This window comes from Fistularia commersonii, chromosome 9 (assembly GCF_037954325.1).
Source record: "Fistularia commersonii isolate RoL2024-O1a breed Wild chromosome 9, RoL_Fcom_v1.0, whole genome shotgun sequence".
NCBI lineage: Eukaryota > Metazoa > Chordata > Actinopteri > Syngnathiformes > Fistulariidae > Fistularia > Fistularia commersonii.
Window position 1 is genome coordinate 11138980 of NC_141292.1, and position 144179 is coordinate 11283158.

The following is a 144179-nucleotide window of genomic DNA, read 5'->3' on the forward strand; positions in this document are numbered from 1 at the left end:
TTATGCTATCTGGCAACAGTGGACAGCAAAGTCAGAATTTCATTGTACTGGCAGACAAGTTTCTCTACTGTGCTTGCAACAGTAAACACTTTGAATCCATCAGACCTTTCACTGGGAGTGCATGTCTTGGTGCAGCTTAACTTGCTTACTTTTAAAGCTTTACTTTGCAGTTCCTGATGAAGGCCACATGAATGGAATTGAAATATGAATACTGCTGCAAATGATACCATATAAAGCCTCACCTGTAAAATAAGTGTCGCACCAACCCTAAATGCACCTTGATAGTGCTCAAAAACATTCCCCTGTTTCCAGAAAAGTAAGCGAAGAAACACCCATCCTATCTTGCGCTTGTAGTCCAATCCTGTCAGGTGTGCCATATGGCCTCCCAGCAGGCCACCGCGGGTACAAGAACGCAGCGAGAGGAAATTCGGACTTGCGTTCAAAAGAGCGAATCTCATTTCGGTAGAAGAAACCGCCTGAAATATCAGCTTACAGGCAGGAGCTTTGAGAAGCCATCGCCCGCGGCGTTTTGGCCTTTCGGATGTGTTTATCTCCATTTGATATTCGTGATGTGACACAGTTGTTGTGAAGGACTGCGATGTTGTGCCTTGCTCAGAGATCTGCCAAACTCCAGAGTGTGATATGCATCAGTCAGGAAGATGAAATGAACAAAACGCAGGTGGGTAACAGATTATCTGTGCTAATGCATCTATATGTACAAATATATACATATGTATGTGTGTGTGTTTGCATATGGATAAATTTTGCATGTCAAAATCTAGCTCTAGTTTATGCACTTGCATAATTTAATTTTTTATTTGTGCTTAACTTTGTATTAGCTTGTTTAAAAATAGAAGAATATTCAAAAATAAATAAATGTGACACTGATAAATAAATTTGACATGGGCAGCAATGTGGGTCTTAATGTGTGCAACTTTAACTGGGCTAGGTGACTAACTTTGTAAAAAAATAAAACCATTAATGTCATGACAGTGCGCCTTCGTAATGCGTTAATGCTTGATTCATTATTTTTCTGGGTAGCTAATGACGCACCCCGCTAATGCCTCTGAATTGACTGACACATACAGCAGGTCTCTGGTCTCACTTTGATAAATCTGTGCAGAGATGATCTGGCAGAGTCTCTCTCACATCCATGAAGGACCTGGCAGGACAGGACGTTTCTGCCCGACTCTCCGGGACCCCGGAGCTTTGTGCGTTGACGTTGCCGCATCTGTCCCTCTCCTCCACGGTGCACTGGAAGGAAACCGAAAGCTTCCCGAGGTGAGTCAGTGCAGACAAGCTGTTCGAGCAGTATCTTACAGAGTCAGGTAAAAGGGGGTTGATTTGTTACACAACTTTCTTCTGTGACTTATTTGCAAGCCCGTGTGAAAATGCACAGTTTTTTTTTTCGGTTAATTATTCAATAAATAAAAACAAAATAAATGTTTTCCGGTGTTTTTTTTCCCTATTCTCATTGAAATGAACCATTTGAGTATTTATATAAATCAAATCTCTGGGCGATACAAGCAGCATTAACCTTCTTGACCTCGGTATTGTTTCGCTGTTTTGTGTCGCCGTTGCTGCAAATATTTCGTTCTGGTGAGGGTTTGTGTGTGTGTGAGTGTAGACAAACCTAGCGACGCAGATTTGGATTTAACATCCAGCGATAAAAGCTGCCCCCCCACAAACACACACACACACACACACACACACACACACCATTGTGGTGCGCCGTCAGAGTAATCCCCTATTATGTAACTGAGTGGAGCTTGGCCTCTCACCGAACACACATCAACCTTTCCAGTCACTTGGCATTTACTAAAACATGTAGATGAACTTAATGCAGGAGCAACGGGGTAAAAGTGAGCCTTCTGACTGCAGAAAAAGATGGATTTTAATGTTACCGAACAAACACGTTAAATACAAGCAAGTTATGTTTTGAATGACAAAGGATGACGGAATTGTACAGTAAGTGTCAATGCCTTGTGCGATGAGTATACTTTAGTGTTATCGGACTCATTACACAATCATTTTTGTAATTTGCAGTTGTGTATGATGTGAAGATTCAAAGTCCCCTACTGAATAGTTATCCAGGTAGATTTGAATATATTTTTGTGATTCATGACTTGATCAGATAATAGTAAACCGCTTATTTCCTCTTGGTGTTGCGAATGCGAAAAAACTGAGATTCCATCATATCATCGATTTTTGTCCACTTACCTGCAGCCGGGTCACGGTAGCAGCAAATTGAATAAATCAATCCTGACATCCCGCTCTTCCTGCGGGACCCCCAAGGTGTGCCCTGACCACACAAGATATATAATCCCTCCGGCGTGTTCCGGGTCAAGCCCTGCCGGCTGAACATGCCCAGGGCAGCTCTAACGGGAGATGCCATGAACACCACAAGGAGAAAGGTGTCCTTGCCATGTGAAGGGGCAGCAGATGCACTTTGACTTCTCTGTTGGAGTCACAGCTTCTCGCCCCGGTCGCTGCATAGAAAAAGGAATAACAAGGAAAAAAAAAAACAGTGAAACGCAATAGCCCGTGTATTTGTAGTGCATAGTGAGCACAAAAAGTGTAGTCCTCACCAGAGGGATCAAAATAGAGACAACTACTTTGTATGATATTCAATTTAAGTTCAGCAGTGTGTATTTTTCGGGGTGGTGCAGTGGTTAGCGCTTTGGCCGACGGACCCAGGTTTGAATCCGACACGGTTCTGTGTGGAGTTTGCATGTTCTCCCCGTGTCTGCGTGGGTTTCCTCCCACAGTCCGAGAGAATTTTTGCCCCGAGTGAGCGAATGATTGTCTGTATATGCGGTCCTGCAAGTGACTAGCGACCAGTCCAGGGTGCACCCCACCTCTTGCCCGATGACAGCTGGGATGGCTCCAGCATCCCCCGTGACCCTGAGTGCAGGATAAGTGTTAGATGAGGGATGGATGGATGTGTACTTTCATTTGTATGCAGTGTGTCTTTTAACTGCAGGTGATGATGCGGGAGCATGAGTCCGGTGCTGATGTGGAGGAGCTACTCAGACAGTCTCAGATGGAGTTACAGTGGATCCAGAGACAGCTGGCTACCATCACTGCCAGAAACACACAGCGTCACCACGTGCGCGCCAAAGGCAAGGTACGTCGGGCCCCTGCTACCGTCTGCAGCCCACTCTGATCACTATTACTATAAAGAGAAGTTTTACTAAAATGTGTAAAATCTGACTTTGACATTTTTGAAGACACAATAAATCTAGAGCTTCTGAATTTTTCTGAGGTAAAAGCATGGTTGTAATGAGTTATTGAGTCATTTCTTAGGACCTCTAAATGCCATGGAAGAATTCAGAATTTATCAGGTGCTTTTTTACATCTTACTTCGATTTAATTGTAAGAACCTTTCTTTTAGACTGAATTAAGTTTTTGGGCACTATTGAGGGTGGCAGAATTTTCCTTTCCTTAGCAAGAGCTCAGAAGATATTCCCAGGGAGATAAACTGTTCCAGTAGATGGGCAGTAAGGGATTAGTTTGTTTAGGAGATGCTTGAAAGTTTCCAATAACCCATTTGAAAAACCCAAGATGAGAACCCCAACACTGTTGTTATGAAAAGTAGCATTAAGGCGATGGACAAAAACAGTCCAAGTCTGGGATTCATCTGCTCCCATATTTCTGTGGATGCTCTGCAACCAGTGTTCATGACGTGTTTCCCTCTGCGGCAGTGTGGGATCTGTCTGTGGAGATCCTGCAGACGGGTTCTGCAGAAGCTCTCCAGAACCAGTGTGTGTCCTCATCCGGAGTCAAACTCCTCAAACATCAGTGACCCCTCACACGCTGACCCTGATACTCTGAATTATTTGCTTGGGTCCCTCTCATTCTCTACTCCAGACAAGCTATATGTTTTGATTCTCATCTTTAAGCCTGTTCACAATTACTGTTACCTATTATGTATATTATATTTGACGGAATTGAAAATGGGGTTATCTGGTAAATATAACACTCTGCTGAAGGACTTTCAGGGGACTGACCTAAAAAAGGTCAGCCTCTTTGAAGTAGTCCCAAAACCGACAAGCGATACGTTTTCGTTATCACGGAATAGGATGACCACATAATGATATTTAAAAATGTCTGCGCGGAAGATTTCATTTTTTTCCCCCCAATTTACAGATTTGTCTCCCGGAGACATTTCAGATAGTTAATCTCTTCTCAGCTGTGCTCACACTTGTCACGCCTTTGCTTGATACAGAACTGCTGCCAGCAGGCAAACTGTCGCTGTCATCCATATTTGTAGTTTCTGTTGTTTTCTTATCCAGACACTTGACATATGTTTCCAGAGGAGGACTGCATTCTTCCTAAAAGAGGTGACAGCGTTAAAAAAAATCCTCCCGATATGTGAAGGGAGTAGGTCAAACTAACCAGCTAGTTTAAGAAGGAGTCCACTTGAATCTTTTAAGAGATTTTGGCATACTTTATGTCTGATCCAGTTTGTGTTTGTTCCTGAGCCACAGTCTCACAAGGGTCCATTTTCATGCCTGAAAACCAATGCACTAAGAGAGTTATGCATCTATAGCAAGGACAGGAACAGGCGGATGAGCATGTGTTGCTAGGCAACAGAGTGGAACGGCGTGTACGTTCTGTTTTCTCGTCTCACTTGCACAACACTTAGTGTCTCTTTCTTTCCATTGTCTCCTCTGTCCTGTGCCTTCTTTCTGGTGTTTGGCAGACAATTTGCAGACAGCGCTGGGCGGCTGCTGCTGATGTAACCTTACTAAAACCCTCATGCTGATTTAATTTAAGTACTCTGGTTGGTGATTTAAAAAAAAAAAAAGAGTTGAAGAGGGTAGATGGCTGCTTGTTTGCAAAGTCTGCCCAGGAACAGGACATTTGTGTGTGTTTTTTTATGAGGGAAAAATGACAAATCTGAAACAGACAGAAACAACAGTCATAACATAAGTCTCTGTTGGATACTAAATCAGGATCTATAGAAATGGGGTGATGAGATGTGGGATACTCCCATGGGCTACTTGATTTAATTTCTATTAAAAAGTACAGAACAAATGCTTGTTAGAACATCTGGAGGAAAATATTTGTTTTCCCCAAGTGTGATGTTTGGGATGCGCGGCCGTGTCTAGCCATGAGGCAGGCTAAGAAAAAGAAGGAGTTTATTTAAAGCAATATGAGAAGTGAGAAGGGAATCTGTGAGGGACAGAGCGGAGGATGTTTCTGTCTGTCAGCGCCACAATGCTATTGCTGCACTTACTTTTGCTCTCAGTGAGTTTAAGTCAGCTGCAGTTGTCCGGGGATCGGACATGCTGTTAAAGCCGCAGGATGGAAAAGCTCGTTGCATCTCTCAAAACAGATCTCCAGCTGCCGATTTATACGCGTTCTCATACGGACGGGTCACTTCTGCCTCAATGCCAGACTGTGATGGAGAACAGTGTCATTTTGGGACAAAGGCACTGCCTTCAAGGTATGGAAGTTTTTTTTAAGTTAAAAAAAAGATTGTAGGAGTAGTGACTGTAAGAGGTAAAGAACAAAGGTGGTTCCCACAAGCAGCATCCTCATTAAATCTAATCTGAATATTAAAATCCCTTGTTATCAACAACAGTAGCTCTGCAGATGTATGAAATGTGAATATTGTTTAGGTATCAGTTTTGTTTTTTAATTATAGGGTCCCTTTCCCATTCCTATTTGTCCATGCAACTGCATGAGGCAGGGCGATTGCAAGTGTTTCTTTCGCACACCAGATGGCGATATGAGTATCTGTTTAACTTCCAGTCCAAATGTAATTGCTATGGGGGACTCTGTCAGCAGAACACACACACACACACACACACACACGCGCACACACACACACACACACACACACACACACACACACACACACAGCTTAACTGTCATTACATCTGCTGGCCGTGGTTCCTTTGACCCTAAATCCTACAACACAGCAAAAATTAAATGAATTCCACAATTTCATAAATTCACAATGTGTATTTCCTACTCATATTTCATAAAAATCTGTTGAGATTGCGGGGCATGAGTGAGTTGCACAAAGTGAAAAGAAGTTGCAATAAAACGATTATCACGGCTCTCTGATAATTGATTATCTCACCTTTCAGTTGTTCTTTAGCTTTAAATGACACCCCTCCCATAGTGCATATAGGAAAAGTATTTAGCGTGTGTCTTAAAGGGGATTTTTTTTTTTCCTGAGACTGGTCCATTAATTTGATTTTTAGTGGAACAACCGTGGATCTGTACATTTAGTCTTCTTTAAACCTTCAAAATTAATGCTTTTGTTTTGATCATTTCTTATCTCCAAAGGACAAAACGTTGCAGTTGTCGACTGCATGTCAGTCAACAAAACTGACCTAACGTGGGGAAATCTGAAAAGATCTTTTGCAAAACTGTGATCGGTTGCCAGGCAGCTTCCAATCTGTCTTAATCATCAAACACTACAGATAAGCCTGCGGAAACAATGTTCGATCAAATGCCACCGGCTCTAAGCAGCTCTGAAACGGAGACGTTCACCTGGAAAAAAAGACATTTCCATCAAAACATTTTTTTGTGCCCTTGTCGCTTTATGATAAATAGATATATAAGGCAAAAAACCCTTCGATTGTTCATGCACGCAAAGTATTGTTTGATGCTGGGGTCAAAAGGTTGCTGCCCCCCCATCTGAAAATACTTACTGCAGAACTTTTTTTCAATAACAAAAGGCTTCGTTTTTGCGCTTCTCTCACACCGTTCCTTCTGATACCAGAGTCTCATCTTAAGTTCATCGGCCGTTGTGGGATCCCTTACAGATCCCTTACAAAAAAAAAGGTTGGTTTTGTGACAGTGTGTTACATCTTACAGGAGTGGATGCCAAAATCAAGAAAGCCTTTCAGGTCTGCAATTCTACTCACAAGGATGATTCCCTCCCTTGTGGCTTGTGGATGGAACAGTCAGGGACTAACCGACCCGGGGACTGGATGTATGGCCCCGCATTTCAGCCATTACTCATCCTTACTGGATTTGAGGACCAAATCTTTCTTGTCTCACACAGATGAGTCATTCATTACAGTTGGCCTCATCATTGGCGGGAGAAAATAATTCCTCGGGAACCGACCGCAAACTAGGCCCCAGATCCTAAAGTCTGTCAAATACTGAATTATTTTCACAAGTGATGTGCATGAGAAATTAATTTGAAACTTTAATTCATCCGCTATCTATACGGCTTATCGTGCGCTCAGGGTTGCGAGGTGTTTGAGTCTATCCAAGCTATCATTGGGCGACAAGTTCAACCGTGACCCATTGCGGGTGCGACATTTAGATATACGACCATTCTCATCCATACGTCTGGGCAATTTAGGGCCTCCAATAAACCTACCGCATGTTTTTGGACAGTGGGAGGAAACCCTGGATGAAATCCAAACGGACATGAGGAGAACATACAAACTCCGCACAGAAACGTCCCCTGCCTTGCTACGAGGAGGCGCCGACAACTGCGCCAACGTGCCCTCGCTTGAAACCTGATATAGAGAATGACTTTCACAACGTTTTAATATTTGCTAATCCGTCTCCAACGCATGTAAGAGGATCCCCGTCTTGCACCTGAGGTGCTCCGATCTAAATGACTTGTACATCGGCTCCCACATGACATCCATATGGTCTGAATTCTTCTTCAGAGTAGGTCGACCAAACATGTTGTCTGTCTGTTTGACCACCCGCAGCACTGCTTGGCGGATCTGTCAGTGTAGCTCTGTCTGTTCTTGAAAACTCCCATCCCGCTGTATTAGTTGGCGGTCTATGTGTAGCGTGTCTGCTTGGCAGACCTTCTGTATTCAGCAGGTGGATCTGAGTGTCCGTCCATCTGCTTGGCAGGGCCGCCATGCTGGACTTGGTAGCTCTGGCAATCTGGGTAAACTGACATTTTGCCTGCAAATTTGTTTTTGAAAGACTTTGTTTTTGTGGAAGATGATAGCCCTGACTTGTGGCCAGGGCATCTGGTCATTATGCGGGCGAGAGATCTTTAGTGACAAGACATCAAATGATTTTATAACATGTTAATTGGAATAATATTAATTGATAATGCTGTCCTGTGTTGTTAAATCACAGATAGAGGGGTGAAATTTGAACAGATTTAATTGATCTGCACCGACATGAACCCGAATCTTCTTTTCTAATGCATTTAAAACTACTCAAAACATGATTTTTGTAGTGTGTGCATCCTCACATGCCTGGGTTAAGAAGGTTTAGAAAGTGTGTGTGTCACCTTCAACCCCACCTTCCCCCAACTAAACTACTACTCAGATATTTTCTATCTGCAGCATCGCCAGCTGCCTTGAAGTGAGATAAACAATAAAACAAATCAATGTCTGGCATAAGAGACTCTTTAGAGACCTGAGGCGTTAAGTTTGCCTGACATACTGTACATAAATTATACCTGTTAGAAGTCAAATTCATTTCCCAAGTCTCATCTATAGGAGGAAGAAAAAACAAAATAAACAACCAAATAAGAAAGACATTAAACACACAATCTTTTGGCAGTTGTAGCATCATTTTCAGGTTAATCAGGTTTCAGGTACTTCAGAGAAGCTTCTACCAATGCCTGACTACATCGCTGGTTGAAAAAAAACAACGCAAGCCTCAAACATTGATCAAGCACTGTCTCCTTTATCTTGACCTTTATATGTATTTTTTTCAGCTAGTTAGACGAGCCAACACTTATATATTGTTGTTTTTGGGGGGTAACCGGAGAGGTTGCCAAAAGAGTGTCACGTGTAATGTGTGATAATAGAGCATCAGCAAGAATGAAGGGTAACGTGTAGAGGACGGTGGCGAAGACCAACGATGTCTGGTTAGGAGACAGTAACATTGAGGAAAGACAGGAAGCAGACATTGAAGGCAGCAGATACGAAGATGCCGGGATCTTCTCTGGGAGTGAGGAGGACGGGTAGGATCTCGAATGAGTCCGTCAGAAGGACAGCACACGTTCGATTTTTTTGGCGACGGAGACGGTTTGAGGTTGGAACTGTCAAGCAGGAGGCCCTGCAGTAGGACCAAAGCAGAGATTTATGGATGGAGTGAAAGGGGGACATGTAGTTAGTTGATGTGACAGAAGAGGATAAAGAGTAGAGGGTTAGATGGAGGCAGATTTGGCTGCAGGACCCCTCAAGGGAGCAACTGAAAGGAGAAAAAAAAAGGAGGAATTAAAGAAGTTGCCAGGAAAATTAACTGAATGCACAAAAGAAAGCCTGCCATCTTGGAAAGATACCCTCCTTGTTGTTTTAAAAAAGGATCTTTGCATGCAGAGCCCCGACAATCGTTAGCGCATATAACTGCCTAATACTGTGTTTCTCTGGTCTTTCAGTCAAAATATGAGGCTTCATCTCAGCAAGGCACAGGCCAGTCCGTTCAAGGCGCGCTCCGCTTTCAACTGCTAGAAGAGAGAAACCGAGCTCTGAGGCTAGAGGTGGCGGCGCTCCGACAGGAGAGACAACGCTACAGGAAATTGGTAAGAATCCTACGATCGCAACAATGTCTTGTTGCGTCTTTGACACAGATACAAACGTGCTCTCCGTCTTTCATCGTGTTCGCACTTTCATTCTGCGTCCACGTCCTTTCTCCATCATCTGCACTCACGAATACGATGAACACAGATACTCAGTCTTTATTTTTTCTCGCTATTGTCACGGCCCCAGCTTTAATTCATCAGGGGCACAGCTGTCTACAGCGGTCTGGAATGGGCTGGGGCGGTATTGCACGGTCAGATCCATACGGATTCCGTGCACTCGATCTGGGTTATGTGGATATAAGTGATGTATTGTCGCAGATCTGTTAGGATGCGTATTTTATTGTATTTGCGTATGCGAGTTTCACATCCCCTTTCTACCGTTTGCACAGCACGGTCACACATGCGTTTGTGAATTTAGTGGATGTATTCTCCAGAGGTCTCTCCCAGGTGGCCTTGGGAGAGCAAGGCGTGTGAACTGTTGTCTTGGCAACGCGCCCATTTGCAGGAGTGTGGACAGACTGGCAGAGAGGAACTGACAGAGCATAATGGCTGCTTCTGTTACAAGCCTCTATGGCTTCAAATGAGTGTCAGTAGCCGAGTGGATCCTGCATGGTACCATCTGTGGTCTACATTTTATTGATAGTGTTGTACTTCACAATCTGGTACACACTGACAGAGAGGTCACGGCCGCCATCTTTGTATGCCATAGGAGCATATCTAGTGACTCATTGACGGGAATGTGAGAATCAGATTCATTGTGATATCATTTCTATGAATTTGGAACACGTTATCACTTTGCATATGCAGATACGCATGATCCGCAGTTGAGCCAGAAGCAAGGATGAATCATGGAAGATTCTGGACTGTTCTCAACTGAGCTGTGATACCTAGTTCTGTTTTTTTTTTTTTTTTTACACGTGGTTGCACAATTGGTATCTGGCTGAAAAGAATGTCACACCCTCAGGTTACAAACAGAAATCTTCTTAAATGTTTCATCTAAATTCCGGATATTCGGATTCATGAATGCTTTTGGACTGCAGTCAAGTCACCCACTCTAAATTATTTATGTAGAAAAGACCAAATCAATAAATGATAGATACACTGACAGCTCACTGGAATGTTTTGCATTTCCCCAATAGTGTTATATTAGTTTAACCAAATGCAAAATAACATACAAACACATAGCCTGCGAAGTGCAAGGTTAGGGTTCGGGAGTGATGTTTTGACTTAAATTAGTCATCATTTAACTGAAAGGTACAATCTGAATTGGTATATTTTTGTGCATTCAAATGTTAGCAATACCACTGCTCTATAAAATTGAAACTATTTTCAGTTTACTGCAATGCAAGGAAGAGACGGGCCATAGTCACACTTAAAAAGAAGAAGGGCATTTAAAAAACGGATCCAAATCTAGAAACAATGATTCGAACAGGTGACTTGACGAGTAGAAGGGACATGCAGATGTAACAACTGAAAGCATAAACCGTGATGCTCGAAGGAGAAAATGGTATTGTTGAGGATCAACACGAAACTTGAACGGTAAATGAAAAATACAGAAATGAAAGCGTGCAGGGGCAGCGAGTTGCAGAGTTTTCATAGGAAAAAATTACTTCACTAAATCTCTTCCTTGCAAATGAATGATTTTGTTGTCAAAGTGTCCCCACTTTGGATCAACAGCCACTCTACTGCATAACCACAGCCCACCTCCGGCCCGAGAGTGCTCCTCTCAGACTTGGCAAACCTGTTGCATTAATAACTGCAGAGTTCTAAACTTCCTTGGCCTTTACACCATCACACAACCGCGTGCTGGGAGCCTCTCAGAATGGGATTCCACGGCTGAGCAGCTGCACGCAAACCTTAAATCGCTGAACTCGATGTCAGATGGAGTGATGCGAGGAATGTTCCCAGCTGTCTCCCGAGCAATGAAAATGTGTTTTGTGTAGTGGTGGCTCATGTCTCAGCAGATGTCAGGTGAATGCTACCTAGCTGACCTTTTAGTCTGGAGGAAGAAAATCATTGAGGGACGGTGTTGTTGGGCTCGGCTCTATTTTGGAAAAGGAAAATCTTGTGCACCGAGGCATTTTAGACACCTCACTCTGACTATAACCCCATCCAGCACCTTCGGGATGAGCCCCTTGAGGTTGGAAAATATCCTCTGGACAAATTAACAGAAAAAAATCTCTCAGACGTATTTATGGATGGACAAAAATGTTGTTCTGCAGGTGCCTCCACAGCTCGGGCATTGCAGACCTTCCCTCTGAGCAGTGTGCCTCGCCCTTTAATTAAAAAAAACAAAACAAGTGAAAATGTGACAGTGAAGGGACAACAAAATCTTACATGCATGCCCCGCTAAAAAATTTCAGCCGACAAAAGACGAAGACCTCGTATTCATTACACTCGTGTAAATTAATTTGAACATGGATTTAGTTAATTTATCCTCCCTCTTTGACTGCCTATGACTTGTTGATTTTCAGAAAACTTTGCGCCCTTAAAGTCACTGGGGACAAAGATGAGTTTTTCTTCTCACAATTTCAGATTTTTTTTTTGTCTTTATTTTACATATCTGTTGCATTGCTTGGTTGTTCCTGTGTTCTACATATCTAACTAACAAAGAAAAGGATTGGCCAAGAGAAATTTTAGAGAAATAAAATAAAATACTTGCAAGTGGTTGCCTGGAAACAATCAGTGATAGACAGTTGAGGAAAGACACCCTAGGTGAAGGCTGACCTTCTGTGTACTGTGTAACTCCTGCTCAAAGACCACAGCTGTCTCCCTGGACACCATCCCTATGGCAACAATTGTGTTCTACCAGCATTTTGCCCGGTTAGATGATGGCGGTACTATGGGCTGTCCCAGTGTGAAAAAGTGACATCTAATCAATTATCCCTGTAATCTTATCACAGATGTTGAGACAAACCAGGGTTAATTATAGTCCTGTGTAATGTAACATGATTTAGATGAAACAATTCTACCACCCACTGGATATTCAGAAAAACCACATTGTTTTGACTTGCAGGCTGGTTTGAACGACTGATAACAGACAGGCCGTGTTTTCGTTGGAGGATCCCTTTCTTTCCTTAATCAAATATATGGCAGACAGTATTCTTTCTGATGGGAGAAGTTGTCTCTATTTAACTGCATTAGCATGTGCCCGGCCCGCATGTTAAACTGGGGAGCGTCGAAGTAGAGAGCAGACAGGTTTACCTTGTGGGATGTGGTCAAAATAAATTCTAGGTTAAGCTTTGAAAGGCCGTAACACACCGAATACGTGACATGAAAAGAAACCGCGAAACAAGTTGATCGTGCTTTGTAGACGCTTTGAAGTGATAAATAACCCTCTTTCCTTTATCTTGCCTTTTCTATGAGCTCCCCCCTTTTTTTCTTTCTCTCCGCTCTTCTCTGCTCTCTGCATGTTGTTCTTTACACTCCGAACACTTTACCTTTCATCAGTGTCTTCTGTTCTCCCCTCTGTCATCTTTCAACCCCCCATCATTCCTGTGTGGACCTTCTTCAGTCCCAAACCCAGAGGGACTGAGTCTACAGGTCTGGTCTGGGCAGAGTCATGCTCACAATTATCTAAACAGATCTGATGTGAGTCAGCCAGTCTAAAATCAAATTTCTGACATTTTCTGGATGTTTGATCCAGCTATAAATTTTAAAATTCAATCTGGTACTTTTTTCCTGGCAGTGAATAAATCATATTTAAACCTCAGTGTAAATTTCCATCCTTGTGATTATTTGTCAGGAAACAGCAACAGTAGGAAACAGACTATACCATCAGCATCCTTACTTTGCTGTTCTTTTCGAAACAACTTTATTTAAACATTAGGGTTCGTGGATATTAATTGGACATAGACATGGGTGGTGAAGTTGTTTTCTTTCAAGGTGTTAAATGCAGGACTCCTAACATATGACCTCTTTTCCCACACCACACAACAGAAAACTGTGGCAACATATGATCTAGACGTGTGTCCCCCACAACTCGGAAAGAAAAAGGAAATGCTCAATGTCCCTAATACCTGTATTGAGAAAATACTTTGACTTTTCGCTTATTTTATGTTCCAGTTCTTCTCGAACCGTGTCAAGTGATATCACAGAGACGAGCAAACCAAAATGCTTCCCCTCTCAGGGACTCGCCGTCAGCGATGCTCAGAAACCGAAAGAGAAGTCAAAGCAGAAGTACAGTGCCGCCTCCTGTCAAAAACTCGAGTCGTAATCGCATCGTGTTCGGTTGCGATGTTGACAACCTCATGGGACTGAAGGTAACATTGCAGCCAGACGCCGCAAGAATTGCTCTATCAGGATTACGACCCATTTTAAGTGTGCATTACTGATCCTACTATGGAACCAGCAGGTTATAAAATGCACTGCAGAGACAGAAGCTTTTTGCTTTCCAAATTGGTTTTGGTGTGCTGCGTGCAATGACTGTCATTTCTTATTGCTGGACTTTGCGGTGCAGATAGGGCTTAGCGAAGAGCGGCTAATTGTTCACGCTGTAGTGACTCACTGTTGACTTTTTGAATTGCAAAGTGGTATAATGGGATTGGGAGGATTCCAACTACCTTGGCAAAGAGTATCTTATATTAATCTTTTAAATTAATCTATCCTCCAGAAAAAGAAAAAAAAACCTACAAAAAACACTGGTGCCATCTGTTATTTAGGATTTAAATGTAGCTTCAATTAAACAATGAATATGTAAAAAGAAGATGAAATGCTCCCTCCAAGATGGCTACTATTTTAGGGTCTGTGATTTTACGGCTAATACAAAAGGCTAGTACAAAAATGAGTACAAAAATACAGCATCAACATTATTCAGAACAATGTCATATGTTGAAGATGTAATTTTGCATGTAAATGCACAGCACTGCCATTTCAGGGCGTTCTCCAACTTAATGCCGGAAACCAATCACAATCTCTTAGCATGGAATTGTATTTCCCCATAAAACGGATGGGGAAAATAAATTATCCGCAATAGGAAATGTGCTAAAAATACATCACTAGCATCCTTGGTGAACTGAGCATCCTCCTTAACTGGATTAATTTTCTTTTTTGTCTCACATGATCTCCACAGAACAAATACACGCACATGCATGAGCAACCTATTTATGAGTGCAAATACGGTGTAGTCATTTGTAACTAGGCAGCCTGTAGCCAGTATGGTTGGAAAAAAACATATGTTGTTCTGCTATAATACTGTTACAAGAACTACAACTCGAACATACAGGAATAGTAACTGTGGGTCACAATACGAAACAAGTTAGCCTTGCGCTTGATAGAGAGCATTTTTCTCCAAGTCTAGTCTAAAGTGAAATATCTGAAGTTATATCTCTCTATGTCCAGACAGGAAGTGTCATTTCAGCATATAACAGAAGCAGTGAAGCCTCAAGTGCAGTTTCTCTACTGGTATTTTCCACAAACATTGATGCATTTGATTGATGAGTCAGTTAAAATATTACATTGAACATACAACATTTTAAAACTTTATCACATACTCATTCATTGTCATTGCAGCTTATCCTGCTCTCAGAGCCCCAACCCCAGCCGTGCAAGACGTGGGGTTCACTGTGGACGCGGGACGGGTCACCAGTCAGTCACAGGTCCGCATATAGAGATATACAAGCATTCACTCTCTCATTTATACGTCTGGGCAAATTTGAATTCATCTCCTGCATTATTTTGGACTGTGGGAGGAAACCACACTGCGATGGAGAGAACAACCGAAGTGCTAACTAGTACTGTCCACAAGAGCTAGTGATGTGCGGTGAGGTTCATGGCTGGTGAGGCACTGACATCATCCCCGCACGTCTCTTCCTCATATTTGAACGGAAAAATGCGATTATTTTAGCGATTTTGAAAAGAAAAAATAGCTGCGTGGAAAATAACTATATTGTATAAATTACTGAATAAATATAACCATTTAATTTATTTTTTCATTTTGCATTTTTTTCTTCCCGTGATGACAGGTGAGGCCCGGCCTCCCCTGCCTCTACTGACTGCACGTCACTAACAAGAACATATAGTCTGTTAGTCTGTAGTATAAAAATCAACATGTTATCAATGTTATCAATCGATGTTAGTTTGAAAACGATCCCTTATGAAAACTATTATCAGTTCTACTTAAGAAATAATAAAGTCACAGTGATTGTTATTTAATTCATGTTTGACATTTCATAACAAAAATGAATTACCTCAAAGCTGGATCACTTAAAAAAGAATTTGGTGAATGTCTCTCGCATCCCCTCTAATCTCAGCTAAGTGAAGAAAATGGCCACTTCCACCGAGAGTCCACTTCTTGGCTTCCCTTGTTTTTTTCCAGGAGGACTGGCTCGTGGTAGAGAAAGCACTTGGGTCGGTCTTTAAATAATAGTGCATGGGTCAGCTGAAGGCCCAGTCAATTGCAACAGTGCCTTAAACGTAACTCCCCACGATTACTTGGATCAATTAAATAAAGTGAGGAGAATTAGATCAAGTTAATACGACAAAATGTGATCAGTTGAAATGATTGAATAATGAAAAGACTATTACATTTATTGATTATTAAAAAAAAAAAACAGTGAGGAAGGAAATAATGAAAATGTGATAAAATCAGCCTAATGCTACCGTCTAAACGACTTATTGGGTTGTGGTTACTTTGAAACACAATATCTTGGCGACCTTTTGCTTTACATGTGTGACTGAAAGCCGCATCTTTGGTCAAAGATTATTAATTGATTAGTGATTAGTTGAGAAACTGTGATTAGTTGAGAAAATTAGGATCAAAGTTCAAGTTTCACAAGAGAAGGATCCTCGTGACTTTTGGCAGGCCATCATTTTCTGTTAATATTTTGAATTAAGTCAACATCCACTTGATGGATTGACACAAGGACCGGATTTGTACATCGACTGTTCTCAGACAATAAATCGTACTGATAAACTGATACCTAACTTTTTTAAGTTACAGCTTAATTCGGTCAATACGCCAATAAACGCGAGCATCGGGCAGACAGGGATAGCTCTGTTTTTTTTATCTTAAATGAATAAAATGCCAAATAAAGCAGGAGGTCAAAAGAGAAGCAGTGGTGATTTGGGGTTAGACGGTCCGAGCAGGCCGGCCGGGAAGCCTGTAGAGACGGCAGGTGGCTGGGACTTAACATTTGCAAACGTTGAGGATACGTTGGCACGATCAGGTCAGGTAAAATCCCTGTTTCTTCATATCATTAAATGGAACGGGGAGCCAAATATACATATACAGAGAAACCCCAAAAAGTAATGCATGGTTCATTGCAGCACTTAAATAAAAAAATAAAAAAAACAGAGAGAGTTTGGAGCAACGGAACAAACTTATTCCAATATTTTAAAATTCAGCTGTTTCTTAAATCTCAAGTTTTTGGGGGGGGTTTGTTCCAAAGGTGGGAAGCATGGAGTGCGTGCATTGAAATCTCCCTTTCATTGGAACCGAAGGATCAGTTTACTGTGACTATATTTGACTGTTAATTTTCAAACTTTTAATTAGAGTAATTTTTATACAAAATGCCGATCGCTCTAAACCCCTGAGCCGCTTCGCCTTTTCTGACAGTGGAAAACACAACAACACGGTTGCCACAGTTGAGCTAACGCTTGGTGGCAGCGGCAGGGAAAAATTTGGACATATTTTAGCATAATGCGCGTCCTTCTGTCACGACCAGAAATGGAAATGGACAGAAAGTGAGAGTAGGGTTTTTTTTTTTTACAGTGCAATAGATCAGTGGTCTCCAACCCCCTGGATCAATCGGTACGGGGCCGCACAAGAAATAATCAATTATTTCCGTTGGGATTTATTATCTGAGTCTGAACGATCTTTATTTTGAAAAATATTTTATTTTGAAAAATGATCGGAATACATGTCGGTCACTTGAGCGCCAAAAAGGTAACCCGCGAGCTAGCAAAATGAGTCAAAAACAGACGTCAGACGGAGAGTTTCTTTCCGAAGGGGAAAAGATGGATTCACACAGGGGATTCACAATTATTATTATAGTCGCAATATAAAAATTGTCAAGCGCTGACCGGTCCGCGGTGATAATAAGGTTGGGGAGGACGGCTGTAGATGAACCTGATTTCTAGGATTTGTCAGGATCCTGCAACGTCGGCAGTATCAGACGTGTTTGCGGGAGGAACACAGAGGCCTCAGTCCTGACCCGGCAGGACTCCATCGGAGGGACGGATCGCGGAGGGCGGTTGGATTTTCCGAGGATGAGAAACAAATCAGATTTGATTTACGTCGACACAACATCCTCTAAAATTATTTATAAAACCCCAAACACGCCCCCCCCTATGAACTAAACGGCCAAAACCTCGGACGTGTCCGAACTCAACGCGCGCGTCCGTCTGTCTCGACCAGAAAGCGAGAGAGATAGAAAGCATGTGACGGATAAAGAGATGTGGCGTCCACGGTTTTATAGATTTACCCCATTTCTTGGATTTTCTGCAGCGGCTGCGGCGGCTGTGTTTGGAACAAGGCGACCTCGGTCATGACCCGGGCAGACCTCATCTGAGGGAGGTGGAGGTGGAGGTGGGTTGAGCTGGTTCGCTTTCTCTTCGGTTGAAAATGAAGCCTCAGAACCCATCCCGCACCCCCCCTGGACTCCCAAGATGTCTGCTGCCGATCTTCTTCCGGGGATAACGGCCGGAGCTGAATCATTCGGTTGCGCGACTTTCCGCAGCTCGGTGAGCGGGGGTGTGGAGGATGAGGAAGGGGGTGGAAAACGATGGAGGAAGGGTGTCTCCGTGGGCTGGGATGGAGGAGAGAGAGGGAAGGAAAGAGAAAGGGGGCGGAGGAAAGTGGTGGTGAGGGAGTGAGAGCGAGAGAGAAAGAGTGTGTGTGTGTGTGTGAATGTGTGTGTGTGTGTGTGTGTGTGTGTGTATGAGAGAGAGAGAGAGAGACGCAGGCCCTGGAGCTGATGCTGATGCTGCAGCCGTTAGACAATTCCCCACCCAGTAAGAGAGAGAGAAGGGAGGAGATCAGAGGAAGGAGGAAAAGGAGTGAGCGACACCTCCGTCAAGATGTGCCCGGCTTAGCCAACACGCACGGTAAATATAAAAAAAAAAAACAAAACCCTCTATCGCATCCACGCTCCCTCCCTCCTTCACCGCCGCGCCGTGGGCTCCATCCTCTCCTCGTCTCCGCGTCGCGGCTCATGTGTGTATGTGTGTGATTTTTTTTTTTTTACACCAGAGTCCTATATTTAGTGCAAGGGTTGGTTAGCATAGCCAAGCAGCTGGGGTGACTGTGTGTGTGTGTGTGTGTGTGTTTGTGTGCGTATGCGTGCAGAAGGATGAAGAGGCAGACGTCCACGGAAAAAAAAGGTGTGAAAGAGAAGAGGATTCCTACACTTAATGAGGACGGAGAAGCATGTAGCATCGGTGTGTTTTGGCTGAAGCAGAGCCACCTGTTTGGAGGAGTGTGGGTGTGTGCCGTGTGTTAACGGCGGGGGGCGGAGGGGTGTGTGTATGTGTGTGTGTGTGTGGTAGTGATGGAGGGGTGGGTGGTTGGGTGGAGGGGTTTACGCTGTGCATGGATTTAATGGTATTCTTGTGGGTTGCTAAAGTCTGCATGTGAGAATTTGTAATTTTTACAGGAAGATGGATAGAAAGTGATGTCCTGACCATTTCCAGTGTGTGTGTGTGTGTGTGAGAGAGAGAGAGAGAGACTGTCTGGCTGTCTGTGTGTGCATATGCATTTTTTTTTTTTGTGTGTGTGTGGGTAAATCAACACATGTACGAATGTTCTTGTGATCCCTCAGACACGCTGGGCCATAGGCAAACATGTGGTGCTTTGTCAAACAAATTGCCTTTGTGTGTTTCTGTGTGTTATGTGCTTTGACACTATGTGGTTCTGGTAATTTGAAGCTTTTCCTGGATCTTGCCTGCTGAGGGGTTGCCAGGTGTTGGAGATAAATATTAACTCACTCCGAGCTGAGGCGTCATGCAAAGCGTTATCCCTCTGTCACGCCGACATGTGCTCCCATACATACGTGTTGTCACAGCCGTGCCATTTATACGTAACACAGAAAGCATTTCATAATGAATGAAATTTTCGTCTCAAACGTTCAATGCATGTTTTGATATGTATGAAGGACATACTATGGCATCGCTTGATCGGTCAAAGGGTTCACCTCTCGGTAAGAAGGGAAAAAATACTATAGTGAGGAAAAACTCAAATTGAAGCGCTACAAGAACATCAAAATCAAACAGGAGGAACATAAGAGGCTTGATCCATTTCTTTCATTTCATCCTTGCATTTCTGTCTCCTGTCCTCCCGTTTGTCTCCCGAAAAGTGTTCTCAACCCTGGAGAACCCGTCTTTTCAGGAGGAGAGGGCAGCAGGGATACACAGGCGCATCCTTCTGTGGAAGTCTATTTCCGGAACCATGACATGATGTTTACAAGTTTACACGGCTCACGCTAATGAACGCGTATTTGTATCGGTTCCGACATTTTCTAATAAATATTAACATGCACTGCTAAATGCTACGTAAGATCTATAAACCTTAAATGATGTGAGAATATAAAAGCAACTTCTCACCTTCACATGATTCAACTTCATGAGTTGGTCGAAACTAAAAGTGAATTCTACTCGTCATGAACGCCGACAAATATCATAAATCTAGGACCTGCTAAAGACGATGCAACCGTGTCATAATTAATCGCCGGCTCTTTAAAATTATGGCAACGAGGCACGGATGTCTCATTTTGTCAAATGCTTGCTGCCTCGCCTCCTCTCTCCTCACCTCCTCCTCTTGCATCTCAGGTGGGAGGTACTGAAATAAGGGGAGGAGGTGAGGAAATTAGTCAAGGAGTTACAAACACGGAACCAGGAAGCGGGTTCGTCATATCCTCTGTACCACAATTTCTTGGTCTCGGCGTGATAATATTTTCCGTCTCCCCCTTTTTTTTTTTTCATTTCGTTCCCTTTTTCTCTCTGCGCCTCCTCTCCTCAGAACGCAAGAGAAGACAGCGATCAATGCGACAGCTATTTTAAAAAAAAAGAGACATCCTGCCTTGGCGCTGTCATTTTAAAGAGACTGCAATTAATAATGACACAGCTGCATTTCCCGTTCAATGAAATAGAGATGTATTTATGCGGTCTGACAGTGTTCATGACAAGCCATATTCCATTAGACTAATTTACTTGGCGGAGTCATGCGACAAGATTGAATGGATCACATGTTAAGATGCACATTTAGAACATAAAAGATCGATAAATCACGGCCTCATTTGTCCATTTGTCAAAGAACGATATTGTCGATCCAATAATGTTAGCTTTCATTAGGTACTCGAATTTATAACCGTCATGTCAGGATTATGACAGCTGATGGCGGCGTATCCGGTTCACCAATCGAAACCATAGTAACGCGAATTCTCTCCAAACACGTATACAAACATCAAACCGTCAAGTTAAATAAACTCCAGGATAGTAAAACGTAAGCCCGTGTGATTCCGTGAATCCGACCCCCCACTGTGGAATCATAACTTTTAGATGTTAAGCACAGTTTTGAGTTGGATTGTTACTTCTGATGTGCCAGCGGGTCTGCTGTTGGTGTTTTGCAGGCCTTTTTTTTTTGCGTCCTGTACAAAGTGGTTAAGATGTAGTTCTTCATGGGTGTTTGTATCTGTAGCCGCTGTGGAAATGATAGCCCACAGCTGCACGTTGCCGCTTTGCCAACAATATCGCGGCCTCAGGCGCTGGGAAGACTTCCACAAAGTATAAATCTGTGTATCCTAGCTCCTGCCTCCTCCAGCGAGCCTCCCTTCTCTTCCAGATGCATTGAGGAAATTAAGAAGTCCTTTGCTGCTGGCTGATATCCATTTCCAGGTCAGAGAGAGGAAGACAGAGGAGAGAGAAGATGAAGAGGTTGAAATTACAGAAATGGGAAGAGCCTCAAGTCAGTTTTTGGAAACGTTAGAGACCGTGACCCAAGTTGCTCCCCAGTCAAAGTCAGGTCCAACATTTTAGAGTGCTGTTTGACTATATCGCGAGAAATATCATAGCCCAGATTGAGCTCTGGCATTATAGAAAATTGTGTAGTTCTCCTGGTTACCAACCGAGAAATATCGGTGTACCATGCATTGGATTTGACGGTGTAGTAAAATTTTACAGATTTAATAGTGCAGACAGTACAGGGTGAAAGGGTTTTTAAGTGAGAGGACACAACTTCAATTTCAGCGCATCATATTCAACAGCGGGTGACGCATTGGCGCAGCGGTTAGCGCTTCGGGGACCTTTCTGGAGTTTGAATGTTCTCCCCGTGTCTGTGCGTGTTTCCTCCCACACTCCAAAACCATGCGGGTTGATTGGAAAAAAAAAAAAATGGAAAAAATTGCCCCGAACGATTAAATGAGTGAATGGTCGTTTGTTTATATATGCGGCCCCGCGATTAACCGGTGACCAGTTGAGGGTGTACCCCGACTCTTGCCCGATGACAGCTGGCATCCTCCCCACGACCCTGAGTGCAGGATAAGCGGCAGATGATGGATGGATATTCAACAGCTGAGAGTCCCTTTGAAAAGCCAGAGGGGATGATTATGAACAAGAGGAAATATAAACCTGCTGGGTAGCAAAGAGAGAGAGGAAGAGTACCAAAAAATCAAACGGGGCATGTACAAGACAGAGAACCTTCAAGGTAAAACAACCTATACCATATAAAATTATAGATGATGCGCCAGGAAAACAATGGGGTTTTTATAAAGAAACTGAAAAGACCACAACAGAAAGTTAGAAGTCTAAAACAGGACCGTGACACACTGGCTAGTATGAAAAAAAAAAAGCAGCCCAAGTGTGAAACTCCCAATAGAATAGTTGGATTTCAAGATTTCCTCATTTCTCAGACAGGAACTTGGTTTTATTGTTTTTATTTTTGATATTTTGCAATGCTCTATCAGTTGTAATCACTCAATAAAAATGACAAAATTAAGAAACAGAGCCAACTTGGACCAAATAAGTGCTGCAAGATAAGGATTTACTGACAAACACACAGCTAATGTTACAAAATACATACAGGTGAAAATGTAAACGATTCCCATAATTTAAATGGGCACCTTTAGAGCTTTTGGAAATGTTGTGTGAGTGGACAAAAGTGCATTTTTTAACCATTAATTCACTTCATTCACCATTGTCTTGAAATCTGTTTACTGGTTTAAAGCGGTTCTTTTGCCAGGAAAAAGACAGGTTGCAAACAAAGTTAATTGTTAATTTGTGCACCTGGAAAAACTTATTTAGTGTCATAATCTTAATAAATTGTATGCGGTTTGTAAACAAAAAAATAAGGGTCTAGTATTCTCTCAGATAGTGAGCGACTCTAAGAGGAAAGAATCAGTCATACTCTGCTCTGGCTGTCACTTATCCCATTAAAGTGAACAGACTCTGGACCAGCCACTTTTTCTCTTGTCTGTGGTCAAAACCACATGATACCACAGGAAATGACTTGGCTACTGCCTCCCCCCCCCCCCCCCAAAAAAAACAAAGATAAATAAATTATTCAAATAAATGAGTTAAAAGTGTCTGTAAATGTTATTTTGTTCTGACTAAGAAGCCAGCAAATTTAGTGTCTGACTGATGGCACTAAATGAAAATATATCATTTATAATGTTTTTTCATGCACTGAAGTGAACTATGTAAGAAGTGATATTTTTTTTTAACTGATCCTACCCATGAGGTGAACAAATATGTTATTACACCTTTTGCCAACCAAATCTGATTTTATAAATATCGAACTGCACTGAGGAGAGTCTCATTTATCACTCACTCATTTATCGAACTCGAGGACCGGATATGAATTAATTTGACAGTTGGCTGGTTTTTGCTCATAACTCCTTTTAATGTGCATTTATTTACTGGTAGCTCCTTTTGAAATACATTTATTACATCATGAAAAGGTTTCAACCTCCAGATATTTCAGTGAGGGTCAAACTACAGTTTTATTTGACGTTATAAAGGAGAAGTCACAAGGCAAATGAAAAACCCCACTGAGGGTGGAACCCTTGCTGTCGTGTCTCATAAAATGCAAGTTTCAAGAATGCGTTGAATTTTTAAAATTATACGCAGCGGCATGTATAAATTATCCCAAGTATTTCTTTATTGAAGCAACACAGACCGAAACCAGCATATTTTATAAAATGGTCAATATGAGAAAATAAATGTCCCGAACGGATATCATGCCCATGCATTAAAAACACTTAAATTCAAATTGAAGTCATCCCTTTTAATAAGATTTTCCTGAAAGCTGACAAAAGAAAAAGTAAACACAGTCCCTTTCCTTTGCAATACATTATTTGGTTGAGTTACTCTGAAACTGTTGCGTTTGAGTGTCTGTCTGTGCGTCGCAGTCTATAGACTTCAAATGCTTGCACTGTGCACGGGCTCGCTTATGCATTTATGAAGACAGCTGACATGCCAGCAGAAACAGGAAAAGGAACTGGAAAGAACTGGTGTACAAAAGCACGTGTGCACTTCCTCCACTTTTAATAACAGAGCTGTGAGACTGGTTAGAAAAATCATCCTTATTCCCCTAATCTCGTTCCTACCGTACGGTTCTAATCCGTGTCCATTTCTTTCCCGTCTTCGCTTTGGCCGACCGCTGGACTGTGCCAGCTGATGCTCAGCTGGCTGCCGGAGGCTGGGAAAGAGAGAGGGAAGCAAGATGAGGGAGGAAATGAAACTTGTGTTTTCTGTCTGGCGGCTAATTTCCTTTCCCTCCTCTTGAGATAATCAGTGAGTCTGGTCACCGAAAAGAAAACCCTCGTGACAAAATCAAAATGTTGCTTAAGGTCTGCCTGGATTGTGTGGAAACATCAACATATTCTTGAACCCTTTTTTTTTCCCCCCAATATCTGTGCCTAGAAATGTGTGTATGTGTGTCAGGGAAAATCACGTGAGACACACAATACGCATAATTAAATGTTTCCCTGCCATAATGAGGAGTAAGATCATCTAACTCATAATTAGATGCTTACTTTTCACACACATTTAGAGGAAATCTCACACACACACACACTGAACTGACCTTTTAATTACACAGTCTAAACAATTACACAACAACATCTTACACCTCCGCCCTCCCTGAATTTTCCATTTCCTGCTCATTTTCTGATAACGGCCTACTGCTTTAATATCGCCACCACACCTTGAATGCTTTCTGCTTTCCATGTGACTTTTTGTTGATTTGTTCATTATTTTGTGCTAATTTTCGGGTAATTTATACTAATTGCAGGCAAACGTACGGTATTTTCCAAGGATTATTGAGACGATTCAACAGTGATTGTGACGATAGCCTTTAACGAACAAAATAAAATAAATGAATTAATTAAAAAAAAAAAAAAATTATAAAAAAAAATACTCCAAGATACAATATCTGATTTCAGACAATGTTCAGTATATAGCGATATTTTGCAAAACTATGAATTACAGACGCATCATTTATCCCTTCAACCTTAGTGTGTGGTTGCACATATCGATAAATAGACAACAGCTTACTTAAGTAAGCAGTAAATTATAGGAACACATGAGTTCCATGTTACATTCCAACGATATACTGTATGGTACATTATCTCCTCGGTGCTTAATAAGCACTACATTTCTGCTGCAGATCCATCCTATACATTATGTGTACATATGAGTTTTGCTGTATAAACAATAGTGCATTGTAATTAGGATTTTTTTGCTCCTTTACGTTCATCTACCTGCATATGATGCTAAAACACAGAATCAGATGTGGTTTGCAGTGCTAGCGTTCACGCTCGCATCAAGAAAAGTAAAATGTGATAGTTCATTCCTACTCTCCGTCATCTGGCATTCTGTACCTGACAGAGAACAGTTGCTATAGCAACGCTATCAATTGCCCTTTGCCGTTACCCTCACCCCATGCGTGTTATGCCTCTGCATACAACATGGGAAGCTCCCAAGTGCAAGTGCATGCTTGGATATGAGTGAGAACAATATTGATTACTGGCATATGCGCTGAGAGTGTTGATGTCATTTTAGCTGGCGGCGCTAGCAGAGAGAGAAAAACCATAAAGGAGCATTTTCTCCTCTCATATCCTTGTGGCTTTTCAAGATGTACCGAAGTTATATTAAAGGAAAGAGGGAGCAGCGAAATGATGGAGGAGGGCGGGGCAGAGACGGAAAGTGAAATGAAAAGACAGGGATTGTCAGAGAAGATATCTGATTAGAGTCAAACTATAAACAGAGTTTAATATAAAGTTTGAGAGCATGTTTTCATATAGTGCATGTATTTGCTCATTTAAAAATGATTTCCTGATTCATGAAGTGATACAGATGAGTATCTGAGCCTTGATTCACCTGACCTTTCTCATAGTGTATTCACTGAGCATTGTTTTGGAAGAAAATAAGATGGCAGATGTGCTTCTTGGTTTTATTGGGGAGAGAGAGAGAGAGAGAGTGGATGACATCTCCAAAAGCCTCTGTGACTCAAGTAATATGATGTCATTTACAGTATTGGCACGAGTTAGCAGAGCTGCTCAAAGTGTCCTTTCGAAGTATCACACTGATAGAAGGCTTGCTAATTCCACAGGACTAATAGCCTCACACTCTCTGCTGTAATTTCAAGGTTCTTCTCTATATTTCTCGAGTTTTCGTCCTTCTGTTGCCTTCGGTCTGTCATTGTCACACATTATCTCGTTCCTTTTTCTCCCAGTTTCTCTGAATAACTTCCTGATCACATCCTATTACCCCAATCTCACCTGTGCCTCCATCTGAGCTTTCCCTCCGACAAGCCTTAATTCCATCGTGTTTGCTGTCTGGTAGTGTTTAAATGATTGAAAAGGGGCCTTTGCTGGACAAAAAACGCCAGCGAGAGCCACACAGATCCAGAAAGAGCAGTCTGTGAAGATGACATTAAAAAAACGTGCCCCTTCAACTATTCTGGAATCTCGCTCACTTGCTCACATGGAATGGAAAGTGCTGCCATTTACAGCTGCCTTGCAGTTTTACAGGAGCCATTAAATAATCGTCATATACGTGTTTCAGTTCACGTACAAAGAGATGATTAACAGTTGATGTAAAGTGATCTGGTGTTGTATCCACATTAAGAAATTACAGTAATTCTGTAGTATTAAGTAATAGATACTGTATATATTTGTGCAAAGGCTCAAGTGTCGCGCAAGATGTAAAGATACTTAGGTGTAAAAAATACTATAGCAAACTATATGTCAGAAAAGCAGCACATTATGATAGCTGAGGTTTTTCTGCCGAATTTGAATAAATGCCACTGTGGTAGAAATCACAAGGAAAACATCATAAGGACAGTCAGTAACTTTGTAAAAAAAAAAAAAAGATAAAAAATATAATTTCTACCCTATCTTCCCAAAGGCACAAATGGTGCTTTCCAAATTGTCCAACACTCGTGTTAATATGAATATCTCTCATTTTGCAAAAATGTGCGTTTAGTATTTCAGAACCATTGCACATTAGAAATGAAACCTAAGGGAGAATGAACTTTGAACGAGGCAGTAACAGAGGATGAAGGCCACCAAGCCTTGCAAAATAACCTTGGCGCCAAGTCGTACTTGAAAGTGCCCGTTATACAACTCCAAATGTACCAACCGCCGTAAAACAACTCAGAAAAAGAAAAGACAAGAGCTGCCTGGGAATTGGATGTACCTAAAGAATGGCTTGAATCACAGCAAAAGGAAAGTTATCTTACACGCTTATTAATTCAGACGTCATTGCTAAAAATGAATAACACATTCCTCCCTCTACATGTTGAAGGAATGCCGGCCTGGGGCAAACTAATGCTTGTAATGATTTACTAACTAGGTCAGTATCTTTTTCTTTCTGTGTATGAGATGTACTTGAATCTTGAAGTATCACGATGCGTTTGTCGCAGCCAACTTGGGAGTGGGAGTCCCAAAAATTGTAGGTGTCCTTGGCGTATTTTGTATTACAGTGATAACGCAGCATTTGGCCAATCCAAAGCTGATGAAGGATATTTTTGGTGCAACCACTACCGACTTATACTACTCACATGGAATCATTTGGCTTAGACATCTTCCTCCTGAGATTCGGTGACTTTCCTCCTTTATCTTTGAAATTGTGCAGCAAGTTCCCTGCAGCATGCAGGATTTTTACAGTGGATTTTCTATTTGAATCCTTCCAAGCTGAGATTTTCAGCTGTCGCACATCACAAATGCCGTATCAACGGTGTGCAGAAAATGAACTTTTTTTCCTGTCGCGAGAACTTGGACATGAGCGATACCCAGCAGAAAGCAGAACTTCTGTGCATACCAATCGGCCAGCGTCTTTGGCCAGTGTAATTTTAGAAAAGCTCATAACAGAGGTAAGACAAGACTGACAAGGAACACTGGCCCTGAGCTATATGCCTTACGATACGCAGTGTTTGTCTACGCCGCTTCTTGTACTGCGCAATGTTTATTGAGAGTGTATCGTTCACTCTCAACGAACAAACATGAGCACAAGGGAGCGGCTCTTTAAAAGTGCTTGCTTCTTCCTCCGGAAAAAAAAAAACAGCATAATGTTTCAAATCAACCCAGCTGTCTGATTTTCATTGTGGATCGCTTTATCTGTGTTTTAAGAATCACTATTCTCTATGAGATAAGTTGTGACCTAAAGTTTAGGTCAATAATGCTTCTTACCCACGTAATAATGCACTTTATTTCTTTAACTGGCAGGTGATGGATGAGCAGGTCATTGCTAAACCAAAAGGTATTTCCCTGCAGGGCGTGATCCACGATGAACTAGCTCAAGAGCTATGGAGCTGCGTCAGTGTTTAGAGACGTTAGCCATTTTGCAAACATTAGCTACTTTGTGAGGTTAATATCAATGCAATTAAAAGCAGTGGACACAACAATAGCCAACAGCCAATGTATAACGTAGTAAGCATTTGGACCGCACTGGATGCAGTATGGGCGCATCCATCTCCATGGTGATTTGCAATTTAAAAAGCATTTGATGGGATGGAATGAATCACCCTGGAACGATGTATATGACACTGAACATTTAAAAATTAATTTGTTGTCCGCTTGCCAGGGACGACTCTCATCAATGTATGAGGGTTTATTACGATCAGAAGACATCTGATTGCTGTATAGCGTATGAGAACTAAATCCTTGCTTGTATGCTACAGAGCAGCAAGTTGTGGGGACTTAGGTATTTGAGAATTCTTGTCGGTATGAAGAATACAAGGTTGTTTCATGTTAGCTTCATGAAGAGCCACCTATCTCCCGGGTAGCCATGGAGAATGGCAGAATCTTTGTGGTTGCTTTGGGATCAGCTCACACATTTATTGGCAGAACATCCGTTTTCATCATTCAGCTTTCATCCGTTTGATTAGGCCGTCCCAGGGTGCGTATTTTAAGTTGTGCATAGAATAATCGGGCAGCCGGGCTCCTATAACGCAGCCCAAGACAGGAAAAGACTATGTTGCCTACGTGAAATGTCCAATATGTGAGTCATGGAGCCATCTGAATGAGAAGAATATAGGTTTCTGTTTTATTTGCACTCAAGTGAATGTTGAAATATTATATGAGGGCTTTTAAAGGATGTTAACAATTAACACGGCACCGGTGCTAAAAAGGTTTTACTGGTCAAATGGCATTTTTTTTTATTTTTGTTTTTATTGAGATGGGTGGTGATGTTTTATTCTTGCAGCGCAGAGATGATCGGGGAGACAACTGGAATGAGGCAGGGCCAGCACTGATGTCGCACTTAAGAACAGCGGTAGCTCTGATTCATGAGCAACCCAAGAAAAGACATGTAGGTGAACTTCGCTCGGACTCGGTTTGAACTGGCCACACGGGGTAGACGCTGTTCGGAGAAGAAACACCAGTGGGAAAAGCTTGCGTTTTCCCTTCAACTATACATAGTGCTACCGAACATTCCCCTGAACAAACCATCCAATCGTTGCCGAGTCGGTTGGACGAGTGGAAAGAGAGCGCAGTGCCAGAGAAGGCAGTGAAATAGCCAAACACCTACTCTACTTGATAGGGATGGTTGGATCTCATGCAGTGATGTGGAGGAGACGCTTTCTTGGCTAATGCAACATGTAGGGAACGGAACGAGGTGAGCCTCACAGCGTAATGTGATTTTCATAGCTGAGTATTCTGCTTTTTGGGCTTTTTTTAAAGCTTACAGTAGATTTTGAAGCGTCGTCCGATGAATGCGTAATATATACAGGACTGTCTCAGAAAATTTGAATATTATGATAAAATTCTTTATCTTCTGTAATGCAATTATAAAAAACAAAAATGTCATACATTCTGGATTCATTACAAATCAACTGACATATTGCGAGCCTTTTATTATTTTAATATTGCTGATTATGGCTAACATCTTAAGAAAACTCAAAAATCCTATCTCAAAATATTAGAATATCATGAAAAAGTAACTTATGCTTTTTAATGTAATTAAAAAAACACAAAGGTCATATATTCTAGATTAATTAAAAAATCAACTGAAATATTGCAAGCCTTTTATTATTTTAATATTGCTGATTACATCTTAAGAAAACTCAAAAATCCTATCTCAAAATATTAGAATATCATGAAAAAGTAATTTTTGCTTTTTTAATTGCACTTTAGAAGATAAAGAACTTTATCACAATATTCTAATTTTCTGAGACAGTCCTCTATTTGACACTGTTTTCAGTTCCATACATTGCTTTGTTTCTCTTACCATAATCCATTCATAATGCTGAAATTAAAATCAGGGTCATATATGGATTCGGATCTAATCTATTGTAGAAGTCAGCCGAGAAACATCAGCTAAGATTTTTTTTCTAGCACGCTGTACATTTTAGCCACTGTTGCAATGGGGTCAGAAATAAATTATTTAGCACTTCGGCAGTATGTTTTCCTGGAGACTGGAGTCACATGATTGTGTATTTATCTGTAATGTGTGTATTTGTGAGCGCACAGAAGGGCGTATACAAATGTATGCTATTTTTGAATGCATTTTTATGTGTGTGTGCATGCATGTCAGCCTTTCCATGCATATATTTAATCTTACATCTTTGATGTGTTTCCTCTGTCTGCGTGCGTGCGTGCGTGCGTGCGTGCATGCGTGTGTGTATGCGTGTACTTGGGTATTCGAAACATGAAGATCCAATCAAGCATTTTGTTAGTTTAAGGGTCATCCAAGCCCACGCGATCGCTAACCGGCTCTCGGGCTCCTCATTACAATACACAGATCGTCCTCAAACTGTACTCCCAGCCCTCTGGTGTTCTCCGTTTGGCTCCGAGAAAAACAATAGGTCCTCTTGACATCAAACGTGTTATGTCATCAGTGTGATGGGAAGCTCTGCTGCCCACATCATAGGGTCTCTCATCAACTGCTCCCGTAGCCTCTACGCACAGACTTCCCCAGGCACACTTCTCTGCCCTCATAATCCTTGTTGGCCAAAGAATTCTCTGCGGAGGCTAACGTTTCCCTCGGTCCGTTCGGTCATATACAATGCAGCTGCAGCCTCGATGTATTAGTTAGGGCACAGTTGAAGTTAATTTGCACACTTGAATTCTCTCTTTCTGTCTCTCTCTGTGACTGCGTTTGTACATTGAATCTAGATCAGAGCGGGACAGATTGCACATCTGGCATGATATGCCTGAAATATGTGTTTTCCTTTTAAGGAACACTTTCCAATAAAATCACCAAAAACAAAACAAAAAAAAATCCTCTTGCTTTATTTGTTGCCTGAAGAGCTTTTTATCCCTTTATACTTAATTGTTTTGAGTTGCGTTCTGTTTGCACGATAGGGCCCCGTGGGGTTTGTCTCGATATAAAATTACATTCAAAAACATAGCACATTTTTTAACAGAAATGCCTTTTCACAGCTCATGATCTTGTTGCTCACTTTATTTCAGCACGGAAGTTTCTACAAGAAACTGTTCATCACAAAACACGTGAAATATTTTGAGTAACTGGGCCACGATTTTCTGGAAAGACAGTTGTGTTGAATTTTCCAAAGCCTCCATCTGGTCTTTTTGATGATACACATTGATTGCGGTACTTTAAGGGTACAGTAAGCAAAGCTCTACCACACAGGTTTAAAGCTAAAATTTCTGAAACATTAATGTGTAAAATATGAAGGGAACACCCACTATCTTATCATAAAAATGTACCTCTGCAAGCAAATACTCAAATGAGCAACAGAAAAAGCAGAAAACTCAGGTAAATGAGGGCGTTTGTCATGTTGTGGGGAAGTTAATCTCTGCTAGCGGCTGTGCAGGCCTCTCCCTGCCACTCCTGTCTTCTCCCCTCCATAAAACTGTGGATTGTGTCCCGCTTAGCTGGAGGCAGCCAGTGAATTCACATGTGATGTGCAGGCCTGCACTAAAACACACACACACACACCAATAAACGAAGGATGCAGAGAAATCGAGCTATTTAAAATGAGAAGGTTTGTTGGATTTTTGCTAATGTTTTCCTATTAATCTTTTGATGGAATGTGAATTTTTACGGAATAAATCTCTGCATTTTTGACCTATTTTGAAGTCTTGTGGGCTTCATATGTTGTGCACTCTGTCTGCTGGGTTAGGATTTCGTCTCTGGTGCGTCCCATCTTTGATGTTCAGATATTTTTAAACTCTGATTTCCATTTTCACCAACAACAACAACAGGGTTCCCTTAGACACTGAGTGTTTTATACATGCGTGTTTGTTTGATGAGCGAATTCGTGCCGCATTTATAATTTGGGGGGGATTTTGGGTCCTGAGGTTTCAGATAGGAGATTGGGAAAGTGCGGATGCAATAAAGCTTAAAGCTAACGTATGCCTGAAGATATGAGTTATATAAGTCATTCATGGTTGCATGCACAATCAGACACACGCATTCACTCGCTCACTCACTCACTCGCTCACTTACACACACACACACTCAGCACATGCTTCACTATGTCAGCATTAGCCTCTGCCATCTGTGTCCACAGTCTTCACTTTGCCTCAGGTCTTGAGCCTGTGACAAATGCGCCTCTCCTAAAGATAGACAAACTAACGTGTACACTTATGCACATGCATGTTTCCATCAAAAGAGAATTAAATGAGTGGATTAATGTTTAAGGAGTAACATGTAACCAATAGACACCGGCAACATCCCTTTAAGTAAAACAATATTGATTAGTTTTCCATCCATCCGTGATTTGTATCACTAATTCTGCACACATTTTCCATCAGGCTAGGCACTCAACCTCTCACACACAAATTCCCTTCTAAAGTCAGTGTATGACAGACATACCTGTAGGAAGAAGCTGGACTGCCTATAGAGAACCTACGCAAACATAAGATGAAAATTGAGACTCAACATGGAAAGGTTCAGGACCCTCGGACCTTCTTGGTCGAGTGCTAACACTGCTGTTATGGTAGCGAGAAGCCTTTCTTCTCTAAAACTAATATATATATATATATATATATATATATATATATATATATATATATATATATATATAAACAAAACTGCTCTGGTTTCGGAAATTTAATGTCAGTAACATAAAACAAGCAAATGGACTGTGTCCAAAATTTTCTGTTGTTTCATAATACTTCAAAATACTTTCATGAAATTATTGTGAAAGGTGATGGGGAAGCAATAATATTAGTTGTGCCCGGAGGCCATATAGTATTATTTGAACAATAGAAATCTTACTCATTATTTGCAATCCTGTACCTTTTAAAATACATAATTTCAATTGTTCCTAATTAGTGATATGTGGTATGTTTCGGGGAATTTCCTGGTTATTTTCACACAACTTTGTCTAGATTTTCAAGTAACATCTTCAATATTTAAGATTCATCGTGTTTATTCTCATGTGTACAGTGTGGGAACGTGTTTCCCTGTACAATGATATTCTTACTTTGCTGTCCGCAGTGCATTTAGATATGTATTGAATATCTTTAACTTAAAAAAAAAAACAAAACAGATACAATATATCGTTGAGGTTTTAGTTGCAGTCAGTGTCTGACTACTCAATCTTTAATATAATGTTGCAGGTTTTTGACTGCTATATAACCATGTATCATGGTTGGTTCGGATAACCTTTTTTCTGAAATTTTTAATCTAGCAATAAACATAATACATTTGGAAATGCTTCAGAGACAACATTCTGATAAATTCTACAATACGCAACACTGCTAACAAATCTTTCTCATTTTCAGAATCAGTTTCTGAAATTGGCATGAACACCGCCTGCTTCCATTTGCTTAAAGGTTAGTCAAAGATCAGACTTAGGCTTTATTTTTTTTAACAATGCCTTGTCACTCCTGTTATTTAAGAGGATTAATATCATGCGCACAAACATTGGATTTCACCGAGATTCATCTGATTTAATAGACTGAAATATCCTTTGTCCGGGGATGTTTTTAAGAATAGAGGCGTGTCGATGCTTGGATGAAAATTGAACGTAAATGTATCTCACTAACACGTTTGTTTATCATCCATCTAAAATATGATCGATATCATTCTGCGTGGTTCATTTTTGGCGTAATAGAAACGTGATACATCAATATTGGTCTAAAGCTTGTAGGCGACAGCAGTGGCTTTCCACTCGTGGACAGGCGGAACAGAGTGTTTCCCACTGTGACATCTGAGTAATGACAATCCTTCCAAGAATTGTGGGCAAACATTCAGAGATAGCGCACAACATGGGAGATGTATCTCCATGGTTTCTCTCGATCAAAATGCATCAAAGTAATCGTGCAATAGCGAACAACAGTTATATTTCATACAAGTCTGGCCGACTTCCTCTTTCAACATGCATATTTTAACTCGTACAGTTCAACTGTATTTTGTCTGCATAATTTATTCAAGTGCAGAATAAAGCAGTTTTTCTAGATCAGACATTGAGCATGTTTTTTTCAGAAGATTTCTTGTCCTGTCTCTTGAAATTCAAGAATTAGCGTGGTCCGTCTGGATTAATGAGTGAGAGAAAAAGGGAAAGAGGATATGGTTGTTTTGCCGAAACACTTACAACATACGCTGAAATCCTGCATCCTCCACATCTGCATCAAGCTGTAAATCTTCCCAAAATTAACGCTAGCAGGGGTTTGGTAATTGATTTTACTCTGTCTGAATCAGCAGGGAGAGCTTGTTTAAATGCTGCAGGGATGAGCAATTTTTTTCCCCCTGCCTGACTATGCCTTATGTGGGCTCTTAGCCAACACACAAGAAGATGTGGTCTTAGCTGTTGTTCCTGACACACAAGTAGTGAGGTTGGCACACACACACTTCTGTTTCTGTCCAATATGACGTTTTTATCATTCTGGAAAATAACCCTACATAGCAGAATGGAATAATGCTGGTGGAGCTGGATTTGCCCATTTTCCGTTTTTACTAACTTATGGTTGTGCTTGAATCTCTTGAATGCCAAATATGTCTCAGGTGAATTTTTGTTTTGAGGCAACTGACTTTTCTTCTTTTTTTTTCTCCAATAGCAATTTTATATGAACTAACCATTTATGTCGACCAACTCTCGAGTTTGAACCAAATGGTTCATAAGCCACGGCAAAGGATTTTACTTCTTAGTACCATTGTAACAACCTTGCCAATGTTAAAAAACTGTGTCAGAGCAGCAGCTCTGTCCAAAATGTATCATCAGATCTAATTTGATGTAATTTGAAAGTCAGCATGTGGCTGAGGAATATTTCCTAAGGCATCATCACGTCATTGTGAGCTTTGCTTTACAGCAAAGTCTCATCCTAACCTCCGGTTATTTATAAACGGAAGAATCACACTTGTCTGATGGTCTAATTTTGGTCGGAATACAGAGAAAAAAAACAGTAGATCAGTCATGACAGGAGGCCATGCATGCAAGAAATTGACTTACATTGTCAAAACAGGAAAAGAAATGACATTAGAAGCATGTGATTTTTCACTGTGGGCACTGTGATCCTTGGTGGCAGTATGTTAGTAAAGTGTGCCGTTCTGATCCGCAGTTTCTTGTTTGTGTGCTTCTATGGCATTGTGCTCAAAAGAAACACTTGACTTTTGATTACATTTGTATATTTTATCCTTGGTTTCTTTGTTAGCTTCCCCTTTAAGTTGTTTTAAAATTCAAACTTTTTGCTGTGTTTTGAAAAAAAGAGTAGCAGTTTTTCCTCTGAAGTTTTATATATTTATTGTAAAATATAAGAGACAGGATGAACTAAATGTTGAACTGACTATTCTGACAGATACGCAAACACACACACACACACAAATTTCAAACCATTCTCAGACTCACTCACATATACACAGACACACATTTGAACTTAGGCAGAGATCTGCGATGGTGTCCTTTGAGAGCTGTTAAGTCCTGGGTAAGTTGTTTTCCCCTTAAGAGAAGGCATAATTATCAAAGTTTATCTCTAGAACAGATTTCTCTGTTTACTTGTGCATATTGAAGGTTTAAACTGGCACAGAAATGTGTGTGTATCCCTTGGCTTTGCAGTATAGCACTGTTTCTACAAGATGTTATGGGGTGTTAAGCAGAGCTGTGAATGTGTGATTCACTGGCGGCGGGGGGAAGGGGTGAAGGAGCCTCTTCCTGCGGCCCATTCGACGAAGAAGCCATTGTTTTTCTTCCGCTTTCTCACATATATTATATCGGCATATGTGGTTACGCAAATATTAAGGTAATAAATTTGAATATGTTAAATGGAAAGATCCGATCTGGTCTGACATTGTTCAAATATTGATATTTGATTGAATAGTGAGTGTGAAGTCAGTTGCAGAATGTCCAATGCCACCTTTTTGTTTTGCAGCTCTGAAGACAGCTGACATTGTTCCTGTGTTATTTTAAAAAAAAAGAAATAAACATAAAACATTTCAAAAAATGCACAAGTTGTAGCATCCTCAAAATGTATAATTTAAGTTAGCCCTAACACTGAATTACAATTACAACTCGATTTTCATCTTTAGCTCCGAAGCTGATATCCTCTGTGACAATATTCTGTATCGGGTGCGGAGTTTGAGGGTCAGAATAATTTTTCAGACTAATACAAACATATAATGAGGGACCATTGAACACTGGAAAATTAGATAGCTCATTAAGTCTTGTATTTTCAGACTATCAGTTTCGTTCAGCATACAGTGGCGTTGGTTGAGGATGATGTCATTTGTCACTTGTCTGCTGTTTTCTGCAGACAATTGACTGTGTATATATTAACATACCGTAGGGGATCCCTCAAATCAGAAATCCAATTACTTGTTATTTTGAAGCAGGTTTTGGTGTAGCCATAACTTCAGTTCTCGTAAGGTTAATTTTGGAACTGGATAGGCGAGAAAACTTATTTATTTGCCAGAGATAATATTTTTGTGTCATGCAAATCATCTACAACAAGGGTGCCCAACCATTTTTGCCTTGTGAGCTACTTTTCAAATGACCATGTGAAAATGATCTACCTCCACTAAACATGCTGAATATATATCTATCTGTATATCTACTGAGTATACTTAACACAATAAATGTTTGTGGATCTTGCATAACTGCATGAACCCTCAGGGTTTTTTGGTAAATACCTTATCGTGATGACTTGAATGGAGTCAGCAGCAGAGTTGAAGTTAACTGTGAGAAAAATCACTGCTGTCCTGACAGCTGGGATTTTAGTTCCTTCACTTTTCTCTTTCTCAACTCACTTTTCGGAGGGAAATCGGTGTCATAGTTTTAATGAACGGTCTGAAAATGCCATTCCAAATTTCCCTTTTTCTGTACAGCGACGGCAGATCGGCAGATGAGGCAAACGCACTTTGAAAATGACATGGTAAAAAAAAAGTCCATCTTCCATTCTGTATTGAAGTGATACGTTTTAGTCTTTTTACTTACCACTCATTTTTATACCCATAAGTTCAGGAGACATAAATTGGAAGCTAACTCGCTAGCTTGCAAGAACGCGCCGTTCTAGAAAAGACCAGAAAAGGTCAGATCGGACAGACCGACTGTCAGTTAAGTGACAAATTTCATAGTGAGGAGGATCGGCTGACGTCAACGTTCAATCCCATACAACCTTTGCGATCGACCGGTAGATCGCGCTCGACGTATTGGGCACACCTCATCTACAAGTAGAATTGTAGTGTATTCTCCTAATAGCGGAATAGCTGAGAGCTCAGGGGCAAATGCCAAAATGAGAGAATGAGAACAGGCATCCCTGCTTTGCGAATCCAGAAAATAGGGAAGATACACTGTTATGACATCAGATTGCTATACGGAGGCCAATGTCATGTACCGTATTACATATAAAACGCGCAAGACTCAGAATAATACCTCTGCATTTAATGAGAAACCCAGACAGATGTGTGAGTTCTTTTTATTTTCACACACAAAGTGCAGAGGGTTTGACAAATGATATGCAGTTGATTGGTCATTAACAAATACTACGTAGTCTGGGTGCATTGGTGAAGGGAATATATTTTCCAATTTCTGTGGTAGTATTTACTGCCACACAGTTGGGAAATCATGGGTTTTTGTGGATTATTGTGATGAATTATTTTTAATACTTGAAAGAAGAGGGCACTGTCTCCGTTCTTTGAAGTATATTCATAACTTGGGACCAACAAGGCTGTTTAGTTTTTGTATAAATATCAAATGGAAACCCATATTCTCCTGGGCCCAAGGCTTGTAATCCAGTCTAGAAACTTCTACTGTTGCATCTCAGAGGATTTTATTTATTTCAAATCGCAATATGTTTGTGTCCGACAGTATGTTGTTGTTTGATATGGTTGTTTCATCATTTGCAGCTAAAAAAGTTTCAGTTGTTTTTCTAGATTATATCATTTTTCACACCCTCTTTGGGAGTGAATGATTTTGAATCAGCCGCTTCCTAAAGACGACTTTATAGGCTTTCCAAATAGTACCAGGGTCAGAGATGGAGCCATATTTGTGCGTCCAGTATCTCAGTGGTTGATGGCGTAAACTGAGTAATGCAACACAGTAAAAGCCAAAACATTGTTTTGTCTGTATCATCTAAACAAGTTATTTCGAGGTGAACTCATGCAAGAACAGAATGACTAGAAGTGCCAACGGAGACATTCTTGATATGAACAGGAAGACACTGTGACGCTAGAATCGAAGGTGTGATTGATGTGGAAGTGCCACAATATAAAGTATTGTTTTATATTTTTTTGTAAAAATATGAGCCATATATTCGTTAGATTTTGCTGATGAGTAATATAATCTTTTTTTTTTTTTTTTTTTAGAAGTGTGTTTCATGGGAAAGTCAGTTATAGTCTGTGTCTGTACTGATTAATTTCATACAGATACTTCTTGAGCAGAATATTGCACCGCATTCAACTCAAGTTAGCAGTCCAGGAAGAGGAACATGACCATATTTGGCTTCCATTGTGGAATGATGCAGCTCCGTAGCTGGACCGTTGGATGTGGTGATGTGATACGGAGACAGTGTTACACAATAAGAGCAGCTAGTCTCCCTTTTGTCTTCCTGTCCTTGTCAGTTCTCTATCTGAGTCTGGCTTTGTTTGGGTCCTCCCCTGACAGCCACGGCTGCCTCTCCGCCCGAACACAGCAAGACGGATATACCTGGCAGGTCCCTCACTGCCGGTTTTCTCTCCCCTTCTTTTCTCTGAGGTTTATCAAGTTTCTCGGCTTGTGTTGTCAGATCAGCCTCTGCGAAGCATAATCTTCTGTTGTTCAAAAGCGGCGCTATATGGGTTGTGCCATTCTCCCGTGCTAACATTCAGGCTCTCTAAGCCGATATCATATTTACAGTGTATATTTTACCCACTTACAAGATTGGCTCCGTCTTTTTTTTTCTTTAATTTGTATAATAGACAGCGTTCTTTTGTAAATATATATTTCATTTGCGCGGGGAATTATTTTTTTGAAGTCTTTCGAGCTATTTTTGAACGTGTTATCGTGAGCGAACAGAAACCCGAACACTTTGAACAGAATAGAATACTTTAAAGACTCATCTGGAAAATCAAATGTGATTAAATCTAGAAACGAGACCGTTTTCTTTCAAGCTGGATATAAAAAAAAAAGGTGGAGAATATAAAGTATGTGCCCATTTTACCAGCATGTAATTGTATTTTATACTGGAATAGAAGCATTGACAGCGAAATCACTCTTGAGCTCTGATAGGAACGGAGCATTGCCCTAGTTTGAGCATAGAGTAATTATGTAATGCTTGAGTACCTGCAGCACTAGCGGTGTGACAACTTCAGATTTCGAATCGAGGCCTTTGCAGACAAAAGCTACTCCTCCTATCTCGACCAGGAGTGGAGGGTGGTTAACTTGGGTTATGCGTCTTTCACTTATATAAATGTTTTAAGAGTAAAACGTTGGGTCATAGCACTGTTTCAATATCAAATCCATCCTCCGTTCTCATCGTCTCGACGCCACTTTTCATGAGGAAAAAAAAAAAGAGCTTCGAATCAATCAGGTTTGCTGGCTGGTTATGAAATGATGCATTTTGGACGAATATAAAATCTACATATCCAGCTCGAGAGCTGTGCAAAATATTTATATCCAATAAATATTTTAAAAGATCAGAAATTCATCTGTTCCCTATCCCACTGGTTCTCCTGTGCTGGGCTGTGGTGAAGACAGACTGAATAGGTTGAGCATCCTGGCGTCCCTGTTCTCAACTGAGGGCGTTTTCCGGGCCAGTCTGGATATACACTGCTCAAAAAAATAAAAGGAACACTTAAAAACACATCCTAGATCTAAATGAATGAAATATTCTTATGAAATACTTTGCTCTTTACACAGTTGAATGTGCTGACAACAAAATCACACAAAAATGATCAATGGAAATCAATTGTATCAACCCATGGAGGTCTGGATTAGGAATCGCACTCAAAATTAAAGTGTAAAAACAAACTCCAGGCTGATCCAACTTTGATGTAATGTCCTTAAAACAAGTCAAAATGAATCTGTGTTGCTTCCTGAGTGGACACTATGATTTCACAGAAGTGTGATTGACTTGGAGTTACATTGTGTTGTTCAAGTGTTCCCTTTATTTTTTTGAGCAGTATATAATCCCTTATTCATGTTCTGACCACGGGACCTCCTGCCTGGTGGATGTGCCCAAAATACCTCTAACAAGAGGCATCCAGGAGATGTTCTTATTACATGCCAGAACCACCCCAAGTGACTCCTTTTCATTTGTTCCCAACCTTTATGTGACACTGAAGAGGGGTGTTTGCCAAGACAATTCCGTGATGCCCAGCACCTTCAACTTCTCTGGATTCATTTCATCCACACCCGGTGTTTTCCCACCGAGGAGCTTCTTGAGTATTTCATTAACCTCTACCAGTTATATGACTGAAGTCTTATTAGAGTCCTCCTGTTCTTTTTCCTCCACGGAGGGGAGATCTCTTTCCTCAGCGGTCTAAAAGTTTGCGAGAATATCCTTGACGCTACCAGAAAGTTATTTTTCATGGCTTCCCCAAATCTCATCCAACACCCAGGGTTTTGTTTCCATGATGACCAAAGTTGCACCCCTCCTCGCCTTCTTTTTCTCATCAGCAGTACGGATGAATCCTGGGTCATCCATAGCAAAAAAAAAACAGTTCCTTCTTCACTTTAATAACCACTTTCACTGCTCTTGGACACCAGGGTGTTTTCTGGTTGCCATCACAACAATCACTCATTACATTCTGACCAGTCTGAACACGGACCAGCCAGGTTGCATGTCCCAAATCTCCATTTGAATGCAGGATGTTCAGTAGTTGAAGACCTCGCGGAGAGGATCCTCCTCCAAATTTTCCTAGTTCACCCACGCAAACCATTCGGATTTTCCAAGTCTGTCCTCGGCAACTCCAGTAAAAACGACAGTCCATCCTTTCTACAGGAGCTTAATTTCGGATCCAATGCTAAACATATGAGAGAGTCCGATAAGTAGAGGTCCACCTTTCACACCAGCTCTGGCTGCAGTAGATGTTACGTTGTCTCCACCTCCGATCACTGCCGATCTATGACTCACCAAACAAGTTGCACTGAAAACTGATATACAAGTTTACTGTCTGTATTTAGATCATCATTTTTCTTCAATAGATTCATTTGATTAATTAATCACACTTATATCATTTACTGTAAACCTGACGTGATCAATTTGTCTTGAATGCATATCCTCTTAATTGTCAAATCTCAGCGTTGTCATCTAAAATGCATGTGTACAGAACAAATCCTAATAACTGTTGTCACATTTCATCATGCATTGCTTCTCATATTTCATGCAGAACATACGTAAGTCGTCTTAACCCGACGGCTGTACTTTTAGAGGTCGGCCTTCTATGTAATCTGAAAACGGTCTGTGTGGTACATGCTGTGGCACCTTTTCCTTTCCCACCACCCCAGTCAACCGTCAGGCAAAGTGGCACACACACACACACACACACACACACACACACACACATGCACGCACACACAGGCCCAGGCCCAGGCCCAGGCCGAGACGCTAACTGTCTGTGATTGTCGGCGATTAGCACTCTGGCACTAATAGTGACTTTCAGAGGGGTCAAATTTGACATGTGTCCAGGGAATCAGCGTGGAGCTTTTGCTTCAGCGTGCCACAATAAAAGATGCCATCTGTGCACTGACAAGGTGGGGACCGAGAAGAAAGGAGATGATGGCGCCCAGTCCCGTCAGATATTTGCCATGAATGCATACGACCGGCATGTTAGGGCGCTTGCAGTAAAACACTGGCAAAATGTCTTGGTCTGAGTGATAAATGGGAATGCGGAGAGAGAACTGATAAAAATTTGGATGAGAGAAAGGAGGGGATTATAAACAAGTGCTGGGCTGATAAAAGATAACAAGAAAAGCAATACAAATAAATCATTCTTGCCCAGGAGGATTTTTGTCAGGGCTCTTGATAATTGACTATTAATAATAATAATAATTGCACTGATAAATGCATCTTGAAACAGAAGATGTACTTTCTGTCAGAAGAAATTGATCGCTATTCATTTTGAGATGGACATTTCATAAATCTCACCCAAACACTCCTTTTTTAGGTAAAAAAAAAAATAAAAGCACAGAGAAAAGAGGTCGCTTTTTTAAAATTTCCCTGTGATAAAATTCAAATTGTTCTTGGCCCTAGCCATAAAATCCTCCCCGGTAAATCAAGTTTTTCTTCACAGCCATCTAGTTTTAAAGACTTTGATTACACAATATAATCTTTTATAAGCTCGTGTGTTTCGTTTTTAATGAGATGACTGGTACGGCGGTGAGGAATGCTGCTGCTCAGTCCTCTGAGGCCGTCGTTACAGGAACCAGCTTAGTTTAAGGCCTTTGACTGATGATGACGCGAGAGGCATAACGCTCAAGTCAGCAGCCCTGTCTCATCCAGGCTAAATGGAAATGTGCTGATGAGTTTCTCCTCTGACGGTGAACCCTCAATCAGCCCCGCAGTCAGAAATTAATGCTGTCTGTATTTGTAAGTGTAAAAAGTAGGTCTTCTGCAAGGACAAATGTTATCCTTTTTTTTTAATATAAAAACAACAGTTGCTACATAATGACACTTAACTACCAAAGTAAAAGCGAATTTTGCTGCTTTTTTCGCCAGTGCCAGGATTTGTTTACTGCAGACTTGGGCATTTTGCGGCCCGCTTTGCTTTTTTTTATCGGGCCCGCCAAACTATTTTCTTTGAATATTTCAATAAGTATTTTCAATCAATATTGAATTTAGAAACTGTTTATTTTTTTCCCTTTGTTTGATTTTGCATGGATGATTGCGTACAAAATAATGTCGATACGTTTATAAGATCGTGAATGATTTTAAAGTTGAAATAAAATGCCCAAAAATTTGATTATATTTAAATTGCAATTTTCATTTTGTTAAGTTTACATGATACCTAGTTGGCCCGCGCATAAAAATTAAACAAGAAATGTGGCCCGCCAGCTAAAATAATCGCCCACCCCTGGTTTACTGGGTTTTATTTTACCGATATTTTATTTTTACCGGGGTCTCTCTTCATGTAGGTGCAGTCAGATTATGACCAGCTGAGACAGACTTTTGCGGTAGTGAGCCAGGAGAGAGACGTGGTCAAGCAGCAGAGGCGACAACTTCAGGACCGAGTGGAGAACCTGGAACAGGTTCTCAAGGTGAGAGATCTATCGCAAATCTTCCTCTCCTTTCGGTTTTTCCCTTCACCACAGCGAATCAACCTTCTCCATCTAACCCTATTCTCTGTACCCTCCTCTCTCACACCAACTAACTTCACATCCTCTCTCACTACGTCCTTAAATCAGGTAAACTGAGCCAAATCTCTTTGGCATCAGAAACACAGTTATCAGATGTACTGCGGCTTATCTTGTGCTTTTAGTTGATTACCTACAAACCAGAATTTTGAGAAAAGTTTTGGTCTGCTTGATTAAGATATTCAATTTAAATGTATCCCTATAATTTTACAATGAAAAAAAAAACTTTTTTATACACAACTCCAGTCGCTTGTGCGCTTGCAGATTTTAAAGAAGTGTTGAGTCAAAAGCTGGTGTTTTTATATTGTCAGTGTGCCGGCCTCTTTTGTTCCAAGTCCTCACCTTCCTGTATCTTCAGTCAGTGTATTGTATGTTTTCTGGATATCTGAGAAAACTAGATACGCATCTGAGAACAAACTGAACTGCCCCCCGAACGCAGCCGGGAAAGGTTCCTCACTTTCTCATGGTGTATAGATTTTTTTAGGGTGCTGAGTCCATGTAGAGAATATAACTCAGGTTTTGTCTTGAGGGGAACGACCGCGGAGACGTTGGTGAAAACACAGCGTTAAAAAAAGTATGTAGTTAATTTATTTCACAAGGGCTCTTCAACTCGGACAGTAAAGTGCAGCAGTGGCACTTTTGTTTTTAGAAGTTATCAAAAGAAGTGGAGCAGCAAAATAATCCTTGTGTTGGAATACCACATGCACAAGGAGTATCATCACAGCTTTCTCTTAAGAAATGAATTTTTATGACCGTCATGATCTTGAAGGGGTGAACTTTGCCATCCTGGACACCCCTCCCTCGTCTCCGGTTAGTTATACCCGCTTCCTGCAACATGAACAATGATCACTCCCGACCAAAGCAAAACTAAATTTCTTCCAACTTACCAAAGAGCCGTTGCCACTCTTCCCTTCCTTCCGAGTGCTAATCTGTGGAAGCATACAGAGTAATTGTTTAACAGTCTTATTACAAGGTTAGATCAATTCCGCAAGACTAAATAAGCAACTTGATACTGTGGGCAGTTCCATAATATGATTTATGACAGGGATTTAATTAAAATTGTTAAACCAATCCTTGGATTTATTGCAAATTTACAGTGGTAATTCTGTGAAATCCAATCTGAATAATGTTTTAAATTAGTGTTCCTTTATTGACAATGACTGTTATAAGGTTGCCTTGTCCTCTAGGGATCATATAGCATCTTAGGTCTATACTAAATGTATTTATGAATCTAGGGTCACATACACACACACACACACACACATGCAGATTCAAAATCATTTTATACATAGCACATGTTTAAATAGTGATGACTAAAACTGATTTTATGCATATTTCAGAATGTGCCAGTGGTAGAGCAGTTTAAATAAAGTCTGCGTTTTAATTCTTTACATCTGGACTGAAAAACGGCACAACTTTCCAGTGTCGTGGCCACAGACTGTCCAAATGCTAAACCATACAAACAGACATTTTCTCTCATTTTTTTCATCTCCGCTCTCCATTTTCATGAACCGTGGATGTAACGTCAGTGTTGAGGTAGAACATTTTTTTTTATCATGAAGCCGCTTTAAAAAACAAAAATCTCGGGAGACCGAGCCGATGGCCGCGTCACCTCGGTCATCTCGGACCTTGTGTTCCCGCTTGGCCGAGTCCTCCCTGGTTCTGTGCAGGTTAAAACGATTAAAAGTTTTCGGGAACTCCACAGCGGCGCTCCCTTCGCTCGCCCCGGCCTCTGAAGCTTTAGAGCTTCTCCCCTGATTATGCAAAGCAGCGGCTGCTTGCTTAGGACACCTCGAAGCCCCTCCGGGAGGTAAAGAGGCTTTTCTTTTTTTCAAGGAAGAGAGAACACAGAGAGAAAATGATGAATGCCACTGCTCTCTAAGCTGTCTTTTCTTCTTAAGCTGGCAGAAACGTCTTATGGATTTAACTCTTTCTTTCTTGCGAGATGTGGTTGCTGGTCATAATTCTGTGGCTGAACACTATATAGTCATGACTCGGCTAATTTGGGCGAGGATGGATTTGGGTTCGGTGCGGACGGAGCGTTCCGGTTTTATCTGCGTTAGGGAGGAGTATACAGTAGATATGTAATTTATTTTACTTTAAATTGAACTTATTCTACTTCTAGCGACGGTATGGTTTTCATGGAATGCAATACACTTTGCAAGCAACTGCCATCCAAGTGAATTGGACTCAAGAATGTTCACAGGTTGTTGACATGAGGACGGTTTGACCATGCAGAGTACCGTACATCCTAGATTAATACCAGTTGAGTCATTTTAGGTTCCAGGTTTTCACTGTTTGTCCATATGTGATGGGTCTGCATTGCACAAAATTAGTTCGGGAACTGTTAAAAGTGTTGACTGTAACTAAATCCGTATCCTCTTTCTCACATTTTTCTCCACAGCATATGCACAAGTCGGTTGAGCTTAAGCAGCAGCTGCAGATAGAGCATGAGCACGCCTTGGAGGCACTTCACGGCAAGCAGAAGGAGATCAATCAGCTGCAAAAGGTATGGGCATGTGGATAAAAATAGGAAATTGGTCTTATTTTTCATGCGTTTTATATAACTCTCGGGGGTCACTAGTTGTGCGGGAGGACCGATGTTCAGTGCCAATACTCCCGAGTTCAGTTATCGATCTGCTGGTAGCCGTTCGTTTTGTGCTGAATCACTCTCCCTGGTGAATACGCCCCTCCTCAAAAAAAAAAAAAGGGGATAAAAACACCACCGCTGAGATTTTGTCCAATAAAGAAAAAACAATCACCAAATTTCACGAGGGAATCGGATGCAGTTGAAATACCAATTCGCGCTGCTCGACGCTGCGATCCAGAGTTGTCCTACCTTTTGTTTGTTGATGAACTTTCTGCACCACGAAAAGACCCTCCGGTTTAATTAGGCAACTTCATTCCAGTTTTGCTTTTTCCTTTTCCTCTTTCAAACGGGGAAACTACCGCGGTTAATTTTTGCTGAGGCCTTTTTACACCCAAGCATAAGATCCATACCTCTATCCTGTAGATTTTTCAAGCCTCGCCCAGAATCGATGTTAACGCTATTGATCGCTTGTCTGTTAAATTATTTCCGATCATAACCTAAATACATTCAAAAATACCAATAACCACCAGAAAGTTTTGAAGCTATTGCTTCAAATGTAAAATGGTTTCTTGAGTTTTATTCAAGTTTTACCGTTTTTTAAGAGAGAACAGTTTGCTATAAGAAGTTGGTCATACGTATCTTTATGCAGATTGACAGAGATTTCCACATACGGGCTTTCGTCACATCCCTGCCATACATCTCTTCAAGTTAAAATGCTGTAACCAACCGCTCGAGCGCTGGGTCGACAGCGTTTGTCGGGCGCCCGTCGTCCCTTTGACCTCATGAACTGTGATCAAAGTGTCAGCTGTCAGCGCCGGTTTCTGTGCGTTTCTTCGCAGGCTCGGGTTCAAGCTGACCAAGACCATGAGCGAGCTTTGCACCTGTTAGAGGTACAGTGACATGAACACACAAGGCTGCTTACCTCGTTTTACGTCATTGTTGTTTCGAGGTATAGGTAGTTTAGCTGTGAGTGCACAATACAAACAAGACAGTCTATAGTATGCTCATAGATACATGTGCGTGAATATTTTTTTTAATTTGGAGAAGAGCACTCTGGTATTTAATCTACATTTTGTGCATGTTTGAGGGAATGGCACCAGTGCAGATGTAATATATTGTTATACCTGAATAAATGGGACGATGGCAGCTGCACCATATGCTCCATGGCAATGCAACCTTGAAGCTAAATCATTCAGAAAGTTTTAGTCTCATTTTTAATTTTCATCAGTGTCAAGCAGACATTTCATATCACCGTTCCCCATTATGCTGTGTGGTAGCCCAAGACAAAAATGAAAATAATGATGTATGATTTTGCTTTGGATGTGCAATAATTGTCCGGCCGTGATCAGCGCTTGCGATGAAATAGCGTAGACAGACATCGGGAAGCTCAGTGTGTTGAATATAATAGCTTCAAATTGGTATTATCTGTGTTTCAGATTTTTAACTCAATCACTATTGATGACAGGTTAATAGTGATTATTAAAAGTTTGCCTACGGTGTTTGTTTAAGACTGCGTCTTTGCTCTGTGTCATCTTTATTGAAGTTAAACTCTGCCCGATTGATGGATGAAGTTGTGACATAATGTTTTTGCAAATATATTAGGTCAAGGATTTGTCATTGACTCTGTGTTTTGACTTCTTTTTATCCACAAGCTGCTTAACTCGGTGAAAACATGAGCGTTTTTAGTCAGACGGGTCAGAAGCAAGGAACAGACCTTGATTAATTGACATATGCAAGATTGATTTGGTTACAATGACGGGGTTATAATTCATGTGCAAGAAAGCAGACCGCATATTGCATTCTACCTGCTGTAACCTATGTCAAAAACCGTCATTAAGAATAAATGATTCGGATATGAAGGTAAGTAACACAAAGAGAAAAACACGGGTGTTTCCCTAAACTCGTCAACTGTACCCTGAACAAAATAATATACAAAATTATACATGTTATCCAAATGAAACAGCCTTCTATTTTGTTAGCAGTGTTTATCGCACAATTATGTCCTTGCAATGTCCGATGATGACGGATGCTCCAAGGGGGGGTTGGAGGTGGTCAACGTTGTTGACGTTGATGCCACTTCACTCCACTGCCATCTGTGTGCATGGTTTGGCCAGGCACTCCCAGCCAATCTTTGCCCTGTGCCTACCGCCATTCCACATGGTCACAGGGCCTTTTGGGGTGTAGGGGTGGGGTGGATGGAGCAAGGGGCTTGCGCAAGGGAAGAGTTTAAGGTGAGGTTGTTGGTTCGCAGTCCGCAGTCCACCATTCTTCGCTCTAGTAGAGTAGAAACTCATGACGACCTTCGCTCCGGTTCGAGCCGCAGGGGACTGCCGGTAGTCCGGTCTGCTGGGCTCCGCCTATTGCCTGTCCCCGTCTGCAGATTTTACTCCCCTAGCCATCATACCTTATCGCGTTTACCCACTTGGCAGTGGGGCGGTGGTTGGCACAGGCAGCTCTGGGGACCATCGCAGCTCTGAGATCTCTCTGGGTCCCCTAGGGCTGACACAAGCAGGCGTAGTTAGAGTCTTGGTGAGGAGGAAGCTATGCACTGACAGCAGAAGACTTACTAGCTGCTTCCTGGACCCCATCAGGGGCGGTCAGTGGAAAAGGCTTAAGGAGGGATATTGCAGGCATCCCTACATGCAGACTTCACCCTGCTGATCACTAAGTCAGCCCACTGCATTACTAACCTAACTGTAACCATAACCCCAACCCCAATGCTAACTCTAACCGTACGTACTGACCGTGCATTTAATGCAGCAATCAATCACAGCATTATACCTCCTCTTTATTGCATCAGTTACAACCGTTGCAAGACTCGGAACTAAATTTCCCATGAACTGAAAATAAACGAAAGTGTTTTGAACTATTTGAACAAGGATGAAGACTCTGTGGGAAAAATGAAAAGTTCTTTGTTATTCTTTTTTTTTTTTTTTTTTTTTTGCTATTCCCATCCCCCAAACACCCAACACACTCTGCGTCACCTATTATCTTTTCCTGAAATACAAACAACAGGAACAAATTAGGCAGAAGGAATCTGTCAGCGTGTCTTCACCACCTGGATACATTTAATCAAATCAAATGAATATATCAAGACAAAAAAAACAGAAAGAAAAAAAAAATTGCTTAGGTTTTATTCCTCTACCAGTATTTGTAAATGATAACCCCCCCCACCGACACACACACACACACACACTCCCTGCATCCAGGCTGACCTTCAGCTCCTCATACATATGCATGTTATCAAACCACCAACTCACTTCATTTCATCATTGTCTTCAAGATTGCCCATCGCTGACTCATCCTGTTGAAATGATTGTCTCAATTCACTGTTGCCGTGACAATGAGATGTAGACTTGTTTGAGTGCAATTCAAGTGAGGTCAGGTTATTATCCATCCGAAGCGCTTAAGTACAGTTTTACTGAGCAAGCAGGCCGAGTTTGGCTTAGGTATATATTAAGAATTTTGCAGGAATTTTTGCTGTCAAATGGTCATTTCTCCACTGAACTGATTTAAAAAGTCTATTTCAAAGCCCCGTCATCCTTTTAACTAATTAGTATGCATCAGCAAAAAAACCCCAAAAACTAAATGAAACAAGAGAAAAAAACAAAAGAAACCCACTGTGCTGTCTGTCGAGTAAAAATTACAAGCTGACTTTAGTGCTGCAAAAGCTTTCTCTCCTCTGGAGCTATTCCGTATTTCTTGTTCTTTGTCTTTTCTTTTTTGTACTTCATTTCGATCAACTAATATGTTTGTGTGTATAGTGTGTATAGATCTATATGGTTCGTTTCTTTATTTCTCCCTTTCTTTCAGTTACAGCTGTGTTATTTCATTGTATTTTATTTGTTCATTATTTTTTCCCCTCCTGTCTTTACTTTTCTTTCTGTTTTCACCCCCCTTTTGTTTGTCTGAACAGAACAAAAAGGACAAAATGTATAAGGTATTTATTTTCCATTGTGATTTCTGTTATTTAAAAGAAAAAAAAATCTATAGTTTGGATTTTTGTTGCAAATTGAATTCTACATGTTGTTGCCCCAAACATCTTTGTCTCTATGCACAATTCAGACCTAAAATTCACCCATATTTTGTCCATAATGCCATGCATATGATACCCAGATCAATCCTATTTATGTCTTGGTGGATTTTGTTACCAAATGACAGCAATATAATATTATATATCAGCAGGGCAGACGACTCGACACTTCCATATAATTTAATTAATTTCAAATTAAAAAAAAAAAAAGGTGCTGTAATGTTATCGGTGCCTCTTTTGGCATCCTCTAATTCTTCCAAGAACACTAGTAGCTGCCATTTAGGAGTAAATTTCTCTCTTTGTTTCAATCTTTTCCTCCTGTCTTTTTCTTTTTCCCCCCTCGTATTGGCTTTTAATGCCCCCCTCTGTTGTCCATCCAAGGTCAAGATTTGTGACCTGGAGCAAAAATGCAGGTCGCAGAGTGAATGCTTCCGCCAGCCGCCCAAAGAGCTGCTGAATTTCTGTTTACGAACGGATCATTTGGATATCCTGAAAATTAATCCGACGTCCAAAACCCAGCTCCTGCTTTCACCTGAGAGGAAACTCCCACAAATCATTGTAGGATCGGAGAGTCGTTTCAAGAAAGGTAGGTTCGTTGGCACAACTGATTGCCAGACTACTCAAAACTATGTGTCAACTGATATTGTCCGTTTATGACATTTTATTTGCATTTTATCATTTTAAGTCTTGGTTGTAATTGTCTTCAATCATGTTGTAGTGATGATTATTATATCTTACTCTTGGTGAGCGATCAGTGCGCTTTCCTATGTCGCAGTCGGTTCAAAAACGTGTGATCTAAACACACAGTCTAGAGAAAAGCATTCACCAAACAAAACAAAATGAATTAGAAATCTAATCCACAAAACAGATCCGTTCATTCTTAACTGGGGATGGACACCATTAATTCCATTGAGCTTATTCCTTATTGATCCTAAACCCACTGTATGATGTGAATGTGATGTTAAACATTAGCGATCTGAAAACACAGGGTTTGTCCTGCAGAGCTGGTGAACAAATCCATATCAGTGAAGAAGTCGCATACGCTTGATGCCAAGGGCTGGAAATGTTTACATTTCTGATTTCTGAAAATCCATCTCTTGCTTTAGTTGTGAAAGATACAGGACTGGCCTTTTTTTTTTTTAGGCTTTTAGTACAAATTTGCGGTATTACTTATAAACCAACCAGCTGGTTCTCACTAATGCAGTTGTTCCTATTTCCCATTGTCTGACTGCACTTTTGTGTTTACCCACTGTTTTCATTTCTGTGTGTGTGTGTGTGTGTGTGTGTGTGTGTGTGTTTGTCTGTCATCAGCAGTGTCTAAGAGTAAATCCCCTCTGAACATACTGTATGTTGACATGGCTGTGCTAGCTGTTGCCATGAAGAGTTTTTGCCGCACACTTGATTTAACAGGAGATCAATAGCGGTGCAATGAGAGGCAAATGGGTACAGCGAGAATGACAGTTGCTCTTTAATTGTTATTGAAATCAATGTCTCCTAGGCGATGTGAGCAGGGCAAACACGCCACTATTGATCTCACAGTTCTTGCCCTGCCCGCCACGGTCCGGAGACAACGAGAGACTTGGCTTGCCATCTGTCAAATCCAGTACCGTGACAACAGCCTGCTCCTGCAGCCCTCAACAGCTGACCCTATCAGAGGTGGATCCCAGTTGCAATAAGTCCCCCGATCCCATCATATGAACGTATATGATACACATCGAATCATATCGTATTTGTTAAATGAACATGCTCTGCTCTTAATGACACCGGATTTTGCTTTGGTGACTTGCTCGATTTGAAAAACTGATTTGAAAAACTTAACCGCAATGTCTTTTCGAAGAAATCATGGCTCAGGTACTCAGGATAGCCAGCAGGTCTTATCATAATGAACTATTTTCAGTTCATGTCAGGGATTCTAAATAAAAGCGCATGGAAAAAAACAGCCGTGGATTGTCGTTATGTAACGGCTATAATTTCTGCAATGAGATCATTCACTTTTCTTTTAAAATGCAATTTTTGACACATAGCTATGGAGCTATATTGAAAAGTACTTTAAACCTTTCTTGTTTCTGTTGTCAATCTACAGATGGAGGATGAGGTAAGCCCATCGCCCAGGTCCAAGCCTCGCTACACAGGCCAGGTTCGCCTTTGCACTGCCCGATACAGGTGAGCCATATGCGGAACCATAGTTGGTTCATCAAATGGCATGAAACCAACCAATTCCCAGCCATTTGTTTTTTTTTTTTCTTTTGTGGATGAAGTAAGCTGCGCGGATTTGCTGAAATGCAAGTAACTGTTTTCCGCTTTTCAGTTATAACCCTTATGATGGACCAAATGAACATCCCGAAGCAGAGCTCCCCCTTGTGGCTGGAAAGTATCTGTACGTGTACGGCAACATGGATGATGATGGTTTCTACGAAGGTGAGAAGCACAACAATTCTTGCTGTTGTTTCAGGTTGTGTGTGGTGTGATGTCATGGAGGAGGATATTATGAAGTATGAAAGCGAGCTATTGCGAAAATTATAAGTAATAGGGTACATTTTTACGATTAAAGTTCTATTCCATCATACCTTTTTACTCCCTCTCCATATCTAAAAGCAAAGAGTTCCTTTGCCTCCAACTTGACCTACTTCTTAATCTGTCATCTTTCATTCTTAGAATAATGAGGGTACTTGAAGTTGAATCAATGCTGTGTCCCTGCTGCCCTGACATTAGCAGAGAATCGACAGCATGCCACAATTGGTGCTCACGCCTGAAGAGGGCGCTGTTACCGCATTTACCAGCATTTTGTCATGTTCAGTGGCGCGCCGAGGTTAGGCGGTGAAATAATTCAGCGTAACGATCAAAGATGGGGGCGCAGCAGGAGGTGTTCTTTGTCTCCTTCTATGTTCTGCGATTTTGTTCGTCTGCTCGACCCCTTTGGGCAGGGAATGTTTGTCTGTCACAACAAGTCTGCGCTTCGCCACATATTAATTATCTCCCGCTAAGACACAATGAAGTCCCTCCAGTCAGTGTGACTTGTTTATTTTTCTGTCCCCTTTTCGCAGCTGTAAATTCAGAGTGTGTGCTTTCTTGTATACGGTACAGCAAAAGTCACCACTTTGAGAAGTCCTTGCCACTGATACAGTCCTTTTCCTGACCTTGTACTATACTTTCATTGCAACTCTATCTATCTATCTATCTATCTATCTATCTATCTATCTATCTATCTATCTATCTATCTATCTATCTATCTATCTATCTATCTATCTATCTATCTATCTATCTATCTATCTATCTATCTATCTATCTATCTATCTATCTATCCATCTGATCTTTAATCCTTATGATGTATAATAAGCCCAGCACTTTCTCAAAATTCATGATATGCAATCATTACTAGAGCTGCTATCATAGTCAAAACTGCTTGTTCTCTCTTCTCAAATAATTTGGTAGCTGTTGGTGCAAATTTTGCCTTCAAGGATGCCGTGTTATTTACGGATTCTGACTCGGTAAGCTGACACGCTGATGCGGGTATTTCCAGTTTTATGGTTTTTTTTTTGGATCCACTTTTTTTATCAGTGCAATACAAAATGGAAGCCCTTATGATCAAGGATTTCAACTACACATGACTCTGCTTTGCTTTTATAGCTTTTAGATGAATTTTATGCTCATTCCTATCCTTAAGTATTTTGTAGCAGTAACAGTATTTTTACATCTCTGAACTTATGTTTAGATGGATGCCTTTTCTGAATAGTCCTTTGTCCTTATTTTAAAATGTTAAATTAAGAAAAATTCGTACACCATTAATTCATTCGTCGGTTCATTAGTTTGGTTTCTTTCAAATTCATTCATTGATTTATTCTGTACACTGCCTATCATGTGCACAGGATCTCGGTAGGACCGGGCAGCTCCTACTGATTTTGGGCGAGAGGCAGGGTTTAATCAGATCTGGTCATCTGTCAATCACAGGATCACATACAGCATTGGTGTCAAACTTGGGCCCGCGGGCCAAATTTGGCCCGCATTGTAATTATATTTGGCCCACAAAGGCATACCAAATAACATGCTGGTATAGTCTACAGTGCATGTACTGCTAATTCTACAAATCCTAGAATTTCGGCTGGTGTTTTAGCACGAAAATCACAACAGGACCTATAAATGCCCTCTACTCTGTGTACAGTTGTTATAGCGACCTTATGCTAATACTGGCACCCTGCTACTTAGGCAGAAAACAGGATTTTGCATGTGTGCAATATTAAGTTATATATTGTATAGTATTAAGCTATGGTTGTTCCATATTTAGTTTTTAAGCAACACACTTTTTGGGTCCATATGAAATGGTACATTGTTATATCTGGGGGAAGATTTTTTTCAATAAATATCAATGTCGGCCCGCGACTTTGTCCCAGTTTTGAATTTTGGCCCACTGCAGTCATAAGAATTAACACATTTTTTTCATAACCATTTTGAGTTTGATGTTTTAATCAGAAATTAAAAAACAAACGTGCAGGTTTTTTAATGAGGTGATCCTGTAGGCCAACCCCATCAGTTGTTATTCCTAAGACCTACTAACAAGCAGTACTGCATGCAGGATAGAATGCTGTGAACACAGTCATGCTCAACTGCAGTGTCTCCTTAGATTTGGACGGTGAGTTTCTTTATTGGTGTTGAGACGCCATGCATTTTCCATGGAGGAGGGAGATTCAAGCTGCAGACCAAGCTGTTGTCAAGATGAGACCTTGATCCCTTTTAGCTTGATGACTAATCCAGCGGGGCTAAGTTTAATCACCAGCGTGCACAAACACACATTTGCACACCCGTATGTAGGAACACACCGATAGCCTTAAGCACTCACAGGCCTCTGGAAAAAAAATGAATTAAAAAAAAAAGGGGCGGTGGGGAGCTTTTCGTAAGTACAATCTTAACCCTTACATTTTTTTTTCTTTTTTTCCTGAACTGGACACAGGATCCTTGTGCTTGAGGGTGTTCCTGGAAAGATTTAAAATTTAAATTTAAAAAAAGCTGTGTTGTTGACAGTGGACAGAGCATAGTTGCTTTCCACAAACAAATGGTAAATAATACATCGAGGTGAATAATACATCATGTTTGATTACATATCTCCCACGTCTCTTTCGCAGACACATTGCCGCCCACAAAGAAAACAAGCTGATTATGTGTTTTGAAATGACTACTTTACTTCTTTTTTGTTTTTATCTCATTAGGAAATTGAACATTAGGGTTATAAATACGAACATGTGAATGAAAAAAAAAATGCCCATTTGCTCTTTACTTCCTTCTGTGTTTTAGGAGAACTCCTGGATGGCCAGCGAGGACTTGTCCCCTCCAACTTTGTGGAGTTTGTCCAAGATAAGGAGAAAACAGCAATTCAGGCTGTTGAAGGAGGTGAAGAGCAGAGTTCGCGAGACCATGCACCCCTTGCCTTGATGGCAGTGGACGGAGGCGCTAGCCAGGATGGTCTTCTGGGCTCGGCCAACGCCTTGGTGCCCTGTAGCAACGGCACGGTGGGGCCCGTGGATCCCGAGGACCTGGCTGAAGACGTTGTGCCTTATCCTCGAAAGATCACATTGATCAAGCAGCTGGCACGGAGCGTGATCGTGGCCTGGGAGCCCCCCGCGGTGCCTTTGGGCTGGGGGAATATCTCGGGTTACAACGTGTTAGTGGACGGGGAGCTCCGTGCAAGTATACAGTACGGAGGCCCCACCAAATGTTTGCTGGAGAAGCTGGACCTGGACGGCTGCGTGCATCGCGTGTCGGTGCAGAGCGCCACCGACAGGGGCTTGTCGGATGAACTGCGCTGCACCTTACTGGTGGGAGCTAATGTAGTGGTGGCGCCGTGCGGTCTCCGGGTGGACGACATCCAGCGGGATACGGCCGAGCTCTCTTGGTTGCCAAGCAACAGTAACTATGCTCACACTGTGTTTTTAGATGGCGCAGAGCACGCTGTAGTAAAGGCAGGAAGGTATAGACTACGCTTCTTCAACCTGAAGCCCCTGACAGTGTACAAAGTGACGGTGGTCGCCCAGCCGCACCAGGTGCCATGGCAACTGCCGCTGGAGCAGAGAGAGAGGAAAGAAGCCGGCGTGGAGTTCTGTACTCAGGCCGCAGGTGAGCCGGGTTCACAACGTTTATCACAAAAACAAATCATTTATAACTAACGGAGGACTCATATTTACTTATTCTTCTACTTACAAAAGAATACAACCGCAGACTGATTCTGCTAATAATAACAACACTTTTTTTAAATTACCAGTGTCTACTGTATGGTCAATTTTGACATTTCAGTACTGTGCTGTAGAGAAAATTCAGTCCAGCAATGCCTTACCATGCCATTGTTGTGTATTGTATTTTGTCTAGGTCCTACACCATATTGCAGAACGGGTCAGAATCAGTCCTGGGGTGGGTTCCCCAAATGTCTCCCCACTAAATGATCCTTGTTTGAGTACATTTGGTAGAGAGTGTATTTCTGGAAGATGCTTGTGGTCATGTTACTTTATCATCGAGTGTCACGGTTGTGTAATAGGAGCAGTTAGCCCAGGGGTCTTGATAAAAAAGACTTTTTAAAGTTGCCCAGGAAGGGAAAAAAAATATATCCACACATTTTTCTCCTCAATTAGAAACAGACTTTGTCATTTGAGGAGTGAATTCGGCCCATGTTTGCATACACGCGTTACCAATTAGAGCATGATCATCCACCTCAAGACACTATCAGCTATTATCCTGATGAGCAATTTCCTTAGCCCATAGCGTAGCCTGGAATAAAGACAGTTATATAAAACAGTGCCTCTCCACTGTCACTGAAGTGACCAACTTGAATCACTGTGCATCTGGCCTGCTAGAATGCTACTGTGCATGCTTAATGCAGGAGAGAGGACATTTGAAAATGACTTTAGTTACGTAGTGAGTCTCTGATGCTCTAGAATCCAGCTGTGACTAAATTGTCTTTAAAATTGCCAAATTTCAAAATGGAGTAAAGTGAGATCAGAGTGTAAATTAAATAGGCAGACCCCATACTACCATGCAAAGGCGATTGATGACTATCCAAGATGAATCAGGGTTAGTGCAATTGCAAAGTAAGTTATGTATTAAAACCTCCACATGCCACATCTTGTAAAAGTCTCCCACTCGTCTTGTTACATGATCACAATTTTCTAATTTTCGATGTAAATTGTGTGCCTTGACAGAATTCTCAAGTATTTATGTTTTTCCCTCACAAAATACACTATGGATGATTAATTTTGTTGTCTGGTTCCCACTACCACCCCCACCACCACCACCACCACCTCACTGCCCCTGATCCATCTTTGCATGGTTGTGTGTCTTCAGGATTGTGCATTTGAATGCAACTCCCCTCTTCCTTTTAATTCTATTTCAGTGATATGAACAGGATATCACTAACGCTAAAGGAGGAATTCAACCCAAAATGTAGTGCTGTTTATCAATACAGATCATTCATCCATCAGAAACACTCAAAGTGCCAAAAAATGTCACTTGTGAACTTCAACACAAATGTCTAATTCCAGCAATCCTAGCCAGCTCATGTAGGATAATCCACAAATTTTGAAAAGAGCTGTTGAAGTTTGAAAAAAATTGTTCCACATAAGCTGCAGGTAATATCCTGTGGGGGTTATATTGAAGATGCAGATCGTATTGTCTGGAGAGAGATTTTGTAATGACGGGTTTTCCTTCATTATTTGAAGGGAACGGACATCTTCCTATCTTAAAATTTAGCAGTTCACATCCAAACAATCTAGATGGATAAATAGCACTACAAGATCTTTTAAAAAAAACAACATAATTTTGGGGTGAACTGACCCTTTGAAAACGTCAACGTTATACGTTTTTCCCCTTATGCTTGTTTTCCTTTTCCTTCCAGGCCCTCCACTGCCTCCGCAAGATGTACAGGTGCTCTGCGGGCAAGCCCCAGGGGTCCTACAGGTCCGCTGGAAGCCCCCTATCCTGTCTCCCACGGGCACATCTAACGGAGCAAATGTCATTGGCTACGCCGTCTGCACTAAAGGACAGAGGGTAAATTCACTGCTGGGGGAAGAACAGTAATGTTGTCCACCAGGAAATGATTTTTCTTATCTTTCTCTGGGCTAAAGGTATCAAAGCAATCGCTACATACACATGATCACTCAATGTTTGACTTAAAGCTTTTGTTTTTTAATTTGAAAAATATGTATCGCTTTATTTTTCCACCATGCCCTTTATCATTACACTATAAATGTATATATGTGTATGTGTATATATATATATTTGTAAAAATCTTTCGATTGGCTCTGCTTGCTTAAGTAATGGAGGCCAGGGAACTGTTTTTATTCTCCAGCTGAGCAAGACACCAACTCATAAATCTATTTGAGTGGATGTGACAGGAGACTAGAATATAGTTTAACAGAGTATGCCAAAAAAACACATTTTGATAAGGTAAAAAAAATTCCATTAATGCCTTTGCACTTTAAAGATGGACAGGATTGTATTAAAATGCAAAATGTGAATATTCTCCACACCCTCGTTGCATGTGGAATTATGTCACCTGTGTTTTCCGTGCTCACACCAGTGCCACCTAGCTGCTGTTCAACATGAGCGCAATTGAATCTGTGCAGGGGGTTTGTGAGTTTCCTGGAAAGGGCTCTCACTCCCTCTGCTGACTGTAAAGCCGACCAAACATGGCTCGGAATTGTAAACGCTCCCTGAATCACAGCAAACTAAAGCGGTGATGCATGGACTGCGTATTTAACAATAAAATATGATAGTACTCTCGGTACCATAATAGCATTATGAGGATTATTATTCATTTTGTGTGCGCTAATGAAAAGGCAATTATATTCCTAATGTATTGTCTTTTGTCAATCTCCTCCATTTCCGTTGTTCTTCATAAACATGCAAATGACTATTAGTATTTTGCTCCATTGGATACATTTAATTTATCTGCTTTTTCCATTAATGATGTTATGTTATTATCACTGAACTGTTTCCCTGTCATTTCTTAAAGTAAACGTAAATGAAATTTTCCCCCATTTTTGACATCCCATGCCGTCTGCTCATAAAATAACCATTTCACAGGAAAACAAAAAATATTTTCCTAGAAGCCACCTCTGTGTATAATTTAATCGCGGTCTCGCCACATTCATGCTGCTAAGTCCGCTGTGTTTTTTTCTTTGTTTTGTATTGTTTTTTTTGTTTTTTTTAACACAGATAGCTGAGGTGCTCTTCCCGATGGCTGACTACGTTACTGTGGAGCTGACAAGGATTCAGTGCCTGGAGGCGCGGGAAGTCATCGTCAGGACACTGTCTGCACAGGGAGAATCCCAAGACTCCCAAGTCGCTGTCATTCCAAACAACCTGCTCGTGCCTCTTCCGCCGCTTCCCTTGCCACAACCGATGCACCCGCATCCGGGCGCCCACCCGCTCCCCCACGGTCCGCCTCACCTTCAGTCCCCTCACCCCCCTCACGCCACACCCCAGCTCCCTGCCCCACCTCAGGCCCACGGCCAACCCCTTCCGCCCCACCCCCACCCCCACCCCCATCCCCACCCCCACCCCCATCCTCCACAGCCCCACCCTAGACTTTCTCACACGGGCGGACCCCAGCAACCGCAGATTCGACTCCCGCACCCGCACCCTCACCCGCAGCCCTTGCACCTGCAGCCTCACCTCCCGCATCAGGGTCCAAGACCCCATCACCAACTGCCTCTGCTACCCCACCCTCAACCCCACCCTTTAACTCAGAGACCCATAAGTGCCAGAGACCTGGAAGCCAAAGAGCAAGCAGCCCTACACGGGCCAGCTATTCCACCTGGCCAGCCTAACTGGGACCCGGCGCGCTCCCCCTCCTCCCAGCCGCACGTACCCATGCAAGGCCATACCCTCGAGGCGCCTCCAACTGCCAATCCCCGCTCACCTTCACCCCAGAGGATTCTTCCGCAACCCCGAGGGACTCTGATTCCAGACACTGTGGCCAAAGCCATTGCCCGTGAAGCCGCGCAAAGAGTGGCAGCAGAAAGTGGCAAGGTATTTGTCCAACATTTATACTGTAAATCTTCCCTGCGGTTCGTCCTTGACGTGTCGCAAAAAAAACATTGATTTCCGACGGTCGCTGTTGTTCTCCTGTGTGTCTCACTGCCGTTCAGGGTGAGAGGAGACCGGCGAGGTACGGCGAGCAGGGTCCGTCGTTCCACCAGCACAATTCGGATGAGGAAGAAGATGACGAGGAAGGGTGCGCACGTGGTCGCCGGAGAGGACCCTCGGTCGATGAGTTCCTCAGAGGCTCTGAGTTGGGCAGGCTGGTAAGACGTCATCAAAGTTGATGAATCGTTTTAACATCAGTCCTAATGTGTCTTCAATGGAAAACATGTGCGCGCGCGCGTGGTTGTGTGTGTGTGTGTGTGTGTGTGTGTGTGTGTGTGTGTGTCCATGCATGTCTGGATGGATGGTTGCATGCTGCCACTACTGTGACCGTCTGTGTCCGCGTGTGTGCTCATGTGCGTTTGCCCATTGACGTGCGTTTGTTGTGGGCACGTATGAACGTATGTGTACTTAAACAATTACGTCTGTGTGTTTGTGTGTGTGACCGCCGATAGCCTCACTATAGTCACAATGAAGAATATCACAGCGAAAGCAGCCGCGGCTCTGACCTGTCTGACATCATGGAAGAGGATGAGGAGGAGCTGTACTCTGAGATGCAGCTGGAAGAGGGACGCCGGCGCAACTCGCACAACACACCCAAGGTGCAGTTCTTTGCACTTATTATAAAGCCAGAAGTCATAAACATCCAAATTATTAGTCAGGCACAGATACTTCATTTAAGACTGCTGCCTCGACTCGCATTTGATTTGCTCTCCTAGGGCGAGTGTTACTCAAACTCATAGAAAAAAAGGGTGACTGAGTAAAAACAGTAGACACTGGCTTCCCTTTTTGAAATTATTCATGGGAAAAAAAAAAAAAAAAACATATTCCGCTGCATGCTCAGGCATCTAGACTGAAAGATATGGAGGTCGTTGATTAATATCGCCTATTTTGATTCGAGTTTTAAATCTTCCCTGATGCATAGATACCACAAGCGATAAACTTCAGGCTTGCTTTCGGTGGTAACCAAGGTGAGGCTTAGTCGTGTTGGAGATGTATAGTGTAAGAACCCTAGAAATCCACAGGAAATTATTTGAAACTCAGCTGCTGACAAATGGAATCACAAACTAATAGAAACTACTTTCATGCAACAGCCAATCAAAACATCCACACTTTTCCAGATCATTTGACATTAATGTAGATGCCGTGGTTTAATAAATGTTGTTTCGGTCCCACCTCTTGATGATAATCAATAAAAATCAGTTAAAAAACAAAGAAATAAAAAGCATGTGGAGAAACATTAACTAACCGAATGTAGACTTCGCCCGAAATTGTAATTATTTTTAAACAGCCACTGTCACGAACTGTCACGCCGCCAGGAAATGATTTTCCATGAAATATTTGCTCAGACTTGCACATAAGATCACATGGACGGTTAAGACAACTCGGTTCTTTTAAACAAACACACCTCTACATGTACTTGCGCCCCATCAAATGAAATGATTTTGAAGGTTGGTTACAATTTTTCTCCTACACATTTCCATACACTCATTTCCATGCCATGTACTCCTCTTATAATTTTAGCCTCTCATTTATGCACCGATACTTTAGGTACAAACAAGCATGGCTGCATAAAAGCCTTATTGCAAACAATGAAGTAGTTATTCTTTATTGTAGCAGTATTATATATGGTTGCATAAGTAGTGTCTGGGTTGAGCCAAGCTAGAAAGCACACACTCACTCACGATATTCAGGACTGTGTCAGAAAATTAGAGTATTGTGATAAAGTTCTTTATCTTCTGTAATGCAATTAAAAAAACAAACATTATTTTTTCATGATATTCTAATATTTTGAGATAGGATTTTTGAGATGTAAGCCATAATCGGCAATATTAAAATAATAAAAGGCTTGCAATATTTCAGTTGATTTGTAATAAATCCAGAATGTATGACATTTTTGTTTTTGTAATTGCATTACAGAAGATAAAGAACTTCATCACAATATTCTAATTTTCTGAGACAGTCCATCAAACGCACTGGTTTTCCTGTAATCCCAGCTGAAATTGGGGGAGAGTTGGGGTCGCGCCCCACTCCGTGTTCCAGTCAGTAAAGCAGATTGACACCTAACGAAATATTCCTACCCACATACTTACGTACACAAGGTTTAGGATCTCTGGTTAGGATCTACGATGTTTTTGTTTCGTGGCTGAGGTGCTTGAAACACATGCAGACGAGGGGAACAAATGCAAAGTTCCTTTTTGAAAGCACTTGATTCAAATGGTGGAAAAAGCCAAGCCGATCTCTCTGTCTTTCAGCCTCTCCTCTCAGGGTGATAAAACTAAAGGGACCGTAAACAAACACTGGAGACACGCTGTTTGAACAATCAGCTCGGTCTTTTCATTTCCTCTCTTGCAGCAGAAGAACAATATTGTTTCAGTGGAGTTCAGGAAAACCGAACGCGCCGCGAAAGCTTCGGGCGTGTAAGAGACAGGGTTTTTGAGTCCGGATGAGGGAACTGGGCGTGAATCGGTAGCGCAGAGAAAATAATAGAGACCATGTTTCCTTATAATAGCGTGACATGAAGATATATTAGGTTTGAATGTTTTTACCTCCCGGCGGCGAACAGAGAAATAGGCTGCGTATTTTGGCAACGTGGGGTGAAAGTCGGTGCGCTAGCATGTTGCAGCACACGGAGAGAGACACAAGAGGATGCCGGGCGTGAACAGTTGAGCGCCACGATGGAAGACGACATACTGTGCCGTAGCAGAACGTGCTTGACAAAGCAAACTCTCAATTTCAGACAGTTTCACCCAGATGAGTGTTTTTTAGAATTTCCTTAATTGCGGGCCTGCGTACGTTTGTTTTTGTGTGTGCGTGTCTTTGTGTGCGTGTGTCTATGTGTCCGTGTTTAAGCGTGCCTGCCTGCGAGTGCTGCATGAGTTTGTTTAATTAACGATTTGCATATCACTGTACCTATTCCTTTTTTTTTTTTTTTTTTTTTTTACACAAAGTTGTCAAAGACATGTCTCAAGAGCAGCCCGAATTCTTTAAAAATGTTTTGTGTATTTCAGAACAACGCAGCTGCTGGAGGCCGTCATGACAGGGATAGTGGCAGAAGAATCCATCACAGCGGCCCTCAGACCCAGAGGCAACCACTAATGGTTCCTTCCATTGGTCAGTATGGACAGTTGGCCATAAAGGGAAGGAAAGCAGACATGTGTGTCAAAGTTTCCATATCAAACATCAGTCAAACAGCAGTGATCGCATATTTTCCGCCTTCTTCCATTTTTGCGCTTGTCACCGAACAGAGCTCTTGTTTTCTCCGGCCGAAGGGAAAACGTAACAAAACTTTTTTTTTAATCGAGACAGATAAAATGTACCTCGATGTTTACGTGGCCAGCTTTGGGGACAAGCTAGCAAACTGCAAATTTGAAGGATAAACATCACTTCACCCAAAAAAAAAAGAAAACCTACATACATGTCTTGTACCTATGTGACGGAAAGACAGTAAATGAGAGATGAGATGAGATGAGAACAACTTTGTTTATCCCGGAGGAAATTGTTATCCCAGAGTTTCAAGCAAAAACATAACAATAATAGATAATAGTAGGAAGGAGGGAGAATAAGAAATTGTCAAGGTTAAGGCTATCAAGTGTTTTAAGGTTTTAAGTACAAAGATTTGAAGATTCCCTGCGGCTGAGGGAAGAAATTACCTAAATTAGAAGTTACAAAAAGCATCCATCAGAAGACACTTTTCCCATTTTGCAATGACATTTTTTGCACTGTAGCTATTCATAACTCAGATATGGAATAATATGACTGATTATTTAATTTTATGTTGAGGCATCAAGATGGAGTTTAGTGTATGGATTTAGCTTTGTTTAATGTGTCATGACCTTCTCTCTGTTCAGATAACCTTTCTGACTGCCAGGACATAAGATATTCAGTTTAGGTTTATCTCATAGCACAGAGTCTTTTGATAATATTCTGCGCCATCTGCTTTCAAAATATCCGAAACCCCATTGTTCTTGGAGAGATTTTTTAAGCGTGTGTGAGCAAACTGGCGATCCTGGGAACATTTTTGTTCAGAAAGCTTTGCTTTGGAGCCAAATAATAAATAAGATTGCCTGTTGACATCACTCGTTTCAAATCACATTGCCATTGATTTATTTCGGTGCACTGCTCGCCCCTGCCTCAGCTTTTTTTGAATGTCTTGCTGACTGGGGGGTGTTGTGTTGTATGTAAACAGCATGTACAAAAACATTGGAACTGGAAGGCAATATGTATTTTCTTGTCATTATTTTTCAACAAATCATACAAATAACATAAAAAACAAAACAAATAAGGCAATAACGGACAACACCCCTCCATGAAATTGTGTTATTCCCGATTATATCAATTTTGATGAACTTGAAGGCAATATATCTTGAGCTTATATCGTCCACAATCAACGTATTGCGGATGATTAATCTATCATAGGGATCAATCTATACCCCTATTTACTGAACTGTCTCATCTATTTGCAGGTAGGTTTGTTGTTCTCACTGCTCCTTTCCTCTGTGTGTGTGTGTGTGCGTGTGTGTTTGTCTACCTCATGTCTAAATAATGAGAGGCTTCATGTGGTTGCATTAATCTTCACTTGACCTTTTGGTTGGGTTAGGACGACTTTTGCGTAACCCCACCCCCCTCTGATTGGTGTTTCCCGTAGAGGTAACCTCTGAGAATAACAGTGAGGGAAATGTCTCCTCCGTCACCGAGGATGTTTACAGAGTAGCTCGGCACAGGACGTGGTCATCCCACAGGCACAGGGGCGGCACCAGGTCTCCCCATGGTACGTGCAGCACGGCGACGACAAAGCCACCCGGCAAATGAAGAGATTTAGCTGTCGACACTTGCAAATGCCTGTTTATCTATCCTTGATAATAATAGCTGTTATTATGCTTCCAGTTGAACAGCATGACTGCACTGCACTGATACAGTGGACCCGCCGTAAAGCCCTTTCTGTACCCTGGGGTCCAGGAGTGATGCTAAATGATTGACTGACTGCTCAGAGAATGCTTCACTCACTGCACTGACCTGCAGCTGCCTGCTAAACCTCCCCCCCTTTGCTGTACAGTCACACCTCCAACACCCAGGGAAGCATTTATGCATGGAATTTTGAGTTTCCCCGAAACGATGGGTCTGAAATATTAAACATGCCAGTTGAGGAAATTAGGTACAGATTTCCATATGATGAGCAATGATTAATGAATACGCATTTTGAGTACTGGTACTTCTTTAAGCACTCAAACTGACTGATTTCTCAGCACTAGAGTGGAAAAAAATGACATGCCCCCGCAACAATTCCTTAGCCAAAGAGTTCCGCCCTCTCCTTAGAACTTGTTTGTGACACGATACGAGATGATAACGGCCGTATGATTATTTATCTTCTCTCCGGGTGCCTTGTACTTTTTGAAATCGGGGCGTTTTTAAATAAAGCATGTGTGTGACAGTTTCCATCCCCGGCAGATGTCCGTTCCATCAATCACATCCTGTCATCGTATTGCACCGCGATGTGTCTTGCTCCTTGTTTGTCTCATTGTATCGTCAAAACAAAAAACAAACAAACAAACAAAAACAACAAAAACCTCTGTTGTGTTCTCCAGGTTGAGCGTGATCGTGGACGCATGAATGTGTCACACCAAAGGATTTAGAATAGGTGACTGACCACTGATTCCCCCCCCCCCGCATGACAACAGCCACCAATATCTGTTAACCGGCACAAAAATATCGAAAACTCTTATATTCTTTCAATGACACTGTTGCTCTTTGATTGACGCATGGCCCTATGCATCACAATGCTATCATAGAAAAAGATGTGTCTGATTGAAAGTTTGCCTCCAAAAGATCTTCCTGTCCGCTCACCAAGCAAAGAAATTTGATCTCGCGAAAAAGACAGCATTTTCTTCGCAAGTCACATTGCGCCTTTGTTTCCGTTCCTTTTTTTTCGGCCGCTTCAGTGACGCAGATGATTTGTTTTGTTTAAGACGGCTACAGGGATCATCGCTCGCCCACCTACTACGACGAGCCCGAGCCCGAGGAGTCCTTCCGGATATTCGTGGCCCTCTTTGACTACGATCCTCTGTCCATGTCTCCCAATCCGGATGCGGCCGATGAGGAGCTGCCTTTCAAAGAGGGACAAATCATCAGGGTGGGACTTTGAAAATCCTCACTCGCTAACGGCGCAATTTTACGACATGCCTTGTGAGGAACGAGAAAAATAAAAAGCATCCGTGTTTTTCTAAAGTTCTCTCTCTCTCTCGCCTACTAGATATACGGTGATAAAGACACAGATGGGTTTTACAGAGGAGAAGTAAGAGGGAGGATGGGCCTGATCCCATGCAACATGGTGTCGGAGATACGGGCGGAGGATGACGAGACCATGGACCATCTCATCAAGCAGGGCTTCCTACCGCTCAGCACGCCTGTGGATAGAATAGGTACGTGTCTAAATAGTCACACCGACATACATCGAGACCTTGTCTTTCGATGTTATTTGAATGAATGATAGTTAAATCAATTCCAGAGCAAAACAGACGAGGTCTCCGGCGAGATCAGGCGTCCAGGAGGATGGTTGCGCTGTACGACTACGACCCGCGAGAGAGCTCTCCCAATGTCGACGTGGAGGTAATGTGTAGTACAGTATGTGATGGTGAAAGGCAAAAAAAGACACAGGAAAACACAAATTCATAAATAACAAACATCCATATAAACACAGTTATTGGAATATGAGTAAGAAACAGAACAGCTGAAGGTAAAAGGAAAAAAAAAACAAACGTGAAAAAGAAAACCTGTTAAACAACGCCAATGTTGACCAAGTGTGTTATTGGCTACTGAACCAGAGGATGAATAATAATAATAAGAAGAATAATAACACATACGATTTGTATAGCGCTTTTCAAGGTACACAAAGACGCTTATAGTGTTGTATCACTGGTTTTATTGGCCAGCAGACCTGCGCGATAAAATTTCTTTTGAATACTTTTCTGTATTTCCGGCTCCTGGCAGGCCGAGCTGACCTTCTGCGCCGGTGACATCATCGCAGTCTTCGGCGATATCGATGAAGATGGGTTTTATTACGTAAGTGCTTCTCATCTATATTTGGTTCCGGCCTCAGTCACTGAGCCTGTATTTTTTTTCACTCAGGCTGATTTTTACTCCTTAGAGTCAATCCAACCCTTTCCCTTTTCTAGTGACAGCTCTTAAAGGAACATGGATTTTTACTTGGAGTTCCAGCCAATTTGTCAGAACAATCGCTTGTGTGTGCGACACACTCCTGTCTTTTAAATTACGATGTTAGTCAAACGTGAAGAGGTGATTTTTACCTGCACCCGGTGGCGTGTGCTGAGGTTCCTGATCTTTTGTCACGGAAAGAGACAACAGATTGAGCCTTCCATGTGTTCTGAACAATTCATACTCATTCAAGTATAGCGTGGGGTACGACACAATTTCAATTTTGAACCTCAGTTAAACCTTTAGTTCTTTTTAAATCTAGATTTTAAAACCTAAATTCTAAGAGAATAATTCATTTGAGGTCATATTTTTATTATCAAATATTTAATTTAATTTTTTTTTTTACTCATCTCACTTTTTTAATAATACTGAAAAACACCTGTATATGAAGTCCAGGCTGTCATGGTGTAGATAATAAGGCGATATATCTTTCCACAAACAGAAAAGAGCATGCGCCATGCTGCCCATTTTTGATTTTATGTTATCATTATTAGTTTATTTATTTTTCATGATGATAGATGACGCTTTGCCTCAGTCATTTTTTTATTTTACACATTTTTTTTTTCCTCGACCGCACATCACTGTCTGCACCGCCCCTCAATGCGGCAACAACCCCACACAGGGCTTCAAATGTACCACGCAGATATTAAAGATCAAGGAAATACATATTTTATAATCGTTTCAAATCTAATTTTTTAGACAAGCCGCTTTTTCAATTTTTTTTTTACCTGACAACTTGAGTACTGTTACTTTTGCTCACATCATCCTCACACTGCCGTTGATGCGGCAGCATAGTTTGCGAAAAGAAATGGTCCGAATGCTATTTTGGAGTGAGAGACAACACACCCCTTTCCTTTCAAGCATGCGTGGCTGAATACAGCTTCATTCACTGTGCTCAAGTCATCCTAAAGGACATTATTTTTGTCATCCCGACGACTCAACGTGTAATTTAATTTCCATTTTTCTTTTTTAATTAGGTCAAGCAGCCTCTAGTGGACCAGTGGAAATCTATCATACCTGGAAAATATAGTAACATCCCTCTCTGAGGGTAAATAATACCATGGGCGCAACTGCACTTGATTCAAACAGCAATTTAGAATTTAATGAAAAGGAGCAGTCCATTATTGTCGGCAAATATAAACGGCTAACTCAGCATCATGTCAGCGCCTTGCGTGGACGTCTCCAGAGCGCCGCCTGGCTCGGACAGCTAATATTTCTTTTCATTGTAAATTTAATTTTTTTTACAAGTTGAGACCTGTTCCATATGTTCGGAGGTCTGTTTTCAGATTTGACTGACTAGCAAATTACTGGCTGTTTTCAGTTCTGACATTTCTACCTAAAGATACCTATTGAAATGTTTTTATTATGTCTCAATGAAAGTGTATTTGGTAATTTGGAAGAAAAAAAAAAAAGGAAAACCCTGGTCATACTTGAAAAGGCTATTGTCCTGTATGTATCATGGTAACAAACGATAGATTACGGACTGACCATTCTCCAGAAGTTATTAATCTTCTTCGTCTTCTTCTCCTTTCGGCTTTTCCCTTCAGGTGTCGCCACAGCGGATCAACCTTCTCCATCTAACCCTATTCTCTGTATCCTCTCGCTCACAGCGACTACCTTCATCTCCTCCTCTCTCACTACGTCCATATATCTTCTCTTTGGTTTTCCTCGAGACCTCCTGCCTGGCAGCTCCAATTCCAGCATCCGTCCACCAATATACTCACTATCCCTCTGTTCATGAACCAACCATCTCAGTCTGGCTTCTCTGACTTTCTCTCCGAAACATCTAACATGTGCTGTTCCTCTGGTGGACTCATTCCTGATCCTATCCATCCTGGTCACTCCCAAAGAGAACCTCAACATCTTCATCTCTGCAACCTCTAGCTCTGCCTCCTGTCTTTTCGTCATTGTAACTTATTGAATTATTTTCTAAAAAAAAAATAAAACAACAGAGATAGTCGTTCATTTTAAGCAACTTGAACATTTTTTTTCATCCATCCATACGTACTTTATGTACCACTTATCCTGCACGTCAAGATCGAACCCATCCACGCTGTCTCATAATAAAGCATAAAATGCTTTGATTATGTTGGCTAATAATAAAAAAAATGTCATTTTTTTTAAATTGAATATCTTTCTGTGTGGCGTCTCCATGTTCTCCCCGTTTCTGCGTGGGTTTCCTCCGGGCTCAGCTCTTTCCTCCGACAATCCAAAAACACGCATTAGTTTAATAGGACATAAATAAAAAAGAGAAGAATTCCATGCATCCATATTCATATGTGGCCCTGTAACCCGAGCCAGTGTAGAAAATGGTTAGAGCCGGAAAATATACTGGACAAGTTCCTGAAAAAGAATCTCCTCTCTTTCTCCCACAGGGCGAGATCAACGGCCACCGCGGTTTAGTTCCCTCCAACTTCCTGGAAGAAGTGCCTGACGACGTGGAGGTGTATCTGACAGATACACCATCCCACTATCCCCAGGAAGAACCTGCCGGGCGGCCCGCCAACTCCACAGCCGCCATCCCAGAGGGCAAACGGGTACAACATCATCGCCGCTCTCAGCGCTAGGCCCTGTGTTCATCCATCCTCCGTCCTCTCTCTTGATTTCCGTCTCTCGCTTCCTCCACTTTGCCGTCTGTGTGCCGTTTCATTGTGTGTGTGTCCATGTGGTGACTGTGGTGACTCTCTATCGACTAACAACCCCGCCCTCCCCTCCCCCCCCTGTCCCGCCTCCCCCCCTCCCTCTCTCCCGGCACCTTGTGGAAAAGGGGGACAAAAATGCGATCCGACACCTTTCTGAGTCTCAGAGAAAGGAAGAAGCAAAGCCTGACTCGGACAGAGGGAGGATAGACTGTGGGAGCCCCGCGGGTGTTTCATGCATGTGGCACTGGTTGAGGAGGACTTGAAAAAGGCTCGTCTTCATTCCTCACACAAAATAATTTGGTACTCCTTTGCACTGAAACACAAAAAATCAAATTGTGGTTTATTGTGTGTAATGATAATGACAAGTGCTTTATTAACATGTGACAATTGCAACACTGAAATACGTTATTTGAGAGAGAGAAAAAAAAAAAAAACTTTAAAGAAGAGAGAGAAAAAAACAAAAGCATGCCTTTTTCAAAACAGATACCTTTTTATAGCAACTTTCTTGGCTCGTTTGCTGTATTTGCTTGAAGAGGCTTTGTTTCTTTATGTATATTCCCGCACACGTCGAACAATCTTTCAGCTCTGTCGACGCTGGATACGCCATGTTTGCCCTGAGCTCAAGAAACACAACTAACTGCAGCACTGAGACGATCGTACTGTATTGTTACAATGGAACAATAAAAGAACAACAAAAGAAAAAAAAATTGGATATTAAAAACATTCCTTTTGCGCTCTGTGTTCATGTGTGTTGGTGTTGATGGTGTTGTTGTTGTTGCTGTTTTTCAGTTGTCATAGTACTGTTGGTTTCTTCCAGTTGTGACTGATGCTGCCACATCTGATTTTTTTTAAGTTTTTATTTTTTTGGAATCCCCGCCCTCCCCCCCCCCCCCCCCCCCCTCACCCGCTTGGCAAAAAACACAAAAAACAAACCAAAAAAAAAAAAAAGGACATTTCACACCATAAGTAGCTCTGTCCGCCCTCGTACAGTAAGTCCGGCAACTTGAGATACCAAACTCGGGGTTCTAATGCGCACAGCTTGTGGAAAGAAGCTCGTCAAACGCAACTCGGCCTTTGGGAGTTTCTTCGGTGAATATCTGTCAATTTTTTTTAATTTCTCTGTGCTCGAGCATTCCCCGCATTTTCATAAAAATCAACAAAATGGCGAAATATTAATAGCCCTGCAAAATGGTTTCAATGGCATACATGGAATATATCAGACGATGTGAGAAATCAAAGAGCTTCTTCCTGGATCCCCAGCATATCAAGCTAATGCATTAGATAAAAAAGCCTGGTATCTACAGTTGCGTCCCTGGGTGTTGTACTTGGCATTGTTATACCTCTCGTCCCCCTCATGACCGACCGATTGTGGATGTCGCCGGCTCTTTAGTGTGCTAATGCTGCGCTGGGCATTCAGTGGCTTACCTCCTCTCTGTTTCTTCCCACATACTGTATGTACAATGTCACTGTGTGTATGTGCGTCTGTTAAAAATTTACCGGCGGGGTTTTGAATTGAATGCACGGTGACAGGCTCATCGGGATGAAGCTGAACCTTCCTTACTATGTATAGAGAATGAGCAGGTTATAATCGACATTTTTTCCTCTCTATTATCTACTAGCAACTAGTGGATAATAGAGGGAAAAAAAAATTAAATTCAAGGTACACGCTGTGAAGATGTGTGGTTCAGGAAGTCTCGCATCCAACCAAGCTTGTCTATATCAAGTATACTACACATAATTTCGTTATAAAAAGAAAGTATCAATGTCAATGCAGCAAAACACAATATATCATGAGATCACAGCTGTGCCATGAACTTGCATCCCAACATTCGGTCCTTAAAGAGAAAGTTACCGCTTGACTCCAAATCAAACTTGTCCTACTGAAATCAGACAGTCTCTTGACAATAAAATGCCTTTGGGGTCAAGACACTTAACATCGCAAGGGTATGAAATGATGTCATTTCGGCCGCGGCATCATCTGGGGCTGCTCGTTCCGTGTTTGTCTGCCAGTCCATAATGTTACCAGTAGGGTGTGTTAAAAGCAAATATACCTGAGAACTGCAAGGTGGCATAATATGTTATAATTCAAACATTGCAGAACAATCTAAGTAGCTCATCAGATGTTATTCCACATGTTTACTCTGCACGGTATTTGCAAGTTGCTTGAAGTAGAGCCACCTACTGGCTTTTCAGAAGACGACCCTAGGGTTTATTTGAAATATGATCACAATGTATACGAGAGAAACTGTTTTTAAAGGGACCTGAGTTTTGAGTCATCGTGAGAAAGGAGTTTAAATTGTATCTAGGCCCAAACTATGACCGGCGACAGAGACGGTGTGTGTAAATTTGGGTTCTGTTGTAATACACTGTCCCATGCGTCCACACCTCCTCCCCTCCATCGCTTCTCTCCCCCCAGGTTACCGCGGAAACTTCCGACACGGCGGAGGACAGCGCAGCACCGGTCCGTGCGCCGTCCCCCATTGTCCGCCCCCTTCTCCCGGGCACCATGAGACCCCTCAGCCCGACACGGGGTCACGATCTAACGCTGGACCCCAGAGATCCTCAGGATCTTGCAAACAAGAAGAAGAAAGGACTGCTTTCCAAGGGGAAGAAGTTACTAAAGAGACTCTCCCCCGTGAAATAAAAACAAACAAACAAAAAATAGGCATTCATGTAAAATAGGTGCGCAGGCAGGGCTCATCATTTTTTTTGCATCCATACAATCAACTCTGATCCAACGACACGTCACGGAGAGGGTTCGGGGTTTTTACTCTCAGACTTCCTGGCCCTATCTGATCCGAGTTTTTAATAACGGTGTACAGTGCAGTGCCAAAATCGAGAAAGAGTTCACGTGAAGACATGACAACGTATTACTGTGATGTACCTTAAAATCCAGATGATTTACAAAAAAAAAAAAAAAAAAAAAAATAGGAAGAAAAGAACGTAAATAAATAGGGTTTTCATGACGTGTATTTTTGCTTTTTACTTATCATTGGTTGAAAATCAACCGGTAATATTAATTTCAAGCAGGGTAGCTGTGAAACGCTGGTTCCATGTGATGGAGAAGTACTGATGTCACTTTCAGGAGGAAGACTTGGCTCCTCTGGAGAAACTATCACTGATACGACGCCGCCGCTGGGTGTATTCTCTGAAGTAACGCTGGCTGCTAACATAAAGGCTTTATTCAGTGAAATATCACGAAGAGGAGGCGGGCGTCAGCAGGATGAGTCACACTCGTGATACATTTTGAGAAATGTGTGTCTGCGATAAAATAAATAAATAAATAAAAAAAAAACAACCCAGAGGGGATTGCGGATCAGTAGGGGAGGGGATCAGAAAAACCAGGGGAAGCTTACCTGTTTCAGTGGCCTTTGTGAAAACAAATACGAGTGTGACATTCCTTGTTCGGCCGCGAGGTTGATCAATGCTGTTTTTTTTTTCTGTTTGTGCGACGTCACTTGTGCTTTTTGTCGTCCGTCTCGATCTGATCGGAAATGTTGGAAACAATGGAAATGTTCTTTGTCGAACCGCCATGAAGCGCAGGGTTCAACATCGGGTTTTTGTGTATGTCTTCCTGCAAAGGCGGGCCTGCGTTGGTAAGAGACCACTGTCCTGTATGTGCATACGTGTGTGTGTGAGTGAAAGAGAGCCAGGTGTGTGTGTGTGTGTTTAAAGACAGCATGTGATGCGTTTGTGTTTTGCGGTTCTGCTGGTGTGTTTTCTGAGAAAGAGGTTAGGTCATGTATTCATTGGCCATGTGACCATGTGTCCCTTCCACTGATTGGTCGACTAACCTTAACAGAAGCCTGAATCTACACATTACAAACCGATAGTCAAATATCCGGTTTTGACCGGGTAGAACATGGAACTAAACTTTTTCTCATGTTGAGTTTGGGATATGGACATTTTTCCGTGCAACGTGAGTATATTCTCCGCCAATCACAGGAGTGAAGTCGCGGCCTGAAAAAGCAGCGCTCAAAACACATTGGAAGTAACTTTGACTTTCTTTACACCCAGAGAATTATTACCAGTTTTCTTAGAAGTCAGTGTTACCGGTCCTATTTTCAGACTACGAAATTATTAGCTGTTGTGCAAAATTATTAAGTATACTCACAAGCATCCAAAACGCCGCTCCGCCCGCTATCGTACCTCATGTTTTATCGATGGGTCTGTTTATTGTATGTATTATATGAAACATATTTTACAGTTGACTCTCAGCATAAACAGTAAAGATTTTCAGGACTATAAAAAGTGAGGCAGATGTACCTTACCTGTATTTATGCTTGCTGTGGCCATGATTCATCCTCCTCCTCCTCCAGGCGTCAAGACGGACTCCCTTCTGTCCGCTGTTTTATTCTGACTTGTTCATCTTCAGTTGTGCTTCACATCAATTTGCACTTGACGAATCAGACGTGGTTTGACTGTGTGTCTGACATAAAAACTAACGGTGTTCCTCTCCCCGCTGTTCATTATCATCATTTTTGTGGAGAAATGCAACCAATGACAAGTGCAGGCTGTTTGTTTATTTATTTACAAAAAAAATGGAATGTAAGAAAAGATTGAACTGGTGTTGCGTTTACATTCAATTTTTACTTTCCAAAGCTGTCTGCTACTAAGTTTTAAAAACACACTATATTGTTTCCCAATACCAAATCATTCTCCAGTGAATGGGTGTCGTGTCTTGAAACGCTGTAGCTCTTTTGTACTTTGATCCATTTGTAGATAATTTATAAATGTTTCTACTTGATTTTATGGCAGCCTTTTTTTTAGTGCACTGAGATTTCTCCTCCCTGTAAAGACGACTGCAAGCATTCTCCATAGTGTCCTTTGAAATCAGTCCACCGTATGTGCTCTCTTTGTGAATTGAAGTTGGGGGAAAAAAAAAAAGAAAACTATTTGACAGTATTTATGGTGATTAATGTGTGTGCGTGTGTGTGCATGTGAAAAAAATACCACTTTTATAACAAAATTAAATTTGATATTTTTTAGAAAATGAATGACTCACATTTATTTGTGTTGAGGGTTTGAAAGGATTTTTATGTTATCACTACCGTACACTAGAGATGCACTTGAAACAGAAGCGTTGTTTTAAAATGAGCATGTTGGACAAATATAACAAAGATTTGAAGCAAAAGTTACTTTCGGGGCAACTTACACCCTCTGGTTCATCTCTTCAAGGAACTAATAAGATTCCTGTGAGTGCAGGATAAGCGGTGTAGAGAATGAATAAATGAATGAATAAATGAATGAAGAAAACCAAGGTAAAAAGCAAAAAAATGCATCTTCTGGCTCCAGAATAGAAACACAGCTGATGAAATTAAATGCTGTGATGCTCTGACCCATCACCCTGAGATTCTTGAAATGTTTAGACACCTCACGCAGGGACATTTTCACCAGTTTCTGCATTTTTGCAGTGACTGTTGCTTGAACGGACCAATGCGGTCACAGTTTCGATGAGAGGAAAAACCCACGGAGTAAAAACAAGCGCAGAACCGTCACATACTCATTTTCTGTACATTTAATTGTAGCACCTGTAGATGAATTTGTGTTTGTTTGTGTTCATTTAGACAAACCACTCTGCGCTTTGAGAACGCTATTCAAATGCTCTCCTTTCTACCACAGTGATCAAGTTAGTAACTGGAGTTTAACGGTTTTTACTACGCAGTTGCAAAACAAGAGTAAGAGTTACTTGTTTTAGTGCAATTCAAAGGCAACACTGACTTGAAAGATTGATTCTGATAACTGGAGAAAACTCAAATTCTGACTTTTTCTGGCATTAGAAATCTGACTGACCAATCGCAGGAGGCCCGAGATGACTCTTTGCTGACTTCCACAGTTCTAAAAGCTTCATAAACCTATTGAAATTGTGCTTTTTTGGGGGGGAAGATTTGGATCAAAAAGGATTATATTATGATGAAAATCTTTAAGGCAGCATGATTAATTCATCATCAAGAATGATTGGAAGTCCTCACATTAATTTGCTCAGATTTTCACATTCTGCTCTGATGTACCTCACAGATTGCTACTGCAATCTGCACTCAATTTATCTTTTAACACGTTCATACATATTAAAGAAAATAATAATCAGGAAGCTAACATTGGACTAACTGAAAAAAAAAAGATCAATGAAGGATGGAAAATTTCATTTACTCATCAGATAAACACATTTTAATCATATAACTGCTTTTTTTTTTTAAAGCCCCATACGTCATACTGAGGATATTATGATCATTAAAGATGGGCATCGAATTATGATTATAGGTAATCATAATACTGGAAATGTCACTAAAATTGTCAGATGTGAACAGCCTTTCACCAGAATCAGCCATTAGCTGGCAAAGAAGCCGTGCACGGTGCATCTGGAACGGCACAGCTGCTCAAAGCTCCCTCTCACTTTTGTGGCTCCTCTGTAAATGAAACGGTTTTCATGTGCGAGGCAGCTGCTACTTTCTAGCTGTAGACAGCTAATTGATGAGTTTGCACGTTGTAATCAGCGGCGACAAGTTGTTTACTCGAAGAAAACTCCCCGGAATCGGCTTTTAGGCTCGACAGTGAATGAGATTTTGAAAAAGCAGTTTGTGACTGCTGCCTGAGTTGCAGGACTCTCTCAATTTCACATTTCAGGGGGGTTAGCAAACCCCTTTAGAACATCAAAACAGAAAATTATTTATCTTTTTCTGCAGCTTTGATAAACACAGGCCTTATTTGCCCTTGACACCCCTTTTAAAAAATGGATTTTTTCCTTTGAGTCAGTTACTGAGCTCCTCTTCTGTAGAGTCGTGTCCTGATCTGGATCCCGGGGGCTCAAACCCTCTCTTTGCTTAAGGAAATGCTTGAAACCTTTCCTTTTGAGAAAGCTTATAGATAAGACTAGGCTAGCCCCTAGTTATACTTACGCTGTTGCGGTATATCCCATGATGCACTTCTCTCATTTCTCCCACTCTTCCTATCTTTTTCGGCAGTGCGCGCCTCTCATCAATGCGTGATGGTAACCTCATATCTCCTCCCGAGTCCCCAGGCTCTCTCGTTTCGCAGTTTCCCGGGAGGCGTGACTTGATCTACTGCAGCGTCTTACCAGGCGTCCATCATTATTTCTTTCATGAATAAAGCTATTAATGTATCATTTCAGCTATTATCATTTAACTGTCTGTGGTAGCAATAAGATATAATTTGTGCCCGTCCCTCCCAACCCTCATACCCCCTGTGTCTATCACACTCTTGTTTTAAATCTCTCTGTTCATCTCTCTTGTGCTCTCTCTGTCTCTCGGAGACATGAAGTGTCCAATTTTTTTCCGTCCCGGTAAAAGGCAGATTTTCCTCGCCGCAGTCACCGAGTGCTTTCTCATAGGGGGGGGATGTTGGGGTTCTGGCGATCATTTTAAAGACTTGTGGTCCAGACCTGCCCTACTTGGAAACTGTCAAGAGACAATCGTGTTGTGATTTGACGGCGTATGAATAAAATCTGACTTGACTTGTCTTAAACAAGAGCAGTTTCGATGCAGCAACACGGCAGATGTGTCTGTCATGACCTTCATCAGAAAGGTCACGGTCAGTCTTGTCGTGGCAGATGGACGTTTTTCTCCCTCCAGACGTTCCTCCTCTCACCCAAGAGGCTTCTTCAGTTCTAGTGTCTGGTATAAAAGTGCTGGGATTTGGGCTGGGCGTTGGTCCAAGTTGAGAGGGGTCATTATATTTATGAGTGAGTTGTTTTGCAGAACGAGATTGAATGAGGTTGTTTTGTTAATGTGTGCGTTACTATAAGTTTAGTGTTTGGGGACAAAAGGTAAGAATTCCGGGGGCTCAACTGGGTTGAAATTTGAAGAAGAAATTGTAAGGCTGGTTTGCACGGTGCAAACAGATTTGCAGGAATGTGTGTGTTGATCTGCCTTGGAACGGATATCAGCACAAGGTTGTATGCCAGCGGTGGCGTGAAGAGGTCCCCAAAGACTTCAGTACAAGGCCTAATATACTGAGAAATATGAGCAATGGAAATTTTGAATATGTAAAGACAGATTTAACTTTAAATAAACACTCTATTTGAGTTAAAAGTGAATCAAATGTATAAAGTTATTTTCCCCCAAAGGGTACCTCATGATACCTCATGTCACAAAAAAAACTAGCTGAACTACATCACCTGTAAGAAATTCTGTCAGCATTTATTAAAACCAGGTTGGACAGTCGCTCCTGCAACTGTATGTCAGGGTATCACACCTGATCCCAATTTGTAATCGGCGCCAGCTGCAGCAGATGCCGCTAATCAAGATCCCTATAAAGGGCAGCGGCACGCGCTGCCTGGCGCTGGGGGATTGCGGCTCTCAGACCACTGCGGGTCCCTGCCACGACCGGACCCAGTCGGCCGGTGTAATCTCTGACCCCGTCCTGCCTGCAACCTGTCCTGGTGAGACCCAGCCCTGTGCAACTCTGTCTCGGGGCCAGGGGCTTACCAGCGACACCCTGCCTACCGTTTCAACGCAATAAAGAGCTTTCGATCCAGATCCCTGCTCTGAGATGTGGTTCCCTGCTCGAGTCCGCCCTTGCACCCCGTGACACTGGAGCATAGAAGACCCCCAGATATCTTTTTAATATAAATAGTTGAAAATGGCTTTTCACAGCTTGTGACTGAAAATGCGAGGCCAATATACCCGCCAGTCAACCCCCCACCCCACAAGCCAATGGCAAAAGGCTCTGTGTGTCTCAGATCCCTCCTCTGTTCAGGGACCATTTATCCATTTTGACGAAAACTTGTCTTCGTACCGAAATATAGACACTCAGGAGACGAGAAATGCTGATGTGGACACCAGACGGGTGCCCTTCACCTCCTCTATGAGCCCCTTCTGGAAAAAGCAACGCTGAGAAATCTCCCCGACCCGACTTTGCCGCAAGGCTCAGGAAGTCTACTGCCTGTCTCAAGCCCAGGAACCTGGAAACCACATCCCGTCCTGTGACGAGGCGGTCAAACACTCGCCTGAACTTCTCTAACACCGTGTTGCTGTTTCTTCTGGCCAGATTTGAACTCCGGTATGATCCCCCCCCCCAGGGGCGTGGGGTGGTGATATAAGCTAGCCTGGCCGCATTGCACGAGAACATGCTGGGCTGGAGGTCAAAGACAAAGCTACACCGCAGCACGAAGCCACGGTACTCTGAGAATCCTCCGTCAGCAAGAGACCAAGTCCTGGGCGGAGGCACCCAGCGCTGCAAGGTCAGAGCGCCAATCTGATTGTTGAAGATTGCTTGTTGTTGGCCAGATTGTGTTCTCTGTTTCTCCGTGAGTTGCTGGGTATATTTGATGAGCAATGCACCCTGTTGCAGCATCTGGATGATAGATGGCTCTGTTGATGGTTCACTGGTAGCCACTGGGTGGCCTGCTAACCAGATATTCTGTCGGGGCTGGGCTGTCGGACCAAAATGCAGCCATGCAAGAGATGAGAGATGTTTTAAATTCCAGGGAGGCATTTAATACGGGTGACGGACAACTAGAAACAGAACTGCGCACCAGAATAGCACTACATAGGAGCGTCTGCAAGGATACCGTAGCAAGAAGGAGTGGATTGCTTAAGTGGTTTATTGTAAAGTGGTGGTGATTTTAGGGTTGGAAACAGGCGTGGCGGTGATTCTGGAGCTGGGTTTGTCTGCTTGTTCCTGATGCCGGAGGTTGCGTCTCGCCAGGGCAGATGTGGCGCGTCATAGAGCAACAGTCTCTGGAGGGGGAGGGGGATATTTCGGGGACGGTGCAGGCCTAGATCTCACAGCTTTAACGGATGGCCTCTTTGACTCCTCTCTCAAATCACCTGTTCTATCTGGCCAGGATACGGCCGTCTACGAAAGAGTGGCCCTCGTCCTTCAGGTGCGGGTGGACCGTCCTGACCCGAGGAAGTGGCGCTCACATGCTGAGGAATCCGTTTGTGCTGTTTTTTTCCGCCGAGTGTTTTCAAGAAAATATCCAGTTGCCATGACAAGGATTAGACAACGAAGGAGGCCAGACATTTCTGTCCGGGCTCTCCTGGATTATCTTCTGTCTTTCATATAAGCGATGAGAAACTGAACGCGTTTGTTTGGGTAAACGCCGTTCGAGTGAGAAATGTGTTTCCTTTGCACTTTTCCCTCCAGCAATCGTGACAAAGTCACTGCAGTGACGCCGCCGCACTCAGGGGGGCAGCAGTGACGTTCAGTTGGACCGCTCTCGCCGAGACAGGACCGCAGAAGCAAAGGTGTCAGTGATGTATTTTAATGTCTCATTAAAATGTATGAGGACCAATAATACACATAAACAAGAGGGGGAAAAAAAGTGCCACCCAATGCATTGTTTACACACTTCCCTTTTTAACGTTAGACGTCGGTGTCGACCCTCACGGATGAAGAACAAAAATCTGCTAGCAGACTGCGACCCCATCGTGACAACAAAAGAAGAGTTTGTAAATCCCTGTCTGTTGTTATTGCTGCCTGCCCGACATTTGTCATACGCTCTCCTCTTATCGCCCCCCCACCTTCCCCTGTCTTCCTCATCCTCTTGTTCTCGTCTGCTCGCTCCCGCCGTTATTTCCCCTCCCCTCTATATTGAGCTGTAAGACTCTGAAGTCCCCTGAGGGCCGGTGGATGTTTAAAATTCCTACCAGTTGTAACCTCTATATCACTCACATGCCTGCCGCGCCACCGGAGGGGCGCAGAAAGAGAAATCCATCTTCTGCCGGCCTTTCTGAATATTTCATAAAACCTTAGAGTGCTAGTTAAACACTCAGCATCCGTTTGAGCCTTGTGCCCCTATATCACAGCGGGGATATCCCAGGTAAAATATTTTAATTTGACTTTGATATACCCATAGACCTTTTCGCTGTGTGGCAAGCTTGAGATTTCTTCACAAGTCTCTGATCTTGTATAGTTTTTTTTGAAAATTTCTTCCAACAATTTTTTTTTTTTCAAAGCTTGACTAATCCCACACTGTAAGTATGTGTGCAGAAGGTTTTTTTTTTTTTTTGGTGATGGCGTGTACATACTCTGTGAAGCCTAATTGGAGCAACTCAGCATTAAAACTGATGTTTCTTATTATGAGGCCTTCCACTGCCATAAACATTGCTTTGCATATTTTAATGAATGCTTGCTTTATATATATCCCCCTGATGAACTACGGTTTCAGGGCGTCTGAAATAAAAACAACCATCTGGCGACTTTTTGTCTCTGCGTGTCGCAGATGGATGAAAAAGAAACCCAAAAAAAAAAAAACACTTCAAATGATTTTACGGCCCCGTGATGATTTCACATTTAACCGTTTGCATATGAAGGCGTCTGAGATATTGTTGGTAGAGTGGGCGTCCCTCCAAAGAGAACGGTTGAGGATTTAATTCCCTCCTACTCCTGTCTACATGTCGAGGTGTCCCTGGCCAACACGCTGAACCATCATTTGCGCCTGGTGGCCTGGTTAGGGGTTTGCATGGCGGCTCGGCCACCATCGGTGTGTGTGTGTGTGTGTGTGTGTGTGTGTGTGTGTGTGTGTGTGTGTGTGTGTGTGTGTGTGTGTGTGTGTGTGTGTGTGTGTGTGTGTGAATAGGAGTTATTGTTTAATACAGACAGGGAGCTGGGATGTGCTTTTAGATGTGTGTTTTCAATAAGTTGTGAATATTCACCATGCTATGACATTTTTTTTTTATCGTCTTTCATATCATTTTATCTACAAGCAATAATTCCATTTATAACAAGAGTCATTCAGCTCTTCAACAGATGTTTACTGGTATTATTCCACTCTGTTCTCTCGTTTCGTTTTATTTCATTTTTATTTATTTTTTTGTAGTTTTCATTTTCACAGATCTGGAAGAGAGGAAACAGCCCTCTGACTTATAATTTCATTTAGACACAAAAGATTTACTCCGGCAGATGTAATAGGATACGTTTGCATGTGGGTTTTGGAAGATTAATATACATTTTGGTCATTTCTCTCATTAAGTCTTATTAATTCGACTCATGATTTGAATTGAAAACATACCGAACCCGATGATACATAGTTAATGTAATACCTTTGGCACCTATGTGGGTCTGCAGCCCATGGTAGTTTATCTCAATAATTCAACCTTGCAAACATTAAATGGTGATCATGAACTCGTATGTGTGAAAAATTAGCAAAGAAATAAGAACCCATCTTATTACCCGCTGTGTGCAATCACTGTCTTCCAAGTCCCCCCGCAGCTCAGAAAGAAAAGAAAAATTCTAAACAGTGAGCCAGATCACGCTGAGTTTTTCCTCCTGCACGTCCATCCATCCATTCAGAAATTAATGTAATTCCCAGCAGGCAGTTAGTTGGCGGCAGGCCTCTACCTGTCCGTCACTGCACCCAGCGGCAGACCCTCGGTGGGAGGACACTCCACCTGGTTCATAAGTCAGCACCGGGGACCTGCTGGGGTGGAGAACTGATGCTCATGCCAGCAACGCTACGACAGCTGCATCAGTCGGTCCTCAGCGGGAGAACGCACTCCTGCCTGGATGAAAATTGCATGTACTTAATTGTAAGTAAAGATATCTATATTTAAAATAAGATATAAGATTGTTTGGTGATACTGAATTAAAACTGTGATAAAACAAAATTATGCTTGAAACAAGACTGTAAAAAAAATGTTAATGTTCCATATTATGACTGCGGTCCACTGAAAGTGTTTAAGATACTTCAAAAGTGAATGAAAAATTTCTGGAGTTTCAGCAGGTTTTTAACATGTCTTTCGAACAAGTTAGAATAAATGCTATTGTATATGTAACCATTGCAACAGTGCATATACATATATTATTGTTCAAGGAAATGGAAAGGTCTTTAAAGAAACTCCGTCAAACGGCTTTCAAAAGGAGTGAGAAAATCTTCGCATAATATACATTTTTTTTCTCTACACAAATTGAGCTGTAACAACATGTATATTGGTTTCTAAAGAGCGGCATGTACTTTGTTTACCCCCTTTGATAGTCTACCCAGGAAAGCCCAAGTTTTATATGTATTTCATCAATATTTGATAACATATTATTATCATATATAGGTCTCTCACTACAATTCTTGGGATGGCAATTTTTTTTCAGCAGCTTCTCGAACAGATATAAAGCGTGGTTGAATTTAAAAGAAAAATCTAAAATCTAAATTCTACCGGGCAAAGAGGTGGGTTGCCGCTCCATGGAGATGTACTCGGTGTACTCTGTGTCTGTTCCTGTGGGATCAGAATACGTTCCCCGGCCGAATACAAAATGTAATCCCTCCCCGGTGGGATCGTCTGCCAGGCCGAGGAGCCAAAAACACCTCTAAATGGAGGTGATCCATTTGGTTTCCTTCCCCGATGCCAAAACCATCTTAAGTGATTCCTTTGGATGCTAGCTCTTCTGTGCTCATCTACCGGTCTCTCAGGCTGAGCCCGGCCAACCTTTCGCGGACGCCTGCTTCACTGGCTCATGCCGAAATTACCTCGGTCATAACCCGAAAGTCCACAGCTGTCAGTTGGGACATAAGTGGAAGAGTAAATTGAAAGGTTTACTTTCCTTTTCAGCTCCTTCTACAACACATGCATCAATGCTGCACAAGTCTGCCTTACATGGTCCACTCACTTTAAACTAGACTCCTCTTGTGGTTTTTGCAGAGACTGAATGGTTCTTACAACAATCCCATAATTCCTGCAGCACCCTCTGCAGAACGCCCCTGTGGGACGTCATCTCATTCCTACTTCCGGTCCACAGAGCCCACGCGGACATGATGAGATTGTTCCGGCGAACACTGAAGTTCACATTGGATAACTCAAAGGTTGGATGATCAGCTGGGGTCTCATCTGCAGTGCTCAGGCGTAAGGTGGAGCTCGTCCTCCCTGTGCCACTCCCGAGGCGGCGTCCCTGACCTCCTTGCAATATCAAAACGGTGTGTCTGTGAAGGCAACCCCACAACGTCTAGCACCTTTAGCACCTCCAGGAGTACAGTACATCATACTCACAACTGCGGTGAGCTACTTGGCTACCAAACCTCCAACAGGGAAATGGAAAAAGTCTTGTCATGGACTTTGCACAGATCTGTCACAGATGGCCTGTCAGTTGGGGTCAGGACTTTCATGAAGTGTTTATGCTATGAGTTGGGGTCAACATCACCTTCCAGCTGCAAATATTTTTGGGCCAACAACTGCTTCTTTTTGTCGAGAACAAAACACTTAATCACGACAAGGTGGATTACGGCCTCGTGACACCGATGGTCAGATTCACATCCAAATCTTTCTCAGTCCTTGGACCTTCGTCAATGGATGCTTTGCCTCAGGGTTGATGCCTTGACCAATAAAGCTCCCAGGATCACAGGGACACACAAATTCCTCTGTCACAGCAAGGTGACTATTTAAGGGGGAGTGTAAATACAAGAGATAAATGCTGTAAGACCTGGCTGCCTGATGAATTACACGTGTTGGTGAAAGACCATTTTTCATTGTGATGGAGTTATCGCTGGTGTACATTATTTAATGACTTTATAATGCCCCTTTCCAATAGTTGAGAACATGAAATCTTCACTACTACGTTAAAGAATTAATATAAACCCTGAAAATGATAAAAGCATAATCAGAACACAAAAGAAATTATCCAAAATACGTTGCTGAGATATGCGTTTCTCTCTCCAATCCTGGTTGACTTTTGACCTCTAGGCATATTTAAGTCCTTTAGATGTTATGCCATGTCCCATTACCATTCCGCACATGGGCTGGGAATCCAATGTATTTGGTGTTGATTGGTTTGTTGATTTGTAGCAAAAGCCATCAGCCTAAACTGCACCCTTTTAATTTCGTCAGCAGTGAGTTAGTACATTTATTGCATCACGACCAGCTACGGATGCCTATAATAACTGGTATAAATGGTTGACTGACTGGTAGCATGGCTTGTTGTATGATAAAAACAGAAATTCTGTGTTCAGAGCCTGGACTTCAACGCTCCCTGGAGAGCCATGCAGAGGCATCAGAAACACTTAGCAATCATTTCCCTGTGTAGGCTTGAATACCCATCACTTTGAGTGAATCGAAGCATACTTTTTATTATTCTGTTTACATAGTCCCCCAACAAGCAGAGGCACTATTCACAGGAGGAATTTAAACATCCTTTTTTGTTACTATCTGACAGGTAGATAGATAGACAGAAGTGCATATATTTCTCACTTGTACAGCAATACAGAATTTATTTATTATTAAAATTACTACTACTACTACACCCACATGGGACAACCACAAGTTAAATGATGATCTTTTTCTTTTCCTTTCGCCTTTTCCCTTCCGTGGTCGGCACAGCGAATCAACGTCCATCTAACCCTATTCTCTGTATCCTCCTCTCTCACACCAACTAACTTCATATCCTCTCTTACTATTTCCATAAATCTTCTCTTTGGTCTTCCTCTCGACCTCCTCCTGGCAGCTCCAATTCCAGCATCCGTCTACCAATATATTCACTATCCCTCCTCTGTACATGACCCAACCATCTCAGTCTGGCTTTTCTGATGTTCTCACCAAAGCATCTAACGCGTGCATCTAACAACTAACCTCTGATGGACTCATTCCTGATATCTATCCATCCTCGTCATACCCAAAGAGAACCTCAACATCTTTATCTCTGTAACCTCCAGGTCAGCATCCTGTCTTTCTGGCAATGTAACTGTTTCTAAACCATACAGTATCACTGGTCTCATCACTGTCTTGTACACCTTTCCTTTCATTCTGGCCGATAGTATTATATTGGATTGTACTCCTGACACTTTTCTCCACCTATTCCAACTTGCTTTAACCCATTTCTTTACCTCCTTTCGTCACTCTCAATTGCTCTGGACTGTGGACCCCAAGTACCTGAAATCCTCCACTTGATCTCCACTCCCTGTGGCTTCACCGTTCCAGCCAGGCTCCTCTCATTCACACATATAGTCTATCTCGCTGCGACTTACCTTCATTCTTCTCCATTCCAGCGCATATCTCCACTTCTCTATATTTTTTTCAACCTGTTTCCTGCTCTCACTACAGATCACAACGTCATCTGCAAACATCATGGTCCATAGAGATGCTTGTCTAATCTTATCTGTCAGCCTGTCCATCAGCCCTATAAAGAAGAAGGGGCTCAAAGCTGATCCCCAGTGAAGTCCCATCTCCACCTTGAACTTCTCTGTTACACTTACAGCACACCTCCGCACTTTCTCACATTTAGCATACATGTCCTGCACCAGTCGAACATACTTCTCTGCCACTCCAGATTTCTTCATACAATACCAGAGTTCCCTCTCGGCACCCTGTCATATGCTTTTTCTGGGTCTACAAAAGCATAATGCAGCTCCCTCTGACCTTCTCTGTACTTCTCTATGCAGCAAATACTGCACCTGTAGTACTCTTTCTAGGCATGAAGCCACACCGCTGCTCAAAAATGCTGTTGTTGGACATTAATTACAGGGTGAGATAGTTGCGCATTGCTTAAAGCTTCTGCCGCACAGCAAGCAGGTCTCCCGCTCATCTCCAACATGGTGGCCTTTCTGTGTAGAATCTCAATGTTCTCCCCCGTGTCTGCACAGGTTTCCTCCAGGTTTTTTGATTTCCTGACACAGGAGGTTCATTGGAGATCCTAATTGCCCAGATGTGTGAATGAGAGAGTGAACAGTTATGTCGCGATCGACTGGTGATCAGCCCAGGGTGAACCCCGTCTCTCTGGCCAAGGCGAGTCCTGTCACTTCAAATGACTAGACGAGAGAGAAAAACTAAATGCAAGAATCACTGTTATGTAGCAAAAAATGAAAATCTTTAATAGGGTAAACAGAAAATATGACAGGAAAAAGGTCATCAAAACACAGAGTGTTTTGATACAAAAATGTACCAAATTAAATGGTAAAAAGATACGGACCAACAAACTAGACACTGACGAGGAAAACACAGACCACATAGATACAGGAAGACTGATTAAGAGACAGGTGGACCAACTTAGGCCTTGAGATAAATGGTGAAGATAAAAAATTATTCTTATTATTACCATTATTTCAACTACAACTATTGTTGCACCTTTCTTGTTTTCTTTTTATTATTCATGCATTGTTTCATCACAATTTCAGGATTCGCGACAACATTTTTTGCGATTCTCTGATTCCCCAACTGCTCCTTTTGAGATGTTTTGCACTTTATGAGATGAACCGCATATGTTTTGTGTGGATATGTGAGTTAACTGGTGAACTGGTGACAGGTGACAGAGCACAAGAACAAGAGCTTTGTCATTTTACCAGGAAGCCCTCCTGTGACACCGACCGGATTGTCACACACCATTTGACGATGTTGGATTAATATAGTGTATATACTTAAAGGATGCATTTGACTTTATTATCATATGCTGTCAAAGTTCAACATTAATTTCTTTTAAACACATTACATTCACAAGGCTTAGATCTACTAGTTATACAACAACCCCTGTGTGATAGTAAGGAACCCGGCTGGTCGTAGTTCAGTAAGCAATCTATATCATGCAATCCACTTAGTATTAATAGGTATTTGATTACCCGATCAACCAACCGGCTGACGGGCCCCCAGGGTCATGTGGCTTAAAATACTGAGCAGTCCAATGCACCCCTAAACTCGAGGTGCCACTCGTCACCGAAGCCATTTCTCCAGTTCAGAATAAGCCCGTTCTGTTTCAACGCTTTAACGATGCATGGCTTACAATTCAAAAAAAGAAATGGAGTAACATTTATTTGAACAGCTGGTGTTTACCGTAATTTCCGGACGATAAGCCGTGACCTTTTTCACTTAAACAATGATGTGGCTATTATATGGATTTTTTTGGGGGGCGGCTAACAAGCTTCACGCCGTTAAAACATTTATCCTCGTCACATCGGACCGATGAAATGACCGGGAGATTCTAAGTTGCTTCAAATCCAACACCGAAGAAGATGACTTTGACGGTTTTAGTGCGCAGGGGGAAGCCCAAGATAGCGATCGGCTAGCCGGTGCGGCTTATATTGAGGTGCGCTCGATAGTCCGTAAATTACCGTAAATCTTTACAATGTAAACATTTAATATTTAGTGACAAATATTCCTTAAATTCATATTTTATAGAAATATCTAATGTTCACGAAGCAAGCGAAACCAGTGGAATAAAGCGGGACCAAAGAGCGGAAGCGTTCCATGGCAGAGGAAGCTATATTATGTCAAAGGCAAAATCACGTCGGGGGACTCTGATGACCATAACTGATGTCGTGTCCCAAAACATTCGGAAGTAGCCCATTTATGACAGGTAATTATGTCTGCTCAAAAAGCAAGTTCCTCTAATCTGGACCAGAGGACCTTCCACAGGCGTGGGAGACGATGAGATCACGTCCTCTGGAAGACCTTGTGATCGTGAGGAAGGTCAGTTAAACTGACTTCACCCCAGGCTTACTTTGGAGAGCTACGCATGTAAGAGGGATCCAATTAAATATGGTATTTTTGGAGAAATCCTCAAACAGTCAAGGGACAGCTGGAGAGAGAAGGGAGAACAAAAAGAGATGTAAAAAATAACATTTTGTCAATAATTTGAACTGTAAAAGTAGCTCCAAAAGTAGCTCCAGGAGCATGAGTGACAATTAAATCAAATTTCATCATCGCCAGACTACAATGAGACAAAAGCAGACAATCAGTGTTCTTGCTATAAGATAGATGCAATCCAGGCATGTACTTGATGGAATTATGGTAAATTAACACAGTATCTCATGATCGTCAAGACAATTCAGTATTTAGAATAACTGGCAATGGTTTAACATTCACAAATGTATTTTCACAAATGCATACGACCTTGACTGAGCGTTGATGAATCTGAAGGTTCTCCCACTTCTTGTGTGTATTTCTCTGCTTTGTTCCACAAACCAAACACATGCTGTAAATTAGAAACCAATTTATTTTTGTTGGCTGCATGTCAATAGGCTATTCGTAAACAAACCCATACAGAAACTATCCAGTATACTCTATTTAAAAGTAATTAGTTTTTATAACTTTTATCTCCTGTCCCAGTACCTTTGGAACTAATAAGCATTTTATACGCAGTTCTTCACCCTTCGAAGTATCACTTTAATTTCTTTCTTTAATTACATGAAACAAAAAGCTTGTTTAATTTTTTTGCAAAATAAATAAAATAATTGGAAATAATTATACATATTTATTGTCCCTTCAGGGGTCGCCACAGCAAATCAACCTTCTCCATCGAACCCTATTCTCCGTATCCTCCTCTCTCATACCAACTAACTTCATATCCTCTCTCTCTACGTCCATAAATCTTCTTCCTGTCTGGCAGTTCCAATTCCAGCATCTGTCTACTAATATATTCACTATCCCTCCTCTGTACATGACTGAACCATCTCAATCTGGCTTTTCAGACCTTCTCTCCAAGACATCTAACACGTGCCGTCCCTCTGATGGACTCATTCAACGTTTCTGTTTCTAAACCATCGCTGGTCTCATCACTGTCTTGCACGCCTTTCCTTTGACCCCAGCAGATATTTTTATATGGCATCGCACTCCTGACACTATTCTCCACCCACTCCCTACCGCTTGAACCCATCTCTTTACCTCTTTTCCGCACTCTCCGTTACTCTGGAGACCCCAAGTATTTGAAGTTGCTATAATTACAACAATTCTGCGCATCCTCCTTATTCTTAAAAATGGGCACCATCGCACTTCTTCTTCATTCTTCAGGCATCTTCTCACCCTCTAAGATCCTATTGAATAATCTAGCCAGAAACTCTACCGCTGCCTCTCCCAGACACTTCCACCCCTCCACAGGTATATCACCGGGACCAGCTGCCTTTCCCCTCTTCATCCTGTTCAACGCCTTCCTCACTTCACCTTTACTAATCTGTGCTACTTTGTGGTCTACAATAGTCACCTTCTCTCGCCTTGCCTCTCCTTAATTTTCCTCATTCATCATCTCAACAAGTACTCTTTCCATCTTCCCATCACTCTTCCAGCATCTGTCAATACTTTTCCCTCTCTATACTTAATCATCCAGACCTGCTATACATCCTTTCCATTTCTATCTCTCTGTTTTGCCAACCTGTATAAATCATTCTCTCCCTCCTTACTGTCCAACTGAGCATACAAATCATCGTACGCCCTTTTGCCTTTGCTACATCTACACCTTACACTGTTTCTCCCAGTACTCCTGTCTGTTCTCTTCAGTCGCCTCAGTGTCCCACTTCTTCTTTGCTAACCTCTCTTTGTATAATAATTTATAATAATTTATCCTTTATTAATACCCGTGGGGAAATTTGTTCTCTGCAATTAACCAGTCATGGAAGAACAATGAGCAGTAGGCATGCCGTCCACCAGTACCAGGGGAGCAGTTAGGAGTTCAGTGTCTTGCTCGACAAGACTTCGACACACTCATTTATATACTCCTGCACTTCCTCATTCCACCACCGAGTCTCCTTATATACTTTCCTTCCAGATGGTACACCAAGCACTCTGATAACATTAGCTGTAGTTGTCCAATCATCTGAAAACCCTCCCCGACCACCCAGAGGCCAAACGACCTCAGTCTCCTCGGGAAGAACATCCTGGTCCGACCTTTCCTGCAGAGTGCAACAGTGTTGTATGACCAGTCCCATTTATTGTTAATGTGGACTTAAGGTAAGAGTCCACTATCTCGACCTCTTCACCCTGGATTCTGATTGGTACCTGTCTCCTTCGATTCTTCCTTAAGTCCACAACCACCTCCTTGGTCTTGGAGATGTTGAGTGGGAGGTGGTTCTGGTTGCTCCACTTTACAAACTCGCGATAAGACCCCTGTACCCCGTAGATTATCGACACCAATGGCGGTCGTTGTTAAATCTCTCGACCCGTCTGGTATGATATTCTGAGGTTTGATTCACATATTTGGTTTTGGGACAAGTTTTATGCTGGATGCCCTTCCTGATGCAACCTCCCTCAGGGAGACACTGGCCTGTGCAAGGCTACATTTAAAAAAAATATCTATCTATCTATCTATCTATCTATCTATCTATCTATCTATCTATCTATCTATCTATCTATCTATCTATCTATCTATCTATCTATCTATCTATCTATCTATCTATCTATCTATCTATCTATCTATCTATCTATCTATCTATCTATCTATCTAAACATATATATAAATATATGTTTTTTAAAATTTCATCTATTATGCAAACAGAGAAAATAACAAAAGGTAGCTTATATACATATATGAAAATTGATAAATCTCCATAGAGGGTTTTTAAGACATAAGTCCACATCCAATGAAAATTTGCAAGCGATTGTAGTTGGAGAATATTAGCACATCTCTGTTGCCCCTGGGTCTGATGGAGAGCGAAAGCTGAAATTGCATATCTGGAGCAACTGAGATTAACCTGGAGACTTTCCCAGACCTAACAGCTGCTGGTCTCTGCTACTGCAAGATTTAATAACCAAAAGCAAGCATAAAACAGATCCCACTAAAGCACAGCGCCTTTAAAATACGATACTTGTTCATTGTAATGACTACAACAACCTGTACAGTCAAAAGAAGCTACTCCAGGGAGATATTAGTTTAGGATTTCATTGACATATACAGATCTGGAAATGCACACATAAATGCGTTTCGCTGTCACCCAGACGTTCGGCATCTTATAATAAAACCTGAGGCACTGGGCTCTGGTGGGTTAGAGTGTGTTAGCAAGGCAGATTTGTTTATGAAGAGACAGGTCAAGGCCAGTCGGACTCATACTCACTATGTCTGGGACAAATCAGTCACTTCCCGCGCCTTCACGCAGGCTCAGAGTGGGTCCACGCCAAGGGCTTGAGCTGACACACCCCTCGTGTTATCAGGTTTTTGGATGAAGGCCACGACGCCACAAACAACAATGCTTTTATATGCAGCGTTGATAAACTGGTTGGGTAGTTTCAATTTAACCTGTGATCAGTCGGACTCTCTCTGCACCCTCAGTACGCTCTCCAAATGTGACAAACCCCTTGCAATTATCAGGTACTAGATGTTCTTGCTTAAGAATGATCCCAGTCTCCACAGATCTCTCTCTGTTCCTGCTGCTCATTTCCCTCCAATCCTCACATCTCCGCTCCATCTCTTTCCCATGGATATGTTATGTCTGCGGCAGCCCGCTCCAAATGTAATGAAAAATCAGCGAACCTCAAAAATACTCTTCCAACATTCCCTGTTATTGTAAATTAAAGAACAGGTAGTGTAAATTGAAATATCTGTGGGTCACCCAAAGCAGCCAACTCTTGACTTTGCTCGAGCTAATCCAGGTGAATCCGGTGATGTTGCTGCTGTTTAAATCTCCTGTTGCCCTTATTTGAACTCAGTGGATGTAAAATTGATAAAAAAAAAAAAAAAAACAACCCTCATCCCCAATTTGACCCTTTCCTGGCAGATTTTTATTATTTTTTCAAAATGTTTAATCTTTTTATCTCCCTTAATTAAGTTGTGAAAGATTTAATTAATACACAGTTCCAAAAAAGACATAAAATGCAGCTTCTGATCGGAAACATCTCAAATAGCTCCATCCTTTCCTTTGCAATTCCACAAGATATTGTCAGTTGCCGCAATTCAAAGAAATGCAATTTTAAAAGACAAAAATATGGGTCTAAAGTTTGCCAAGGGTGGCAATAAACAAGTAAAAAAATTTACTTTGCTTGAATTCTGTAGAAACAGTTGAAGCGGAGGATTCTGACCACACATGCATTTGTGCCTTGACTAAAAATAAACAAACACACATAATAAAAAACATTGCTAAAGCTTAGCAACACTGGGCTTTAGCTTAGTACCTGCATCCATCCTGTACATCGCGAGGCAGTTCGGCGCTCTGTCACTGTGTGAGGCAAACCGTTTGGCCGTTTCAGAAATAAATGAATAAATATAAATGTAAAAATTAAATCAAATAAGATAAAATAAAATGTGGAAGGTAGAGCCCATAACTACAGAGGGGGAAAAAAACCATGCAATAATAACAATAACATTAATAACAGTGATTTTCTTCATCATCATAATGCCCTGCTGCTGTATTCAGCTCCAGCCTGGAATCGTTGTCACAATTTGTTAAATCAACATTAAAAATGAAACCACTGATCCCTTTGACCTCATGTGCATTTAATTTGCCGCGGCTCCCCTCTCCTCCCCGCCAGCGACGACCCACGTGGGTCCCGTTAATCTGACAGACGGCACATGTTCACCGATTGCTGTCATGGGAATAACCGTGTCTGTCGCTGCCCCGTCCGTGTCAGCTGGGGGGTGGACGAGCGGAGGGACGCATCCCTCTTATCCCTTTAAAGACTATATCAGGAAGGAAGATCAGGTTATGTCGCATTCACGGCAGTTGGAAATAAAGAAAACCTCGCGACCCCGGACGATGTGATTGTTTGCCTCCCAGGGGTTTGTTGTTTTGCCAGATGTGATCCGGAGTTTCCACTGAAATGATGCTCAACTTTCCCGTCCGTTTGTTGGTGGGAGTTGCTGTTGCTCTTGCAGCTGCAACCAGAGGTAAGAGCTCATTTTCTTTATCTATTCTGTTTATTCTTTATAGTTTTGAACTCGGGGTTCGATCCTGCACAAGTTAACTCGATATTTCCTATTTATTCATTTATCAAGTCACCATTCTCTTGCGCTCAAGCTATGAAAAGTCCTCAGATCAGATCATAAGGCGACCCATGAAAAGGTATTTTGTTAATATGTTTTAATGTGCCCTAACCCCCCTTTAGTGGTTATTGATTACTTATCACTTATTTCTGAAGGGACTCTGTCTGAATCCAGATGTCGCCTGTTGTTCTGCTCAGTGGAAAGTGTCATCCGTGGGATTAAACAGGCCGGGATCTGAGGCTGGTTGGATGTCTCTGTGTGGCTGTTTAAGGATAAAATGCATCTGGGCCACAGCTGGGTTTAGCTGCGCTTTAAGTTGGCCAATAAAGTTTTGTCTGCTCAGGATCCGCAGATGACAATAGTCGGGCCTGACTTTTTGCGATATCGTCTTGTCGGAATTGCGAATCCTTCAAATATGAGGATTTTTCAGACTCACGTGGGATCGTACTCTGATTAATCTCCGATAAATGAATAAAATCTTCACTCAAGTATGCGAGTGTACTTCAGCCGTCCCATTAGGCTAATTACAGCATTGGATCAAAGCTTAAACTGAAATCATTTTTTAGGAGAGGCATGTCTTTGGAATTTTATTTTTGATTGTGTTACAAGGAAGCCCATGGAAGGGAAACATTTGGCATTCCTAATGTACAGTGACTATACAACAATAGCCAGTTATTAAGAATCCATCACAACTACACCAAAATTACCAGCTGGAATGTTATTACTATTTGTATTATTATCATTATTTTTTGAAGATTTTGATTTCGTTTGAATTTCTAATGAAATTGGATATATTCAGACATTTTCTGCTGCTGGAATACAAGAGTCTGTAGTCTAAATATTTCAGATTATTTTGGCTGAGTGTGTTCTACTATGTCAATTATAGCAACAATATGTAAAATTTCTATAAAAAATGAATTACATTTCTTACATTTATATATATATGTGTATAATATTTTGTTTGATTCTAAATTATATATCAGAAAAAAATCTTGATATGACATGTATTGTATATCCAATTATTAATTTAAATTCAAGGTGAATATGATTGTTTATCTCTAAAACTGAATGGTGATCTGGACTCAGCTTAAAAAAATCACTATACACAACAATAAACAGAAAAAGTTATAGTGCTGACATTTCCCAATCATGGGACGAAATAAGGATTGAATTATGTTGAATTAATCATCACCACAGTGGGTCTCTGTGTACCAGATAAGGTAGTTTGGAAAATGATCACAAACTCAAAAAGTAAATAAAAAGTGATCTCTCCCAAAAAATATAATGAATCAAGCTGTTACACTTTTTACCACTGGTTAAGTGAAGTCGTATTTGTGGCCTTTTCTTTCCTCATCCAGCACTCAGATGCACTCAGTGTAGCTCATCAGATCGTGAAAGAAAAAAAATACTCATGTCACAGTTAAGAGTTCAATTGTCCCTTATCTGTTTTCTGTTGCGCGAACAGCATCATTCAGCGAGATGCGTTAGTGTAGCTGATATGATTCCTGAAATCTCATTTAATTCAGCTTTTACCAGCATGACCGGCATATATTATAGGAAATGATGTGAGTGTGTTAGAATGTTACTCTATGTTATAAACAAAACTGCTCAAATCTAATTGCCAATACCAGACTTGGACTTTGCTGCGGTGTTTAGCCGGCGTTGTCACCTCAGTATTGGGGCTGAAGCTGCGAATCCATTAGTCGCTTGCTCATGTTGTTTACACTTGGAGACTTTTAGATCGTTCTTAAAGTTCTTAACCCAAATATGTTTTTGGCCCTGCGGAGCCCCGACTAATCCACAAAAGAGACACCAACACACATGTGTGCTTGCATGTGCCCAACAAAACCCACATATTGTATTTTGCGTGCACGTCATGCATACTAGAAATTCGGTTTACTCAAATGTGTGCGAAGATAGCCCATAGCCCATGACACAATAAACAAATGATGTTCTGCACTCACATTCCAGACCAGAAAGTACATTGTTTCATTTATCCTCTATTTAGGTGACGTTTCACAATGAAATCCGCCCTTGGATGTGTGTAAAGGTGCCCTGTAACAAATATGAATTTGTTATTCAAAGTCTTCACACCAGGGTCTCCACCTGGAATTTAAAGAGGAGCAAGGATCACAACGTGCGCTGACCTTTCGCTTTTACATCGCCTTCACGAGATTCATCAATCATATATTTGATATATGGGTTCAGAATGATTTAACATTATATCCACTTCTATTATAAATTTGTTTTCACAACACACTACCATGTGTGGGCTTATGGGGAAATGTGTTTTGATAAATTAGATTTGCCAAATTAGAAAAATGAGTCTATTTCATTAGATGCGCGATGCTCCCCATAGAGGAATTCTGATGATAAATTTGGGAGATTACAAATGTCAAAGAATAGTTCTTTTTAGCACTTATCTAATTCCACTGAAGCCTGTGTGAAACCTGCTGCTATCAGGTTGGAGGCCCTTTTAAAGGTTTAAAGTCTATTGAACACATTGGTTTTTTTCAGTTAATCCCTGATTATGGCTATGGGCCAATAATCATCTGAGGCTGTGACCTTGACAGTTCCCAAAATCTAATTATTTGATCATTGGCCTGTAGCCTCAACAGACCTGGGACATCTCTCTTAATTAATTTTGAAAGCTCTGCTCAAAGAGCAACATCAACAACAGATTCTCTTCTGTGATGACAATAATAATAATTGTAATAAATCCTAGTATTTCTCCGATAAACTAGATGTTTTGATCATGTCGGGCAGTTTAATCACTTTCCTGATTCTCTGCGGTTAATATATCATTATAAGAATAGCTTTATGTGTTATACTTCTGTTGACTTTCAAATTACTTGAAATCTGACTTGACAGATAGTTCTGTTTATTTGCTGAATATACATATATGTGTATATGTCTGTTTCTTTATGCAATTATACACACATTTTGAAAATCAGAAAACTTCGGGCGAAGGGAACCGCAGGTGTGCCTTTACATATTTTTTTTTAACATAGAGAATGAGCAGTGACAAAGTGTTATTGGGCAGGAGCAGTGGGGAGCTGTCACAGGTCAGGAACACGACGGTCCCTTGTGACGAGTCAGACGTTACATTTATTATTCACTTTCCCTTTTCATATCGAATAGAAGTGGTCCGTGGAAAATGTAAGATATTCTGACCTAATATAATATATAATGCTCTGGTGTGATTACAAATATACGACTCCTTGAACTGCAACCGTTAGTGCAGATCATTTCACATTTCACTGGCCTGTGGACTCAACTTAGTTGTGATTACATTGCAAAAAAGATGAAACATAACAAGTCTGATTTTGGTATCCCAGCGTTTCTCATTACTAAATTACTTCCAACATGCACCACCATGTTGGTTTTCCCAGTGGTTGGTCAAATGTTCTGTTACTGCATATCAAATAAAAAGGACTGGATTTAATACTGTTAAACTGCAAATATGACTTTTACAGTAACACTGTATTTTAGTACTAATTCTAAATGCTCCTCTCCCAGTTGCCGAATGCCAGGGTGCTGAAGATACCGCGATGCCCTCCAGCCCGGCTCCCGTTTATCCTACGGTCCGATTTCAAGTTCTCAATTTGGACCATGTATTTTTGAGACAAGACGGCCAGGAACCATCTGGAAATTCCAGCTTGAAAATCCAGACCCAGACTTTTCTAATCACTGATCCAGGAGCCGGGCTCCTCCAGCCAGCTGTCAATGCTTCGTACGGCCCGCTCACCGTAGACGCCCCCATATCGCCGGACGTGCTGCTCAGTGGGCGTCAGATCCTGTCGGTCATTTTAAGTCAACAGGTTCGTTCTTCATCCCCTGCCGTCAAGATCCTCTTCCACATGCCCAAAGGAAGTGACATCAGTGTTCCGAAAGACGGTATGCTCACTGGAAATGACGACGGCAGGAGAAGCAGCGGATCTAAAGCCAAGGATGGCGCTCACTGTGTGACGGCTTATGCTTTTTGGGGGACGAGGGAAGTTCGTGGGGCCTGCTTGGTGTCTCCGGGTGGATTCTGTGTGGCGCAACTGAAGCCTGAACCAGCCTGGTTCAGCTCAAGCCAATCCAGCAGCTCCAGCAGGGAGGCAGGAAGAAGCAAAGGATTTAAGGGGCTTCAAGGGAACTTCGTTGAGGTCTACTTCCAGAGTCGGAGGGCCGGCATGGGTCAGTGCACGCCGCAGGATAGCCTACAACGAGTGGGCATCGGAAGAGGAGCGGGGCGGGAGGGTTCAGGAACACCTATGAGAAGGATCGGAAGTGTCAATTTGCTCAAAACACCACCCGGTAACCCCACCTTCCTTCGACTGAGGCTTGGAGGAGCTGTCGTCATCCAGACTTCTTCAAAACCCTTAAAAACTACAGACACAGCCACTTTCTATGTCTTCCTGGCGAGTACATCTACGATGGAGACCTTCACACTGTGGTAAGAAATAGTCGCTTGTTTATAAGTGCTATGTATGCATGTGATCTTATGCTTAAAGGGTTTTAAAACATTCACTGGATTGGGGAAACTTTCTTTCGTGTGAAATGGTACAGCCCAGTGGAATAAGGTCTCCATGCCAAGAGACAAATCGTTCTCAGTGGAACAAACCCTCAGCTTCTCGGGCGAGAGCTTAAGTCCAAGGTCATCCAATTAAGCTTGAATTACAAGTCAGGATATTGATGTTTCTGTTAAAAGTAACATGAGTAATAACTGAACATATGATCTGAGATGCACTTTCTGTTATTTTTTCCCTTTTGATTTTTCCATGACTTTGTAATACTTACCTAAAATGACCTAAAATCCAGAGTGAGAAGTCTTGTATTAGTCCTTTGTTTGGATTCAGAGTAGTTTTTCAAACTTGAGTGTAAATATATTGGACATTTTCAGAAATGCTCTTTTTATTTCAATGATGAGATCTTGTGTTTATATACTGTGTAGAGTAGCTGCAGTATCTGTCCTTTCAGTTAGGAGTAAACTATTCCAATATTGGACCTGAAGTCCAATGAGAATAGGCAAACAATAGGAAATGCATAATGAAGTTAAGCAAGCAATTGTTGAACTTAAAAATATAACTCTCGGGAAAACCGGATAATTGATTCAGTTACGTTTCTGAGTTTGCCGGGGATGAGTGTGTGAGGAAAGGTTAGGTAAAATCTAATTGTCAGTGAAGCATGTGAGGCAGAAAAAGAAATGGAATGTGTGGTGAATAAACACGGTGTACAATATATTTGAGCATCTTCATGAGAGATAAGCCCCATGCATTTAAATGGTTACTTAAGGCGCTTGACTACTGATGGAGCTTGCCATCATGGCCATGCAGTGAAACTCCCGAGTGCCAACATAACTTGTGTTTTTACCAATTTCTCCAGCTGCTGACATGCTATAACCCATCTACTGTAACTCCTTACTTAGAGTGCAAGTTATCGGGGATACTCTCATGTAGGCGGGGAAATAATCTGCAAAAGTTTTCATTGGTGTTCACGTCTTCAAATCCTACTAACTTTCGAACAAGGTTCTCTTGGTCTTCGACTTAATTAATAATACATCAATAATGGTGAGCAGGAAAACGGATAACCACCAATTTCCTCGCTCCTTTGAGTGTAAGTTAAGAGAATATAACATAAGCCCGTTGCTTCTGAATCACACATCAATCTGCAGTTTTGGTTTCGATTTCGGGCCTTTTGATGTGGATGGAGAGGCAGGAATTTTCACAAGAAGTTAAAATAGAAAATTCATTGCTTTAGATAAGTGGCGAGGGATAAGCGTGGTATTGAGAGTCGGCATTGGCGTCTTTACTCGGTCTTTTGCAAGGCAAAAAAAAAAAAAAAAAATCCCCTAAATTCCGTGGTTCAGCTATATCATGTCGCAAACCGACCGATGTGGGAAGTTTGAATGTGTGGTGCGAATTCACAGCGCTGCTGCTGAGACGGACGGTTTCCAAAACCTACATTTAAGGTTCGGAGTCGAGGAATTGGCCTTTAACATTTGCTGCTGTTTTGACTATTTGAAGAGATTTACCCCCCCTTTACCTGAATTTCAGACTTTCCGACTGCAGCGATGCTCATCCTCCTGTGAGGTCAGTCATTTCAGTCCGTGTACTCGTGACCTACTGCCACATTCAGCCTGAGATTAGAGAAGCTGAGGGCACTATGTCCAATAGTTAAGTCCAAGTGAAGGCTAGCGTTGAGGAGCTTGGCAAAGTGATTGATTCCTCCTGGGAGAAATCCCTGCTCCACTTCAGTCTTCAGTCCAAGATTGAGTCCACTCCAGGAAGGTTAGGCCAGATAATCTGCGGCCCTGATTGAAAATGAATCAGGAGGTTAACCCCTTAGGTGATCTAAAGAGATGATCTGAGCTAGAATCTTCAGATTAACATCTGCGAGCAGGAACGTGTGTGTGTGTGTGAGTGTGTTTGTGTGTATGTTGATAGAGCATGGTGAAATAGTTTCATCTATAGTTGGAAGTGGTTTGTCTTAACCCCCCACTCCCTCTTTTATTCTTCCTCTTTTTCTACAAAATGATGGACTGCACACTTAAATGCAGATGCTAAATCTTTGTCTCGCGGCTTCAATAGATAGTAGCAGCAATCAGGATTCCTAGTTCTAATATTTTTTTTAAAACACATCTAATTAATGAGATGAAAAAAAAAAGGATAATCCGTTAACATGCCCGTCCTTGGCTCATGTCGAGCAAAACTCAAGCAAAAAAGCAAAAAAATGCCGGTGCGGGTAAAGAGATGAGGAAAACGTGTGAAGGCAGGTTTGGAACAGGTGTGGGAAAGTGTCAGGTGTGACGTGTGATAAAAGAATATCAGCAAGAGCAAAGAGAAAGTTGGAGAAGACGGCGGTGAGACCCGAGCTGGATTGAGCAGAAATAAAGATGTTGAAATTCTCCTTGGGAGTGTGAAGGATGGATATGATCGGGGATGAGTTCATGAGTTCACGCGTTGGATTTTTTGGGAGATGAAGTAAGAATGAGATAGTTTGGACATGTACAGAGCAGAAGATCTGGGTAGAAGGATGCTGAGGTGGGAAGCGCCAAGCGGGAGGCCCAGCGGGAGATCCAATAGGAGATTTATGGATTGAAGAAGGACGTGAAGATGGTTGGTTAGAGAGAAGAGGATGCAGACGATCGGCGATGCAACCCCTGAAGAGAGAAGCTGAAAAGAAAGTAAGAAGAATGATGACATATTTTTAACTTGAATTAGAGAGAGAAATTCTTAGAAAGTTCTTGAATAGAGACGATAGTCGAGATATCTTTTGTTGAAAGTGACATCTTGAACTGACAGCATGAAGAATTTAAAGAATATTTCTATATGAGGACATACTGTGGAGATTTCCCCTCTGGCTCCTCTGTATAGATCCTCATATTGATCTCATGAAGTCTTCTCCCATTAGTTGTTGAATTGTGTGTCCACTTGAAAAGTAGTACACTGTGTTTATTAGTTTTTCAACCAACGCTGACCTCAACCCAGTCTGAGCGAGGATTGATTTGTCTGGTTCGCTCTTCCGAGTACGTGTGTGTGTGTGTGTGTTTGTTTGTGTACCGAGCGAGATGACTTGCTTGCTTAGTGTTCCGTAAAACAAGCGTTATACGTAGTTATAATTAACTTTCTCGTGTCCTGATGTCTGTCATTTTAAATTTGTTTTGTTTGAAGCTTCATTTGTTCGCTGAGAAGTACAGCTCAGCTACAAGAACCGGTTTCTAAATTTGGTTTTCATTGTGTTAGTTTACCTCCTCCTTGAATGGTAAGCACCGGAAATTCGGGATCTTTGGTTGTCGGACCTTGGTTGTCGGGAGTCCTTCTGCTACGCTTTGAGATGTAGTCGCAAAAATAGACATCAAATCACTTTTTCAAATCACTCTAAACTGAATATTCTGGCCCATTTGAATCCATACCAATACCGTCCTTCACCAACGACTCAATAACACCGCTAGAAAATAACCTCCATGGCAACATGCAAAATTTGTTCCAGTTATTCTTATTTTATGGTCTTTTTTTCTTCCTCGCGTCATTTTCAGGAGTTGAAAAGGAGATAAAGATAACAGATAATAATACCCTCCTATGTATTATTATTGTTGTTGATAATAATAATAACAATTTTTTTAGGATTACACTTATCTAGATGCACTATGGACTGTGCATTCGACAATAAACCTTAATTTTGAATCTTTGATCTACATGATCTTGGTACTTTATTTACTTACAGTGTTGAATATTCATATATTTTGAAGAACATCCACAAAGATAGGGACACTCGAATCTACCCAATTGCTACTAGGCTGTGTTTGTGCTTAGCATTTTCAAAGAAGGCACTATTTCATGGTTACAGGTTGCCCATTGTCGAACTTCCCGGCCATCTCTCGTCGTCTGAATAAATTGCTGCAGTTGAAGCAGCAATCAGATTGTACAAACCACCCTGGCTCCGACACTGTTTTTCATGAAAACCCGCAGGGGAGGAAATTGGTCCTTCAGGGGCAAAAAAATTAAGGCACCGGTCCTGTAGTTAGGTGACTGTAGATTCATGAATCTTGTATTTTCAATGTGGACCGGAATCATTTCATGCACTAAAAACGACAGTTCAGCCTTTGAATCTAATAATTATAGTGAGCTGTCCCTGTTCTATATACAGAACCTGTGATATTTAAAAAGAACTCTTGGAGATAGGATTTTTTTTTTTTTTTCCCAATTCACGACACTGTTAGACTACAAAAAGAACCAATTTCAGGATCATGCTTGAATCAGGGGCGGCTTGCTGGCGTAGAGGTTAGTGCTTCCACCTCACAGCAGGAAGGGGCATGGTTTTTGTGCTAAACTGTCATAATTTATCTGTATATATGTTCATAACTATGCGATATTTCACAACAGCTACATGTGCAATATTTTTTCATACTCTTGTGCATTCATTGTCTTTCACTTGTTCCTTAAGACACTTTATAGTTTTCACTTGTTACCTAAGACTCTTTATTGTTTATTTGTATTTCTTATTCTCCCTTTCTCTCTCATGTTTTACTGTTTATACAATTTTTCTACTATTATTTATTAGTGCTATATTTTTCTTGTAGCTCCGGCACAATGATTTCCTTCGGGATAAATAAAGTTCTTCTTATTCTTATTCTTAAATTCCAACTGGGGGCCTTTCTGTGTGTTGCGCGAGATTCTCAATTGCCCGGATGTCTGAATGGGAATGGATGGTTTGATGTCTTTAAATGTTGCACTATGATTGATTAGTTACTAACCCCCCACCCCCGGCTACCCAGAAAACAGACTAAGTGATATAGATAATTAATCAGACATCTGATTAAGCAATTCACTGTTATCCTGTGGCTAATAGGACATAAACAATATCAATGATTCATCAATCTAGCGGTAATTTGAGATTTGCTTATAAATTTGCAAAAATGTTTATTTTACTTATTTTATCGTAATTGAATGTAGTCCTTTATATCATGATCTGTCCTGATTTATGTAATTTCTTTGCCTCTGTCATCCATGCCATGCTGCTCTAACTTGCCTTAAATTGCACCCCGGTGTCAAATAAAGTTTTTTGAGCTAAATTAAATTGATATGAGCAGCCGGCACGGACCTGCAACGGACTCAACCTTGGTGCAATGTGATGGATTTGTTTACATTCTACAGTCATATTTCTATATGAATCCAGTGACTTACTCCCTATGTAAAATACATTTGGTCAACTGGTTTTAAAAACCCTAATTTGGTGAGAAGATAAAGCTGTTTACATTTAATGAGTCATTCAATGTCAAAAGGTCAGCTTTCTTGGCAATTTCCCCATCTCGCTTTAGCCGGTTGCTTAGCAAGCTGTTCACAGAGCAAGCGTTAATGGAGTGTAACCTCGGTCACGGTTTGTTTTGAGTGAACTTTGTGTGTTTGCCCGTATTTACTGCAGGGTGACAGCGAAAACGGGCCTTTCGTTTAGTGCAATGCGAGCCAGTGACTCAGCACTATGGGACATCGCGGCGGAGCCCGGGGGAGGAGGATATCCCAACAGCGTTTCCGTAGTCTGCCAGAGGAAACTTGCTGTCACTGCAAAGAGGTCAGTCTATTGCCTGAGCAATATATTTGTGCAGTGTTTATGTCAGAAATATCTAGGAAATTATCCAACACACACTCATATAAACATGTTAATCATGAACCAAGGTTGGCACTTTAATTCTTTTGCTCGGATTTGTTTTCACTTATCGTAAATAATTACTTTAAAAGATACAAAAGGCACACTGCTTATCTAAAGCAATGCAGAATATGCAAAGTGATTTAAGATACCCTTCAAAATATATACATATTTTTAGCAGAAGTCTTCACTTTGGCCTGTTACCTTGAGCTGCATGTTTGCTATTAGATCTGGTGAGACAACCAACTGGTTGCGTACATTAAACAGATGGTGCAAGACGAGATGAATGAGGTGTCATGATATCTGTGAACACGCTCGCATAATTTACCACGAAACTAACTCCTCCTAACTTTCGACTGCAATGCACGGATCTGCAGTGCATGAAAGAGAACTATCCCTTATGCACACGAGGACAACAATAACAGTACGTGTATTTTAGCTGTGCAGTGTTAGGGTCTAGTTAGGATTCTCCCCAGGGTCCACACAATGTATTGTTGGAGAAGAGACGGATGATGTAACCTTTCAGATTGGTGTCATCCATATTGGATGGCAGAGGGTGAGGAGTAAAACGGTGACATGGGGGATTTTGATATAGTGGCAGCTAAGGGGTCGATTGGATAGTAGACCGCTCTGCGGAACAACAGTACATCTCCATATTAGTTCATGGCTGACTCAGGATTGTGCGGTTCTCTCAAAGATCGAGTCCCCTCCTCCCCGAGAATCAACACGGACGTGAACAGCCAAACCCTGAAGTGTTTTGTTAGATTTACCCCCCGGCCCGCTCAAGATTAATCCATTTGAATCAATCCGCCAAAGACTTTACAGACTTACAGAACCGACTCTCTCAATTGGGATATACTTGATTTCTTTATTGGTAAAACACGAGCGCTGTAAATATCTGGTTGCGCATTACCAAGTTAGATAGTGTTTTATGATAACAGATATGAGAGAAAGTAGTTACATTGACAGTTGTTATAGGTTTCTCATCTTCATAGCTGTTATGATCATCTTTCATGTACATCCGTTGACCCTCCGCCATGGAAACTGAAAACGTTTGGTTTGCCGCGTCTTTTAATACCTCTTCATTATGTTTCTCAAAATAATCAGCCGTCTGATCCACTGCATCTTTACGCAGTATAGAATCAGACGAGAATGATTGCAGAACCCTTAATCTGGAGATTGTTTGAACTGTAGTAGCAGTTCATGTACAATGACGCTTTGTACTTTGTACATGAACGCCTGGTTTGTCTGATTCTGCCATCACACACACCAACAGCCACGTCTGCCCGGCAACCTCCCGCCCACACAGAAACACCACCCACCGTCCATCCGACCCACTTATCCATAATCATCCATAATCACGGCTACGTTATCCAGGCTTAAGCGCTTGCACATTCAGAAGGGGAGATTAGGAAGGAAAGATAGTCCAAGTTGTGTCTCGTGTACTGAGCTCCCACCAGGACACACACACACAGACACAAACACACACACACACACCCACCAGGACACACACACACACACACGCACATGCACTCACACACTTCCATTAATGTTCTTTGAAGTGATACGTCAGCGGGGTTTAAAGTCCCTCCTAATAGATGGATTTCCAGGAAATAGGGGCATTAACTCCTTCTATTCCCCTCTTTCACCAACAATTTTAAGTTGCATTCAAATGCAAATACATTTTGAAGAAGCGCGATCTTTAAGACAATACAATGCCCACTAGAATGCTAATTCTAGTTCAAGGTTTGCACAGTTTACTTCCTGTCAGCTCAGCGGCCCCCAAGGTTAGTTAGCTTGTGTTGCTTTTGCAGTAAACTATAAAGAATTAATGATTATCAGTTGTTTCTGCACAGAGATCTGTCCTTGACTACCTTTTAATATGGAAATATTGTTATTTGTTGTATTTTTGTGCTGCCCTCCAATGTCAGCTGCCTGGTCACAGTATAAGTGGTGAATGGATGAATACACAGCGTACATCAGTGTTTGGTGTGGATCTCACCATTTAATGCTGAGAATTTTCGCATCTTTAATTCATTTCTGCTGCACTTTGTCGTCGATCGACATCTGCTTGCAGGTGTACAAACCCATTTACTTTGCTGTCGCCTGAGCCCGCATGCAATTGGTCCCAGGTATTTTCTGGCTCACTCACCACCCCCTCTTATCCCTCACCACCTTACACTAAATCTGTCTTGTACCCATTATGGAGTCACAAAAATGCTATCTTTCTCAGCGTGTACATTTCCTTCTTGAATGCAAAAGATCGGTCACCTTATCTAATGTGCACCGTACCTTATGTTGAATCTTTGTGGGAAAGAAAACGACAAACCCAGACAGTGTTTTGTACACTGTTTGCAAAACATTGTTGCATTAATTAAACATTTCAGTGTACTAATGTTTGCTAATTAGTGCAATCCAAGTGGTGGTGACAGGAATATAATTATCTTTACAGCAGTTTAGCCAGAAGTGAAGTAATTTTTCTCATTTGGATTCCACTCGACAATGGAGGGCAAAGCACAACAAAAACAACACCTCAACTTCTGTGCCCTGGCCAAAACAGGGAAACAGTGGTATATAAAAAAAATGCTGGTGCTTTCATTCATTTATTTGGTTATTTAAACAATAGCTGATAAGTTTCTACGGAAATAGCCCCAAACAGGACTGGTGACGACAGCTGGATACCGGAAGCCCGGCTTTTTTTTTTTTAGAGGGCACCAGATCCACAAACAGAACTCAGTGTATCTCGAGTTATCAGATTTTTCATTCATTCATGTATTCATGAATGCACTCAGCATCATGTTGGGGCTTCAGCCTCCCCTGGCTGCGATTGTGCGAGAGGCGGCGTTGGACCCCGGACGCTCGCCAGTCAGTCACTAAGCTACAACCATTCAATCTCTCATTCACACATCGGGGCAGTTAGGGGTCTCCAATAAACCTCCTGCATGTGTTTGGACTGTAATCGGAAACCGGAGAACCAAAGGAAACCCACAAAGACGTGGGGGAGAAGATGCACACTCCATCCAGAAAGGCCCTCTTCTGGTGAAAATGCTTCAGAATACGCCACCGTACCAACCTAATCTCATGACATAAGGACAAAAAAAATTAAACAAGAAACAATCCTCTCCTTTATTGGGAGATTACCAGATTTAGAAAGATTTATCCTGCAGAAACATCAGTGTATATACAGCGTTATATTGAGTAATTACTGTTTTTAGAGCGAGATGTGGTATGCTTTCCATTCATAAATACTCAGCATAATTGTTTTAGTACATTACTGACTGAATTTAAATTCGCTATTACTATTCTTTCCGATTTACGGGGAATGCGTTTCTCATATTGTGTTATAAAAATGAAATAAAGACATCAATAGAAGGGTTTGGTTTAATTCCTACCGCCAAATTAACATTTGAATGAAACCGTGTTTAAAAATATAATTTTCGATCATGTTTTTCCATCGCATATATTCACGACTGCATTTTTTTTTTGCCATAGAGCAGATAAAATAGAAAATGTGAAACTCTTAAGCTGCACATGCAATTGTTCACACATGCTTCACCGTAAACCTCAAGCCGGCTTAACAGAGTCATATATATTTCAATTTTATGACAACAGGGGTCTCCTTGAAGTTCTACAGCTGGACTTTGTGCCGAAGGATGTTTCAAAGCCGATTGAGAGCCAGACAATCTCGTGGCGTCTGGAGTTACCGGGTAATGTGAAGGATGCGGGCGTAATGAGGATCTTCACAAGCCAGAGAGACTTTGTGGGTCTGGCGCCTCTGGTCATGGTAAGAGCCACATTTAGCACTGCATTACATGCCTTTATTTCTTTCTCCGAATCCATATCTGAGGGTGTCAGCAAGGTTTGTGCAGTTTTTTTTTTGTTTTTGTGATGGTTCTTCATGGTCCCAACTAAAGAATCTCACATTGTTTAAATACAGGCGTTAATGAAGTGGTATTATTTCTATCCTTTATCTTAAGTTCTGTTAAGCCTCCAAGGACTAATTCTACCGCCGAAATACACTAAAAACCTTTCTTTTTTTTTTTTTGTCCAGTATGAATTTGAACAGCCTGTCAATTGGCTGCTGAGCAATATACTTAATCAAAATATTACTAATATAATAAAATATCTGCACATTTAACTTACTTAGTTGACAGTCATTGAATATTGCTTTCTTTTATTAGATCCGCAGTCGTAGGAGGCGGATTTGATTTAAAGAAAAAAACAAAAAAAGTACAACTCCAAAAAGGGTTCAGTGGTGCTAAAAGCTCAGGAGGAAGATGTCAAGACAGTGATCGGGTCATCATAAAAACGTCTCATGCCAGCTCACTTTTATTCTTGTTTTATTACGAGGGGGTGCGACGGCAGCGTGAGCGAAGGGCGTCCTTGTACGGTAAATTGACCGCATTTATACGGTACTTTTCCACTTTAACAGTACTCAAAGCACTTTACAATATCACCTCCATTCACACGCGGATAGTGTCGGAGCTGCTGCGAGGCACTGGCCTGCTCATCAGGTGCTTAGCAGGCAACTCAGGAGGAGCCCTGGACTGATCTGCAAAACCAGAGATTAATGGAGTTTGCTTGAGTTGCCACGTCCTCCGTGGATCCATGGAGTTTGCAGATAAGAGTTTCATACACTAAACCTTGTTATGTTCTTGACAGATAAACAGGATGGAGATGCATAATTCTACAGAAATGATGTTTACGTGACTTTCATGCAAGTGTTTATTACAACAAAATCAACCACATTTTGCTAGTCATATTTATCCCGCATAGTTGGGATAAAAATGGAAATAATACTTTTCATTCAGTATCTTACAATGTTTAATGTTACTGGTTTGTATTATGTAAAATGATACTTTTATTGAAAAAAAAAATGAACCAATACATTTATTAATGAATGAATACATTAATAAGTAAACAAAACAACTTAGCCCCCAATCCCCCCCCGAAAAAAAAAAAAAAAAAAAAAAAAAAAAAAAATGAATGTATGTATGTCTACGGTTTTGAGATGCTATTTGGTAGAGTGGTCACTTCTGACTTCTGACAACTGGTACTTTGGATCTTCGGTGACTGAATTGCACTTTTTGTAAGTCGCTTTGGATAAAAGCATCTGCCGAGTGACCGTAATGTAATGTAATGTAGCAACTATTATTTCTCTGTTACTGTCACACATTCACCACCATTAATGCAATGAATCAAAGCTGCAGAAACAGGTGAGTTGAAGCACTCGGCAGGGGAAGAATTACACTTGGTTACACTTAACTTAAAGTCATAACAGTGGTATGGGGAAATCAGGAAGTGAATTATTGGTAAGCTGTTGGCTTTGACATTATATCTATATTGGTATGTCTATGATTACAGAATGTCTTTTTCTCCCACATAGAGGATTTGAATGAATGCCACTGAATGATCTTGATCACTGCAAGCCAGATTATTGCAAAGATCTCTCAGCCCACAACTGCTGGCACCGCACAGCTCTGATTTTGCTTTCTGATTTTGTGCTCTCCCCTGATCCAGTGGCTTATGTTTGGGTCAGCGTTGCGGTCTGAACTAGAGCATGTCCTTTTGAAATTGCGGTCAGCAGCTGTCAAGTCGGCAGAGTTCAGATTGTAAAGCTGGCTGGGAACATCTGCTGAGCACTGCCTGATGCACTTTACAAGCACCGAGAGGAAAAAAAAAATCACTGATCATCCATGGCATCTTACACACCAGTAACTATACTAGATTAAAAAGATGTTATCGGAGATCTTATTCACCAAAAACTAGCAGCGAGTCCATGCCGAACGAGGAGTGAAGGCCAAGCAATTCCTGCAGGCTTGATGACAACTTAAAGGTTGCATTAAAGCTAAAGTGCTGCTGAGCGATGACATAGATGTTAAGGGCCAAGGTGGGAAAATGGAATGGAAGATTAGAATGTAATCAGGTTTAGGCATTGGTGGGACAGAACACAGTGATCTATGAGTAATGCTCTATATTACAGGGCTTATATTTATCCAGGTGTGTGTGTTTGTGTGAGACCGAAAACACGCAGTCTCACACAAATACATCCATTCGCAGCTGCCCATACTAGTGCACCCGAGTTACTTATATAAATCAAGTTTGTCGGTTTGTGTTTCAATCTACTCTCATCTCCATAACACCCACACTATACCTGTCATGATTACCTACATATACAGTAAATGGGCCGGGTTGAGTTGTGCAATTTATCATGAGAATATAAATATGCATTTTAAATGTGCCAAGGCTTCTGAATGTAACACCAATATACCCAATATGTCAAAAGCCAGCTGACATTGTGCCTTAAATGGTTCAACATGAAATCGTTTTACCAAAGATGCAATGGACTAAAAGATGCGATAACTCATTTGTAACTCAATTGTTTTACCATCAAACAAAGATACAATGGACTCAAAGATGCGATAACTCATCGGCAGCTTTGACCCGGTTAAATTTAGTAATACTTGAAAAAGACAAAAGCACATAACCAACAAGACAATCAAGCTACCATCCCACCAACCAAACATCCAACAAAAAAAAAAATCAACAAAAAATATCCAGAAGACTGACTCGGTCCTTATCTGCCCTTTGTCTTGCACAGAACACTGACATCTTGAACACTGCCATGCTGACGGGTAAAATGGTGTCCGTGCCGGTGAGAACCCTGGCCGTACAGAGTAACGGCTCAGTCACCGATGTGACAAACTACATCAGCTGTAGGTCTACCGAGGCGGCCATACTCAAGGTAAGCCATTCCAACAAGGGATTAGAGAGATTGAATTTTACTATTATTACACACTGAAAGTGCACTAAGCAGTATGATTTGCAGGTTGGGAGGCAACAAGGGGTACCAAAAAGCAGTGAAGTGCACAGTAATGCACATATAAATAATACTGAAGTGCATATTAGAATCGCCATTACCACTATAGTCAGGGTACGATGCATGCAACATGTTCAAATGCCATTTTGGGGCAATTGCAGATGAAGTGTTGATATAGGGTGGGCGTTAATCGTGGCCTCTTTAAGACCTACATATACATGCAGCTGAAAGCTGTGTAGTGTGTGTGAAATATATATACAGCACAGACAGAATAAAAAAATGAGGTACAAATCATCCAAGAATACCCTCTGTGAGGAGGAGGCAAACAGTCTACGCACGGGATGCTTGTGATGAGATTAGCGAGGCGGTCGGATCTTCTTTAAGAATGCCGGACCTAAAATGGAGAGTTTCGTGTGACCTTCTGGAGTTTCGGTGCAGGAGGGTTGGGAGGGGCGGTTGCATGGAGGGACGAAAAGTGTGAGATTTATGTTATAAATGACAAAGAGCGGTAGAAAGGTGCTTACTCTCTGGTAGCGCCCAGGAACACTGATTTCAATCATTAATAATATGGTAAAAATCCACTTGAATCTGATTTTATACAGGTTATTTCAAAAAAACATGACAGATTATGAGAGCCTACAGAGACCGAAGAGGTGCGCTCGCCTGCCATAACTAACAGATCCAACCGGATTAATTATTCGAGGGGAACGTCAAGACTTTTAGTGTGGTAAATGAATCAGAGTGAGGTGCATTTGTAGTTTGTGTTGTTTTGACCAATCATGCTTGACTATGAAAAATGTGTGCAGCGATCGCGAAGAGAAAAAGACGGAAAACACACTTTGTGTGGGGAGCAAAAGATGTGGAGAGCATTGACTGATGAGCTGCGCCTTCCCGACTCCCTGAAATATGAATGTTTGTGTGTAGCATAAAGTAAACTGTGTTAAACTGTACTGGATATTTCGTGTCAGTGGAAAGTTTAATAATGTCAGAAAACAAGATTGTACACCCAAAATTGTGGATTTCCTTTTTTTTTTTTCATTGAAACTAAATAGGCGGTTTTCACCTGTCTTAAAAATAAAATGTGTCTAAATGCAATTCTTTTTTTTTTTCCATTGAAACTAAATAGGCAGTTTTCACCTGTCTTTAAAATAAAATGTGTCTAAATACAATGAAATGAGATTTCATTCTTTTTGGTTGCATTACAAATAAGACTTTTTTTGTGCGGAGTTTGCACATTCTCCTCACGTCTGGGCGAGTTTCTTCCTGGTTCTCTAGTTTCCACCCACAGTCCAAAAACATGCAGTTATCGGTAATTGAACAAAATCCGAGAAAATTTCCCCGATGTGCGAATGAGAGAGCAAATGGTCGTCTGTTAGTTCATGTGACTCCGCGATTGACCGGTGCGCCCCACCTCTCACCCGATGGCGGCCGGGATAAGGCTCCAGGATCTCCTCCTCAGCCTGAGTTGGATAGACAATAGATAGATGGATTCCAAGAGTCGACAGGCCCAGTCTGTCTGCGAGGGCGTCACGGTCCGAGGCAGTCTCCTTTGTGGAGCATGAAAAGAACGAGCTCATCATCCATCCAGTCGATCCATACGGCCGGCGGTTTGACCTGTGCGTAATGGATCCATGTTACCAGGACAGGGAAAAGATAGAGATGAGTGAGGGAGAGCGCGAGAGAGAGAGATAGGAAAAACACAACTTACATTTTTTTCCATTTCATAACATGGTGGCAATTGGCATGGAGAGTAAATGTATTTAAGTATGTGTGCTTAAGAGATTGGGAGCATGGCAGAGGGAGGGTGACTATATTTGTAATGATTTTCTGCATCAGTAATGGAAAATAATCCTGTTATTATTGTGTCTCTGAAAAATCTCTCACTTTCTGTGGTCGCCGATTCCTCTTAAAGTGACACAGCTGACCTGGAGAAGTCCGATCTATCCTTCCCTGCAGGAATGTCAATCTTCAGTTGTGATTGATTCATAAAAAGCTCATTTAAGTTTTTAAGATGGCATTATTACTCGGCCACACCTCTCCTTGTGAATATACTGATGTAAACCAAACATATTAGTACACCCACATTTACCTCATAGAATTACCACCTGCTCATTAATTAGAATCTGGAGTTAAAGAAACAATCATAATTATTACTGATTTGGAGCTGCTGATGTTTAAATCAGAATTCCGTCTTTGAATTTAAAGTACTACATATAAAGCAAAATCTCCAATGCATTCAGTTTTCTTGTACGTACTTACATGCAAAGACTATACTTATATACTATATTTATGTAGATGCACAAATATAATAATGGATTACCAAAATGGGATATTGTTTGGCAGTGAAAGTAATATGCATTTTATCTATTAAATGTCAGGCTACAATACCATGATATCCTTTGTTATCCTCAGCTTAAAAATCTTAATAATGAAATTTTATAGAAACTGAATAACCAATATAATCTGATTATACAGTGCATTGTTTCATGCATTACTTCATCATACACTCAGTACTACAAATATACCTTTGTTTAACCCAGCTTTTTGGATTTTTCAATTATATCTAAATCAAAAACCAGATGTGAGCGCAGTGTGTCGCATTCAGGCTTTAAATGAGATGATTTGATCCTAACTGAACAGAACTGAACAGTGCTCTGCCTGGAGTGTTAAAGTACTATATTACCTTAAGGGTTCTGGCTGATATAAAATAGACAACTGACTTTGCAATATCCAGTGCATTGTCACAATGGAAATACCAAATGTAAAATGTTACATAAAAATGCACAAATGAACTTAGCGATAAGTTTAAGGTCACCTGTCAGTCATCCGCTACCAAATACCAATACTTATTCTCTGTTTATTTTCGATTCCAGTGGTAAAATTGCTGTTGAGCATTTAGTTTATATGTGTCAAAGGTTTAGTGTTTGGGTGTTTTTTCAATTTCATGCAGCAGCGTGCACCTCAGGACATCAAATCAGTTCGGGCAAAAGAATAACAAGTAAAAGTTCTCGTGAAGGGTTGTGAAGGCTTTTTATTTAAATTTATAGCAGATTTGACAAAAAAAAAAAAAAATTAACATTGAAACTGTTTAAATTTCAAAACGGTTCATTAAGATTTAACGTATGTTGTATGACGTTATTCTACTAGAATATCATTATAATAAATAAGTGCAAAAACAGTGATGGGTAACAGGCTTCCTGACAGTAGGTGAGAAATCACTGCATCCTCCCGACTGCCGAATGGTTCAGACCTTTCTTTCAGAACCACCTTATATCCTTCTCATGTACTTCCATCATTGTGGCCCCTTATATTTCCTCTTCATCCTAATCCTTCACGAAAACCAAAGACTTGGGAGAATTCGACATGATTAATTTTACATGATTTAGGGCGAAACAACTTTTTCTGCCGCCCGCCTTTCCGTGGCATTTCCACCGGAGTTGAGGCCAATTTACTCTGAAAGGCAAGACTCTCTTTGCTTCTTCCTTCACTTTTTTCCCCCCTCCCTCTTTTTCACCCCCCCCCCCCCTCCTGTGCTACACCCTATTCTCCACTCTAATGCTCTCAAATTACCTCTGTGGAGTCACTGGTTTGTTAAGATAAGTGAGGCAGCTGTGGGGATAGGTTTTCAATCTTATATAAAATACCCCAACTGCTGTGTCTCACCTCATTGCCCTTAATGGCGTGGACGCCACTGCTCCCACGACGACACTGGGGAAGAAATTGTAAGGCAGAGCTATTTAGTATGCAGTTTCAGTGATCACATTTGTGCTTTTTTTTTTTTTTTTAATGCGACACCAACAGAAACATAGTGAGACAGACTTGCCTTTCAAAGACAACGCTTAATAATGGACCAGCTACTTTGGATCTCGGGTTGGATTTAAACTCACGAAATTGTCCACCCGTCTTCTTCTGACTTATGTGCAGGTGTCTGAGCGCTGTGATTCCATGTACGTAGACGGAAAGGAGACCAGAGGGAAAACCAAAGTGGCGCTCAACTTCACCTTTGGCTTTTTGAGTGCCCAGCTGGAGATGAACGTGTGGACGCCTCGCCTTCCTTTGCAAATCGACGTGGCCGATCCCGAGCTCAACCAGATCAAGGGCTGGAGGGTCCCTGTTACCAACAACAACAGGAAGTGAGACACAACTAAGTCTGTTTACAACTGTTGTGCAGTGAGCTTGTCCTCACTGCAAAAAAAATAAAAAATAAAAATAAATCCGAGGGTTTCCTCAGACATCAAGATTTACTGATTTTTTTTACTGATCTTTTTTGCTTCCAAATTGGCAAATATCATTGCAGGAATGCTTGCACATGTCAGTTGTTAATGTTTGTTGGAATTTCAAATTTTATTTTCTTATTTGTCCATTTATTTTCCAATCTATACTTACTATACTTACGTCTTACTGTAATTAAAAAAAAAAAAGTGCTCAAAGCAGGTGGTCCAGAGGCGACAGGTCTCTATGAACATGTTGTCAAACTGTGGTAAACAAAAAGGTCAGCAAATGTATCCTATTTTAATGATTCCTTCCCAGCTGCCGCGGCCGTCTCACTCTGATTCAAATGCAGCGGGTTAAGGTTAATGACAATACTTCATTTACTTTTCAAAAGCGTCAACTTACCCACGTGCCAGTGCTCTCAATTAACCTCGTGTACACTCGTCCCGCTCCCCTCCGTCACACTGTGCTCGACCCGCCGGTGGCCTCATTCTTTGCGTGGTGCACACAGACCTGCTAATCTCAGGTATCATCTATCGCCGGTCTGCCACCGTACCATCTCTTAATTTACTTTGTTTCAAAGTTTTCAAGTCGTCTGTGCGACAAAGAGGTTTTAATCTTTTCGGTACAAGCTCTGCCAAGTCATATGTGTGATAAAGTGAATATTTTGTATAAAAGTCTTTTGAGTGGTCTTAAACATGAAATCCGTTGATTAATGACTTGACACCCGAGTCAAGTGAAATGGATTTAAACAGCATTCTTATGGAGGTATTAGATATTCAAAATCACTAGAGTCTTAAATGCGTTGACATTTGCCGCAAAAACAGCAGCGCAGCTCGACAAAGCATTCACATTCGTTTAAGATGACAGGTTATCAGAGAGGAGTTAATCACCTTTATGGGACTTTTTTAAAATTCTAAAGTTAGGGATGATTGAATAACTGTTGCTCATGTGAGTTATCTGCATTAAAACAGAGTACGAGTTTTTGCATTAGTGGTCGGGTTCGTAAAGAGGCAAAAAAGTTGCCCTTCAGATAAAGGTCAATGGAGTTTCACTCAATGCAGTACAGTAGAGTCATTATTTTTCCACTCGATACGCGCCGTGATGGCCGACTGATGGCCTGTTACTTTTCTTCGGGGTAAAAACTCTTTGGGGCTTTCATTTCCTACAATATTCAATACCAAGCTACTGGCACAATTAGGTCAGGGCTTGACTGTGGCGTGTATGATTTTAAAGGGCTGTCTCATCTGATGATTAAAAGAGAACAACTTTAAAAAACCTTCTGTATTTTCTTTGTAGTGCTAGCCTTGTTTAATGCCAGTCTGTTTGATGTATTGTTTTACTGTATATGAAAAGTGGAGCAGCTGGCGCTCCTGTCTTATTGGCAGCTCCTGCACAAAGCTAAAACATTTTGTCTGGATTTGAGGAGAGGCCGTCTCATCATGAGACCAGATGATACCCAATATCGGAGCAAAAATTGGGACAAAAATCAAAATTTACGGAACCGCAACTAAACCAGGCATGGTTGTATTTCTAATACAAAGGATAGAAGTCTTGTATTTCGGAACTCTCCTTTAGAAAGGCAGGACTACGGCAGTGCTCACAAATAAATAAAGGCAAGTTGGGTTTTATTTATCGATGCAAATAACAACACTGTTGTCTCATGACAGTTGCCATGTAGAGCACATCTGGACCATAGTCTTTAAGATAATTGACAGAACCCAATATTGCTCCATGAACAAGCAATTGGCAACAGTAGTGAGGAAAAAAAACGGACTTTTATGGGGCAGAAACCTTGGACAGACACCAGCTCAATGCGGGTGGCCTTCTGTCTCGTGCAGTAGAGGGGGAGAGACAGAGTGAGAGACCAAGACAGAGATAAGATAAGATAAGATAAGATAAGATAAGATAAGATAAGATAATGTTTTCATTGATAGAAAGCAAGATAGATAGCGACAGGGGGGGTGTGAGGGTTGGGAGGGACAGGCACATATTATCTCATACTAATAATAATGATAGCACTGGTGAGATCTTAATCCAAATCAGTTCCTGAAATGTAAATGTTCCCGAGAATTGTCCTGCACCTCTTGAAAGGGGACTGTAGTTTCAGATCGTATTCGGCAGCCCTCTGGTAAAACTGCATTGCTTTATGCCGGACCGGGTGTATTTATGATCTTTATAGTACCACGGGAAAATGTCTTAAATACATGAAAACAGCTTCTCCAATTTTTCCTTTGCATATCAGGCCGACATGGAACAGTGAGGAGGAGGAGGAGATGAGGAAGGGCAGGGGATGCATGCTGCAGTATCAGCACTCGACATTGAAAGTCCTCACCCCGTTCATAGCCCAGACCGACTCCGAGACACTGGCGGACTTAGTGACCGGGACAAAGTTGGACGAGTACTTCCTTGGCCCTGACTGGCAGGTAGAACAAACCAGTAGGGTTAAGCTTTTTAACGCAAACGGAACTGTTTCAATATATTATTCCACATAATTGTCGTCTAGCTCATTGCAGACCCGTTCTTATCTTTTTTTGATGGACAGGTCGATGTGACCAACCTGGTACAGTATTCTATTACAGTGGCAGAGAATGATGTCGCCCGGGTTCAGGACGGGGTGGTGCTGCAGGGACGAGCTGCGGGTACCACGACTGTACAGGTGAGTCATAACAAGACCGGTTGTAGCTGCGGCTGTATATGAGAAATTTTGGATTTTCTGTCCAATTAAAGCTGTACCTGCCGCAGGTACGTTCTCCTCTGACATCATCAGTCCTGGGCGAGAGGAGCATCCGGGTGGTGGATGATAAAGTGAGCGTGACTGAGCTCGGGGTGCAGCTGGTTTCTGGGCTCTCCCTGTCCCTGCGGCTCGTTCCCGGGAGCAATGGGGCTGCGGTTGCCGTGGCAACCACTCGAGAGATAATCACACAGCTCCAACAGGTACCTAAATGGAAAATTACAGATGTCCTCAAACGCGTATGAGCCACAGGTGCTTGTGCTCGTAGCTGTTAGGTTAACAGGTATTTACCACAACAGGCCCCAGATGACTTACAAACCATCGCTTAACGCATCCTGAAAACCAAGATGGAATCGTTAATGTTGTAGTTAAAAAGTCAGTTTAAGATTGTATGAAATAAAGCATGAGGGCATTATGTGTGAATATATTTTCAGATGAAATAGTCCAAATTTTCCACTTCCCATTCAATGTAAAAATAGGGATCTACTGCCAGATCAGATTGATCTACCAGCACAAAAAAAAAAAAAAAAAAAATCAAAAGCGGTAATCTAATTTGTGTAAAATCTAATGTGGGGTTGATTTTAAATTTGGACAAAAGCTGGCAATAGATTATAGAAATTTTGTGCTACAATAGTACTGTTAACTTTTCATTGTATAATGGTAATACACTGCTATGAACATGGCCTATATATTCTAGCACCGAAATAATAGGCCTGTGTTAATAAGAGAGCTGCAAGCACTGCTGCACGGAGCAGGTTTGTGCAACAATGACCTTAGGGATGTAATAACGTTTTTGTTTTCCCTCTGCATTGCAGAGAACGAACTGACTACCGTGCAGTGAGTGACATTGGAGGAGGCAGACACAGTGCAGACACAGATGATTATTTTAAAGGCTCACTCACACATTTTTTGCCGTGGCAAGCTGCCCATTTTTAAACCAGTAACCAATACGGGAGAAGGGCAGCAATTAGGCAGCCCGTCGCTGTTGGAAGAGAAACTCACTTAACCCCCAGCACGCACACACAGCCGCCGAAAATGCTCTGCCCCTGTCAAACTATTAGAATCATGCCAGGGCAGATGGCCAGATAATTTGTCTGTGAATACTGGTAATGATTCTTTGAGGACCACACGCAACACATTCAAACAAAAAAAATATATAGGTTAGGTCTGTGTTGACCCACTGGCTCACATTTCAACTGGGGAAAATAGGTCAATGTACATTAATGTGATTTGATTGGCTAATTCCGCTATTAACAGGACCTTTGTCCCTCTGCATGTGTGTTCTTGTTCTAAGGGAGTTAGATATATCATTATTCACATCAAATGACACTTTTCAATAAATTTATATGAATGTAATCTGCGCTAAAATAACACACCACTGACTGCAGTCATAACAAGATTATTGTGGGCAATTTAATGTTTTGATTTAAAAGAGGGGGATGTTATTGATTTTCTGTATGCATCCTGACCTTTACTACATGTTAACTGTTTCTGTCATCCCTTACAGGAGGCTGTTGTCAGCTGCTGGGTGCAATTCAGCGACGGCGCCGTCGTCCCCCTTGATGTGTTTGACCGCAGTGCTTACTCTTTAACCGTGTCAACGCCGGATGAGGGGGTGGCCACAGTACGCCGAACCCCAAACTCTTTCTTTGTGGTGGCGCAGGGTGAAGGCGAAGGTCAAGGTGCGCTTATAAGAGTGGAACTGAGGATCTGTGAGGAGTGCCAGAAGTCCAAGAGGAAGAGCAAGTTGGCAGTTGCTACAGGTCTCCTCAGGATCAATATTCAGAGTAGGAGCAGAGTGACAGGAAGTATTGCTGGTGGCACCGGGACTAAAGGAGATAAAGTTTATGATGGCGGTGCATCAGAAATGGTGGGATCCGTTAAAGCAACTGTTAGATCACAGGATGCTGTGACAGATGTGGAAAAATGGTTACTTAGGAGGACAGTACAGGACCAGCGGGGATTGACCCTTACAGAAGCTACCACTTCAGCCACGTTTTCAACAAGGACTGATGCTTGGAGAGAAACTACCACCAGTGCTTCCAGAAGTAAACCGGTCATACCGAGTGTGAGTATATCTGGCTTAGATACACCACTTAGCACAGGAAGGCTACTCGATACAACAGCCGGAGCGGTGAGTGAAAGAGAAGGGCAGAAGCGGAGTTATGGCAACATACTTGACAACCCTAATTCTCCACCAAACAAAGGTAAAGTAAACATGACACCCAAGAAAGATGCTCCTAATTCTAAAATACCAAAAGTCATCGAGAGTGACCTTATTCGGACATTCAAAGCCATGTCAGACCTGGAAATAGGCATGTATGCTTTGGCAGGGGTTGTAATTGTTGCCGTCTTGGGTTTTTTGCTCAACTGTCTATCATATAAGCTTTGTTTTAGGAATCATAAGACACCCATACAGGCGAGCCCGGTGGCCTGTGGGGACTCAAGAGATCATAAGAATGATAGGGTTTGGTTGGGTGGCAACAGCCATGGCAGTTCAGTCACCGGTGTCCCATCTCAGATATCTACTTTGAAACGCGAGTCCCATCGGCCCCTGGAGTCTCGACATTCTACGGACTCATTAGGCCATCGCGGTATGGAGTGCAGCCTCCCGACCATGAGCGCACCTAGCGTACCTGTACCAGAAAGAACTGCCACCCTGGGTCGCAGCAGGACCAGTACGCAGCAACAGCTGCATGGAAAGATAATTGACCCAATGGCAAACCGCTCAGCTACCTTGCTGGCAAGGCCGCACCGCAATGAGCCACTCCATTCCCCTACGAGCAAAAGGAACCAAGTCCAGTTCACCACGTTTACCACGCTGGACATCAAGCACTTGGCTGCGCTCAAGAAGAACGGTGTGGACTTAAGCTGGCCCAACCAGCAGACACATCAACAGCAAGGGCTTGCTGAGTCACAGTTGCCGCTACCCGACATGCCGTGGCCGGTAGTCAAACCTCTAGGGGAGCCCCAGTGAGTGTTGGGGAAGTGTGTGTGTGTGTGTGTTCTTCAAGTACGATTGAGCAAGAATGAGAGATGCAACTGAAACTTACTTGTACCTTTTGTTCAAGCTTAGAAATAAAAGGAGTATGCTTTCCGTTTACTGTAAGAAGAGGTGTAACGTTTGAGATGAGTTCAGGTTTATGTTCAGAGAAAGTGTAAATAAAGAATATAATGGCTGTCCTTGAAGACCCCAAACACCCCCAAAATATTGTTCATTTCTTTATTATTCACATTAAGATGTATTTTCTAAAAGATAGCCCTTTGTACATAAAAATGACGCTCAGCAGCTCGAGCTTGTAAATAGAAAATCAATTCTTTCACTTGTTTTTCTACATTTCTAGTCTGGAACCGATGCGTATTTTCCTCTTACTCAGCTATAGTTTTACTGCCCCTGTGGAACGATGTTGCTAGGTGTCGGGACAAATGCAGCATTATGAAAGGGATTATTTCTGTCACTAATTCCATACTTCTCCAGCTGTTTTACTTTTTTTTCTTTTTCCTCCTGAGAGCACCCGAACAGCTTGTACAATTTTTCAGAGTCTGCACTCCATTTATTCAGTCATTTCGCGTAGCCCCGTCCCAGCAACGCAAACACCGATGTAAAATCAAATGTGTGCTATTTGAATGTAGTCGGCAAAGAGATCTAAGTGGATGTTTATTTTGAAATTTGAATCAAAATAGACACTGGACTTGAGCCTGGTCATGCGATTCTCAAGACTTTCCAGCCGTGGTCTCTCGACAGAGAGCGATGCATTATTTGAGAGTAATCAATTTCCACATGCAAGTTGAATACTATGATGCGTTTTCGATTTTACACCTTCTGCTTTGAAACCAAAGTGTCATGTGAATTTCCTTTGTAATCCTACCAATAAAGAACAAATGTATGCATTTGTTATAGATGCACTTCTATGTTATTCCTTCCATTCAGTTGTCCATTGACACTTTGCATGAAGAGCAGGTCTGAACCACACTCTGAAATGACTGACAGAAATGAACAAGCACTTTGCAACAGCAGCAAGAAAAAAACCCCAAGCAGAGTCCAGAACTTGAGGGGAGGCCTTTTGCCTCGACCATTCGCTCTTTCAATTACGCCTCTGGATAGTTGAGGTTACTAACTAACCACTGCGCCGGCCCCATTTAATTCCATTGTTGATTTTGAAATCAGTCATCAACAAGAAAGGTTGATAAAAAGTTACGCTACAAAAAAGTTGGAAGGAAGAATCTCGAGAATTCAGGTATGTTTAAATACTCGAGTTAGATTTGAGGCTGATGTCATAATTCCGCAACATATTGGACTGACAGCGTTGCAGTTAATGCACGTGGCAGCGGCGGGTTCTGGTGCTGCTGAATCTATTAAGTTAAAAACTGGAAAAAAGAGAAATAGACAGAGGTGATCTTCATTTAGCGTATTTGCTGGCAAATAATAACATGTCTCATATTTTCTGAAGCAGCAGCTTCCATATGATAACTTATGCCTCATTTATCTCCTTTTTTTTTTCCCCCCACTTCATCGTCCTCCCAGTCTCTGTGTGACCTCGACTCAAAATTACATTTCAGAGGCTTTGATGCATAAACAGCATCCGCAAGCTTAAAGAAAGTCAGATAATCTGCCGCGCACCAAAGAAATTGGCAGCTGTTGATATGGCAGCACACATCGTCACTCCTTGCTGCACAACCGCACCGGGATTCAGACTGTTGATAAAAGTAATTTTAACTACATTCTCCTGAATTCTCAACCTACATGCTGGTGTTTTTTTTTTTTTTTTTCAGGTGTTAAGCTCTTTCCTCTCTTCAGTCAATTTATCTGTCCAGCAACCTCAGGGAATGTAAACAAATCCTCCCGTGCAGATAAGCGCTGATTCAACGCTGTCTCTGCTGCGTGTTGCACGATGGTCAGACTGAACGTATCAGTCAAACAGTAGAAAATTGTGGAATCCAAAACCTCTCGAGTGCAGAAGACTAAGACAGGGAGGGCAGTAATAGTCATCGGGTCCCGTGTTCATTTTTATTTCCTTCGGTAAGACATGCTTAACAGACACTTGACCTCAACTCAGTCTTATTTTGTAATATTAGGCAGGTTGAATAAAATTTGACAAAAATTTCTCATTTTGTTAATAGCACATAAGCACCAGTCTGTCTGTACGTTGTCCTTGTAAGGTTCCTTAAATAAAATGTATATATTATTGCATTATTGTGGTTATATTCAGTAGTTTTAGAAAGTACCTTGAATGATTCTTTAATCGCAATTTTAGATTTTACTGTTGAATGCATTCAAAACAGATTCTTACATATTATAGTCGGGGGATGTAAGGTAAATTTCGTGAGTCTGTCTTGCACAAAACATACATCCGTGAGCACGTTCTCTCAGTATCATTACAGCAAGATCACTAATCTGGAGCATCAGCTTTCCTATTGACAGATTTGAGGGATTGGGGTCATTGTGTTGGAGGATTAGTGTGCATTAGTGGACCCTTTACATGGCAAACTCCTGGCAACGCTGGCCTGAAGAGACAAGGTCACTTATCTCGGGCAGCATCTCCCTCATAAAGGACGCCTGTAAAAATAGGATGAAAAGAGAAAAAGGTTGCAGCGCTGGAGGAGAAGGAGACTCAAAAGTTAGGTTTGAGAATAAGGAGATGAGCACTAACTCCACGATCACATGGGAGGGGGACTCAGACTGCGTGGCAGCTCATTAAGACAGAGTACCTCCTGCTTCTCCTCTGCACTTGTCCCTGTCTCTCCTTGTCAGCAGAGTGTCAGGGCGGCGCGTGTGCATCTTAAGATAATGTCACCAATTTAACGATTTAACAAAGAAGGGGACAAAAGGCAAAGACAGGTTCTTTGTGTTAATTAGGCAGAACCGGCGCGAAAACAACTTTGTTGGAGCAGAAGAAAGGACCTCCGACAGAGGGAAACTCAAAAAGGCGTGTGAAGACAACGTGTAGTCACAAATAACTCCCATCCATCCGTCTTCTTCCGCTTATCCTGCACTCAGGGTCGCGGGGGAAGCTGGAGTCTATCCCAGCTGTCATCGGGCGAGAGGCGGGATACACCCTGGGTTGGTCGCCAGTCAATCGCAGGGCCGCATTTATAGACAAACAATCATTCACCTACTCGTTCGGGGCGATTTTCCCTTTTTTTTTTCCAATTAACCAGCGTGTTTTTGGACTGTGGGGAGGAAATCGGAGGAGACCCATGCAGACATGGGGAGAACATGCAAACTCCACACAGAAAGGTGCCCTTGTCAGATTCGAGCCAGGGTCTTTCGTGCCGTGAGGCCGAAGCGCTAACCGCTGCGCCACCGTGATAAATAACCCCCGTAGAAACAAATATTCATAGCTCACGCTGCTCATCAAATACCCTCAGAAGTGCTATTGACGCACGTTGGCGTACAAGCGGGGAATACACCAGACCAGGAAAGGACCTGTCAAGGGCGGAAAATAACTGAACTTTTGGGCGAAATTCAGAAAAAAAAAAAAAAAAAATCTCGACCTTCATTGCTTTTGTAATAATCATGATGATATTTTTCCTGTTATATATCTCTTTTTTTAATTGAATCACCACCCCCCTTCCCATTTTTTGCCTTTTTGTAATATGAAATTCCTAGACAATTTCAGGGAGGCAGCAGAAAGAAAGTGATTGGTGGAATTGTTCCCCGAAAATAATGAAAATATGCAATTTAAAAATGTAATAACCAGAACAAAAAAAAAAAAAAAAAGACAATATCCGCACATTTTAAATAAGAAGATAATTTTGTTTCTTGATTATATTTTTACGTTTTCTGATCGATGAAGATACCGTTGTAGGAGTTTGTGACTCACTACTATTGTAACTATCGCCTGATAGAATATCGTCCTGGTTACAAGAATATAAAGTTTGCTCTACTTTACATGTACGGCAGCTTCAACTCCTGAAACCGGTTTCAATTTCAGCAGTTGCCACATGACTCTGTGTCTTCACTCTTAACCCTGCACTTTGATTTAAGTCTTCTGAAATGATTTTCCAAGGTGGTTAATTGTACTCGATGCAAAAGTGAGACGGGTTTGGAAGATGTGTAATACTCACGTAATAGCATCTCATAATGGAAAACGTTTTGGCAGATTGCTTTTTGACCTGTTTTGAACTGCATGATGCAGACTTGCATCCGGAGATAACAGCGTTGGTTCCTTGAAGGAAAAAAAAAAAAAAAAAATCAAATGATGGGACTGCAAAGAGAGTCAGACATACCACAGGAACATTAAAGGTGTTTGTAAGGGAATAGCTGTATTCATCCCTGAAATATAGCTGCAGGCACCTGTCTGGCTTTGGAGTTACTTTCCCTCCTCATTTCAGATCTGAAGAGCAAAGTGTGCCGTTTGTGTGTGTGTGTGTGTGTGTGTGTGTGTGTGTGTGTAAGGAACTTGCACACAGACAGTATGTATATGTGCCCCGGATGTGTATGTGGTTTTCAAGTAAAATAATAGCTGTTAGAAAAACAAGACACAAGTCTTTGCAAAGTCACCGCGGGGGAGTTTTCTCAGAGCTCACGTGGCAGTATCGCAAATATTCGATCCCGTCAAGCGGATGGAAATTTGGAAGCAACACTAAACAGGAGCGTCCCATTGAAAATATCCCAGTTTATGTTGGGGTTTGGGTTCTTCACTCGTGTATTCCTCTACAATCATTATCTAAGGAAGCGAAGAGTGAAGGAAGAAGGGAGAACTTCTTGTTCTGCTCCTGTATCTCTAATTCCACTTCATTCCGCTGGGTTCCTCCCTCGATGCATTGACTTCATCTTGCCTGCAAAACCTAAAAAGCAGACTTCCCGTCTAACTCTTCTCCTCCTTCTTCCTCCTTCCCCACACCTGCCAGTCTCACTGTATCTTCTTAGTATTGCTTTCACTTACATTTTTTTTCTTTTCTTTTTTTTTTTTTTTTCCCGCTGACACTGTGTAATCCTCCGGCTCCAGAATATCCCAGTTTGAGGCATGAGGAAAAGCTCCGGGAACTGTCATTCTGAATTTAATCTTTAATGGACATTCAAAGTCAGGCCACAGCTTGAAACGTGAAATAAACATTAAAAGCATGTTTGCCACCTTCAGTCGATGTAACATCGGTTGAAAATATCATAAATATGTTTTTTTTCTAAATAATAATATCGTTGCAAACTACTTGTAATACTACTGCTTTGCTGCACGTCACATAAATAACTGTCAAAAAAAAAAATCAAAATAGAATTATTATATATATTATTTATCTTCTTCTTCTTCTTCTCCTTTGGGCTTTTCCCTTCAGGGGTCGCCACGGCGGATAAACCTTCTCTACCTAACCTTATTCTCCGTATCCTTTCACACCAGCTACCTTCATATCCTCTGTATATATCATTTATATAAAAAGTTAATTCAATTTAATTCAAATTTCTTTAACCATCACCAGAAGTTGCTAGGAAATCATTCTGGCCACATTTTGGAGTCCACTGGAGTCAGTGCCCGATGGATCCGACTGAACATCTTTGCATTTGCTTGGCCAGAGGACGGTTTCTAATTGTAAAGGGACTCGGCAATGATTGATGATGTTCAAGTATACGAGGAAAGAATACAAAATCTAAATGGGGACGCTGTCTTGGCTTGGATCAGCATGTTGTTGTTTTCTTTGTACTTGTCAAATCGGCACCGACGTACATCGCTCTGCTAAATGCACCCGCTCGGCGATGCAATAATATCTTCCATCTGGATTTTTATTTTGATATTTATATGCTACTATCAAACAGATATAATAAATTTGCTTCGGTGTATTAGCTAATGAAAAATTAGGCCAATTCCTTGCGCTTATGAGGCGATTATTTTGATGCGGTATCTCATGTTACTTCCAGACCACCATATACATTATTCATCCAATATGCTACAGTGTCATCAGATAAAGTAGATGAAATTGTTATGTGCAGGCTTGCACCCGTCTTGCATGAAAACAGCGACATCTGCAAGTTCCTCGCACAATTGTTATTTAGTCCATGCATGCGGTCCATCCTTGCTTTTGATGGATACAGACAGTAATTTACGGAGTGCAAACGAACCCCTCCGACTACTTTTAATTCTTGCCTGTCAAAGCCGAGAGTTATAAAATTGATGACCGAATACAACTCTGCTGTCGGGTCGCATCAGGTCACTCTTAACAGTCAGAGTGACAGCAGCTGAGGTGGCGGCAGATAAAATCGAGCGGTTGACATTACAATTCCGCTGTGCGCCGGTGAAATTATTGAAATTCGGTAAATGTGCACATTTTGCGGACTAGTGCGGTGCACTTAACAATGTCAGAAATGTATTCTTGCGCATCATGAAATCTCATGCAATTCTTCTCGGTATTATGAACCAAATTGCTGCGAACAGACATACAAGGAGAGTTACAAAATCATGCAAGTATAATGAAATGAGAATTTTAACACCTCCTTACAGAGTGTTATTAATGAATTATGAATGGATTATCACACTTTATTTATAATACTATATTATATAAGTCCTAGTGCAGCACTGCTTTCAAGCAGGAGTGAAATGCTTGCAAATGCAGTCAGTGGCCAAGGAATACAGTGGCAAGTTACATGTCTTAACACCTTGTTTTTTTGTCGCTTCTACCAATTATGACATCAGAAAATAAACTTAAAACTAGATCTCCTCTTTGGTTTTCAAGTCTCATTCCAACTTCACCTGCACTTGCTGCGAAGCTCTCGGTAAAATATTATTTCACTTGCAGCGCACACAAATGAACTGTTGATTATGACAGGAAACAGGTGGGTCATATGTGCCGGCTGAAGGTAAGGATTTTTTTTTGTGTGACTATTGGATAAAAAAATTGAAAGGAAAAATGTTGAGCTGCTACGCTTGAAGGACCGCGTAATTTATTTTTATTGCAAAAAAGTCGATGATGACATGTCAGTGAAACTAATGAGTTTCCTCACACTGCTGTTACTTGCTCGCAGCTTTGCTACCAAATATGGCCTTTTCTAAAGTCAATTTCTTAATATTAATCGTTGAGCAATTTGCTGATAATTGTCTTCAAAATTTCATCTGCAAGAGATTAAAATCTACCTGTGATTCTCTCATTCATTGACTGCAAAACAATATCATGTCATTTATTCTGTTTCTGGCTCTGATGGCCTGTTCAATTCTTCATCTTATTCTAAATGTATCTGAGGGTGATGGAGACATGAAAAAAAGGAAAATAAAGGAAAGAAAAACCATAGCTCTTCAAGACAACTATGAAAATTTTACTCATTTTAGAATTGATTCAACTTTATTAATTCTGCCCACTTTGATGTGATCATGGAAATCAGGAAGCCCCACAGAAGCATGACATCATGGAGCTGATTGGTTTGTTGCCAAACTGACTCAGTTCCTTCCTAATCTGTCCCTTCATTTCCGCCACATTCAGCCAGAGGCTACTGAGATAATTGCGTCACTGTGCAAAACCCGTCTTTTACGGGTCCACAAGAAAAGGCGATTCTATTTAGATAATGCTAATTCAGTCGTGTTTACCGCAGTGGCCTTGATTCATTTGCCTGCCGCTTTGAGGTTGCCGGTGCTTCTCCGTGGTGCTGAGGCTGCACGTGTCAGCTCACACCTTCCTGTGAGGAGAGAACAGCAGCAAAGTGATGCTGACAACTTCTTCTTGCACAATTTCCACAGCAGATGCCTCAGAGATCATCTTTTGGCAACGGCTTTGGGAATTTAGTATCAAAATGTTCACCATCCAACTCACATGTTATGTATCCCTCTATGTGTACATACATATACGTATACATATACATATACATATACATAAACATATACATATACATAAACATATACATATACATATACATATACATATACTTGCACAAACACATATGCATACACATAAGGATAAGTATATACATATACATGTACACATACATACACACATACTTCCATACATACATAAATATGTACATCCATCTACAAATGCATATCGTCACCCTCTTGAAATAATCGCCTAAGTCATTTTTTTTAACAATTTTTTTTTTTTTTTCCCAAATGATCTCCTCACAATTCTGACCACCTGTTGCAAAATTGCCTACACCCTCAGTTAAACAGATTGAGCCATTCTGACCCTTTAGTAGAAATTGCCGATGTCAAGAGTGTGTCAAATGGTTCAGGTTTTTGTGTTTCTTGAAAAATCTGTAAAAATGACTTGAGCGATTATTTTAAGAGGGTGGCGATATGCAAATGTATACACATAAGCATATATATACTAAATGAACATGAATTAGAACTAGGGATGTCTCACACTTGAATACAAAACAGTGTGTTCATCAGCTAAATGGACTCTCCCCCGCTATCTGTAAGGCCGGAATTTATACACAGGAGAATTAACGCCCGACACCCCCGGATTGCAACTGGGACTTTGGGAAAGATGATACTTCCAGGAAAATAACAATCCAAAGTCTATTTTTGTGCCCGAATCGGAATCATTTATTCAAGGTGCCGACGAGGGCTGAAAGTCGGCAGCGTTGCTGATCTGGGGAATCCGGTCAGTTCAATATTCATGTCAAGTAGAGCAAGTGAAAAGATAATTTTCACGGTATACATTTTATAACACGTTACAGCTGTAGGACAGGGTAATTAATAAGACGAATCCCGCCCGCATTCATTTTTCACTGATGACTCACCGGCTTTTTTCCGCTATTTTTTTTTCCCCGTACCAGCAAGAGCTTGACTCTCCTGAGAACTTGACATCTAATTAATTTTACACTATTTGAGGGTCAGGGTAGAAACGGACTGCTCCTCACAAAATCGAGAAAGGCGAGATAAGAGGCTGGTTAAACACCTTCTGAAGGACGTACATCTCTTACGGTGTGTTTATTCTCCATAAGCTTTGCATTGTCACGCCGTGGCACCAGTGTTGCGGCGTTTCGGTGGTCTGGTGTCGAGGTTTTTCGAGAGGATATGGTTTAATGCTGGAGTCGCACATGTACCCTGCTTTCATCTGAATGTGAGAACGGGCTGTGACTTTCTTACATTTCTCTTTAAGTGGTTTCAAACCGCCTAAATTTGAAAGTGGTCAGCACCCCCCGCCTCACAGTAAGAACCTTTCTGGTTGGTCAAGGAGGTCCTTTCTGAGTCTACTTTTTCTGCGGTTTTCCTCTGATTCCCTTAAAAACATGCAGAAGCTTCATTGGAGGCTCTCGATTTCCCAAACGTGTGAATGACAGAGGATGGTGGTTTGTCTCGAAATGTGGCCCTGTGATCAACCGGTAGCTGGTCCAGGAAGAAGAACCCTGATGCTCAGCCAATGACAGCTGGCCTCAGCCTCCTGAAACCCAGTCTGCATAATTCATAGAGAATGAATGAAAGAATCATTGAAACATAACAGCCCTGTTATGTTGCAACTGTTGTAAAATCCTTAGTCCGATTAGTAAAAAAAAAAAAAAAATTGTAAATCAGAATGAACCCTGACAAAGACAGGGAGAATTTCATGGTCGCAGTGTGTTATCCTTGGAGCGAGGAATATTTATTATAGTATATTTCTTTTTGAAATCAGTATCTTTCTTTCTGATGAGCAATATGACTTTCATGTTTTCTTTTCTTTTCCTGTGCCCTTTCAATTCTGTGTCTTAGTGCTGGTTTCTTTGGTCACCTGCGTAAAGAGGGGACGCAGTTCCCCGTGTAGGAAAGTCGCCGCGGTCAAAACAATCTGCCAGGCATTCGCGACACCGGCAATGACACCTGCATGCCACCTCCCTGCAGCAGGAGCTGGATTACTCGACGATTGCTCCACGTCTTCTGCGGCAGTTCGGATCCGGGTATAATCATGTTTGAACCAAAAAGCAACTGAGAAAGACAACCTGTTGAGCCTGTTGGCTTTTTTTTTCCCTTCAGTTCCCTCTCAAAGTGAATTCAGGTGAACATCCTTGTGCTGGTGGCAGCTGAACTCACACCCCATTGGAAAAGGGATGCCAAATCTGTCAAGGCCTCACAATAAAGGTTATGAATATCTATTTTGCAGAGGGAGAAGTATCAGATCTATTTCCTTTATTGGCTTTTTCTTAAAAAGAAAAAATGATCCACACTTTAGGAGAAAATTAGTCAGATTTTGCGTATGCACTGCCATATTACAAAACAGGCAGGACCCAACATTCCCCCATAAACAAAATTTAATAACGAACAGTGGCGTAAAAAAAATTGCCCTTTACCTCGATTTAAGGTCAATGCCGGGGGTCGTCTGTCTCGACCTCGGGATCGAAAAGAGAAAGAGTAGGAGAGAAGGACAGCGAGATCGAAGTGATAGAGACAGTGATAGAGACAGAGAAGTGAAGGAGGGTTGGGGGGCACAGGCAAGTGATCTCTTACTACTTGTAAAACTTGTAGCACCGATAGTTACATGGTAATAACCAACTCACCGATGCTTTCTTGATTCTTGTCTTGCTGCAATGACAAGGACGGATTGTCGTCCCCGCGTGGCTCAAAGGTTACTTATGTCAAAGCCTGCAAGAGCTCAATATTTGCTGATTTATTCACGCTCTTGTTGCTCACAAAGCTGTTAAGTTCAGTGATGTATAAAAAAGAACTTCTTTTTTTTTCGTTTTCAGAAAACAAAAGCCTTCAGAAGAATAGTTTATTTGAGGAACATATGCTTACCTCAGAATTTCCACCTGGCAGGATCCCCCTCAGTGCACCGAAGTGAGCGTCGCGCAGCCCGGGACGGTCTTTAAAATCACGCGGGATGCAGTGTCATTTTTTGAGGCGTGGGACCTTGACAGTCTGTTTTACGACATGACAGAGAGCACGTCGCGGTTGGTTTTGCCAATCAAAACGGCGACGCGCGGAGGCGCGCCCAGCAGGTGGTTGACTCGCACAACCGTCTGATGTTTTGACACCCACAGGATGGATGTGACAATATCAAACGACGTTAGCCCGGATTCAGCGGCGGTGAGATGTAATTACATTGCGTTGCGTGAAAAATAAAATGGGAGACACAAGAGGAGAATCGGGGGAATAGAAAAAAGGGGGATAGAAAGAGAAAGAGAAAGTTATTACCTTTGCAGGGACAACTCACCGGCAAAGATGGAAAGTCTTTGATGGTGTGCCCAGTGTGCATCTTTTTGATGTCATGTTGGGGATCTGAGGATCATTTATTCATGAGACGACATCTTTAATGCTCACCGGTTGGCGGTGTTGTTTGTACAGCTTCACCCGCCTCCTCGGGTTGTCTTATTGTTCTTGAGTAATTTCTTCTACTCACCGTTATTCCAGACAGATCTTTGTGGGAAGGCAAGACGGTGTCAGATCCATTTTTTTTTTTTTTTTTTGTTATCAGCTCTTGCTGCTTTTCCACCTTTTGTCCGCAGCCTGCCTCCTGCTGCACGCACACACACAGAAACACACACACACACATGCGGCAAAGTGTTCTCATGACAATGCAAAAGTTCAAATTTGCTTAAGTCTCACCAGACAGCCGAAATATCACAACAGAATCTGTGTGTAGTTTTCCCGCATCAGCTTCTGTTAAATAACAATAAAATGACCCGGGGTCAGGCTATCCTGTCTGTTTCGCATTCGCGGCAGAATCCGCTGACACCCCTTCAAAATGCATTTTCAAAAAATCCTGGAATTTAAACTTTACTTTGTTACAAAGTAATAATCGATAGGAGTCGCCTTATGGGAAGGCGCAGCGGCGCTTCCACCTCGTGCCAAGAAGGCGGTCCTTTCTGTGGGGAGTTTGCATGGAAAGTGAATGCTTGTTTGTCCTTATATGTAACCCTGTGACTGACAGGGTTAAACACGCCTCTCGCCCCGTGACAGGCTCTGGCCCTCGAGATAAAGATCGGCTCCAGCCCCAGATGAAGGAGTGAATTTCCCTTATGCTTAAAGCATGTAGCGGGTAGAGGGTTTGTTCTTTTTGAATTGGCAGCTATGAAACCCCCTTTACCTAAATGACAGTGATGTGTAAAACTTTTACGGGAAACTCTGGTTTCTAATTCCTTCCCTACTTGCATCATGCCAAGAAGACTCACTTGGCTTTATTTTAGTTTTTTAGTATTTCCCAAAGACTCCACCTTATCTCTCCAGGTTGCTAATGAGTGTTGGTCTGCCTGACTTATGGCGCTTGGGAGCAGATGGCACTGCTGGACTCTTCACTTTTCACAAAAATCAGCTTGAAACTAAAACTGAACTTTAAAATCACAAGTGAATGTATGTGATTATGTTTGTGAATCTTTAGTATTATAATTATTAAATAATAAAAGTACTGCAATGCAATTGTAGAGAAATAGTCAGTATATGTATATAAAACTGTGTGATCTTCACAACCCTATTCTTTGTATCCTCCTCTCTCACACCATCTAACTTCTTGTCCTCTTTCACTATGTCCATAAATCTTCTCTTTGGTCTTCCTCTTAATTTCCTGTCTGGCAGCTCCAACCCCAGCATCCTTCTACCAATATACTCATTATCCCTCCCCTGAAGGTGACCAAACCATCTCAGTCTGGCTTCTCTGACCTTATCTCTGAAACATCTAACATGCCGTCCCTCTGATGGACTCCTGATCCTATCCATCTCCATCACACCCGAAGAGAAACTCAACATCTTCATCTCTGCAACCTGCATCTCTGCTTCCTGTCTTCTCTTCAGTGATACCGGCTCAAAACCATACAACATCGCTGGTCTTAAAACTGTCTTGTACACCTTTTCTTTCATTATGGCAGATATTCTCCCATCGCATAGTACCCCTGATACTTTTCTCCACCCGTTCCAAGCAGCTTGAACCCATTTCTTCACTTTGTTTCCACATTCTCCAGTGCCCTGGACTGTTGACCTCGGGCACTTAAATTATCCAGCTTGTTTACCTCCACTACCTGTAGCCTCAGCGTTCCACTTCGGTCCCTGTCATTCACACACATGTATTCTGTCTTGCTGCGACTAACCTTCATGCCTCTCCTTTCCAGAGGACACCTCCACCTCTTAAGAAGTTCCCTGTTCTGTTCTCTGCTCTCACTACAGATCACAATGACATCTGCATACATCATGCTCCGTGGAGATTCCTGTCTAGTCTGCCCATCACCCCTGCAAACAAGAATGAACTCAGAGCTGATCCCTGCTGTAGTTCCACCTCCACCTCCAACTTCTCTGTCAAACCTACAGCAAACCTCACCTCTGTTTCACATTTTGCATACATGTCCTGCACCAGCCTAACTGTTCTTCTCTGCCACTCCATACTTCCTCATACAATGCAATAGTTGATTTCTCTGCACTCTTTTATTCGCTTTGTCTAGGTCTAAAAGGCAAAATGCAGCCCCCTCTGAACTTCTCTGTACTTCTTCAACAGCATTCTCAAAGCAAATATTGCATCTGCAGTACTCTTTCTAGGCATGAAACCATAATGCTGCTCACAAATGCTGACTTCTCCTCTCTAGCTTCCACTACTCTTTCCCATAACTTCATTGTATGGCTCATTAACTTTAGCCCTCTATAATTACTGCAATGCTGCATATCTCCCTTATTCTTAAAAATGGGCGCCATCGTACTTCCCCAGTCCTCGGGCATCTGAAGTATGATATAAAACTGAGCTGTGTATAAAACTGAGTATATTAAACTATGTAATGTTTTGCTCAATGTACCAAGAATTGTAGTTACATTATCATAATCTATTATCGTATAGATGTTCATAAATTCAGGCCCACTTAAGTTGCTGGGGTCCACAATTCTATCCTTGGAGATCCATGTCATTTGCTCAAGGGGAAGCTTTATCTATCTTACACACACAGCAGTTGAGCCATCCCGAAAGGTGACCAGCTGGTGGAGTGGGGAACCCGAGGGGTCTTCAAGGGCCCATGTGCTGGAGCCAGCTGTGCACCCCACTAAAGAGCTTGTTAAATATTCCTGTGTATTCCTGGTAGGGGGCTTCTAGCTCACTGAGCAGCTGATGGACTGAGAAACCAGGGGATCTGCAAGGGCTTTCTTTAAGGGATTATGACAGAATATTAAGTTTAAGCTACCATCACACCTGTGATATTGCAGATTTCACAACTGAAAATTCAATACGAAGGCCAGCGTTCCTCTCCGCCATTGGATTCAGAGCTTGATTTCTCAGGCTGGAGTAATACATTTCTCATGAATTGGATTTGAAATATTCCTAAAATGGCTTAATTGGTTTTTAGAACACCGTAGGCTGCATGTTGGCTTAATCGAGCACCGACGGCCTTGTTTTTATTTTACAGTGTATGTCCCCTCCTTACTCCATATGGCAGAATATGTGCATAAGCCATGTGGATCACCTACCGTGGGGTAAAAAAGAATCACAAACATGAGGATATGCCAGAGGTAAGACAGGAGCACTGATGGGCAAAAAGAAATAAGCAACAAGAAAAACAGTTTAAACCAATAATTAGGTATAAAGTACGTTCGGAACGTAAACAACAATTCTAAAATAGTAAACATTCACTATATTCGGTATAATATGACAATTTAAGTCCATAATTGTGATCTGGACTGCTCAGTATGAGAAATGCTTCATAGATGAGAACATTCAGCATCAAAAGACTAAAATGGAAAAATAAAATCTGGATGTAATAAGATCATTCACATTCCTGTCTGCTTAAATTATTCTCTCATCTAAACTCAACATGTCAGGAACTTGGGGATTCCGGTACATGTGCCGGAGCACAGGTGGTGAAATGTCAGGGCGGCTTATGGACATTAAGAGATGCAGATTTATAATTAGAGGGAAGAAAATTAAACATCTGTGATTATTTGAATTAAAAAAGTTTGTAAAACTGCGTTTTTCTCGCACGGGGGTTGGCCACGCAGGAAATACAACCGCTTGTTTGGTATTGAAGTGTCCACGGTCTCTGACGCGTCTAAAAGAAAACCAAACAAACACATTTCTCGTGTTCACTTAACCCCTGTCCTCCTCGCCATGCATGTAACGCAACGCATGTCCATACTGCGTCAGCAGAGGTTACAGGGCGCTTTTACAACACATCAGGTATAAAGACAGTGCATTAAGAACATGCACTCTGCTGCCTGATTATCAAACCTACTGGGAACATTTTGAATAATGGTTATAATATATGTATATAAATGTGTGCGTGCAGCAATCCGAATAGCCGAGGCTGCACAGACAGGCTGAGTCCTCCCCCTCTCCCTCCCCCCCGAACTACTGTACAAACACTAAATCAATAGAGTTTTCAGAAATATATTCACACACTGTATTCTCTCCTTAGATCAGAGAAAAACGGGGAAACTTTATTCTTTGTGCGAAGGAAAATCCCTGGCAACGTAGCCCTCTGCAAAAAAAAATTCTTTTCATCTTTTCCCTCCCTGGTCTCCATTGCCCGTCCATCATTACGAAAGGAGAGACTAGTATTATGGTATTTTGCCTGTGTGTCCCTATAGTTGAAGCATTAATCGATGTGAGTATTTCGTTTCAATTTCCAAACAACAGCAGACATTCTATTTCTCGGCCCACCGCATTCCATCCATCCCACTTCTGTAAAGTAGTAGCTGATCAAGATTTCACTGACTTGTATCATGGCCCTCGAGAGCTCGGCTCTGTCTTGCAAACAACTGCGCAGCACCAATTATTTTTGAGAGACAAGCCTTTGTCACTCTTGCCGCGGTGCTTTCTTGAAGCCGCTTCATACAGATAGTTATTGCCGTCTTGTGACAATCAAACTTTTTATTAAATCTGAGAAGCGGGACAGCATTTGTCCTCTGTACTTCTGACTCCCTGAGACTATTATTCTTTTAATACATCCTATAGAGACAAACAATTATTGACATAAGGGAAGAAATGTGCCTTATCTTTATCAGTGCTCAGGGTTAGCAGCGCTATGTAATACCTGTTTCCATTCCCAAATATCGTATTTTTCATGCATCAGATAATGTGATATTCGAATGTATCTGGATTTGCTTTGCAGGACAAACAAAAAAAACCTCCACCAGTCACCAGTCTCTTTTTCAGGCGCATGAAATGGACAGCAAGGTGTTAGGCTCTTGTGTGTGTGTGTGTGTGTGTGTGTGTGTGAGTGTGTGTGTTTGTGTGGGGATCTCTCTTGCTGCTGCTGCTCGCTTGTCGTCGGCTGAGGTTGCAAGTGTTGCGCTATTCAAAAGAAACACATCCTATTCTGAGTATCTCTCTTTTATCAAGTTACTCAATTGTCTTTTAGTTTAATTACAGCTGCCAGAGAATTAAGAAAATGGCAGAATGCAGAAAGCGTCACTAAACACCATAAGCCTTTTAGCTGTTGGTTAATGGGCCTGATCTATGCTGCAGTTTGCAAGCGTTAAATATGACTTGGTTTTTACACCGGCTTTACGGTTCTGTCCTCCATCTGAGCAGACTGTTGAGGAATGATGCGAGATATACACGCCTTGTGGGATAATATCTTACGCTTTTATCCACAATGAGCAAATGACAAGGTGTGGAATACATCAAGAGCGTGTTAAGTCAGGAAAGTATCCATCTAGTTTGGTGCGCCGAGCTTATTAATCATCCACAAAGCTGATCTGCCAGCAAAGGCTCAGCCAGGCGCGTCTTGCTGTAAAGGGGAATGAGAGGAGCTGATTTGATTGGTCATATCAAAGCTTGGGCTGACTCCACCTGCGAATTATATATTCCCCTTACTCTACTTGTACCCAGCGCTGTACTGTTGTCAAGGTAAAAAAAATAAAAAAAATAAATTGTATGTCAGAACTCAGTGCTGCGCTTGAATTTGGAATAAGATTCATGAAAACTGCAATGTAACCACTGAAGAAGTATTTTTCACCCCCAAACTTTACCACTTTCTTCTGCTTTCACTCAGACGGCCTCGCCACCCCTGAAAAAAAATCTTCCGCAGCATTATATTGTAAAAATTAAACTTCAAACTAAATTGATTTGACTACTCATACATGCAATGTTAGCTCTAATCTCCCACCCTGGGGCTTCATGTGGCTAATGGGATTTTGGGTCAAATCTCTATCTAAATACGGTGTTAATCTTCAAATTTGTACGAATAACTCAAACGTACAGGTTATTAGCATTAATTAACAGAACGTGAGCTCTGGAAAGAATGCGATAATTCAAAACAAAGTCGATAAATCTGCTCGGATCTCTTTAGACGCCAACTGCGACTACATTTACGCGGATTCAATTGTACTGTGAATATTAAACATTTTAACACCACAAAACAAGATAAACGTCTATTCAATTCCTCCAATCTGCTACTCCCCTTCACTTTTAAAGAAGCTCCTTGGAAAATGCCCATCTCGAAGCCCTAGACCCTTGGTTACAGTTGTTACGTGCGAAATATGCAAAGAATTACAGATGTTAATTATAATATTAAACTAGAAAAAAAAGCAATTTGATCTGACCCTTAATTGTGATGAAATCCTGCTGAGCCTCATGTGGATGGAAAGATGACCCCCCCCATGGCTGGGTTCAGGAGGACACAACTTACATAGGTTTTGGATTTGACGGCTCCCACACTGCTGGATTTAACAGTTATTTTTTTGGAAATGTTCATCCCACCCCTTTGTCATTATGATTAGAAAGCTGGAGGAATACGTTGTCAGGCGTCAACTCCTCCAGACCCCCCCCCCCCCAACCACCACCACCACCAAAGGAAAAAAAAGTTAGAATAGAAAAAAAAAAAAAAAACATCAAAAACAGCTTCAGCGCTTTGTACACTGTGACATTGCTGCCAATTCTGGTTTAGCCCACATAATGAATAAAATAATAAATAAATGGTTTTCCCATTACAAAAGATAAAAAGAACCAAAAAAAAAAACGCGTAACGGAAGCAGCACAGCAGTTTGTAATGGGTGATTTTTTTTATAATTATCCTAAATGACTGAATGGTGTGTTCATTGATCAATTATGAAAAATAGGTTTATTTATTTATCTATTTGTTTATATATTTATTTACCACTATGGCTTAACTGTGGCAAATCCACAAACAAAACAATATCTAAACAAATATTCGCAGTGTTGTGACCCCAGTAAGTCCCTGAATTGAAACCTGGTTTTATCAGCCGGAATGCATTCATATGATAGATAGATAGATAGATAGATAGATAGATAGATAGATAGATAGATAGATAGATAGATGGATAGATGGATAGATGGATGGATGGATGGATGGATGGATGGATGGATGGATGGATGGATGGATGGATAGATAGATAGATAGATAGATAGATAGATAGATAGATAGATAGATAGATAGATAGATAGATAGATAGATAGATAGATAGATAGATATTTTGAAAATCAAGAGTTTCAAACAAATATTCACGCATGAGCAATGCATGTCTCAATCAACAGCAGCCATTTTCCTGCGGTGACCTCTGACCTCCTCCAGGGATGGTCTCACTTACAGCAACAAAAACTTGAAGTCACAGTGGGAGAGAGAGAGAGAGGTCACGCAATTTAGAAAAAGAAAACCCTTCTCACTACAGAGTAAGTCTAGAATTGTGGTGTAAAATAATTTTTTGTCAGTGGTTATGTCTTTGATTAGCGTACAGAAAAATCCCAAATAGTCTCCAGGCTGACTGCTTGTGGACTGATAAGACAGAATCAGCTTTATTGGCTGAGGATGCTCACACTAGAACTTTGGCATTTAGCAGAACACTAAATACAATACAAAAATACAGTGCAAATTTGAAAGAATAAAAAAAAAGAATAAAGTGGTCAGTGCAAAGAGACAAATACAATCTGGATGAGCAAGTCTGCATATATACAGTACGCATATTATTTACAGCAACATGCATGCCAGTATAAAGAGTGAGCAGCATACAGTATATATATGTGATGATGTGAGGTGACACATAATCTGCATTTTGATTAAGAGGTACAGATGTGATTTTACTTAGTTTATGACATGGTATGTAAAGTGTAGTGGGGATTTATGTGTTTGAGCAGAGTGGACAACATTTTTGCAGGGTTCTCCAGCACCCTCCCACACACCAAAAGCAGCGGATTAACTTTACACTGTTTTTTTTTTGGGCTGAATGTCACCGCGACTGGTTGTTTTCCACTACAAGTGGCCCTGTGACTGACAGGTGACCAGTCCTGAGTGAACCCCCGCCCCTCTCCATATGTCAGCTGAGATAAGCAGTATGAATAGTGGATAGATAGCCACATAAAGCCCCCTTTTTATCTCTGGTGAGAAGCCACAAGCTGGTTTTCTTTATCCCACGATGGCAGTTTTAACTTTTGGCATCCGGATAGATAGAGGGATAAGGCGAGTCAGGGGAAAAAGGGAGGGACTTAGCTCTTGTAATTAGACTATTTTGTCTCGTCCCCCACATGTTATTTTCCTTTTTTTATGGTGGCTAAAGGTGGAACGTGTTTCCCGGGCAGACAGATGGTTGGCAGCAGATTTTTATTGAAGCCAAGGACCAAGGGAGTTAGTGAGAGATAAATAAAAGAGTAGGAGTGCGGTGGAAGAGAGCAGGAATAAAGATATTATTCACAAGCTGTTGTAGCACATTTTAAAGCCATGCAGTCATCAGTTCAGTGTGTTTTGGGGAGAACGAATCAGTGCAATTAATAATATCCTAATGTTTTTTTTTTCTTTTTTTACATTTTATTACATACACACACACACACACCATTGTAGCTGTCATTTATGTAACCTCTGTTTTCATTTTTTTTTTTACAATACCAATACCAATACCAATACCAATACCAATACCAATACCAATACCAATACTGTACATACAGAGGAGAGAACAAGTATTTGATACACTGCTGATTTTTCTGCTTTTCCCACTTACCAAGCATGTAGAGGTCTGTCATTTTTATTATAGGTACTCTTCAACTGTGAGTGACGGAATCTAAAACAAAAATACAGAAAATCACATTGTATGATTTTTAAATGATTTATATGCTTTTCATTGCATTAAATAAGTATTTGATCACCTACCAACGAGTAAGAATTGCATCTCTCACAGACCTATTAGCTCTTGTTTAAGAAGCCCTCCTGTTCTCCACTCATAACCCATATTAACTGCACCAGTTTGCACTTGTTATCTGTATAAAAGACACCTGTCCACACACTCAATCAAACAAACTCACCTCTCCACAATGGCCAAGACCAGAGAGCTGCGTAAGGATATCAGGGATAAAATTGTAGACCTGCACAAGGCTGGGATGGGCTACAGGACAATGGTGCTTGGTGAGAAGGCAACAACTGTTGGGGCAATTATTAGAAAATGGAAGAAGTTCAAGATGACGGTAAATCTCCCTCGGTCTGGGGCTCCATGCAAAATCGCACCTCAGGGGGCATCAGTGATCATGAGGAAGGAAGGGATCAGCCCAGAACTAAACGTCTGGACCTGGTCAATGACCTGAAAAGAACTGGGAGCACAGTCTCAAAGAAAACCATTAGAAAACACACTACGCCGTCATGGATTAAAATCCTGCGGCGCACGCAAGGTCCCCCTGCTCAAGCCAGCACATGTCCGGGCCCGTCTGAAGTTTGCCAATGACCATCTGGATGATCCAGAGGAGGAATGAAAGAAGGTCATGTGGGCTGGTGAGACAAAAATAGAGCTTTTTGGTTTAAACTCTACTTGCCGTGTTTGGAGGAAGAAGGATGAGTACGACCCCAAGAACACCATCCCAACCGTGAAGCATGGAGGTGGAAACAGCATTCTTTGGGGATGCTTTTCTGCAAAGGGGACAGGACGACTGCATGGTATTGAGGGGAGGATGGATGGGGCCATGTATTGCAAGATCTTGGTTAACAACCTCCTTCCCTCAGTAGGAGCCTTGAAAATGGGTCGCGGCCGGGTCTTCCAGCATGACATCGACCCGAAACACACAGCCAGGGCAACCAAGGAGTGACTCTGTAAGAAGCGTTTCAAGGTCCTGGAGTGGCCTGGCCAGTCTCCAGACCTGAGGCCAAAGTGCTAACCGCTGCGCCACTGTGCCGCCCGCATGTATATATTTGTATTTAGTTTCAAATGTGAAAATTCATTAAAAGTAGAATATAAAGAATATAAAGAAACATGTTTTAATTTCTTTCAATATTTTTTTTCAGGACACGCAAAGAAAATTTCACAGAGCAGTTTTTGTCTTAAAAAACATTTACAGTTTGAAATGGCACTTTTACAAGGTTCATCTGTTGGTAATGCAAGTGAATGAAACTGAGCAAATACTGAAAGAAAAGCAATTGTATGTCAGAAAGACCAGAGCCTCAGCTGGGAGAATTCTTCAGTTCTGGTTTCAAGACCAGGGACATCATTTTCAGGCTATCAACAAAAAAGCATAGTCATAAACAAAATCCTCCGACCTAGATGATAAAAGTGACACTGAGTCATCTTGTATACTGAGAAGTGTATCTTCTCATCATAATTTAATGTGTACTTACGTTCAAATTTGTATATGGAGTCGGGCGGTGCGACATTTTTCTTGTATTTAAAGTTGCCTCCCGTGATTTTTTTCTGAAAAATTGATTCAATCATCTTCCCCGATAATCAGTTCAGTAAAAGGCCACAATATGTTACGAACACTTTAGTTCCCTAAAGCACAATTCTTCTTCGACAGAACTGCAGTATTTGCCAGCGGAACTGGGACTCTGACCTTTTAATATCAGATGAGTAATAATAAAAACAAAACTGTATCCAAAAGCTACGACTGGTCACTTAAGCTGTCATGAGACATTTTAAAGGGACACAGCCCGAGGGCTCATGTCTGAGCCCTCTGAATTTTCTACAAAATGATAATAAAAGGGGGCCTGAGTGAGAAATATAACAATCAGGGCAGTAGCTGATGTAGACCTGATGTCTCACCATATCAGGTTATCAGTTACGGTATTCCACTCCCCCGTCCACTCATGTTGTCATCTTGTTACAAATAAAAAGCAACTATATATTTTTTTCTCCAACATGCACATTAAGTTTCTATATGATTGCACTGGGGCGGCACAGTGGTGTGGTGGTTAGCACTCCTGTCTCGGGCGCCAATCCAACAGGGGCCTCTGTTGTTTGAGATCACATGTCCGTTCCCGGTTCGTCCCACGATCCGAAAATATACAGTGGATTAATACGAGACTCTACAATGGGTGCGATTGAGAGATGGCGAATAGTTGTATGTCAGCATTTGCGGTCCTGTGATTGACAGGACGCCGGTCCAGGGGGTTCCCGCCCCTCTTGTCTAATGTCAGCTTGAACCCCCCCGGCGAACCTCAGTGCAGGATCAGCAGTACAGGGAGGTAATGGATGGCTGCACTGTGTCGTGCTTGCTCAAGGTCAAGGTAAACTTTATTATCATAAACAGGGGACATTTAAGTGTTCATGGTGCATCAGCATTGAGCACATTCATAAAACAAACAAAGCAATAAATGTATAAATCATTGTTCTTCCATCACACATACCCTCTCAGATACATACTCAAGTACTGAGAAATTTCCAAGCACACTTAAGGTGACATACATTACCGCTCTCGACTGCGGGGGACAAATCAACACTTTATTCTCCTGACAGCACGATCCTGGAAACAAGCAACGACCTTAAAACCAGATTGCATAATTAAAGACATTAAATATATTGCACCCCAAATCTTACACCAGGGTCACAACTGCCATCTATAACATCGACAAATATATTCACAAAAGTCCCTCGTGTTCAAAAGTAGACACGGGAAAAAGGCGTCCAGGAGTTTAAAATCACATCTGAGTAAAGCAACAGATCATTTTCACAACTTCCTTTTTGAGAAATCTTATAGTTAGGGCTAGGCTAGGCCTCTGTATGCTGCTATTGGTGTAATATGCTGAGGGATATCCCATAATGCCCTTTCCTCATTCCTACCACTCTTCCTATCCTATCTGCACACCTGCCCTTTTGGGAATGCATGACTGTAACCTCATACAGTGTCTTCTAAAGGTCGCGGTCCTGCTCGATATTGAAAGCGTCATGAGGCAACTGTGTCATGATTTGGCACATATAAATAAAATCTGACTTGACGCACATTCAGGCATTCACTAAGATCAGAGGTCCTGCTCTGAAAATTGAGGGATGCTGAGCAGAATACAACATGAAGCCATTCAAAACTATATATTGTAGTTGGGCTGTATTCATTCTTACAGCCAGCAGTACTGCAAGTCCCACACTGCCATTCAACAATCGGTGTGCTGATGGAAAAACAGAAAACTCTCCGTAAATCTGTTTTTTTTAACCCCCTCCCCCTTTTTTTAAACCCTCCTTTAACTACTTGCCTTCTTAGCTCAGTTTTGACCATTTTTGTCACTAACAAAAAGAAATTCTCGCTTCATCATGCAACGGCATGTGAATTGCATCTTTATTGTTTTTTTTCCATAGAGGCACGGAAGCATACAAACTTTAACCATGTCTTTGTTATTTAGAAATACACTCCTCAAAAAAAAATTAGCGCACTTGTATAAATGACCCTCAGATATGCAAAGTGGAAATCACAGAAACCGGGTTCTTCTGAGACGGCGTGGTGCAGGGGTGCGTTTCTTTGCTCGGCGGAGCAGACTTATAAAAGGCGTCTGTGATCGGAAATAAATATTAACACTCCTCATTTTCGGTGAGTGAACAGGTG

At 41.6% G+C, this 144179-nt stretch overlaps 2 protein-coding genes across 16 annotated transcripts; both read left to right on the forward strand.

Moving 5' to 3' along the window:
• Window positions 1-1207: 1207 nt before the first annotated feature.
• Window positions 1208-75181, forward strand: LOC147231218 (RIMS-binding protein 2-like). 15 transcript variants are annotated; one of them, XM_086152476.1, is made up of 24 exons: window positions 1208-1281; window positions 2984-3127; window positions 9335-9478; window positions 43368-43490; window positions 45991-46095; window positions 47016-47066; window positions 50591-50795; window positions 51708-51865; window positions 52293-52372; window positions 52518-52627; window positions 55496-56314; window positions 56564-56605; window positions 58083-58234; window positions 59405-60220; window positions 60340-60495; window positions 60790-60936; window positions 63346-63448; window positions 64983-65105; window positions 66301-66464; window positions 66585-66753; window positions 66840-66940; window positions 67322-67393; window positions 69922-70083; window positions 72605-75181. In XM_086152476.1, exons 2-24 carry the CDS (start codon window positions 2987-2989, stop codon window positions 72830-72832), a joined length of 4371 nt encoding a protein of 1456 aa, XP_086008602.1. In that variant the 5' UTR covers window positions 1208-1281; window positions 2984-2986; the 3' UTR covers window positions 72833-75181. The 15 variants fall into 15 exon arrangements, with proteins under 15 accessions (XP_086008602.1, XP_086008608.1, XP_086008601.1 ...); XM_086152475.1 differs by lacking the exon at window positions 1208-1281 and adding an exon at window positions 1829-1968; XM_086152478.1 differs by lacking the exons at window positions 1208-1281; window positions 56564-56605 and adding an exon at window positions 1829-1968.
• Window positions 75182-93370: 18189 nt separating this feature from the next.
• Window positions 93371-121560, forward strand: LOC147231219 (transmembrane protein 132D). Its single transcript, XM_086152488.1, has 10 exons — window positions 93371-93645; window positions 97261-98182; window positions 103651-103797; window positions 107485-107656; window positions 110474-110617; window positions 114617-114825; window positions 117150-117330; window positions 117450-117563; window positions 117650-117841; window positions 119146-121560. The coding sequence occupies exons 1-10, from the start codon at window positions 93579-93581 to the stop codon at window positions 120613-120615; spliced, it is 3618 nt and encodes a 1205-aa protein (XP_086008614.1). The 5' UTR covers window positions 93371-93578; the 3' UTR covers window positions 120616-121560.
• The last annotated feature ends 22619 nt before the right edge of the window (window positions 121561-144179 follow it).

Coding starts and splice junctions, on each gene's coding strand:
- LOC147231218 (XM_086152472.1), top strand. CDS start 49,925: ATGTTTGTGTGTATAGTGTGTATAGATCTATATGGTTCGTTTCTTTAT. Junction 60,221..60,339: donor TGGCAGCAGAAAGTGGCAAG/GTATTTGTCCAA, acceptor ACTGCCGTTCAG/GGTGAGAGGAGACCGGCGAG. Junction 70,084..72,604: donor CCATCCCAGAGGGCAAACGG/GTACAACATCAT, acceptor CTCTCCCCCCAG/GTTACCGCGGAAACTTCCGA.
- LOC147231219 (XM_086152488.1), top strand. CDS start 93,579: ATGATGCTCAACTTTCCCGTCCGTTTGTTGGTGGGAGTTGCTGTTGCT. Junction 114,826..117,149: donor GTTACCAACAACAACAGGAA/GTGAGACACAAC, acceptor TTTGCATATCAG/GCCGACATGGAACAGTGAGG. Junction 117,564..117,649: donor CGGGTACCACGACTGTACAG/GTGAGTCATAAC, acceptor TACCTGCCGCAG/GTACGTTCTCCTCTGACATC.